The 132,077-nt window shown below is 41.0% G+C and overlaps 3 protein-coding genes across 11 annotated transcripts; 1 reads left to right on the forward strand and 2 right to left on the reverse strand.

The window, feature by feature from the left end:
• Nucleotides 1-2,242: 2,242 nt before the first annotated feature.
• THOC7 (THO complex subunit 7) lies at nt 2,243-11,968 on the reverse strand. 2 transcript variants are annotated; one of them, XM_075762329.1, is made up of 9 exons: nt 11,834-11,968; nt 11,218-11,335; nt 10,246-10,373; nt 9,810-9,896; nt 8,298-8,355; nt 4,557-4,623; nt 4,368-4,437; nt 3,074-3,143; nt 2,243-2,457 (listed from the first exon to the last, which is right to left on the reverse strand). In XM_075762329.1, exons 1-8 carry the CDS (start codon nt 11,850-11,852, stop codon nt 3,076-3,078), a joined length of 615 nt encoding a protein of 204 aa, XP_075618444.1. In that variant the 5' UTR covers nt 11,853-11,968; the 3' UTR covers nt 2,243-2,457; nt 3,074-3,075. The 2 variants fall into 2 exon arrangements, with proteins under 2 accessions (XP_075618444.1, XP_075618443.1); XM_075762328.1 differs by having other exon boundaries at nt 2,243-3,143.
• On the forward strand, nt 11,432-101,089 carry ATXN7 (ataxin 7). 8 transcript variants are annotated; one of them, XM_075762319.1, is made up of 14 exons: nt 11,946-12,086; nt 30,321-30,413; nt 37,780-38,019; nt 38,154-38,414; nt 39,085-39,153; nt 61,440-61,544; nt 88,722-88,974; nt 89,643-89,905; nt 90,674-90,756; nt 92,418-92,683; nt 93,089-93,287; nt 94,167-94,288; nt 94,566-95,523; nt 96,820-101,089. In XM_075762319.1, exons 4-14 carry the CDS (start codon nt 38,165-38,167, stop codon nt 96,835-96,837), a joined length of 2,586 nt encoding a protein of 861 aa, XP_075618434.1. In that variant the 5' UTR covers nt 11,946-12,086; nt 30,321-30,413; nt 37,780-38,019; nt 38,154-38,164; the 3' UTR covers nt 96,838-101,089. The 8 variants fall into 8 exon arrangements, with proteins under 8 accessions (XP_075618438.1, XP_075618434.1, XP_075618433.1 ...); XM_075762320.1 differs by lacking the exon at nt 37,780-38,019 and adding an exon at nt 20,181-20,251 and having other exon boundaries at nt 11,949-12,086; XM_075762323.1 differs by lacking the exons at nt 11,946-12,086; nt 37,780-38,019 and adding an exon at nt 11,432-11,613.
• A 5,274-nt stretch (nt 101,090-106,363) lies between these two features.
• Nucleotides 106,364-112,607, reverse strand: PSMD6 (proteasome 26S subunit, non-ATPase 6). Its single transcript, XM_075762327.1, has 8 exons — nt 112,282-112,607; nt 111,574-111,779; nt 110,864-111,009; nt 109,766-109,985; nt 109,546-109,654; nt 108,234-108,402; nt 106,824-106,901; nt 106,364-106,669 (listed from the first exon to the last, which is right to left on the reverse strand). The coding sequence occupies exons 1-8, from the start codon at nt 112,424-112,426 to the stop codon at nt 106,573-106,575; spliced, it is 1,170 nt and encodes a 389-aa protein (XP_075618442.1). The 5' UTR covers nt 112,427-112,607; the 3' UTR covers nt 106,364-106,572.
• Nucleotides 112,608-132,077: the final 19,470 nt, after the last annotated feature.

The following is a 132,077-nucleotide window of genomic DNA, read 5'->3' on the forward strand; positions in this document are numbered from 1 at the left end:
AGAGCAAAACTAACAGTCCTTGCCTGTATTTCTGAATTTAATTTTTTTTTTTTTAAACTTACCAAAAAAGGAGAACCTTCCAAGACCTGAGAAAAGAAGTAGGGGAATAGATGGTCCAAGTCAGCTGTGACAGCTGGAAAACTTACATGGCAAGTTATCTACAATAATTCATAATTTCTCTCTCATCAATCTTTGGGATATATTTTTCACAATTTTCTTTGCTGTCAACAGCTGTCCTCAAATTACCATGGTTTCAGAGATATCCATCACTTGGCAGTGTGTCACCGTGACCTTCTTTCTCCTCCTTCCTCCATCCCTCGATGGAGCTCACTAAGCTCTTTCTGCCCAAGTTACCAATTTTATCCAATATTCCACTCTCCCTCTACCGCTCTCTTGTTTGGAGAGGACAGAAAAACAAGTTCTGGCATAGAAAATGTCAGCTTATCACTTCAGCACCTCTCTTTCTGCTTGTATTTTTGCATCCACATGGCAATGGCATTAAGATGGAGGGAGCATTTAGGCATGTAATAATCTTTCAGCTCAAATAGGGACAAGGCAAATCCTAAGAACAGTAAAGATTCCTTATTTAAGTAGTGTGGTTGTTGAGATCTTGAGTTTACATACGTACAGATTTTTCTGTGTGTACGTTTAGAGTCAGTGCAGGTAAGCAGCATCACAGCAGGATAGCTTTCCAGGCAGGGATGAAAACAGTGACTATCACCTGTGCCTTGGAAATATGACACAAAACTTCAACAGAAGAATAAAGGAGATGCAGATACCTATTTTCAATATATGCATAGCAGAATCAAACCTGGAACTTGTGGCTTTGTAACAGAGCAGGTTAAATGATGTCTGGCATTAGTATTTAATTCGGTTTTGTTTCTCTTTTGGTACAAATCTAATGTTCAAGAGGTTAGAGGTATAAACACTGAAAAAAATAGGAGCAAAGATTTTGGATGTGCAACTGAGGCTGCACCTGCAATGCATGGATGTCACTTTTTTTGTTGTTGTTCTTCAAGGTGATACGGTGACATCACCCTCTTGCTGTCACACTGCACTAGGGCAACTTGATTTCTAGGGCAGTAATTTCTTTTCAAGATTGCATCACTGTAATTCAAACTAGACTATATTCCTTACTTTGCGTGTGTTTGTATCGCTTCTCTTCTGTAGAAGTTTTGTTTCTGCCTATGTTTTCCTTACCCGAGAGACAGACTCACACATTGGTCAGGTTTCAGGTCAGCTTCTCTATGGAGCAGTGAAATTCTGGGATAAGATACTTGAGTGATCGAAGTAAAATTCCAAAGTACCAGGTAAAACAAAGAATAGAAAAATTTGAAGTTTTCATGACAATGCTGTTAGATACCATTTTTAGCTAGTAAATGTCATCCACCTCTGCACCAAAATACAATCCAGGTAGCTCATGGAGGGCCTTTTAATCACAAAAAAAATGTTACTATGCTTTAAAAGTGTCTTGAGACTTTGTCATTTATCATCTCCATAATTCATACGTTCATGAAAGTGACTCCTCCCTGATTTGGCAACAATTTAGTATTGCTGCTTTACAAAATATTTTACTATTCACTGTTGTTAGGAGGGGAAAAACACAGAGCAGTAAATACTTTTTGAGAGGGTATTTTTCGTATTAAATCCCTTTTGTTTGCTCACAACCCCCACCAGTCTGCAAAATTTGTAGTGCAAGAGAAGCACTGCAAGTCTGCACAGGCTCTATCAGGCAGACCTGAGCTTCCCCTGTGTTCTGAGTTGACCAGCTGTGAAGTGGAAGATTTTTGACAGCTTATTATTCCAGGGCTGCACTGAGCTACTGAAGTTGTATGACTTCTCGTTCAGCTGGCTTGCTTTTAGCAAACTTGGAATGCGAGCAAAACAAGCTCAGATATGTCTGTTCAGCCCAACACACACAAATCCACGCTCACTGAGAGTGAGAATTATTCAGCATTTAGACTATAAAAGTCCAAAGTCACAATCCTGGAAATCTCCCTCAGCTGTCAGCTAGTTTGAGGATGAGGCTCTATTCTGTATACCATCATTATTTTACTTCAACCACGTATGCTTGTAACTCAGTCTGAGCGAGATCAAAAATGGGTTCCTTTACCCAAACCCCTGGAAGGCTTGATTTAACAAATGTTTTTAGAAAACGTGGCTAACAGGTTAATAATAATACAGGTTAATATTGCCACTCTACTGCTTTGGTTGTCATCATAAGAAAGAAAGGGTTCCACCATTTGTTTCAGGAACTATGATGTATTTCTTAATAGTCGATTGACAGATAAAATCCAGAAGCAGGTTACAAATGGTATCAGGATTAGATTCCTGGTTCTACAAGAACAAAGCTTTTACATTGCAGTTTTAAACGTGTCATTTCACAATGTGACTTTTGATGTGGTTGTACAGAGCACAGACTAGTGAGGCTCAGACCACTGCAGTTCTTTGCATCACCTTAAGAAAAAAAAAACAACAAAAAAAATCATACTATACTAGCTTTTACACCCCTTGACAAGCATTAATTCTATAGAAGTAATTTGTTTGATATGAAACTAGCAAATTCTAGTCTAGTCACAGGTAAGTTAAAATGGCAGCTACTTTGAAAAATTAAGACCCTACTTAGTTCAGTTTTAGGTCCCATCTGGACTAGGGTATGGGAGCTGGGACTCATGCAAAGATGCAACGCCCTCAGTCCAACATCAAGTGAGAAAAGGAGCCCTTACTATTAGGCTCAATGCCTACTACAAAATTAAGAAACTCTTTGTAAACACCTTTTATTGGCAACGGTTTGCAAACACCTTAGTTTGCAAGTACTATGCAGAAGCTTCATCCTTTGTAAAACAAAATATATTTCTTGTCACAAATTTCAAAGTTTGTGGATTAACACAAAGTGTCTGTCTGCACAGATCTGGAACTGATTTCCCCTGAAGCATAAGCAGAACAAATATTTTTGTATAAAAATTCACAGAAGCAGTAGAAAACTATTTTTCGGCACTCTCTTACTGTTGGTTTCAACATAAAGTGAAGATACTTGGACACTCTTTAAAAGTATAGTCAGTCTTCATCTTACATCTACTGTTTGGTCTCTGTTTCCATCTGAGTTTCTTGAGATTCTTCAGCTTCTGAAAGTTTTTCATCATCTAAAATTCAATATTACTGTTAGTCAAACATGCTTGCTTATATTTACAGACTATATTGCAGAGCTGTGTCCCACTTAAATATTTTATGTTGATTGCTTAAAATGTGTAGTTGAATATCTCATTATACAAAATGCTATGTTCAAACAAACAAAAAAATCCTTCAAAGTTTTCAAAGCTGTTATCTGTAACAGCAATTACCAGAAACATGGGGTAAATACTATAGTATCAATTCAAGCACACAGTACTGGATTGCTTCAAATTACATGCCTTCTCTTTGCCTATTAACGGTTTATTTCAAACTGAACCTGTGCCTTCCACTAAAAAGTTACGTCCTTCAGAAATCCTAAAGGCTGAAAGGTCATCTATACATTCATATGAAAATGTATTTTAGAGACTAATACTTAAGCAAGTGTTAGCAACACATAGTAACAATAACCTTCTGCTAAAGTGCACCTTGGATTAACAGTTCATTCTCCTTAAGAAGATCTAGATGGTCTTAGAGAATGAAAGTCTGCTCTTATAGCCATCTATGTATGTTAATCAGGTCATGCTCAAAGGCTATAGCAATTAATCTGTCTTTGAAAGACACGACAAATATCCAGAAAATAACATTTAAAACAATACTATCCATATTAGAGTATAGAAAGTAAGTGCTGATTTGAAAATATTAAGTATTTGTATCACAAAAGATGAGTGTGACTAAATTACTGAATTTAGCTCTTGTGCATGACAGGTTTAGTCCCTGCTCTATTACAGACTCACTGTCTGAACAGACAAGTCATTTAGCTTTCCTGTATTCCAATTTTAGTAAAGCCTCAAACGATGCCATGATGGTAGTGACATGTTCAAAACTACTGAAACTGGAATCATACGAATAAGTTTGGAAACAAGAATACTTGTCTGTAAAAAATACTTTCTCTGTTTAAAAAAAAACCAACACAACACAATCTCAAATTGCTATTCTCCATCCCCACGTTTGTAAGAAGTCTGTTGCCTACAGATTAATCTGAAGCTAGTCAGGAAACAACATAGTGGCTAGCTTGTAAAAGAAAAAAATTCTGAGCAGTCTCAGGCTCTGGACTACTACTATGAAAAAAAATGCTGCTGATGCAAGAGGTCACCAACCTCAGTTGCACATAGCTAGCCCACTGCTGGAAGCTGTGATTCCTTTTGATCCCCTGAAACCCGACCCAGTTATATACATTTCCTAAGAACACCACTTACTTTCCAGGGTTTGCTGAAGCTCATGGATGGTGCTCAGGAGAACATGAAACTGCTTTCTTCTCAGCTCCAACTGGAACGACAAGTATTTTAGGAAAAGGAGAGCACATACAGCCAAACAACCCACAGCAGATTCTCTGTTAATCATGTTCCTAATAAATCATTATGTAACAATCTCTATGAAAAACCTACCTTATCTTCAACGTTTTCTTTAATGTGAGAAAGATGTTGCAGTTCTTTTCCCAAGGCTTCTAGCTGTCTGAAAAGACATTATCATAGTATTTTTTTAAAAGTTCTTTAAAATTCTTGAAAAATAGATTTGAACTAAGTGGAGGAAAAAAGCCCCATTAAATAAACAGCATAGGTAAACAAAGCATAACACGTGAAATGACATAGACATGTATGTTAAACTTTATGACATAAACTTGTACTTTCAGGACTTTTAGAGAAAACAAGGCCTCTCAAGCTTGAATACAGTTGTATACCGGGCATTTGGACTTTAACAATTCAGTCCTGCCACAAACATGTTATTTAATTGACATTACAATGAAAGTTAAATAAGTGGGTTACATTAAACACCCATGGCATTTTCATAGGCTTCACTACTTCACAGATTTCTTTATGTTTACATGAGTAGATTAAATAAAAACATAGCATCAGCATGGAGAAAATATTTGATAAACCTGCATACCCAAGATACAAACACAAGAATTCCTAGACACAACAACTGACCAAACACATAGTACCTTATCTCTGACAATGGCCTTATCGGAGTACTGGATAACACATGAAACAACATGATATAGATTATGTCCCAGCACACAGAATTTAGCACTGTGATCCATATAAATACTAATTTCCTTCTCAAATGCCAGTTTTTATTTTAATTGATTGCCCTGGCATTAAGAGATAAAGGAAACATGGAACACCCTATAATCTTCATTATTATTCATATCCTTTTGAAATATTAATCTTTCAACACCTCTTCAGGATCTTTGTGCAAGCATTTGATTGTTTTCTATTCTCACTTAGACCCACCATGGACCACCACAATCCTTTTTGAGGTAGGGCAAAGAGTAACAGGTATCATAATGTACACTAGTTTTCAAATGAGGATGGAGTGTGAACTGTTACACTCAAACTTCCAGTTTGCCCCTTCTACTTCTCCTCTAATGAGTACCATAATTTATGCTCCATGTAATAAGAACAGTCTGTTTCTTTAAAGGTGAAGTGGATTGAGGCTGACCATCCCCGATTAATTAGCAGGCAGAGCCATATCAGGGTCAGCAAAGGAACAGAAGGGTTTTTTTCTGAAGCACTGACAGCTGCCGCAACTAATCTGGGCAGGGAACCACAAAAAGGCCAAGTATCTCACAATGGCTGGGAAAAAGGTCTGTTTACTGCTACCTGAGCGTGTTGCCTTCTTTTGAGCCTGTATGCTTGGTACCTTGAAGGGAATGCCTGAAAGAGGGTTGGGTGTGACATTATCCCTTCCTATAATGGAAACAGGCTGACAGCTTATAGGCTCATACAGTGATTTTGCTAGTATTTGGTTTCTAGTTTCTGCAAGACTTCTATTTGGCCAAATCTTGCTGTTTATAGCGTGCTGTCAGGTATAAGCAGACTGTCAGACGACATGCATTTTTTTTTCTAGTAACCTCCTAGCTACATCTGGAATTTTACTTTTATTTTCCACTCCAGAGAATCTTTGCCTAGTCTTCTCATTTTTGGATCTCCTTTTCAAAGACTCAGTGTCATTTCTTGGTCCTCTTAACAGCTCTTCTGATACTGCGTCTAATTACACTGTGGACACTGCCATTTAGTAGTTCAGCTCCTGTCACTTCCTGAATTGGCTCCCGTGCATTATTTGTGACTAAGCCAGTAAGAGCTTCTCTTCTTCTGTGCTGTATGACTAGTTGTTCCAAGAAACAGTGTCTTAAAAGCAAAAAGTATTTTTCTAACTTTGTCCTGTTGTCCCATATGACCTGAGACAGCTATAAACGTTAACTCTCGCAATAAACCAGTGGTCAGGCACTGGAACAGGCTCCCCAGGGAAGTGGTCACAGCACCGAGCTTGACTGAGTTCAAGAAGCGTCTGGATAATGCCCTTAGTCATATGGTCTGATTCGGCTGGTCCTGTGTAGAGCCAGGAGTTGGACTTGATGATCCTTATGGGTCCCTTCCAACTCAGGACATTCTATGATTCTATGAAACCACGACATTTCTCCTCGCAAGAATACTAAAGTGTTTTTAGTGATTAAGAGTTCCAGGAAAAGCATGATGTTGTTAGTGAGGCTTCCTCCATTCTGATTTAAGGGTGATCCTTCTTGGTTCATAGTACAATTTTCTGTATACTTTCCTCAAACTGGAGAGAAAGGAAGCCTTGTAATTAAAACATGGGATGAAAACTTCACCTAGTTCCTATATTTAAAGTCTATTCACTTGGAGAGGCTAGTACAGCTAAAATACCTATGAACCAAGCTCCCTTTAGAAATGCTCCATTCTGTTACTGTGTCCTATTTCCGCACCTGTAAAATGGGGGATCATACCCTGCTATAGTTCAAGTCTGTGTCTTTGACTACAGACAGGAAGGTCTAGAGACAAAATGGCATACGCTGTAGCTGTTCTTCAAGTGGAGGAACACACTGGTATTTCTAACTGTAATATAGTCTCCTAAAGAGATGATAAAATTGTTTAAGAAAACACAAAATGACAAATTTACTAGCTGTAACTTACTACCATTTCTAGCTTTGCTCAAGAAACTTATGCTTGGATGTGTTAAGCAAAATTAGAACCACCCCTCCAGACCTGAACAACCTGGAATTCTCTAAGAAAAAAAAAAAAAGTATTATCATTTAGTTGTTTCCATTCGTAATCAATTGACTTATCTGAAAACCTTCACTTTTGGTAATTCTCTCATTTGATAAATGGCACATGCTGACTAATGAAGTAAGAAATAGCCAAGCCTCATGAGAATTGCCTGTAATAAACAAAGTTGTGGTAATGAAATCAAGGTACAAAACCCAAACATACAAGAGAGAAAGGTGTGAAATATTCTCAGTGGCTTATAGCTATAAAAATGCTATTATTAGGGTAATATAATCAAAAATCTTCCTTTTGCTATAAAAGACCATGGCATGTGAAAAGACAGCCTCCCTCTGCAATTTCCCTGAAAGCAAGCAACAAGATAGGCAGACACAAGCTGCATTTAAATAACAGTAACCCCATGCTACATCTTTAATTATGCTAGAAAGAACAAACTCATAGATGAAATGAGTCCTGGAATGTTTCTGTGGCTTTATAGAAGTTAAAAAGATTATCTTCCCACAGCTGCCCAAAACAACCCAAAAGCACAATGATCCAAATCCAACAACGACACAAGCAATACTGTAAGTTACATGTAAGACGAGTTGGACAAGTAGGTCTAACCTGCATGTCAGGGCAGGTTATATTGTGGTATACAACGTAGTAATTTATAACCGGGCATGCAGGAACAACTACTACAAGGAAAACATAAAAAAAACCCTAAAAGCTTTCTCCTGCTTTCTCATTCCACCTTACTTGCTTGTGTGCTATCTATTTTACATGACTACTGAATCCCTTGCTGGCACACTTTACAGCAGTTCCCCACTATCTGTCTTTTCTGAGTAATTCATCCCTGGTAAACTGACATTAGATGTGCATTTACACCTGAATTCACTTATTCACCTTAACAATAGGAAAATTTCAAATGCAAAACAATTAGCAATGCTTCTGAACCCATACAAATGGAGATTAATCAAAGCAAGCTGATAAGGGCATAATTTTAAAACCAAAGCCAAGTTGTTCTTGTGTCAAAAGAAAAATGAGGAAAGGTCAAATGAAACCAAGGAAATGTCAAATCAGGTGACTTCTAGCTTACTGGCTTATAAATTAATGTAGTCTCCTACTTACTTCAATGTTTCATGTCTGTCTGGATGGTGTTGTATGACTTTGGCCAATGCGTCGTATTCTGAAAGAAATTTAAATAGTTAGTCTAAATAATTCTGAAAGTATAGATTCAAGAACCACAAATCAGGTACCATAGAACGGTACAGATTCTTTCTCCTTCTTGAAAAACCATTTTAACATTTTTCAAATTTGTACATTAACACCTTACATGTATAAAAACGTGCCTGCAAATATCCATATTAAAAAATGTATGTGATTTGTACCAAGCTATAACATTTCAAAGTAGATGATTACATCAAAAGAGATTTTAAATAAACTTGAATATGACTGTAGGCCATTATCTACTCAAACTTATTCAGTGCTAGTGATTTGTAAAGGATGAGGCCAGAAAACATGACCTTTACATAGCTCTGCGCTGCTGCACACTTGGTCTTCTGTGTATGATTCATAAGCTTTGGTTTTAGATACAATCTAATGTATATGTACAGAAAACGGTGCTGATAAGATGTTATACAAACATTTAAGATTTTTAGAAAAAGCTGCCTGAGAAAAAACAGGTGTCTAGGTTGTTTGGTTTTTTTAACTGTATTACACATTAAAGACAATATTATGGTTGTACAGGCAACTAACATAGCAGTTTCCTGACAGTAAGATTGTACATATGCCAACTACCCCATTCACATGGAAAAATCTGTGCTGCAGGCTGGACAGAACATATCAAAAAGCAAACACTTCAGACCTATGTTTGTGCAGATCTAAGAACTAAATTTCTACTGGCTCCGGTTTTTTGAATTTCCAATTGAGTCTAAAACTATCCACAAAATTGATCAAACAGTTGTATTTAAAACCATTCATCTGTTATACTTTTGAACATTGTCTTTTTGTATTTCATTTATCAAAAACCATCCAAATTCTTACTTTTCCTCAATTGCTAATCTTTTGATAAGATGGTGTTACAGGGAAATGCTTTAAGTTTCAATTGAAATCATCAGCACATACTTTTAAGAGTAGGGAAAAATTAGCCCTCTCATACCAGGTATTCAGCAAGGACAGAAAGTTGTTGGGTGTGTAACTGGCACCACTGTCTCTACCTATGCCAAGACATTACCTTCCCTCAAGAGCAGAAGGAAGATACTTGCATAATCTCCAGTGCTGGGTGTAAGTCTATTCAATTCTTGTCTCGCTGTTAATTATGTGCTTTAGTTCTTCTCAAGTCACCTGAACTGGGATATGATGCTTTTGGGGTTTTTCTTTGGCCTGAAAAAATCTCTGAACCACTGTTTTAGGTTTTCCTGATGTTGCGTGGCATTGAGATCTACTGGTTCAATCTTGCCTGCTGCATCCACTAAAAACTTTCTGGTGGGTGTGGAACCCACCAGACTAAATATAGCATTCATGATGCCAGCATAGTCCTTTGCAATTCCAAAAATTTGGAATCTATTTTCCATACAATATATTTTAAAAGGTAACAAAATAATGAAACCAAACAGTGTAAATACAGATATTGCTCCTTACCCTGGCGATTTTTTCGAATCCTTTTTGCTTGCAGGATTTGTTTTTTGCATTCAGAAATCTTCTCATGTGCTGCAGTTATACTATTTTCTTAAAAAAAAACAAACCCCCCGAGTTATATTGAAATCAAACAATACATGTAAACAAGCCACTCTGCTAAATCATAAAAACATAAAGAGTTGGTTGTGACATGGTGGCCTGCTAGCTCCATCAGTTTCAAAACTACATACACTTCAATAGGTTAAAAAAGCTTTTATTTGTATGTATTTTATATACTGTAAGATGTTTACAGCATCTGTATGAGTGCTATATATTAAGAAGAAAAAAACCCCAACCAAAACCCAAACTACTTATCATATGTATGTTCACCAGAACTGGTTCAAGCTTGCTCATAAGAGAAATCGTCAAACAGAAACCAGTAATATTTTCTCATCTTTACCTATATCCTTATAGATTTTTTCATAATTTTCCATTTCTCTCAGGTTCATATCATACACCAGAAGAGTTTTTCCCATTGAAAATTCACACTGTGATAAAGTACTCAGCATTCGTTGGTACTGGCTGTAACTGAAAAGAGACAAGATATTTATTCTTAAGCAGCATAAAAATACCCCCTACCTTTACAAAACAAGAAAACAAAACCTCATGTGGCTTAAGGAACAGGTAAATAACAATTATTAAAGAAATAAAATATTTAAAAGACTCAATGTATAATTTTTCAAAGTGCAGCTAGAAACATCGCACCCATTAATTCTACCATCATGTCCTTAAAGGTACAAAGTGAGCAGTGTTAAAGCAATGGGCAGCTTGGTCCAGGGTTATAACCTCCCCATCTAAGGCTGGCTCTGTGATCACAGAGATAAATATTTTAATACTGCAGTGCTTCTCTGCACACACAATCATTATATATCGTGCCCTCCAGAAATTTATATCAAGTACTACTAGGCACCCCACAGTAAAACACCTCATTGTTGCTCATTCCTTACCACTTTAGCCTGTTTTTTAAAAGAAAAGAACTGCAGCAACAGAAGTACCAGCAGTACTACAGAACAGAATCCTTCCCTAACAGAACAAATGCACAACTGCTAACTAAAATGTTTGAGCCGTGATCCCGTTATAATAGCAGGACTCCTGGATGGATCACACAGCAGCATGACAATCCTGAGGGCGTTCGAGCGGCGCTGGCAGATTTCATGATACAGCCTGCAGCCTTCAGTAATTTCTGACCCATCTCTAGTCCTCCTACCGGAATGCTTGGCATCTGTACTGGAAACGCCACAGAGCCATACTGAAAAGCAGATGTATACATTTGAACGTGGATCTTTTCAAAATGGATCAAGCCCAATTTTCCACTGAAATGCAAGCTAATCAGTTCAAAGACTAAAACCAAAACAAAACAGAAAACAAATACCCTTCCTCTTGAGATCCGGAATTACACCACTTAATGAAACTCTTCACCAACAAATTGATCCGCCTGTCGTCACCAGCACCATCACCATCGATCAGAAGTCGCTTGCGGATAACTTCATCTGAGGAAAAACTCCTGTTTAATGGCAGCTGCATCCCAGAGCCGAGTGCGGGTTTCACCCCAGGCCTTCAGGGAACGATTCCCGGGGCTAAACCAGGAGGATCTGTTACAGAGGAGGCGTCCCAGGGCCCCGGGCCGGAGCGCGGGGCTGAGGGACCCTGGGGCCCGGGCGGAGAAGGCCTGGGGGCGGGGGGCGCCCAAGGTCCGGGCATGCCTCAGCATGAAGGTCCCGGGAGCGGGGCTGCGGGGTCGGGGCCAGGATGGAGGCCCGTCTGCGGGGTGAGAGGCCGGGGGTCGGGCTCGGGGGGCCGCGGGGCGAGGCCTAAGGCCGGGGCGCGGGGAGCTCTTCCCCGGAGGGCGGCCCGGGCCGTGCGGCGGGCGGGAGGCGAGGCGGGCCCGGCGCTGAGGGGAGCCGAGCGGAGCGGGCCAGGCAGGAGTCGGGGCGCGGGGCAGCGGGCGCGGAAGGAAGGGAGGGAGGAGGGAGGGAGGGAGGTCTCACCGTCGGTCACGGCCCCCATGGCGGCGAGTGCGGGAGCCGGCGGGGCGGCGGCAGCAGCGAGTGAGGTCAGCTTCCCACAATGCAGCCGGCGAGAGCGGCGGCCATGGAGGGGGAGGCGGCGGCGGCGGCGGCTGGGGCCTGAGCCGGCTGGCGGCGGACGCGCGGCCCGGCGGCGGCTGCGGTGGGGAGGGCCGGCGGGCGAGGCCTGCGCCCCGTGTGGAACCGGTCCCCTGGCGAGGGGCGGCCCCGCCAGGTGAGGGGCCGACGGGGGAGGGAAGCGGCGGTCCCCGCGCCCGCAGCCAGGCTCCACCTCCCCGCCCCCGCCACCGCGCCCCCGGCCCCGCCGCCCCCCGCCCGGGCCGCCCCGCCATGCCCCCGGCACATGCTCCCTCGCCCTCGACGCGCCACGGCGGGGAGGCCGCCGGGCCGGGGTGTGCCTCGGCCACCCTCCCGCCACGCTCCCGCCTCAGAGCGTCCTCCCGGGGCCACCGTCACCATTGCCCTTGGTGGCCTCATCCTCCCCTGGCAGGGCTCCCTGGCCTCGGCCCTGCGAGGGCGGTGGCGATGGCACAGGGGAGCAGGTGGACGGTCCCTCCGTGGTGCCCAGCACCGAGGCGACGATGCCGTGAGGGTGGTGGGATGTGCCGCAGTGGCTGGCCGGTCCCTGTGGCTGGAGGGAGCAGCATTGCTGGTCCCTTGGTGCCCGCTCCTGGCTGGGGTGCGGATGTGCCCATGGCACAGGCGTGAGGGACCTGGACTGGCCTCCTGCGGGCCACCTTTGGGCTCATCTCCACTGGAAAGACAAGCAGCAGCGCCCGGGGTGTGCAAAAAATCATCCTGATAAGTTTCCTGCAGAGAGTTTGGCTATCACAAGTGGATAGGAACAAATGTTTCTTCCTACCCTGAGAAACTAAGCTGGCACTGGAAAAAAAGGCTAGAAGTGTCTGGAGAAAAGAGATATTAAGGTGTTACCGGTAACAAGTGTTGAATTTCAGGCTTTTGGTCCGCAGACTTTGACACTTGGGCAGAGCTAAAGCTGGCAGTGTTACTGTAGTACATGTCATGGTGCATGAGACATATGGCCAGGGCCTGACACCTTCATATCCCCTCTTCATTTTGGTTTGGACACTGAAATAGCTTGTTGGGGTAGTAGAGAAAATCAGGGTAAGAAAAGAACGAAGTAGGTGTGTGCTGTAATCTGTGCTTTCCTGGTTTTAGAGCTGTGAATGATTAGGAGGTGCTTTTTTGTTCTGGATAGCGGCATTTAACAGCTATTTATGGATTTGTAGGTTTTTTCAAGCCAGTACTTTGTCTTCAATAGGCAACTGGTCAGATTCTTTGGAAGGTGCTATTGGGAAGGCTTTGCAGGGAGCAGTCATTAAAACTCTACCTGAGCTTTTGAGAATAAAGAATTTCCAACATAGAAAACGTGGATAAGTGATTTCTGTTCTTGAAATTTTTATGTATTATTATATGATTTGTGAGTGATATAATTTTACATGAAAACCTAACTCTCTATTCAGTTATACAAAGTTTGGGCCAAAGAACAGGCCATGAATTCATAAGCTATGTATGTGCTATTAAAAACCCTCACTTTTATGAGCTCTGAATTTGTTGCCATTTAATATAGTTGGTTTGACAAAAACCTTTGGTTTTTCTAAGGCTTTGATCACTGTGATGTAGCCCTAGTGTTTTGGCACAGGGTGAGAAGACAACCTAGCTGAACTTCTCTCTACACAAATTTTATACAGTGCGGTTTGTTGCTGTCTTTCCCTCTTTACCCACTGATTGCCTCTTGGAAGTCTTAAGCATCTTGAAGCATCCAGTCATATAAAGACTTAATATTTTTCTTGCTCTTTTCTGAGCTCTTTCTATTTTCTGAGCCCTTTCCATTTCTACCACAGAGAGAAGTCGATCTGAACTGAAGACTATGTAGGTGAAAATCCGCAATTTATTTAGTCATATGAGAATACTTTTGTGTTATTTTCTGTCATTTAATCCAATATAATAATTTCTCACTTTTTGTTCAGCATTCCAGTATTGGTCAGATAGTCTTATTAAACTCTCCACAATGACAAATAGATAGTCCTTGAGTAATTAATTTAGAATACAGCAGTCCGTATGATTAGTTAATAATATTTAATGACTTTTTTGCCATTCTTGTCTTCATATGTGTTACTAATTACAAGATTCTTACAAATTCTCTGTTCTGGGTCTTAGACTCCTAAGAACAATTTAGAGAACAAAGCCATTATTTTTCTTTTTAAGACAGGCCTTTCAGGCATCATCAATGTTCATTAACTTTTCTCTTTTGGAATGGGAAGTAGAACTTGGTAAATACATCATCAAGAATCTCACTAAGGCTAGGTATTGATGTACTGTTCTCTTTTGCCATTTTAAACGTCCACGAGATGTTTTTGCCCAGGAGGTCAGTCCCAGCTTGCTAGGTTTCTATACACACTTGAGTATTCACAGTGTCTTTGGAGTCTTGTCTCGATTTTCTCCATTTACAAGTAAAGCTCCTCAATTTGTAAGTATGAGACAACCCTTGTTTCACATGTATGGAGTGTGTGTTGCACTGGGCTGTCTACGAGCATGTTTTTCCCATTAATTCAGTCTCATGTATGACGTAGATCTTCTGCAGTGGGGTTGACCTACTCTAATTTATTTGTCCTTCACCAGTTCGTGTATTCTGTTCAAGATTCTATCTGCTACAGTCTTTTATATAATCCTTCAGCTGACTGGCAGAAATATGGGTAGCACTGGACCTTCCTTAAGGTATCAGTATTGGAGATTCGTGCAATAGGAAAAAATGTCCTGCACAGGGTATAGCACTTTACTCTGTGCCAGTTCTTTTGGAATAAGTACCTGTGCCTGCAAGCTTTCCACCAAACTAAATGTGATGTCGTTTTCCCTCTTTCCTTGAGTTCCTTTATGTGTGCCATATGGTAAGACCCTGAAGCAGGTTATACATAATAATTTATTGCACACCTGTCCATGTCAAAAGTGTTAAATGATCCTCTGTAATGCTTCCAGGTGACTCTGGATACAAGAAGTTTAAGTTAGGTAAGTTTAGTACTGCAAGATGTTACATGTGTGTGAAACTGGCTCAGATTTCTCATCAGTATCCTTTCTTTGCTGAAAAAGGGCTTTTAACTACACCAGATTTTTATTTTTTTATTGGGGAAATCTGTTAATGTTGGTTTTCTTTCCTGAAAAAGAAAAAAAAAAATTATGAAGGGCAAAGTTTAAATTTACTTTATACCTCCTTCCCTTTTCTTTAACTGTTTTTATATATTTTTTTTTCAACTGCAGAAAAAGTTAAAGGGGAAGAAGCTTTTTATAGTATTCCAGGCTGTAATGAGCTATGATTTTTAGAACTAAGAAAACAGCTTTAACTATTGATGAGGTGGATTTAAAATATTTTTCCTAAGCCGCCCTAATAATTTATGAGGTGGTTTTAGATTCCAGGTTTTCTTCGTGTTGAATAACTTCTAAATCAGACTGTTGTGTGGCACTAAATCTTACAGAGATCTAAGTATAGTAGGTCAGAAACTACAAGGTATTTTTATCCAGTCCAACCTATATTCTTGTCAGAAACCCATACCAAATTTATTTAGTGAGACCTATTTTCTGTAAGCCTATGTTTAGCATTACTTTTTACCACTGTCTTTTATTTCTTTGTTGATTGTGTACCATGATTTTGTGCAAGACAGATATCAAGCTAACCTATTGGTGTCACCGTGTTTTCTGATTTTAAATTATGTTAGCGTGTTATATTTTCTTTTCAGTCTTCTTTAGCCTGAAAGTAGCACCAGTGTTTCAAGAGCTTGTCATCTCATTCTGTAAAAATTCTTAGACACTGGCTGTCTAGTTCTGCAGATATTAAAATATTCACTTTTGGCAGATAAACCTGATTTTTTTTCAATCCAGTGATTGGGGTAAAAAAGTAGTAGGCTTTCTTTCTTTCTTTCTTTTCTTTTTTTTTTTTTTTTTAAGATACTGAGCAATGTGGTTCTTAGCCTTGTAAAAAGCTTTCCTAACATGGACCCTTGTGTTTCTGCAGAGCTAGCACATTTTCACAGAATTACAACATAACAAGAGAAGGGAGAGTGAAAATACTTGTTGCAACTGTAGTGACAATAACAATAGTTTAAAAATGCAACATTTTATTATCTGAACAGTAATCAATTTTGCTGTCTGCTGCCTGTTTTACCAAGATTGATTAAATGTACTGTTAATACCGTACTTTAAAAAGCAGGCTCCTATCAGATAATAATGTAACCACAAGTTGTGGGCCACAGGATTGTTTTTATTTCTTATTTTTCACTTTGTAACTGAAAGCAGCATGTAAAATTCCAGAATTTTTGACAGAAGCAGTTTGAAAATTACTACTACTTTTCTCATGAAGGGAGACAAAAGCTTATCTAAGTAATTTAAAAAAAAAATAGTGCTGTATGGTCCTTTTAGATAACTTTTTCCTAAGTAAGGGCTCTGTCTCTTGGTTAATCTAGATTGTACAGGTAACACTCTGATATTGCCCTTTTTCAGATATCTTCAGAAGAGTTATGTAACAGCTTTCTGCATTTCATATCGGGATCCTACTGAATAGTTATGAAGCTTGAAGATCAATTATTGTATATTTTAAGGTGACCTTTAATTTATTAAATCTTGTCAAATTAAAGTTGAAACGACACAATACTGGAAATTTAGGTATTCAGTGTAGAAAACTGAGTTTACAGGTGCAGGGATGCGCCCAGTAAATAAAAGCATGCCTTGCATGCATGCCAAAAGGTGCTTTAATTGAGGCAGTGGAATTACGAGAAGTTGGGAGCAGTACACTGGGTCCTGATACCTATTCCCAGTGACTTGGTAGGTTCCCATTTGGCAACAAAGTCAAGGCTTTTTAGCAGGTATCTCATGAAACTCGGTGTCATGGAACTGCTGCAGGATGGATTAGGTGGTTAGATTTTTCCTTTAATCTAGAAATCGTTAATGCAGTAGACTTCAGCTGGTTATGCGATGCCTCGGCCATCCCACGTAGTGTCTGCATTCTGTGATTTAAAATGACTGTTGGGTAATTTTGTGGTGGCATTTCTTGTTTTGTATATTTTGTAAGGAAGCAGACATTTATTCTTTTGGAATTGTTTTTGGCAGGATTAGTCAGTTGTCTAGTAACCTCTAGTTACTAAAGGTTACTAGAGGTTACTAAACCTCTTAGTTTGTTGGCAGGATGTTTTCAGCGTGGATTTCTTTATTTTTCTAAAAAAAAAAAAAAGCATATTTTTATTTTTCCTTCCCCGATCCTTCAATTCATGGGTTTGCTAGCATTTACATTGTGTCCTGAAGATCTTCAGTGGCATACCAGACTTCTCAGAGGAAGAGGTGGATGCTCAATGAAGTTTTAACGCTGACTAAGAAGAACAATTTGTCTTTGTTGGCATCGGGCCAAATGGCAAATGTTTGTATTTAACTGTGGCTTGAAACATTGGATAAACAATAAGAGAGTTGTGAATATCGTATTTACCCATATCATGTTTAAATAAATAACTGTTAGTGCTACTGAGGAAATTTTCCACAACGATTACAAGGGAAAACAGGCATTTCCTCCTTTGGAAAGCAGCTCTTGTCCGACTTCAGATCGGCGTTTTCTGAATCACGTGGCCAAATGCTTTGACTCGGCTAAGAAAGCTGAATCAGAGCTATTGCGCAGCTTCTGAGTCAGCTTTTCAAAGTTTAATAAAAGTTGGTTGGTTGGATTTATTATTGTTCTTAAAAGAGGTCCAAATCTGTAAAAGAAGACCTAGAAATTTTACAAGGCTTTGAGCTTGGCCTCGTCACGGAGAGATGTTGGAAGAAACGCTTCTATCTCAGAAGATGAGGAAAGAGAGTATCAGGTCTATATAGATAAACATATGTTTCTCATTTTAAATTGGGTTTATATTTTGCTTTGGATTATTTTATGGTTTATTTTCTTTTAATAGAGTAACTCTGTCAGTGGGTAGTGTTTAAGCACAGCTTCAATTTACAGTTCCCATAAAACATGATACACTGAAGCATGTTCTCACCTCTGATTTCTGAGCAAAGTACAAGCCTGAGCAGTGAAACAGAAATAATCGGAGGCATGGTCGCACGCTTTGGTGATGCCTGCTCACTTTTATGTTTTAATATGTCATATGTTGAAGGAAAACACCGAGTGAGCCAAATGTGACTTCTAAACTATTGCTTCAGTTGCCATCAAAGCAGATGGTTTAAACAACTATTTCAAGAGATGTATGATGAGAAGGTAACTGGTCTTTTCCAGCAGAAACTCAGATGCAAAAGGGGCAGATCCAGGTTATGGCATTCCCTGACGTTTCTCAGGCTGGTTGTACCAACGGAAGGTTAGTCTGGCTGAGGCCAGGTGGGTCGTGTTTCTATGAAGGTGGAGGGGGCCAAATGCTTTAGTATTTGCTGGTGTTTCATTAAAATTATACCAGCCAGAGAAGCTTGAAGGAGATGATGAATCTGCACATTTTCTATGCAGTAGCCGAAGTAGGAATGTGCTTAAATCCTGCCTATATCCAGGGCTAAGCACCTTTCTCTAGGGAGCATTTTGGATTCATGCTCTCTTGAAATTAGGATCATAAGCCCTTTCTTTCAAAAAGAGAGCAAAGGTCAATCTTTGCTTTCAAAACCCAGGAGGTGGCAATGGTTCTGGTTCCTTTTTCGTCATTAGCAGAGCTGTTATCCGCTAGACTGCTCACCACATGTGTGGGAGACTTCAACCCAGCTATCCTCCTTCCTGAGGGGATTAATGCCCATAATTCTTTCCATCAGAGTGAATTTTGTAATCACCAGGCTGTTGACTAGTATGAGGTGGTGTTGCTGTCAGAAAGATAGACTGAACACGATGGTATAGCCCAACACAGAAGATATTAGATGACTGAGGACTAAAGCATTTAAGGAAATAATCCATACAAGCAAACTAGTAGTTTCAGAAGTGCAAAAGAAAAACCCTCAAGTGTGGCAAAGATTACATTTGAACTGAAGATCAGATTCTGTTCAAAGTTGTATGAGTCCCTTCCTGCTGATTTCTGAATTTTATATGCAAGCAGGGATAGAATTTGGACTTGAAAAGCATAGGCAAACAGAAAAAAAACAAATTGTGGGATAAAGTAATCTGCTTCATAAACTATTTTGGTGAGTTGCAAAAGGTAAATAGAAAAATTAATGTCAAACATTGGTAAATATTGGACAAAAAATATGTTTTATATCAAGTGTGTGTATATATGTATGTATTTATATATACATATAAATTTTCAGTTGAGATATGAAACTGGTTATATGTGTGCCCAAAACATTAAGCCCAAAATGTTATTACTCTTAATAGTATTTACAAAACTCCCAAGGTAACTTGTCTTGTAATAATGTTTTAGTAGAGACTTGGTATAAACAAACATTCACCTTTGCTTGTTGTTGGGGTTTTTTTTTGGAAAACGTTAGTGCAGAATGCTTGAAACCCACGAGGCATTCCTTTTTGGTCCTCTGCCTTTTGCCTTTATTTTAATAAAAAATTAAATGTTGATTATACATGGAGAGAATTGAACTAATAAAAGAGGCAAGGCAGATAAATTGGATTTTATAACTTAAATGAATAAAGATTGGCTTGTAAGAGATGAGAGCAGAACAAAGCCATTCTAATAATAAGTATGCACCTGTGATTTTGTGGTTCATTGTAAATAATTTCACTTCAGTTTCATTCCACTGTAGCTTTGGCAGTTATGGTTTGGTGGGGTTTTTTTTTCATTGTTGAGATCTGCTTGTGGTTTTGGGGGGTGTGTGTATATGTAAAGTTAGGATGGTGTTGAACAATAACATATCCTGAAATAAAATTGTGCGCACGTATATTAAAACATATGGTTGTTTTTTTTTAAATGTCATTAATTTGAAATTTAATCTTGAAAGTACCTAAATTGCACTTGAGCTGCAGCCACTTTGCCAGGATTGGAATAGGAGGATATTTTCAGTCAGGTTTTCTAGTGAAGCTTTTCTTTCCTGTTGTTACATGAAAGACTTGCACAAACAGGAGCAACTGCCTGTAACTGTAGTTTATGTCATCAAACAAATGGAAGGAAATGGCTCAAGAGCTACTATTTTCAAATGTATATGTTAAAGAAGTCTGTCCTGGTCTTGCAAGCTCTTGAAGGGATTTTGAACTTTGCTAGTCCTCTCAAATGTTGGTGTAGACTTGTAATACGATGATAATACAGGTAACAAGTTTCCTAATGACTGGATTATTCTTATCGAATCTTCTTTATTTGTAATTGCCACTTTATAGAGTCTGTTCCCCATCGTGTCTTTCCAGGACTGGCCTACTACATTTGGCAAAGACAACCGTTTTGCAATCTACATTTTCTTCTCTTTCTGCTAGTGTCAGTGAGTATAATTGCTATTCTGCATCTTTTTTTTCTGGTGGTCGTTCTCCTAGTTGCTCTTCTGTGGAGATGGGTGCTATCAGAATGTGTTGCTCGCTTGAAGAGGCCTCTTAAAATTATTCGGCAAGTATAGTTGTCTTTAAATAAGCAGTTGTTCTCTGTTGGCTTCTGTGCAGGTGATTGGTATCTTTTAAGCAGCTGCAATACTGTCGTTGCTTAGGGAAAAATAATTAACGGGTAGTCCTGGCACAAGACAGCTTCTAGTAGGTATGGGTAGGGTGGAGGAGTGTTTGTTGTGGTCAAGAAAAGTATTATAGGAATTCCCATCAAAATGTGATTTTTTTTTTTTTTTGACAAAGCTATAGAAATAGGAACATACTACATTAACTGGGTGTCACTGTAGTTAAGGAAGAATGATTTCTGCTAATCCAGTTGTCAGTAGGGCCCAGACTTTGCTAAGGTCTGTTATCCTTTTTGTTGAGAAAGGAGGAAAGAGTCATTGGAAATTCCATGATAGTTTTTGCCAAAAATCATCTGATGTCAGCTCAAAGATCATCCCAGGCAAGTGTGTTCGTCAAGAGACTGTGATATAGTTGTCTGTTGTTATCAGGGAGTTTAAAGTCTAAGAGTAGAATTTTCTTTAGAAATATAAATACTTCAAAACCAGAAAATGTGACTGTTGAGAGTATATGCAGATAAATGTAATATTGGAGGATGTATAAAAGAAAAAACTCACTTTTATGTGGTCATATTTTGTGAAGATTTGACACTTTCAGATTAATTTTTTACATTTTTTTCCTTTCCATTTGGCAAGCATCTTTCTATGTTTCTAGTGCTTCACTCGCTCTTCTTTGTGCACTGTCTCTGATATCAGCAGGAATGTGTGTAGTTTTGCTGCAGAGCAAGGGGCCAACCTCGGTTTTATGTTTGTGCTCACACCATAATAATGACATTTTATTATCTCAGGGACACGACTTGAATTTTTAAAGTGATAGGAGTATCACATATACTTCTGCTTGGTTTATTTGTAACTACAAAACACTAAAATGGAAGGAGTGCTGAGCTTCCTAAACTTTGTTAGATAAAAAAGATATGTACATTATTAAGGATCCTGAGTTTTTGAAAGTCGGACTGCTCAGTCTCCTTTAGTTTTGAAATGAAGTTTGAATTAACTGCACACAGCCAGGACAACAGGGTCTGTATTGAATGAAATTAGGTAAGAGGAAGTGTGGAGACGCCAGTGCAATTGCTTAAAGGTCTGAAAAACGTGATGCATAAACAAGTGCCAAAAGAAGGCAGTTCCTTAAGAGGAGACTGAGAGAATGAGAAGACAGATCTGTTGAGGAGCATTGCAAAGTGAGGGGACAGGTAGGGGAAGAAATAGATCGAATTGCAACAATGATGATTCTGGATGGACAAACACCGTTTTCTAGTGGAAGTATTGAAAGGCTGGAATAATCAGCTGGCAGGACAATGGTGCCTCCATTGCCTGAGGTCTTTAAGAATAGGTTCGATTACCTGTATTGTTCCCACCAGATAGTTTAGTTATCGTGCCCTGGGGCTGCGTGACATACTGTCTGACCTTTGGAGGTTCCTTCCATCCCTCCTTTGGTTAACTACACATTGCACAGGTTTTAGTAACATCAGAGTACAAGACTGATGCACACTGAAACCCTTTTTCCACCTCTGTGACCTGTTCAGCAGTTCTGTTGCAACTGGAATTTATTAGATCTGTAAGAAAGGTTATGGTAGTTGTCAACTAAAAGTTATGTTTTTCAATGGGTTTGGGGTTTTGGGTGGTGTTTCTTGCATTTCATCCTCCAGGACGATGCTATAGTGAGTGCCTGTCCTCCTCCTGTTCAAATACTCTTCTCTGTTGTAATGTTGCATCCAGGTCAGATAACAGAATTGTCATCCTACTTGGGAAAGTGGAGAGGATTCGTGGAGTGCCTTGTGGGGAGGAAGTGTGGCCTGAGTGTGGATCTGAATGAGCAATTGTTCCAGCTGGCCCTATGCATGCACGAGGTAGAAATTGGTGATTTCGATAGACTACAACTTGACATTTGGTTCATATGTAGGTTCAACAGCAAGATTTGTAATCCCGCTTATTTTAATTTTATCTGTGAATATGTATCCCCTTAGGAAAAATTAATTTCTTAGTGGGACTAGCAGTAAGAGGAGGTATACCGTGTGACCTGGAGGTTGCGTGTCTATTACAATGATAAATGTGAGAAGAAATCGTGTGTTCTTACAATGCTTCATTACAAGTCTTCTTGACCATGAGCAGAAGAGGGAGGAAACTGGAGAATTAATTTCTTCACTAGACATTATTAGCCATAGCTAATAAATGATTTTAATAACTAAAGAGTATGCTAGCACTTACACAGCTGTGGCTTCATATCTGTCTGTGGTTTGCAGAGAGAAGGTAACTGCTACTGGGAATATGCTAAAATGCAAATTACTGTATTCTCCAGGTAAATAACCACCAAAAAATCCTTCCTTTTATTCAGTTGAGGATTGTCTAGTGGTTGTTTGATTGATGCTTGACTATCGAGTGCCCTATTAATAGCTACGTAAATAGTAGTAGTTAGAAAAAGACATGATTTTAATATAATAAACAGCTGTGAATTAATATAGTATATAAATATGTGTCAAATTTACAATGTGTAAGAAATGTTGTTGGCCTGAGTGGGCTTTTGTAGATATTTAAGCCACTAGTATATTTGGGTCAGTATGAATGTATTTCTTAAAATGAGAATGGTTTTTAAATTAAGTTTTAAATTAAGTTTCATGCCACTAGAAAGACATTTTTGCTGTCATTAGTATCATTAATGTCATTAATGTTAAAGCTTTGTCAGCATTTTTACACAGGTAGCCTTTGAAACGTGACTGCTGCATCTTCCGCTAATGATGAAATTTTGTATTTGGTTTCTTAGCATGGCCTAGCATGTTTCTTAGCAAACAATCTGAAACTCAGGATTTCCTTGAAAAGCAGTGTAATAGTACTTTACATATATTTTCCCCGCGTGTACAACTTGCGTGTTCATAACAAAATGCAATTGCAGTTTTTCAGGGAAAAGCAGGGAGATGTGGGACAAATGCTCATTAGTCAGAAGGCACGTTAAGAAGAGAAACCCAAACAATTTAATTTTTTAAGCTAGTTGTAACTTTCTAGAATGTGAGTTCTTGGGTTTTTTTGAATGGGATTAACATTTCTGTCATTGCTGTAACATTTTTCTCGTTACCAATCCTGTGTTTCCTGTGAGGCACTGTACTCTGTCTCTAGATGGCAGTCACTGGTAGGCAAAGGGAAGGATCATTCTGGGTTGCTTGGCTTGGACCTTGCAAGTCTCTGGACCAGTTGGCTTCTCTACTTGGAATTTTTATGGTGTTGCACAGCAATAAAAGTGTCACCTCAGCTTCTCCCCTTTCCAAACTGCAGCAGAGATACTATGAAGAAAGGAAAAAAGAAAAAAAAAGGGCAAAGTAAGAGAAACTGAGAATGTGTTGCAGTGAAACATTCACAAAAGAGAGCTTTAGTAATGCTGACAATAGTGAAGAGATTTCTTTTATATCAGCAATACTTTGTCCTAGATTAACAAAAATAAATTTGTTTATAATGGGGGAAATACCAGTTTCTCACTAAATTCTGTTTCAAAGAGTAAAATAGATTGACCAAGGTGCAACCAGGGATAATGGGAGTGGAGGGATGTGTGATTGTAATCTTATTTAGTCGAATAAGTATTTTGTCACAGTCTCATGGGCACGTGTTATTGGAGAAATAGTTCTCTTTTTGTTTCAGACATTGTGTCTTCTGCCTCCCCATCCTCCTTTGGCAGTGTCCATCCTCTCTTAGTTCCAAACTCCTTCCCATCATGTTATAGGTAATTCCTTTCCTTCATACTTGTTAGCAATCTGTCTCTTGACTCTCCACTCTGTCTCATCTCTTTAAAGGAGGATGGGCTTTGAGTTTTTTCTCTCCCTTTCTTTGAATAGGCGTTGTTTGCCTTCCTAACTCATCACTACTAAACATTTTGATATACCATTGCAGTTAGAAAAGGCAGCAGCACTCAAGCAAAGGAATGACAGTTTCTCAGCCCTTGCTGTACAAGGATGATTGCACCTCATGAGATGAATACTGCTTGATAAGAAAGCTATTGTTATAATAAATACAGTTCAAAACCAGGAATTAATCTATATGCTTTATTGATCTCTGGTTTCAAACACAGTGCCAAATTACAGTCTTGTTTACGTATGTGCAAATCCCAAGAAACTCTTTGGAAAGGGCTGGAGTCATTCTGGATTTACAGAGGTATACTTAAGATCAAGTTTTGGCCTTCAGTTTCAATACGAGAATGATTTACTGTTACATTGCATGTTGCATTAACTACCAGCATTAGCAAAGAGACTGTGATCCTGTAAGCTCTTTGCAAATATTCTGCAGGACATTTTGCCACTAAAAAAGAGTAACTGAAAATCAGAAGATCTTGATTTTTGCTTAATATCATCCTAGCAACAAGCTTTTAATTTCTTAATGCGCTAGTTTAACTGTGGAAAACTACTGATATTTTTTTTAAAGGAAAGGTTCTTTAATTGTGGAAGAATGAAAAAAGTGACCAAAGCTTTAATTAGCTCTTTATTTTTACATGTTTATAATGAAAAATACCATTGACATTTTCTGCCAAGTTTTACAACACAGTCAAGTGCGTTTCCAGAGCCAGTTTGAGAAATGCGGACTATCCATCATTTGTGAGGGAAAGCTTTCTGAGAGTTAGCAGTCATTTAGTACAGTTTTCTGTGTGAAATTCATGTTCAGGAAAGACAAGATAGAGATAATTCTGGTATTATGTCAAGACTATATATTAGGATGACAGGTATCACAGTCCCTGATAGATTGCGCGGTACAGAGATAATGAAGAGTGATGCTTTCTGTTCCCAACCCTGCCTTGGGCCCGGTAGGTAACTGTGGGCAAATCACTCCTGCTTCTTCAATTTCTCTGGCTGTAAAAATGATGATAATGATGTGGATTATTTTGCGTTTCATTTTGAGATCTAAAAAGAATACATAGAACCGAACTGGTAGGAACATGATGGGAAATATAAGGTGGTAAAATAAGCATCTGTATTACAGACAGCTTTGTACTGGCAACTGATTATAAAATTATTGATTCTACTGTTCTTTCCTGTTGCGGGTAGTACTATGTACTTGTTCACAGGATTGTAGGAAAAAAAAATCTTGCTGTTTCTTATGCTATCCCATCTTTCAGCTTCTTATTCAGAATTTACCATAAGGTTATTCTGCTTTTATTCTTGCCCATTCCCATCCCCATGAGGGACAGTTAAAGCTGTAGTTAATGGAGGGTAAGGACAGCAAAGGTCTGTCTGTCTTTCTTTTCTCTATCTCCTCCCTTTCTATCTCTCTGTCTCTCTTTGGCCATTGAAAATGTAGGTCATATTGCATCACCATAAAATGGAACAGTCAGAAAGGTGTTTGAAAAATGCTGACATCCTTAGCCTGGGGTGCATGGCAGTGTCCTTTGTTTACATTGAGAATAGTGGTGTACCTGTGTAAGAACCAGCATCTCTGTTAAGGTTAGTGGTATGGTACCTAAATTATGAATCGGATTTTAAGATGACTTTCATCTGCCTGCAGTAATTTAAAATTAGACAGATAAAATGCAACCACTCACAATAATGATATACATGAGGAGCTAATTTGAAATCTTTAATCTGCAATAACCGTGACGGTGTAGTTTGAATAATATTACCTTTAACAGAGAAGCTCGGTAATAAATTTTGCAAATCTTGTTAATCATGTACTCTGCATTGTCTTGCTTAGCTGTGCCTTTCTGTCTTGAAAAGTATGTTTATATTAGACGTTTGTATGTTATTTTTAACATTACTGCTTTACTTCATGCACCCTTTTAAATGAGGCAGTCAGGATTTTATTTATTTAAAAAAATGGAAATCCTGATGTCCAGTGTCTTATTGCTTGCAACCAGTCTTTTATTGCTTGTGTTTCTGATGTAATACAAGTTGTAATTCGTATGAAATATTCCTATGGCATAAAATGCAGAACATATCTTTTTCTTCTCTATAGATGTATATAAATACCATTTTAAAAGAAATTTAGAAATATAATTTCAACTGTCCTTATTTATCTTAGCTTGCTACAGTAAGCTAATGTGTTTTATGGATTGAACTTTCAAATGGTGGTACAAATCATACTGCAAGATGCAGATGTTTTGAAATACAAGACAAGATACTTGCTTATAGAATAACGTTCATTATTTTTGAAACCAGGTGGTTTTTAACCTTTCTGTTCTATGCTTTGTGTGGTTGTACTTAAAGGGTTGAAGTGCAATATGCAAAGGCTTCTTATGACTCTTAGTCTTACTGCTAAAGAAGACTTCTAAGTTAAAAGAGAAATTGTTGGAAGATAAAACTAAAATTAGTGACAATGGGGTTTGTTGAGGAAAATAATGAATGCAAATCTGTTCCTGTTGCCATTAAACAAAATGACAGTAGTCAAAGTTAAGACCCCTCAAGTGAACTTTGCTGTGCATAATTATTTTGAAATTTTTATCAATTTATTTAGAATAATCCAACAGATGTTGTTGCTTCTCCATTGACTAAGATATTAGTTATTTAGTAACTAAGATATTAGTTATTTAACTTTGACCCTTCTCATTATCTATGAAAATGCATGTTTGAAGTAGTTTCAGAATAAGTTGATCATTATTATATTTTGCACCAAATATTCTGTTGCATTTATGTTTGCACAAAACAGTAAATAGTAAATATTTAGGTAATTCTGAGAAATATTTTATATTGATATACATAGGAACTATGTGAAATCTTGAGATGCTGCAATTTTGCAATTGTTATTTACAGAAGTTTGGTATCTAATCTCTATTTGAAGCATGTGGCGGGTACTTATTTTTTAATCTGTGAAGATGTAAAGAATTGTTTCTCCCGAAGGGCATAGAAGGGCCAGTTAGGTAATTGGTAGAGCTCACAGTTCTTACACCATTTGACCCCCTGAGATTCTGTAGTTGGGGGGTCCTGAGTCAGTCTCCAGCACAAATGAGATAATTGCTCTGATTTACTCTGCCTAGCAGCCCCTAGCCTTCTGCTGCCCAGCTTGTGTTCCTGCAACACACACCTCCTGCACCCGTTTTTCCAGGGGGCAGAATAAGACCTCATTAGGTTATCCCCATAAAGAAAATGCCTAAATGAAGCCCAGCATTGGGGTGATCATACCTAGCATGTCCAAATCTTTGTTTATATAAATCTAGACATTGTATTTTATCATAAATTTGGGTGTTTAGTAGATAACAAAGGAGAAAGAATGTTCCAAAATTTAGATGCATTCTTTGGTGCCTGTTTCTGACAGCTGAAAAGAAAAAGAGTTAAAGGAGTTTGGTTAGCCAAGGCATTAGTTTTGATACTTTCAAAAGTTAAGGGTGCTTTATCACATGCATTTACATTTCCTTTATTTTAATGAGTTGCTTTGCAATTACAATTTTCATGTAAGTATGTTTCCCTTAAATGGATAACACACATTAGTCATCATAACTGTGCCTTTATTATATACGTCTACACAGACACAATTTTGACTGGGATACAGCTTTTGCTCTGCCAGGCTGTGGTTTCCTGTCTTGCCTATCAGTAACTCCTCAAAGTATTAAATAGCAATTGCAACCAAGTTCCTTTGATAGTTGGGCATGGAGAATGACAGAATGCTAAGTCTGCTTTGTTGGTTTGAAAATGCAGGCCTTTTTCCATTTTCTTGGATTGCTGCTTTGACTATTTTTGTCATCTTTCCATGTTTCGACTAGCTCTCCCTTTTCGAGGGTACCAAAGTGCTTACCTTCTGGAGAGAGAGCTCCTCCTGGCTTACTCTCAATCATCCCATCCCTTATTTGCATTACTCTTTGCTGACAGTTGTGGCTGTAATTGAACTGCTGTAAATTCTCAACAAGAATCATTCCTGTTCTTTGCCACCCATTATCCAGAGAAAGACTTCTCTTTAAAGGGTCATTAAGCTGTCACTTTACTCTTTTGAAACTTACTCTCTTAACTTCCTTCAAACTCAACTCCATATGTAATCCCTACAGCAAAATTTGCAGGTGGTGACATAGTGTGCTCTGATCTCACCTATCTAGGAATAAGATTTTTGCTGTTTCTTCCTTCACCCTCATCTGGTCCTTTTTTTGTACTTACCATTTACTTATTGCCCTATTCCTAGATTTTTAAGTATTTGGAAAAGTCTTCTGGTTTACAGGTATTTTGTTTTCATTTTTGCATGAAGCAATGGAACTTGTTTTTAATGTAACTCATAACATTTACATCAGGATTAAAGAAAGGGCATTTTGCATGTAGAGCTCCCTTATCGCCTGAAGAAATTGGGGTAGAGACGGAGTGAGTTACTTCCACACCAGGGAGGACATATGCTTGAAGAGATTGGGACTTTGAAGCTAAACATTGAATGATCTTCTGTAAAGGTGACCGTCCGTATAAGTTCAGAGTCTCCTGTCCTAAGCAGATGAAGGGAAAAATGTATTTTTGACAAACACTGCATTGCTTTTTCCAGTGAGCGGCAGCAAGAGTTGAAGAGAAAGCTTTATACTGTAGTATTCAATGAGATTTGTATATGTAACAAGGAAATACAATGTCTTCTGAGACTTCTACTAGCATAGAAATTTGTCAACAATCATTTTTATTAACCATAGAGCAGAACAATGACTGCAGAGGAAAGAGAGAAAATAATACTGGGCTTGCTCTTAAGTGTTGTTCACTGAAGACAAGAATATTCTGGATTTTATGGAGTAACTAGAATATAATTAAGCTTGGATGTGCTTCTTAGGATCAAGCATGTCATTGAGCAGAGTAAAGCTTAGAAATAGTAAATATATCTGTAGGTGATCTCAATCAAGATAGTGTCAGCTGCTAAGCTGCAGTTTAAAAGTAAAAAAAAAGGGGGTTTATCCTCAGTGCATAAGAAGAATTTAAAGACATGAACTCAGTTTGCAGACAGCTTCCAGGAGGAGCAGCAGAAGCCAGGAAAAGCTTCGTTCTTCACCTTCCACTGGGGCAGAGCCCAACAGCCTGTGGGACGGCTTGGATGCCCTCTTGGACTGCATTCCTCTTGTCTGGACTTTAATCCTTGGAGGGGAAAAAAATAGTTTTCTCTGAAGTGTCATCTGGTCCCCATGCAAGATTGGCTTATTTATATCTATCTTCATGACTTTTTAGTAGATGTAAAAAAATCACCAGTTTAATTTCAAAGCACTTACAGTAAAGATCAAATAACTGATTTTTATAACCTGTGCACAAGGCTGAGTGAATTTTTTTTTAAGTTTTAACATGACTTTGTTTTAGGTTTAACCAATTAGGCATTGGTTTATGCTAAACCAAAGCAAACCATGCTTAAATTTGGTTTATATAAACAATAAGTTTGTAAGCATTAAATGAAAGGATTTTAAAAACCTGAGCTTGAGATGATAGAAGTTCCTTTTGTGGGAAAGGCCTCAATCTATACATCTCTATTTTTTGTTAAATTCTTCATCAGCGATACAGTAATAGTCACTAATGACTATTACGTGAGGGATCATTTTTAGCTATCCGTGTTCTATGACATGGTGGTAAAAATGTCAATGACTGTGTAGCGAGAGGCCCTCTTGTTGGAGTCGTGCTATATTCTAGAAAAATCCTATGTAGAAAATCCAGCGCTGTTGTGTTACCAGCTTGTGATACAGACACAACCGTCTGCTTGGAAATCTGGTCAGTAATAGTCGATGTAAGTGCAGTAACTGGGCTGAAGATTGAGATTTCATCCAATGCATACCTTTCTGGTAATGTCAGGCTGCCATTTAAAGAGCTGCTCTGTACATAAGAGTGCATAACAGCTCCCTGCTTACCTTTCAATTTTAAATCCATTGCAGAAACTGTATTTGTAAAATTGATAAAATGCTGCATATTAGTTTTTAAATAGATACATTTATAGTTATGAAAGGGAGATGAGGTTTTAAATATCTTACTGCTGTATTCTTTTTGTTTTCTTTCAGAATTAATCAGGTACAAGTTAGAAAAAGCTTCCAAAATCTGAACAGATGAAGATCAATTGATAAACCAACCCAGCGATTCACCATACTTTCAAGGTACTGTGACATGCTTACCCAAATATTTTCCTTAAGCATAATATTCACATACTTTAGATGTGAGAAGCGTGGAGAACAGGATATTAGCAGGGTTGCAAAGCAAGGCTGAAGTGTTACCAGATGCAGTGGGAAGGTTTTTTTTTTTTAAAAAATGCAGGTGTTTAATATATGTTTCAGTGGAAAATAAGGCGACCTTAACCGTCAACCTAAAGGGAGTTCAATGCATGGAATGGTCAAACTTAAAAAGATAAAAGTAAGTTGGATTATATATTTCAATTACTTAGATGAAGCGATTTGGACAAGTAAGATGTGGCAGATGGGCATATAATCTTAATTTATTTATTATATCTTAGAAGATGTTAAACTTCGTTTTCTGAATAATTATTTTTGTCTATTTCCACATTTCCATGATCGTTTAAAGCATTTGAAGGCTGTTAGGCTCTGGTATATACCATATTTGTTATCTCACAAGTTCAGAAAGTAGAACTGTAAACTGAGGCAAAGACTGTACAGTTGCCTAACAGAGTGGGGTTCTTCTCCGTGACTGGCGTTCCTGGCAGAATGTTAGGAAAAAGAGAAAATTATGATAATAAATGGAAAATTTGGCTAAAAAGCTGCTAGTGCAGAGTATTTTATCAAGTACTGCTAATTGATTGAAATAATATCTGTTTCTTTCTCTGTTTCCTTTACATTTATCTCTACTCTTTGTTATCACATGCATTTCACCGTTTTGTATATTTTTGCTTCACATCACAAAAGAAAAGACTTCACTTTCAGTTTGCATTTTTCTTATGCACAGACTTGAAGAATCCAGTCTGTTACAGCCTGGCTAGTATTTGCTGTGCAAATCATCTTTCAATGTATCTTAAAATAGATTGCAGAAGAAAAGGCCATTACGGTTAGCATGGAGCTGGTCTGCAGAACTTATTTAAGCGGCAGAGTTAATCTGGCCTCAAGAAGAGCAAGGAATGTTTGTTATGGTGTGGCTCTTGCAATTGGAAACTGTAATATCGGAGGTTTCTATAACAAAATGCTTCCCCTGGATTTTCCAGCAGCCTAAGAAGTGGCTATATTAGTGAACTCAGAGTGCCTGGTGTTGCAAACTAAAATTGGCATTGTTCTGATCTCCTTCCTTGCTCCTTGTCACTAAATAGGGCCACAACAGCTATCAGTCTTTCATATAATCATAGGAAAGTCCAGATTGGAAGAATCCTCTGGACATGATGTGGTCCAACTGTCTGTTGAAAGCAGGTTATCTGAGGCCTGGTCAAGCCAGGTGTTAAGTACTTCCAGTAAAGGAAAGTCCACTATTTGTCTGGGAAACCTGTTCCAATATTTAATTCGTCGTAGATTGAATATTTTTTTCTTGTATCCAGGCAGAACTTCTGAAGCAACTTGTACCTGTTGCCTCTTGCCCTGTCACTTGTGAAGACAGTACCTCCATCTTCTCTATAACTATCTTCCTTACTGGAAGACTGTGATTACATCCCACCTGAACCTTCTCTTCTTTAGGCCAAAGAAACACAATTCTTTCTCAGTTCTTCAGTAAGTTTTCCAACCTTCTAATCACTTCTGTGGCCCTCTCCTGGACCCTGTCCAGTTTTTTTTAACGCGTCTTGAACTGGCCCAGTGTTCAGCCTGTCAGAGTCTCTGTACATAGTGACCATTGCTTCCGGTGTATCTACCTGTCTTCCAAGTTTCGTGTTATATGCAGACTCGGTGAGGATGCATTTACTCTTATCATCCAGATCATTTTAAAAGGTGTTGAATAGGATTGAGCCCAGTGTCGACCCCCAAGGAATTCCGTGTGTGACTGATTGCTAGTTTGATTTTGAGCCATTACCACCCCTTGAGCGCAGCAGTTAAGCCAGTTTGCCACCAGTCTCATGGTCCACATCCATGACCTTTCAAACTAACTCCCTTAGCACCCTTGCATGCATCCTGTCAAGTCCCATAGACCTGTGCATGTCCAATTTGTATGCTATTTTGTTGCTAACTTGCTAAGTGCTGGGTCAGTGCAGGCAACATCAGCAAGCAGCAATCAAATGTGAGCAGAATGGTATAAATTTAAATTTCCTTGTGCCAGGCTTCTCAGGATCCTTGATTTGATGTTAATCAGTATTTCAAACTTCTGAGGGTATGGAGACTCGGGGACCTTCACATCATAGGTGGGCATCATTGTGGTCTCAAGGAACTCGAGTCCTCTGGGCTGTGCTTGGACCCAGAGTCTTCTGCCTCAATGAATTGCCAAGGAGCCAAGTAGACAAGCTGGCAAGAAACGAGGCAGAGTTATGAAACCTTGTGTGGTAGTTAGGTTCCATCGGAAAATCATCGATATCAGACTGTTCCCATTAAGTGCTTTGATTTCAACAAATGGAAATTCAGTGCTAATGTTTTGTTACAATGGACCTGAATAACTGTGTATTTTAATCATTCTAAATTGTAATATCGTATTCTCTGTGTATAAATGAGAATTTAAAAGGTCAAACCCATTTCTGATTCCTCTGATTAGAATGATTCATCTGCATAGTTAGGTTGCCAAAATTGTGTTAACATTTCCAAATTCAAAAGGTGATTTCGATACCTTATGTAAAATAAATAAAGATTAGTTTGATTTCCAAATCATTAACTGGATGTATTTTGTGTGGTTTTACCTATTTACTTTTAACACTTGAAAAATCTGTGTCACCCTTCGGTGTTTTCTCTGTAAAAGTCTCTTAAAAAATTGACAGTATTTAGTGACAACTGAGCAGGGCAAGGATCTGTGTTCCTGTATGCCTTATGCTCCTTATTCTGCTTATATTGCTATGTCATCAATTCTTGCAGAAATTTGACTTGCCTTTAAGACATATTTGATAGTTAAGTAAAGAAGGAAGCGGTTGCAATATTTCATTAGATACTATAGATTTTATTAACACATGGCAATGATGTAGATTTATAATTTGGGTGTCAAATATTGTTATCTTCAGTATAGTCATTGTGAAGTTTGGCGGCATCTATTGCACTCTCATCCTAATGCAGAATTCTTCTCAGATTTACTTACATTTATTAGCCTCCATTCCCCCTTTCCTTCTCCTCAGAAAAGGATACTTTAAGTTAGTCTTCTAATCTTAACAATATTGTTCTTTTCCCTGATACAGGTGGTTTATAGTAGGTATCCACAGTAATTTTATATTCCAGTATTTAAAGTAGCACTTATGAGCATCTTCAGCTTCCCCTTTGAAGTGTTGCTCATAAATAAAATTATACACATCAACCCGTTTCCAGGATCTGTGGGAAAAGGATAATAGACTGGCATGGATTGCTGTGTAATTTTTTATTGTGTTCTGCTCAGGATTATTATTCTGCAGGATCATGGCCCTGTGTATAGTTACAAAGGGAGAAATTGTTTGATTTCACTGGAGGTGAGGGTGAACAACAGATTACTATAATGCATTTTCCTTAATGTATTAATATTTTTCTATAGTGGGGCTTAAATGAAATGGTCTGTTTTGTTATGGCTGGATAGTTCTCTGATTGTCTGGACATGCTGATTTATATGAACTTTTAATCTCTTGCTTCCCTACTTGCCCAATTATATTCTTACACTTGTCATACTGGAGACATATTTTAAAAAGCACAAACTGAACTCCCCATTCCACTGCTGCCAACAGGAGCTGACGGGAGGGTCAGGACTTCACTGCAGCATATCAGCTACTCGAGTTGTCATTTCATCCTGAATCTCATCTACCAACAAGTCTTCACTAATAATATTTCTTCTTAGTTTTTAAGCCCTTCTTTATTGTCTCATACCTTTTTGCTAGAATTAACTTACTTGATTTCCTTGAATGCCGTAATGCGCCTCCAATCTTTTCCTTGACAGACTTTTTTTGTGATTTCACTATTTTTCTTTCTTCTGAGTACTGATAAAGTGACACCCTTGTAGATTCTTTGTGTCTCTCCCTTTGCACTTCAGTTCTTGCATCCTTTCACTTTCATTGTGGAAAATCATGGGTGAACCGTATCATTGTACTTCTGTTCTTAAAGAGTTCGTCTGCAGACCCATCCTTCCTTTTTCATTCCAGTTAAGACTTATCATATCTCAGGTCCTATTTGGAGGCTGTCTTACAGATTCTAACTGAGCAGCTGAGGTAGGTGTTCCCTGTTTGAACGGCTTTCCTGGACCACCTGGCGAAAGAGTGAAACCTGCCGGTACAGGTGAAAAAATGCCTGCAGTGTCATGCCACAAAATAACAATCCTCTGCAGTTTTAAGCAGTTGCATGCTGTTTGTAGGCATATGTTTAATCATAGTATCACCAACCATGTTTAATATGTTGTTAAATCTATTTAGTGAGCTTTAAAGCTGTGGGTTTTCCTTTTTTGTATGTTTTGTTTCCTCTTCTTGACTCCTTTCTTTCTTTCCTTTTGCAGGCTGTGTTGTATTTTTGTTTGTTTATGCTTTCTTCATCCCATTATTTGGCTGTTTTCCTTACATCATCCACTGTTTTCTGCTGTTTTCCTGCCTCATGTTTTTCCTTCTCCACTTTCTATCTGAGCTTAACTTACTCCTCCATGGTTTTTCTCTCTGTTCTCTGAATACCTGTTCTCATTCACACATACAAGCACTCTATGGTTATTCACACACCGTCTCAGTCCCAATGCTGCTACTTGGGCTATTTTGCTTCCTCAGTTAAGCTCTTTGAATTGTAGCATTTCTGGACCACTTGTTGTTCTCTCAAAGGAGCATTGGCTTCTAGGCAGCGCTTTCCACACTTCAGTGTTCTGCCCACTCCTGAGCAGATCTGTCCCACTTAATTCTGGGTGCTTAATGAAGGTGACCAGTTTATGTGCGTGGTCATCCTTGCCTCCTTCTGTGGTCAGCAGGAAAAGAAATGTTTCTTCAAAAAATGCTTGGGACCAGAAGGGACCAAACTGATCCCAAAAGTATCCTTGGCTCTCTGCTGATTGCCAGGGGAGCTTTGGATGACCATACTCCTGACCTGGATGTCTCGGATATGTAATAGTCACCTGTGTTTGAAATCTACAGCTTGTACATGTGTTTTCAATTCTGATCTCCTCCTGACACGATGGATTTTCAGGTTTTTCCCTACTTCTCCCTAAAATCATCAATGCTTCTGTGTATAGCACAATGGAAACAATTTACGAGAATTGAACTTGTGTGCTTAAAAAAAGCCAACCACATATTCAGCCTAGTGAATTTGTGGGAAAAGAAAATTCTCTCCACCTCCAGTCCTTGTAAAATTAGTTTTTCATCTGCCCCTATTCCTGTTCTCTGACTAATCGGTCTTGTGCATTGAACTGATGAACTGATCTTTCTGCTGCCACTTTCCTCCCTCTGCTGGAATACTGATGTATTCACGGCGTTGTGGGAAAATCTTTTACCAGTGGAACAAGGTTTCCTAAAGGACAGCCTGAGGCCCAGGCTGCAGAATTGTATCTTGGGTGGGAATATATAGGGAAAAAAAGAAAAGTTGTGAAAGAGGGAGGGGAAAAGTGCCACAAGCAGTTTGAAAGAGCAAAAAAGAACGAGAAAGGAGATAAAGATGTATGAAATAAAGGTGGTGTGCGCTTTACCTGTTTGGATGGTACTTCCAAAGCAAGAGGTGCTTTTGAATAACTTGATGAGAGTCAACCTTAGAAACTGAAAAGTTGATAATGTATTGGTTTATTAAAGTAGTTAGCTAATCAATGGGATTTTGCCAAATTAAGACATTTTACTTTTTGCATAATTTGACATAAATCCATCAGCACTATTAAAAGGTAGGCGTTGGTGTTCTTTGGCTGTTTGGTCACCCATCACTATATTTGCTTTATGACCTATGTAAAATAAATAATAGCTAAAGCCTTTACGAATTTGATTGACACTCAGATGTATCAAGGATCTTTTTCAGCCCGCAGCTGAGGCAGGTTTCTGACAGCTTCCTCCAGAACAAAGGAGAGCTGTATGGATGAAGTAAAGTTTGTAGTATAAACCAGAATGTGAGACATGGAGAATATAATTCTGTCTGTTACTTGCCTTGTCCTATGGCTGGAGTTTGAATTCAGCTACAGATGTTCTATTAGACTCCATTTGTGGAGTGCTTGAAGAACTTAGCGTAAAAGAAATCACTTAGATTTTTTTTTCCTACCTGACTTCCACACCACAGAAGCAGCTTAGGTTCTGTTCAGAAGTTGTTTAGCACCTGACCAACATTTTTCTGTCACTGCTGTTCTTAGCTTTAATTATAAGTAGTTTTCTGTATTATAAAGTGTACTATTTGATAATTATTCAAACAATAATGCCCTCCATTCATCATTTATCTTTAGACTCTGTTCACATAAACACCTTTACTCATGCTCAGACCTAAGTTGTAAGAGTTGTTCCACTGTTTGGGGAAGCTACAGTACAGTTAGGAACACGTGTAACTCAAATGTATTTATACATCTTTCAAATGCATAAATTGGGAAAGAAATATCTTTAGCTTGTCTCATTCCACACTTTAGATGAAAATAGCAAAGCGTTAGTTAAACCTGCACGTACTTACACCTCTGTAGTACTGGGGTCACGTAGTCTATAAACAAATTTATTTACAGTTTTGATTTCTGCTGTCTAGTTTTGCAAATACACCTATGGGATCTGTGAGCAGTTCCACTCTTGAGCATACACATGGGGTCAGTACCTATAGAGGAGACAGCGGATCAGATTTATATACATTTATAGCTGTTCATTGAGGATGTTATTACTGACAGTGGCATCAAGTGCGGCCAGAAATCTCTGCAGAGTTTAATTTTACGTTGGTACTTGAACGTTTTAGTCAATTGCAGAGAAAACTCTGTTATAAATAGATTCTAAAACCGGATTTTTTTCTTTTTGTATCAAATAACTTGATTTTGCAAAGCTTAAACTTTATTACTAAGAATTTTCAGGCACGAAAGCATCCTTTAATCCTCGCTTTTAACACCGCTCAACGTCATCCCAAAGTTTAGGCAAAAAAAAAAAAAAAGTTGGTTAAAAAAAAAAAAAAAACAAACCAAAACGCGGAATAACAATAAGACCGCCCCTGGGAGACAGGTTACGAGTATAACGAAGGCAGCAGCGAGCAGGAAACTCGCTCCGGGCGGGCGGCGTCCGTCCCCCGTCACCCCCCGCCCGCGGGCGGGGGGTGACGGGGGACGGACGCCGCCCGCCCGGAGCGAGTTTCCTGCTCGCCGCTGCGTTTAAGGAGGCGCCGGGTTTAAGGTGGAATGGTGAGGAGAGGCGGGGCGCGTAAGTTCGGCTCCGCCCCACCGCGTAGCGTCGCTGGTCCGTCCCCCCCCCCCCCCCCGCCCCCCTTCCCGGGGCAGCGGGTGCCAGGCGGGGTTGTGATGCGGCCGTTGTTTTTGTAGGGTCGCGGGCCGTGGTACGGAGAGAGAGAAAGGCGGTCCATGGAGCCGGGGAGCGCTTGGCGGGTGGCGTAGTCCTGCTCTTCTTCCTCCACCCCCCCACACCCCCCCCCGCTCCCGCCCCCTTCCGCTGCTTTGTTAGCGCAAACACACAAACGCGCCTCACCTACATGGTGAAGAGGAGGGGAGCGCTCCCCGTACAATAATGGGCACCCGGCTCCTGTCCCCCGGGCCGCCGCAGAGGTGAGTCGACACCGCCCCAGGGCCGCAGGTTCCCCCGCGGGGAGGAGAGCGAGCGGGCTGACAGCGCCGAGGCGCTTCCTTAAAAGCTCGGCGCCACCTTAAGCGCCCGATGACTTTTTCTCGTTACATTATAGCAGCGGAAAGAATGTCGGCGCGGGCCGTGGGTGACGTCAGAAAGGAGCAGCGCAGCGCGGCGGCGGCCAGGCAGCGGCAGCGGCGGCCCCGCCACGGCGAAGGAGGCGGAGGCGGAGGAGGCGGGAGCGGCGCCGGCCCCGCCGCCACCGCAGCGGCAATGGCGGCCGTCGGGGAGCGCAGGTCCCTGCCCAGCCCCGAGGCGATGCTGGGGCAGCCCTGGAGCCACTGGGTCGATGCTGCTAAACTTCACGGGAACGACGGTGAGCGGCCGCCCGCCCCCCCCCCCTCCCCCAACCTCCTCTACCGGCCCGGCCCCCGCTCCCCGCGGGGCTGGGGGTGCCCCGGGCGCGGCCCCGTCGCGGGAGGGACAGGGGGGCGCCGATAGGACACGGCAGGGTGCCCGGCGGGAGGGCGCCGCGGGTCCCGGGCCCGTTGAGGAGGTTGGGTCCGTTCCCCCTCCTCCCCCCCTTTCCAACGTCGCGGCTGAGTTCGTTGTCCGGTACGCGGTTCCCGAGGCGGCGGCGCTCCCCGGCCGGGGAGTCGGGAGCGGCGCGGAGCGGGCAGCGCTTGCCCCAGTTCCTGTAATCCGGGACACGGTGCGAGGAGGTCTGAGCCAGTCCCCGGAGGCCGGCACCTCCTGCCCTCGATTCAGCCTGGGCTTGGGCCGGGGGGGGGGAGCTCCCGCTTCAGGTGGGGCGTCCCCCGGCGCTGACAGCGGCTCCCGCAGCCCCGGCCCCGCACCCGCTCCAGGGGACGGGACGGCAGGTCTGGCTCTGTCCGAGCTGTGTTTACTGCCGCAGCGATAGGAGCGCGTATCCCCGCTGTGCCGGGTTGGTCTCCTAGGGGAGCGGGTTACAGGTCAGTAGCAGGGGGTCAGCACTACTCTCCGACTTTGGCGTTGATCGAGATCTTGTGGCTTTTCGGTTTTAGGAACAGCATTAGAAGAAAGTTTCAAGGAATACGGAAGAAACCGAGAAGCAATGCGACTTTGCCGAGAAGGTGAGTGCGATTCATTCTTGAAGAAAAGTGCGCAGAGAAGTTTTCCTGATTATAACTAGTTATGAGAGGATGTGCATGAGAGGAAAAAAAACTTATCTTCAATCCTATTGCTTTGGATTTGGGACTTGTGGCCTGTCAGTGAGCGGTGTTATTGGCCTTATTATTAATATATAATCTCAAAACTACAAGGTAGGGCATAGGTTACTTACTGTCTTTACTGTGTTTCTAGTTGGATTTTTTTTTAGGCTATAAATAGTCCTAAGGAAGCTGTGTGACCAGCACTGATAACATCTTCTCTTGACCTAAAATATTTTGATTCTTAGTACAATCCATGTCAGTATTTGAACGCTGATGCCTTTCTCTGTCTTGTCAATGTGTTATGTTTATTTCTTAGTGTACTGCCGAATGAGAGTGACCTTTCACCTGTGATTAGCACAAGCCAGTTAACGGCCTAGGTCCTTTCAAGAGTAACAATGCTACTTGAAGTTGTAGCAAACGATGAATGAAAGCTACAGATTATTGGTAACTTTGTAACAGAGCAGACAAAAAATCAGTGATGAGTCTGATTTGTGATGTTCAACTTGTTTGTTTTTCCAGTTTAACAATTGTTTTATAGCAGAGAAATGTTCTAAAACTTTCTTAATATTGTTGGCGCTAGCTCGGTTCTGTCGGAGTTTCTGTTTCCGAGAAGTATGCCGTAGAATAGGCCTTACTGTTTTAAATACTAGATCAATTAGACCTGAGTGATTTATTTGACACTGTTAGGAATGGAAGACAGAGTTTGTAAACTTAATTTACGATCACAGCAGGCAGGACTTGCCAGGACCTTAGGAGATGATCTGATTCAGTGCTTACCTACTCATGAGCTGCAAACAGCAAATGAAACCTAAAGCAGGGTGGCACGGACTAGTAAGATTGTGAGGCAGTGATCCATATTGAGGCTGAACCAAAATGTCTATTTATTGTGGAATTCCTAGTGTTGCTAAAATTTGGAAAAAAAAAAAAATTTTCTAGGACCGGAGTCAGCGGTCACTGACCTGTAAGAAAGATGCGTTAGGCAGCTATGCTGCAGCGTTCAGAATCGCTTGTGCCATTTTGCCATCTTCTATGTGTATGTATAACTTCCTAGGCATTTTAAAAATCACTTTATTGCTTCATTGCCCAATTCCAATCTAACAGTTGTGTTGGATATTTAATTTATTTCTGAATAGGCAAATCATTCACGTGCTAAAGCAGCATTTGTAACAATAAGCATACACATTTTTCTAGTAAAGATTTTACTAATAAGGATTTTCAAACATTCTTTCTTATTTCTACCTCTTAAATTGCGAGCATCTAAGGTTTCCAGATTTTAAAGATTAGCTGGCAGGGTGAAGAATAATCTTTTTTTTTTTTTTTTTTTTTTCCTCCGGAGAGAGATCATGAAACTCTTTTTGCATGGGCTGACCACTGAAACACAGCTTCTCCTCACTGACTCCAACTGTGTGAATGATTTGTAGGGTTATGAGTTGAAGGAAGTTCATAGAACACCTTGAGAATTAAAAGTGAAACTTAGTAGCTCTGTCAGGCTTCCAGAAGTCTATTTATTTTGGTTGCTTTATGACATATGAATGAGACAGTGCCTTGGCATACACCTGTAGGTAGTCTGTAGGGAGCGTGGCCTTCTGCAAAGTAAAGCAAAAGAAAAAGCAGTATTAATTAAGTTTGCGCTTAAAGAACTAGAGGAGTAGCAAAACATGCCAGCATGTGTATGTGTGGTGTTATCAAATAAGATTTGGAGAACACTGTAACCGATTCCTTTTCCCAGGAAGAATTTTACATTCAAAATTGAGGACCAAACATTTATTAAGTAATTGGACTGTCTAAACTGTGGATCTTATCACAGAAAGGTGAACCAAAGGTATAAATTTTGTCAAATCAACTCAAACCTCAAGATTTTTGTCATGGTACCACACGGTATTTTAAGTACGGCTAACAGCACAACTCGTTGTGTAAGAAAGTTCTTTCTCTACAGATTGGGAGTTGAGTCAGAGGCCCAACTTCACAAAAGGATTTCAAAGTTATTTAGGCTAATTTAACCTTGCATTGCAACTCTTCCAGTTTGCATAAAAGAATTAAATATTCATGGCCTGGAGAGGGAGCGAAGGAGGGAACATGACTTTACAGCCCACTTAAATAGTTCTTGATTTTTGAACCCAATTCTATTTCTTTATTTAACAGTTGTCAGATCAGGCTCCTGCCAGCCTGTGTACCTGTTCTGGGTTGTAGATCTTGCCTTTCCCAGATGCCGTTTTTTCTGCGTCTTCTAGTGGGAATAGCTTCTTCATCAACCTGCCTGGGGGCGAGAGGTGGATCTCAGGCTTGCAGGCACTGGAGTCTGGGTCTCCTGAATGAAGAGTGAGTGTTCCCATTGTCATAACACTGTATTAAAAAGGGGCTTAACATCCCCAGCTTATCCTTTTATTATGCTTTAAAGGAAAAGAATGATGCCTGTTATTCTTTTAAAGGAATAAAAAAAGACATAAATGTGTGATTTCAGGACAGCATTTGCAAGCTGTGGAGAGAGGCCAGATTTCAGACACACCTTTGTCGCTGGCATTTCCTATTTGCTGATCAGGCAGCTCCTCTCTCAGCGTTGCGGGTGGTTGTGAAGCCTGATGAGTCCTTAATACCTGTCAGTGATGCCAGTTCCATGTAGGGATCAGGAAACTAAAATTAGTTCATAGTCTCAAACACTTTTTTTCTGTATCTAACCCTTCTTGACATGACCAAGCTCACATTGAAGTAAGAACTAGAAATTGAATTTGGGCTTACCAGACTCCCAATGTTTCTCTCTCATACTTCCCTGTTTCTTTTTCAGTGTTCTTACATGCTTTCTATTCTGCTAATCCATAATATGCAATCATTCCTGCTGGGATCCTTGCAGACCTTCACCAAAGTGAGAAACTCACTGGATGCTTTCCTACATGTTGCTTTTTGAGGCAGTAACAGTTCGTACTGAGCTTTGATGTAGAAATTAGAGCTGCCGGAATAAGGTACGAGCCCAATGAACTTGGCTCGCTTTTGGTATGGAAAATCCCCAACAGATGGAAACAAGAAAGGAGCATCCTTAATCATGGGAAAAATTTATTTTAAAGTACCCTTTAAAATTGACTACGTACACCGAAGTTCTTGTGATGAGCAATACTATCAATGGCAGAGCGTGTTGGAAGGAATTGTAATACAGTTATTTTCATATGTAGGTCACATGACAATCTTTTAGCTCGTACAGTCACTTATTTACTTACTGCTTGTGAACCAGCAAAAGGTGTGATTCCCCTCCTGCACAGCTTTCGCTGTGATGAAGCAGGTATAGCATGTTGCATTATAATCTATAAATGCCTTCTGAAACAGCAAGGCAGAAAATCTAGTCCTCTTCATGCATTTTTTCTTATATTTTAAAATGACGCTTTGCTGAAGTGCATCTTCTTTCAAACTTGTTTGTGTGATGCTGGAAGTGTGTGTCATCAGGTACAGCCATCGTGCTCACGTACGCTCAGTTCATTTTGGAGATGCAGCAGGTCTCAAAAGGAGATTGATGTGTCTGTAGTATCTGATACTTTTAATTTGAAGAAAATGATTCTTAGTGTCAAATTTTGTAATCAATTCTTGGCAACATTTTGGCAAACAAGTTCATTTTTCAGGAGATTCTTGCTAACCTGTGTTGAATTTGGTTTGCTTTTAAAAATTTTTCTAGCCCATTATTATTGTGAAGATGACATCTAAATAGAACCGTGCTTGTAAGCGCAGAGTTCATTCGTGGTAACTTTGACAGGCTTCAACAGAGTGAACTTTTGCTTCTTGCAAAATTTGACAACAGGTTGGCATGTTTTGCTCTGTGGAAGAGTAGAGAAGCTCTGAGTAGAAATGACGAGGCCTTAAGCTCTTCGTTGGGACTGGGGGCTCAACCCTCCCTCACCGCCACCCCACCCCCACCCCGAACTCTGATTCTCACAGCAGTAGATTTCCAGTTGTTACCAGTTATCTTGTACGTTGTTTTAAATTAAACAAAACAAAAAAAACCCAAGCCACCACGACCCCCGACGCCGTATTGAAGAGACAGAAAGAACTTACTGCTTTTAACCAAGATCATTGTTACTTGCAGTAATACTTGTTAATGTATGCAACCCTTTTGAAGTGGTTGGGGTGAAAGTCTCTTAGATTCTTATATTGACTCATGAAATAATTTTGAAATATGTATAAAAATGCAAAGGAATCTATAGCATCTCAGAACGGAAAATAAAAGTGTGGAGAACAGAAGAGAGATTTGCTTAGACAATTTCAAATTGTTTGTTTTTGATAGCTTAGAGCATGCTGAAACCATGGGGTGTCTTTGCAAGAGCTCAAGCATCTCATCCTTTCAGTTACACATGCAGCATTTTTTTTTTTTTTTTTTGGTGTTACATCCTTTGAGAGGTGAATCCCTTGGTGCTGCCTATTCCAAACACTTCACTAGTACTGTCACCATAGTTTGTAGCTAACTGCCAACAATGTATAGGAGGGTGGAACATTTGTAATGTGAGCCTTGAGTTCAATTTGATCAATTGTCATTGATCAAGATTATTAAATCTTGGCTAAAAAGAGGTCTTTGCCACCCTTACAGCATCCATACAGTCTGCCAGTGACTTTCTGACCGTAGGAATCTATCAGGAGAGCAGGTGGGAGCAAATTCCGTTCAGCATCGTGTTATCCGATAGCTGTTGAACTTCTGGTCTTGGACAGTTAGCATGTCCTGGGGCCGGCGGGGTGGGGAAGAGACTCCATGAAGCTCTGCAGCATTCAGCAGAATCTATGAGATTTGATTATATTAATGGTTATTAATGGCAGTTAGCAGAGCTGTGAGCTATGCCATGAACCCTTGTTCTTCTTGAGCCCGTGCTGGGTGGGGTTGAGCAGTGATGTCCAGGATGGGGCCAGGAGGGCTCGCTGGAAACATCTTTATCACATGGACCCAAGGTCTAGAATTTTCCCAGCAGCAGGTTCAATAAATAATTTAAGCATTGCTGAAACTTTTGTTCCAATATTAAGTTGTAAATACAAGTAAGAGACAGCATCTTATTTCAAATTTAAATTTGTTTTTATTCAGCCTTGGGAGGTGCTCAATTGAGTTGATTTTTGTTGTGTTAAATCACGTCAAAGATGCTCAGAGGGCTCTGTAGTCCTAGGCTGCCTGCAAATACACTGTGAGAATTTTTAATAGATTGAAATAAATATTTTAAGGTAGCAGCACAAAGTGCCATGCTTCTTTTTTGACGTTCTGCATAGCTTTTTCTCAGTCTGTAATCAGACGAATCTCCTCTTCATTTCATTGCATTTTAATTGGCTATTTACACAAAGCGTTTTAAGGATTTGTGGACTGGTTGTCGTAAAACAATTACAAGGAGATTTTAAAAGTGCATTGAACTGTTTAAGAAAATTGTAGAGACTTTATGAGGTAGCTCGAAAAACATGCAATTTGAAAGGATGCTACTTTTGACATTATCTGCAGCAAGTGGCCCTCATTTTCTTCTTGTTATTTTTCTCCTTTAAATCCAAGTTCTGTTTACAATATTTAATTATTTCTGGTGAGATGAGTCACATGTTATAAATAGAATATTGTGATGTTAGACTGCAAGTTAGAACTGTGTCATCTTTTATGCTTTAAACATACTTTACATGTTTTAGATATTACCATATTATTAGTGTGATATTGCAAGGCCTTTGGGACTTTCACTGGAACTGCAGCCACAAAACTGCCTCAATCTATCCAAAATATGTGAGGAAGCAGGATTTTTTTTTTTTATGAACCTTTGAAATAGTTGTCTATACTTATACACAACAGTCAGGAATTCACTGTTTTCTAATGTTTCTTAAGTGGTATGGATGATTAGCTAGGTTATCCCTGTGCAGAAGAGGTGATGTCTTGGTAATACTTGATTAAATACTGGTTTTTGTGTAGTTTCTGTTCTACATTTAAGAACAAATGCTCAGAAAGAGACTAACAATGGGATAAAAATTATGTAGAAATATGCCTTTCACATGAGTTGATAACACTATCATCTAAGTAGAGCAGGAAAGAGAAAAGGCTTAGTGAAGGGTACTTTTAAATAAATTGGGTTAAGAGGATGCAGATTACTTTCTCCGAGGTAACTATTTTAAAAGCGATTTCTTCTATCGCAGTGGATCTATAAAAGAAAACGCACAGTTCTTACACCTTGTCTGACTGTGCCTAGCCTGTGGCTGTAACTGCCAAAGGCCGGATGGGGATACGTGTGATCTGTTACCACTTACAAGACAGAAAAGATTTCATCTCTCACAAATCATTATAATATTTGATTTGTAATTAAGTATTCTAAATAGTCTGAGATGCTTAAAATTTGTTTCTCTTCCCTTTTAATAAAATTACCATTGCTGTGGAAGTTGCCTGTATGTGTGGTACTCAACATTATTTCCTGGATGTCCTTACAGCGCAGGTCACAGAACAGAGATGAATACAGCTTTGTACTTACACCTTAAGTTTTTAGCACCAAGTGTTAAAATCTGGCAAAGGGAATTAAAAGTGTAATAGAGCAGAATTTACTGTAATCGGTGTTCCTGTTGCTAGATGGCTTTGCACAGTCAAAAGTTCTCCCTGCTTGTGCAGGCTGCGTGCAGCTGTGAGCCAGGATGCAGTGGCTCTCAAACTGATTCTCGTGGTAAGTGGTAACCCCAGATACTATGGGGTATGACTTCATCAAAGTAAACTGCATGCACAGCTGCTCCCATGTCACTTGGAGTCATGATCGCTAGCTTTGGAAATGATCGCTGTGGTGGTAAATATTCTAGGTTATTGGCTCAAGTAGAGTATAAATACGCAAATGCTCAGTTATTTGTGTGTAAACGTTGCTTGTCAGCCCTTGTGGAATAAGCTATTTTGCGGTAACCTGTTTTCCCATGAGAAAGATTGCTTATTTACAAGCTCACCCTCACCCTGATTTCAACTTCCAATAGCTTCAGCATAGCCCATAGACAAATTTCATTGATAATAACAGGTGAAAGGGATAATTGGCTATGCCTGCCTCCCCTTCTGGTAGGATTATAACAGCCAGAAAACTTACGCAGCATTGTTGATCTGCTTTTCTGTGGCTAAGCAGGACTTGCATCTTTCCTCAACTGTTTGTAGTGTAGTAGAAAATGCAGTGTTCTGAACTGGCACTGAAAAAACGTGTACAAAGTAGCTGAAGGGCTAAAATCCAATAGGGAGCAACTTTGAGGTTGTAAGTCTGTGATGTGTGCTTTTGTTCTGAAATCTAGAGCTCTTACGGTTTTATTTGCAAGAAAGTTTGTTGGACAATTTCACGCTGATACAGTTGCTTGAAAGTCCTATAGCAGCTTGCATTCAGATGGAGTGTAGAAGCTTTAATGAGTTAAATTTAAAAAGCAAATAATATACTGAATACACAGTAAATTGGATGTTTGTTTTCCTTTAACGTCAAATTCTGTGGTATTTTGCCCTTCATAAACTCAGTTTTCTGCCTCTTAAGTTTTTTTTCACTGACTGCATAAATGACGTAGTAGATGTTGTCAGTGGGAAAATTGGAGTTCTGCCAGTTTATTAAGTGGTGTCTGGGGATGTGAAGTCTTGTCGTGAGCCACTGACGTCAACAAAGGTTTTGCTTGTGTCTGGAGGGAGGACGCAGGACCAGGTCATGGGGCTCGGTGGGCGAGAGGGTTGCATGTGCAAGACAGCCACGTTTGCTACAACCTTGTGATCAGACAGCTGGCAGAGAGGTACTTCATTATGCAAACATTTTGTCAGTCCCTAGATATTGTAGCCATGGCTTTATCAAGGTGTATATAGCCTAAATGACACCCTCTGGCTATTGTTTCAGGCTAAAACGCAGAAGAAAATCTGCATTGGTTTACACCTAGGGTGTGGTTCTAGGATTTTTTTTTTTTTTTTTTTTCCCCAGTAATGCTGGATTGAGCAGCTCCTCCATCTCTGCCGAGTGAAACATCTGTGAAATAGTGGTTGCATTCTAACTTTAAAGTTGTTTCCAAGACAAAGTGATGGTGAATTTTCCAGCATGTATTTGGTCTGGTAATCCTAGAATCCATTGGGTCATACTCACTTATTTCAGAGTGAATCTGATCTGATTTTTACATGGCTACCTATGTGATTGTATGGTATAGTAGATCTTGTATCTTGGTTATCTCTAAGAGTGTTAGAGATGTCATATCAGTGAGTAACCGTAGTATAAGTCGGGATCAGTTATAATAGGTAAGTGTATTGTGAAAACAGCAAGTAAGAATTAGTTTATATTATTTAACATGTTGGTTAGGTTTTAAATTTATTTTCAGTAATTAACCATGTTAGAAAACTAGGTAATAGAAATGAAAAGTTTATTTGCCCGCAATTCCTGCGCTAGTTCCCAGTAACTTTGTGAACTGGAGAGAATGCTATATGAATCTGGGTTACTCTGCTGAGGAAGAGTTACAGCATAATTTATTTTTATCTCTATGGAGGGCTGTTGCAAACCATGCCAAAAGGAGTGAGAGGAATCATTTATACAGTATGCATAAATGTGAACCATACTAAATATTCTTATTCTCCCTTCAGAACAAATCTGCAGTAGTGTGGAATATCCAGAGGCCTTGAACTCTGTAAAAATTTGGGTTAACTGGCTGTATTTTTTGATGGATATTTCAAAGGAGCGAAATTGTTCCCAATAGTCAGACACTGTGGGTGTTGGATTATTGAGACAGCCATGTAAAATAATTTGGAAAACAGCTTTCAAAATAATAAATTTTCCCAGGAATTTTCCCGCTTTTCCCAGGAAATGTTAAAATCGGCTGTTTCACTCCAGTTCAATTAGGATGACTCTAGAAATGTATTAAAGGAGTTTAACTTGCCTCTGACAACTAGACGGCTTTGGTTTGTAAGGAATATACTTTTTGGTTTTAGGAGGGTTTCTTCAGTTAGTTTTTTTTTTTTTAAATGAATAATCTCTATTTGAATGTGTCTGTTCTGCTCGGCTAGAAGAGATGGCAGCCATCCTGCTCTCGCTGGTACTAAATGGAAGTATTTGAGACGAAAAGCTTAAGTGAATTTCCTGATAGGCAGCATTTACTTCATAAAAGTACTTAAAGATGAATTTCAGAAGGCAATTTTGGTTTTCATTTCTCTGTAAGTTGTGTTACCCAAAGCAACTGTCTAGAAATCGTACTTGTTGAGGAGCTTCTGCTCTGTATTGTAGTTCATAATTTACAGAGAAGTTTTGAACCAAATTCAATATATCTGTGTAATACGTGTTTATGTAATGGATTGCAAATTTTTGTCCTAAATGCTCTTTTTTGTGACTAAGTGATTGAAGGAAGACTTCTATTACCAGTTATGTTCTGAGTCTTGAGGAGAAATACCGATGTTTGAACCATACCTGATAGAGTTTGACTATGTCTTGTTTGTAGGCTGGGCAGAGCCCTCTCCTTATCTGTGGTTGCTTCTGTAGGACCTGCTTTGATAGCCAGCTGACTTGGTTTGCTTTGCCTGGCTATTTCAACACCGCTCTTTCCATGGGGTGTTTAGAGAACTAGTCCAAAACGCATCAACCCTTGTTTGGGAAATTTTCTTCTCGTTCTGCCTGCCTGTCAGCCTATGCCCTGAAGTGCAGGGGCACGGACCACTGTGTCATTGCTGGAATAAAACTTGCGAGTCTCTTCTTTTGTTTTTGTGGCCTGAATTTAATGATCTGAAGTGTTGACTTGATAGCCTTGGAGATAAGAAGGCTATTTTTATCTGCGGAGTAGGTAGAGCACAGGAGTAAAATCTTCAGTGCGCTGTCAGCGTGTCTCGTGTGAGGCTTGTTTACAACTGCTTGGGATGAGAAAGGGGTTCTCTGTGCATCGCTGCAATTCTCCGTCATCCTGCTGACACCGTCAAGAGTCATCGTGGATAACCTCGACCATGTGAAGGAAGGCCCCTGGACCAAAATCACAGTCCAGATAGATGGTGCTCTGCATTGTAAAACAGGAAGACATGATGGGCAGGTGCAACGTCAGCAGTTTTATTTATAGTTTAATCATGCTAAGAGTTTCCCTGCACTCCTACGAGTGGTGGTGTGAGATCAGGGCTTCACAGGAAGCACCGTGTTGTTCGTCATCGATTCAGGGTGATGTCACCAACTGACAGGAGCATTTGGGCTGTCCGTACTGTTATGGTGGCCCTGTGATACCCTTTCATGGACTCCTTTGGCATCTTTCCCCAAGTGCTCCGCACTGTTGCTGGAAGCAAAAGCTTTTGAGCAATTTCCAAACACAAAGCGGTGCATTGTGGGCCAGCACTGGGAAGACTGGCTCAACAAGTTTGGCAGCAGTGGCTTTGGCTTCCTGCCTACCCTGGATAGGCACCAGTAGAGATTGCCGTAGTCTTTGGGCGGGTTTGCACTGAAGACCTCAGCTTAGGTCCTGAAATCCATGCGCGCGCGCAACTGCTGCATCTGGCAAAGGATCCGCTTCTGTTGTAAACCACAGTTTTGTTACCCTAGATAAGTTTGCAGTAGTTATCTTTTGTCTGCTTTAGGAAGATGTGTGTGTTCATTTGTTTTCACTGTACTGGAGGGTGGTAAACTGTACAAATTTGTCATAATATCAAAAGATTCTGTTTACCTTTCAATTTTTTGTTACCTAGTTAATGTTACTTAGTGCTGTTGTCCTGAGTCATCTAAGGACAGTTAACTAGTGTTCCAAAATGTTCTTTTCCGTGCTTTTTCTAAATACCAACTCTGTATGTTCTTTGCTGTGCGTCTTGCTTAATAGTCACTCCATATGTCTTCTGCGACATCTCCCCTATAGGCCTTTGCAAACAGGCCTGGTCTTGTAACACGGTGTGCCAGGACCACCGTTTGAGGTCTGTGGGGTTCTCGGGGGGTGCAGGACTCTGCTTGCATGTGTCTCTTTGCACAGTCATACACCAGATATGTCTAATCTTTTATCTGCATAAGAATGACTCTCTCTGTCTTGCTGCTTGTATAATCAGGTTTATTCTTATGTCCTTTTTTGACATGAGATATCTAAAAATTAAAATTCGTGCCCGATTCAGTACTTTTTTTCCCAAGAGCAGAGCACTTCTTTTCCTAGGGGGGCCTACAAAAGGGAGAAAAGTTCACTTTTTCTTCCCCCTCCCCCTGTGTATTTAGGTCCATTCATATGTATTCATATACCGTCTTCCCAAAGTGACAAACATTGTTAGCTGCAGAGGGACCAGAGAAGAGGAGTAGTCTTAGAAGTGTCTGTCAAAAATGTGAGTTATACCAAATCAGTACATTAAGTATTCTGAGTAAATTCTTTTCTCCTTCCCTTTTGTTTTGTTATAGATATTACCTCCAGTGTACATCACAAGTGGGCTGGTGTTCCAGTTATGTTATAGAGGCCCAGACCATGAAAGAGCAGAAAAATTACTTGAAAGCATGTCAGGCCTTTCAGATCTTCTGTGTGTATAATATGATCCAAGTGATCTTCATTTTTTTAATATATTTAAATTTCAAAATACTAAAAGTTGCAGTCCTCCCCAACCTGTTTCTGTTGAAGGGTGAAATGGGCACTTTCAGTAGCAGAGAACTAGTGCCAGATATGGAAGGATAATACCTGGTGCAGATTCACCCAGTGTTTTCAGAGTCTTTTTTTTATTCTGTAACAGATATCATTTATTTTATGTATAATGTTTGGAGATAGAATTCTGGAAAATTTTTGTGAAGGCGGGCTCCTAAAATAAGGCAAATCACTCTTAACAGTGAAGAAATACATTTTGAAATAAGGATAGTGATGGGCTTATTCTAAAAGGGAGATGACGTGCAAAGGCAAAACTTAAATTTCTTCAGAAGAAGAATTTAAAATTCCGTAACAATAAAAAAACCTGCACTTCCATAAAGAGTTTTTAGGCTGAACTGGGTTTGTGTTGTATCACAAACAGTCAGCAGTGGAATTATTGACCTTGTACTGTGAACAGGTTGCCTCATTTTCTTCAATGCTTACCTACTTGATATAACCATCTCGGAGGACAGCTCCTACTGGTTTGAAGCCTAACGCTGGTTTGAATAGACAGATCCCCTCTTGGAAGAGAAGCTCTGATGACTGTAGCTCTGCATGTCCTGGAATATATCATTTATGAGAAGTAAAGCCTTACAGTTTACTGGTTCCTCAGCTATATAATTGAAATAGTCATATTTCTTTATCTAAAGGTATGCAGTGGCCAAGTTTATAATACTTTGTGACACTACTTGGGTGTTCAAATACATAAGAAGTGGGTTAGCTCTTTTACTGCACTGTAACAACAAAAAAATTATTTTATTTTCCACTTTATCTTTTAATCTTATTAAATATCACAATACTGTTGGAGGGGTTGTTTTTGCTATAGTACATTTATATGCATGTTGCTGTGCAATTTTTTTTATTGTATCAAATCAACTGCTAGTAAATCTGTAAAGCAAAGGAAGTAAATTTTAATGGAAAAACTAATAGTGCCTGCCAAATTGAGGGGTGCAGAATGTAAGTTGGTATGTGAAAATTGACAGGCATGTTTCCTTATAGCTATATTAGACGTGATTGAAACAGTCTTATTTTTGAAGTGGATGTTCCAGTGCATGGAGAATGGGAGTGGCAGGGGTGGGGTGGTTTTAGGTAGTTGGGTTGCCTAAGAAAAGAAAATACTGAAATAGAATTCAGTTGACAGGTCACCTGTATTATTTTCCTTAATTTTTTTTTTTTTGCACATGCTGATTTGCTCATCAGGTGCATGATATAAAATGTATGCAGAGTGTATGTATCTTGGTGCAAAGATGCTTTGTCTTTGCGCAATTACAGAATAATGCTGCGCTGCTGTCGTGTAGGAGTTGGAGCCGTGGTCAGCAGGGAAGAGGGTAGGAGAGGTTCAAAGACGAGGGGTAGGAGAGGTTCAAAGACGAGAGTTAGGCATGTCCTATATAGTGGGGAAAATAATGCGTTAACTGATGTTGCTTTTAATATGAGGATTGCAGTAATGCCATTGTGCAAGAGATTTTGATAACGTTTTTATTTTTAAGACTATTGACTGTGGTGTTTCTGATGTCACTTTCTTGTGTATTATTTTTTAATGTTACTCTGTGTCTTCTTGTTATTCTCTATCACAAAAGATATATAGTCATTGGTACGTTCTGTTCCTCCAGTTCTCTGTTAGTAAGAAAACGTGTAAATCTTAAAGTGAATAGTTGCTATCCCTCTACTTCCTTGCTTACTGAGTGCCGAGGTACAGCCAGCACCCGGCACAGCGTTGCTGTGACATGGACAGTTACATAGGGAAAGATGGCAATAACCACACATGCCAATTTTTCTTTTTTTCCTCAAAAGCCTAGATAAGAGATGAGAAAGGGTGAGGAGCTTGGAACACGTTTTCCATTTGCGCTCACGATGTATCAAAATACTTCTGCAATGAGCAGTTTTATGTAAACCGTGAGTTTAGATTTAAATAAAACAAACTTCCTTTTTCCTACTACGAAAGTACAGCTGCTGCAAAGTACACAGAGTGCTGTATGTGTAAGAGGAGAAAAGTACCAAACCTGTTGATGTTAAAACAGTTCATAACAGGAGCATGCTTTGGGGTGTATGACTTAAGATACAATTCAGAATATTCTCTGGATGATATAGTTAATTTTAATTGAGGCTAGGATTGTGACTAGTTGCTTGGCCAGAACTCCCCCCCCCCCCCCCCCATAATAGACCCTGTTTTTCTGCATAATAATTGAAGTGTTTCTATGTACCCTTTCATATTAAATTACCCCAGATTTTAATATTACTGTGTAAACCTCATTTATTTCCTGAATTCTTTTTAATTTCTGTGTCATAATTGCAAAATTAAACTCAACATTGAGGGTTCCTTGAGGTATTTTAGGATTGGGTATCTAACAAATAGGGGTTTTGCCACAAAACCAGAAATAATAATTTGTTGGCTAAAATATAGCAATGGCACGATGAGATCATGTCACCTAAAAATAAAGCATGACTTTGAAGATTTCTTATATGACAAATTGTATGTTCAGCATTTATGTAACATTATACAAATTGCCTGGAGAAATTGAAAATACCTTCAACTCTGAAAACTAATGAATGAGTAAATGGGAATAGTTTTTGCAGATGACTGGCTTCATTCAAATTGCTGATGAAAACCTGATGTTAGAGAATACAAAGTGTGTGGCAAAAATTTTTCATCTGTTGTAAAGCTTTGAATATAATACTTGTGTTTTATTGAGAAATTTATTAATCAGTCTTTCTAAAGACAATCTTCTGTAAGCTTGCTCACTGAGACTTTGTATTATTCTGTATAATAAACTTAGAAAACTGCTTAATGGTTTTGAATGAACAATTTGACATACGTTTGTGTTAGATTTTCTGAAAGATTACTTGTGTGTGGCAGAATTTGTATACAAAGAATTTAACTACTTAGATGTCTGCTTTAATATGTGTTTGATATATAATTACAGGAACATTCAAATCTTGGGAGCCTAAAATTAGAACTCCCAGCTGCACGCTAGGCTGCAGGTGCACGTGTGCATGACACACTTCCCTTTGGTATCTGCTGCTCAGTATTTATCAGTGGGCACGACACAGAAATTTCCCAAGACTGTTAAATTTTAGAGAACAGGAGATGTAGCGACTGTCAGCGTTGCGTTCTGCATCCTTGCAGAGAGAAGGAGGAAAGACTACAGGAGACTGACAGCGATCGTACGCTCGTAGCCTGGCAAAAGGACTGGTGTTTGGGTTTGCTGCTTGGGTATGCACGGAGGAGTGTCACTGCCCGCAGCATGTGGCAAACCTCTTTGCTGGAGGTGGCGGTGCAGGGAATGGGATTTTGGAAATGCAGTGTGGCTGAACCCACGAAAAATGTGAGCTGGGAGAGGTAGGTCCTCCTTCACCCTTTTAGGTTTCACTGGGCAAGATTCTGCCTTGAATTTGGGAGAGCAGAATAAAAACTACAGAATTGTAGTTTTGGAAAAATAGACTGTCTTGAGTTTTGAAAGGAGGCTGGACAGAAGACTCTGCTTTTAGAGGTAGAACGTTCTTGCACTAGTAAAGATTTAGGACAGTGATCAAATCTCATAATGCAGCTCCTGTGCCTAGATAAACTAGGTTGTGGGGGTTTTGGTCTTGAAGTGAACGTCATTTCTCTGAGCCAAAACTTTGAGGTTTGGGTATTCTTAGGACTTTAATAAAATGCTGTGTAATTGCTATATTTGCCAAAGTGGAAAATGCAGTAAAAAACATTTAATCAAGTCTTCAGCTGTGCCTTCCTTCATCCGATCAATCAGCAACTGCACAGTGAAATGAAGTTCATGCACTTGTGCTCAGAACTCAAGGAGAGCTGCACCTTTCAAACGTCTCCTCAAATAGCTGGGCTTTCAAAGCTGTATGCGCAAAAAAAAAAAAAGTAAGTTACTTTATGTACAGAGCAGAGTTGGCAAGGTATTGAAAAAATAGATAGCCTTGCAGAAAATACTTTAGCAATGCTTCCCTCTGAGCCTAAATTAAACAGCTTGAGTATGGGAATGTCCTTTTTTTTTTTTTTGCTTTATTTTGTATTAAAAGGTTCTTTTGTATCTGAGGGAACATTAGCACAAACATGGGATAGATTTTTTTTTTTTAAAAAAAAGTGTTTCTGTATGTAAATTTTATCATTTTATGTTCAGTTTGTTGGATTATGCATATGTTCTTTGCAAGCACAAATTTGTTATGCATGCACATATGGTTCATAAAATACTTGTGTTCTATTAATACGTAAATGTTCGTTGCTTGAGATTTTGCAGAAAACAGTCAAGTATGTATATTTTACTAGAATCTCTTATTTTGTTTTAAAACTTGTGTAAACCAGAGCATTCTAAATATTATGTGGGTTTAGTTATTTTGCTCACAATATCTGTTTAGGAATATTCTTTTTTATTATCATCTTGCATAGTACATTTTGCCAGTACAATTTGTCAGTATTTTAATTTCATTTCAACATTGATAAGTATACAAAAATACATGTGTGTTCATGAATGAGAAGCACTTGAGTGTTTCTGGAAAATATTTTGGAAAAATATTGTGGAGAAAATAATAATTTTGTTGCAGAAAAGGTAAGTTTTGAGATGCTAACTTGGATCATTTTTTTTTTTTTAAAGATTCACATCAATTAAAATAAAGGACTATATGACTTAGAATTGATGGGAGATGTACTTAGAATAACCAAGTTAGTTAAGATACCTTGTAGTGCTGTTTGTGCAGAATGGTCGCTGCCTCAGGCTGACATCTAAGATCCTCCTTGCACCTGAAAATTACTTGTTATTGATACCTAATGTCAGCAATAGATCCAGCTGCCGGTGTGCAGCTTTCTTGGCAGGATTTTAGCTATTTGGGTCAACTGTAAGCTGTTAGTTAGTCTGGTTGTAACCAAGCTCGGCTTTCTGCTTGAAATCTGCCCGGGTTTGGGGCAGGCAGTTTGATGTGGTTCTAAACGCTGGTTAGTCGCCTTCCTTCTCCCTCCTCGTGCCTCTCTCCACCAAATCACAAGCTCTTAAAAATAGTAATTTGGGAAGTTTTTTCTGCTTTCAGATATTAAAATGACATTCATGTTCTCCACAACCATAAAGGGTAAAGAAAATAGAAATATTACTTTAACAGGATATGACAGTAGTTGGGACAAGTGTTATAAGCAAATTACAGGAGGTGGCACAAAACTTTTTTCCTTCGAGATGTCAACTAGTTTTAAGTTACCGCAGCTGTAACTGCGGAGGTTTTTCCTCCTCTTTTTTTGAATTTTTTTCAGATGCTACTGAAGAGCTATGTTATCTTAAAGAAAAGTTCTAATAAAAGCACGCCTTTAAAGAAAGAGATCTACCAGTTAAGTCAAGTTAAAACAAGGTGTACTCACATATTTTTTACCTTAGTATGATCAAGACTAATTCTCTTCTAATGAGAAGAGAAAACACAGCTAGTATGGAGTAAATGTATTCAAGATAGTGCTTGTGGACACTATTTGAACTTAGTTGGTCCACGAAGTAAATAGTTTAAACAATCCAGATTTGGCAATATTTCAAAATTCTGCAATATATTTACCATTTCCTTATATAGTACCTTCAAAACAGTTCCCTGATGTCTTAATGGAAAGCCTAGTAAATTGATAAAGCCTGGTACGTTTACTTAGGGTGGATTTGGATCGGGCCCCAGTAAAAAGAAAAATAAATTCTGTGTTTGGGGAGTTGTAAAGATAATAGTGAGTTATATCTATTGCGAGTGTAAAGCTAATAGTCTAGGGCATCGTGGTTTAATGCATCTAATATTAACTATAGTGATTAAAAATATTATGGAAGTATAATCAGGTTGGTGGTGTGCTGAAGGCACGTTATGCTATGCCGTGGGGATCTTTGTAGTCAAAACATTTTACTGTTCACATTGGGTATCAGCATGAAATATCCATTGTCAAATTACACTAAATGGCAAGCAGTACAAACATATTTGTGATAAATCAGATTCAGACTTGTAAAAATGATCTTAGTAAGCAGATGCTTATGCTGAGAATGGATAGGGAAGACGTGAGCATTTACAGTGTTCTGGGTTAAAAGATTGCTGCAGTACTTTTACATATTCTTGTCACTAACTCTGTCAAAGTTTTTTATTCTTTTACCTTAACTCTGCTAGAGTTTGTTCTTTGCCCTTTCACTTCTGCCCTGCTAGTTTTGCTTTCTCTTCCTCTGTTTCAGTTTTCACTCTCCTTGTTTTTTCAGTCATGGTGAGCAGGCTTCTGCAAAATGGGAAACTTGTGTTCTGGTCTCTGCAAACAGCCAGGAGTAGGGCTCCTTTTACCCTCTTCCTCTAGAGTTTGCTGTCCTGGAGAGGATTTTTTGTGTGTGTGTATGATATTTCATTTCATTTCTAGAAGAGTTGCTGTCTTAGATGCTAGGATAGATGGACTGAAATGATCCCAGTCTGAAAAGGGACAAGAAGATTTGTAGGAAATTTGATAAATTTGTGTGGGTGTGTTAAAAAAAAATCCCATAAAAATACGCAGTGGAGCTGTGGTAGTCATTGAATCTAGTGGCTCAATAAATGCAAACTATCACCCTGTTCTCTAGCTGCATGATTTTTAGCCTGTTTTATTTGTTCTGTGGTCCATGATGTTAAGTAATAGAATTGAGAATACCCAGACAAAGTTGCTTTTAATGACCACAAGCATGAGTTTCTGTAGTGTAACTGTCCTTAAAGAGAATGCTGGAATTACTATATGACTTATGTGCTTCTCCATCCCTCTGGAGAAGAGGAGATGGCAGCTCAGCTTCAGAAAGTTTTTCAGAATAGGCAGGCTGTTTCTTGATGTGAGGTATGCCAGATTGTCCCTGATTGTTTTTCCTTTTTTATTAGAAAAGATGCTATCTTGGTCTTTTCCAAATAAGAAGCATTTTTCTTACTACATACTCAACAAATAATGCAGTTAAGGTATCTCAGAATTGCTTGTAAGGCAGCCTTGTTCTAGTCTTGAAGAGTACAGCAATATATTATTTGAAGTTACCTTTTTAAAAACACTGCAACTAAGTTACAGTTGAAAGGAGAAGTGAATCCTAGAGTTCACAATGTTCAGAGGTTTCATAATATGGAGGTAGTTTTTCTTTGTGGTGTCAATAGAACTAGTAACTAGCAGCTCCCATAACAGTATTTGTATGTTGATACCATATAAATACTACATTTATGGGAAAATAAATGGAAAAGTTTGAGGTCTTGGTTTAAATTTTTAGTTTGACCTTGAAAAACATTCCCAGATGGAGAGAGTTAAATGAGCCCGGCTTTGAAAGAGGAACATATGAATCACGGTTGCTAGGCTCTTCCTGGAGAGGCACAGGCTTTACATTTACAGTGAAGTATTTCAAAAAGTAATCTTTAAACGCAGAGGAACAGTGCATTTGAAATGACACTGGTGAAATACTATAAACTTCATTAGACTTTTAAATAGAGAATATGCATGTCACTAAATGAAATAGGTATAAACGTTTAGATGTTAGAATATCAACTGCAAGACTTGTGAACTTTCATAAGTGGTGGAGGGGGGGACAGAAAAATTAGGCGTCCATCTCCTACTGTTGGTACGTACTACTTATGTAAGTTCTGTTAAACTATTCTGTATATTATTCTCTAACATTTGCATGGTCTAATTTGTCATTCTCCTAACAGTGCCACATAGGTGTTTGCCCCATTGGAACCCAGAAATAAGATTTCCCTGAAACCTGCTCTTGCTCTGCTCAACTAAAATGACGGTGAAGCACATGAAAGACATGGGAGCTTGTCTGCCAAAGGCTGAGGTTCCTGGGTCAGGAAGTGTGGATTCGGGTCTCTTCCGGTTATCTTAGCTGATTTGGTTGGGTCACACTCCTTACAGTTTCAAATTGTTTGTTAAAACTAACGTTCAGGTCTCCGTGCAGTATTGACACTACTTTTTGGCCGCCGGTGTCTGGTCTGTGGCCCTTATTGCCTGGTCTCCCGTGTTCATGCAGTGCTCAGTGTAGTCGGGTTCCAGTCGTCTTTGGGGCCCCATGGCTTACTAACCAAAGGATTTGATTGTATCTATTTTAAACAGATGCTTTGATAATATAAAGCTATAGTTTATTTTATCTCATATGAAAAAACAGAAGGAATCGCGTTTAGGACTCTAACCTTCACTGCTCCCTCATTCTGTTTAGGTGCTGCTCTGTTACCAGTGCTGTAGGAGGGTACTGCGGGGGGAGAAGGTCTTTTACGTTCATCTGTGTGATCTGGCTGGAATCTTGTGCGTGAATTCCTTTGAAATCATGGTTGTGATTTTGGGTGTCCAGCAAATGTGGTGGTTTTTTTTGTTTGTTTGTTTGTTTTTTCCCTCCTTGGTGTCAGCTGGTTTTACTCTTAGAATGGTTCTTTATGAGTTTGTTTATTTCCCAGTGTTTTGGCATCGCTTTCTGTCACTTGGAGCTTTGGTTTTAAAACTCAGAAGGTGTGCTTCACAGTGTAAAGGATGCTCATAAATTATTCAGATTTCTTGGGATCCCCAAACTGAAATAGGAAAATGTTTTTGTTTACATCAGTTTCTGCCAATTTATTTCACCTGTAGTTTAAAATTGCAGCTCTGTATTGCCAGCAAATATTCATAAAAAGGTACTTAAAGTGAGTGTAATATCTCGGACTAGTGCCTTGCAAGAGACAGAGAAGTAGGCAATCCTTTCCTCCTGTTAATGATTTCCTCCCTGCACTCTGTACAAGCTGGTGTAAAGTCTGTGAATCCAGTGTTGTCTGAAAGGTACGGTTATGAGAACAGGTTACAGGGTGTGGATTTACAGTTCGTTAGGCATTGTACAGTAGTAGCCTATCTGTGTGCTATTAACAGTGTAAATAGCAGGCAGTGCATGCTGTTATTGTCCCATTCATCATGGTGTATTAGTAGTCAAATGGAAGTGACCCTGGAGTATTTGCTTGCCGTGTGGAAACTTTTTTATGCGGGCATACCCAAAGAGCTCCTGCATGAAATATTAGCAATGACGTTTATACTTTTCTCCTTAACTAGCTTAATATTACATCACAGAAAGTAGATAGTGAAAAATAGAAGTTTATTATTCCTATTTGATTTTTCTCCCCAGCATATATTTACTCAGTTTTGCCTAGTTTGCACTGTTAGGTGTGCCTGAGGTCTTAATACTCTTTTTTAAAATAAATATCATATAAATAAATAAGCAAGAGTCAGTCCTTAATGAAGTGCAAATCAGTTTATAATTTATTTATTTCATGTAACATCAGTTGCGACAAACTGCCTGTGATTTAGATAAGTGTAGCCCTGATCTGTCACAGCCACATCAGATGTCCGTGGTCATTGTATTTGCGTCCAACTACAAAATCCAGTTGCAGCTGTTCTTGCAGGTATCATGCTTAGTGTTAATGTAGCACTAATAAGGTTTTTGGAAGACCTGTCATAGACCTTATTTTGTAAAGAAAGGTAATTAATTTTTTTATGATAAAGATACTTACTACGGAGGGACCCTTAATTCTGGAAGCTGTTTGGTGTGGATACATTCTTTTGTCTGCAAGAAACGAAGTGAAGTCCATGGGGCTCTACAGGGCTGACAGCATCACCCTGCCAGTGGTTACCTTGGGTTATGGCACATTCGCTCTTAAAATGCAGCCCACTCAATTTATTTCGTAATTTTGCTAATGAACAAAATCATAGATGTTGTTAAAAATACACCTAGGTAAATTAGTAGCTTTAAAACAAAACTCTGGGGTCCGTTCTAGCACAGAGGTAAATAAGTTTAACTTAGTGATTAAGTTACTGTTAAGATAAATCTATTACTTTTTTTTTAAGAAAATAAGTTTTCTTATATCAGTTTTAAACCTTTAAATAGTATTATAGATCCCTTAGCCATGTGTTTGGCAATAATGAATTTATGCTATTATGTTTGCAGTTTCCTATTTTTTGTCTTCTAATGATTGAATAACATTTTTAGTTCTATAAATGTAATATACCTTTAAGTTGTGTAGTAAATGTTGTATTTAATGCTCCAGTAGAGTCTGAATGCAGTTTTAACTGTTAAACTATGTTCTTAAGAAACTGTATTCTTAAAAACAAAATTGTAGAAAATAATTTTATTAGTAAAAGTCTGCAAGTATGTGTGTTATCTCTGAAATCCACACATGCTCTGACATACTGTTATCTCTATTTTTCTCTCTTATATAGCTGTTACACAGATCTCTGGCAGCAGATGGCTGGACTATAATGCACTGTTAAACAAATAAAACCATTAGGCATGTAATACTGCCTGGTAAACGACTGTGTGTTTAAAATGGTTTAAAAAAATTAAATAGGAAATAAAGTTCATTTTTAAATTCATTTAATGAAATTGGAATAAAATCCAAACCCCTTTCAGAATACATAAACTATCCCCTCTTATGTTGTGGTTGTCATTTGAAGTCAGTCCTTTTTTTATTACATTCTTGCATCTGGTATAAGATAATCAGTCCTAAATCAGTTTTCTAATAGATGTTTTCTAGACGTAATCGCTCATTTTACATTTATCTTTGTAGGAAGATTTTTTGTTTTTGTAATACTCCAGCACGAAATTATCTATTGCATTATATGCTCTTTTTTTCCTCATTTTCAAATTTGATACAAATGTATTAAAATTATGATTCAACACTAGTGTCATGGCTCTGTAATTAAACTGTTTTTCAATAATTGTCAGCAGCTGAGAGATGCCATTTTGTCTTTTTGTTTTTAGATATGCCAATATTTGGTCTTTGCCCGGCTCATGATGATTTCTATTTGGTGATGTGTAACCACTGTAATCAGGTCGTAAAACCACAGGCATTTCAATCACATTATGGTAAGTGCTTAACTATTTTTAATAATTAAGGGTGAGGTTAAATCAGGATTAAGCCTGGCAATTTTTTTTTTTAAATTGATGGTACATAGATCATTACATTATAAATAATGTCAAAGAATATAACCTGTGTTTAACCATTTTATATACATTGTAATGCAGTTACATAAAGATCTTGTTCCTTTTAATTTTTTTAATGCCTTCTTGAAATGCTGCATACATACAGTTCAATTCTGAAATAACAGATATATAGTATATTTCACAGACAGTATGTGTAGTGTGTTTGTGTCTCTGTGTGTGTCGTTTCTCCTTGTGTATTTATACAGATTATTTTTACACTGGTTCTGTTACAGTGTGAACTATGAACTTCAGCTAAAAGCCAAACTTAGAAATTTTGTTGTAAAGCATAGTATGCTTCCACCAGCCAGTAAGCTTATTTATTTATTTTCAGAAGTATCAATTTGAATTTGTTTTACTGGTCCGATGGTTTTGTATATAAACTATGCTAGGGAGCTCTTGTTGTGTTGGTTGGTGTTAGCCAGTGTTTGTAGAGGACTGAGAAAATGTGAAGTGCTACGCAAGTTCAAGTGCTCAGTTACTTCCTACAAACCGAACTGGGGGAGGTTGGCAGTTCTTCTTTTTCATACTCAAGACTAGAAACTAATCTCAAACAATTTCATACTAATATTTGGATAGGAGGTTTTGGGCATTCAGCTTTTTGTTTCTTGAGAAATTCAGGAAATGTTTTCTAACCAAATGCTAATAAAAAAAGACAGGCAGGGCATCTTCTGAACTACTCCTTCCTCCTTCTGTGTGTGCGTATTTGTGTGTGTTACCTTTTTTCCTAGCCCAGCGCACCTACTGATTGCATCGGTGCTTAAAAGAATAGAAAATGCCGGATATAGTGGGGAGGCTCTTCTAGTGTTGAGAACAAAGGATAACTTTTATTGCATCTTAAATACTCCAGCCCCTTGGCAAGAAATGGCATACTTGCTTCTGCTGCTTCCCAGAGACTGGGAAGGGGTCTTCCTGCGCTGTGCAGAGGGTGAACTTCTTATGTTTTCCACCTCTCACTTGGGGTTTTTTGTGTTACAATGCTGTATGAATTATACCCCTACCCTTGCTGCTGGATTGCTGCAGTCACGTCGCACGGAGTGTCTTGGAGAAGAATCTGATAGGTCTTGTGACATAATTCTTACTAGTTTGGTTGCTGTTCTGTGGGTGGCAGCAGTAATAGAATTTTTAAAAACTCCACAGTTTTGTGGATGTAAGTCTCCAGAGGTGTAGGGAGCCAGAAGAACAGAATGGCATCAGCTTTTCTTACTCTGGTTGTCTTTCTATCAGCTGAGAGCCAGTCCACCTCTTGCCAGCCTGATTCCTCACCTGTCGCTGAATATCAGGTTGGGATGTCCAATAAGTCCTTCTAAAATATCGTATTAAATTGATTCTGACAGTTAAAAATAAGTTTATGTGGGAGGACTGGATGATTCCCAGTTCCAAGTGTTGGCACATTGAATCTTCCATCTTGAGGTCAGTAATATGGAACTGGCTCAGGTTGGTAGTGATGGAGAGCTGTGGGTATCTGCAGACACTTTGGTTTATCTTTGTGCAAGAAGCAGGTGCTCTCCAAATACCGTCTGACAAACGGGTATCCGTACTGTAGGAACCAGTATTACTGTTGTTGGCATGACAGCCTTGTGGGCAGATTGAAGAAGCCGTTCAAGAACTGAATAGGTATGGCATTGCTGCTTGGCCGTGGACATGAGAACATGGGGTGTTGCAATGCTGCTTGTACCAGTCTTAAACTTGTTAGGAGAAGTCAAGTCAAACTCTTCTGTAAGCACTACCTCCAATTTAAAAGGAACGGAGTGAAGAGGGAACTACAAAATGAAGGTATGGAAAATATTTAAAAAAAAATAAAAAGAATAAATACTGATGTGATGTTCCCATTCTGTATCACGTTGTAGGAGCAAGATCTCTAAATGTGAAACTTTCTCTGATGTAAGCCTTACATCAATGGCAGACTGATACATTGAGAGAAATGTAGGAGGGGATGGAAATGACGAGGCTATTATTAGTATTTCTTAAGCCCATTCTGAACAATGAAGACGCTCACAAGGGCTGCGGCGTGCGGAGGAAACAGGCGGGGCCATTCTGATGAGAAAAACAGGCTTGGGTGGGGTGAACGTCATTAAATGACCTTAGTTTGCCAAACTAATAGCCTCAGAAAGGTAAGAAGGCTGACTGGGTGATTTTATGTAGAGCTAGTGCTCTCCTCGCTCCTTATCAGCCTTCACATTCTTGAAATCCTTATGCAGTTCTTTCTCATTTTAGCAAATTGAATGTGAAAGCTGATAAATATGGCAGATGATTGATTACCAGGCAATGGTGTATCTTTATTTTTAACATGGTGTTTTTATTTTTAACACTGCATACTTCAGGAGAAAGAAATTGCTGAAGTCCTCAAAACATACAGTTCTTTTAAAGCAAAAAAGTATGCCGTCATGATAACAAAATAAAACACTCTGGATTCGTTAATTTGTGGCATTGTTTCAGGGACTGATAAAGGAGAAATTACTTCAAGTTCTGAAAAATTACAGCGCATCAATGAAGCCGTACCTTTGTGATGTTTTTAGGATTTTTTTTAAAGTTAATTTTAATTGTTACCAGAGAAGTAGTGATCTCTTAAAATACTTTACAGCTTGTGGTGGTATGTGTTGCTTGTACTTGGTGTTCTTTGAAATTTGTCACATGGGATTTTGTTTTCTGAAGTAGAATATGCTCTTTTAAAATGTCACTTTTGTCAAAGGAAGGCTAAACAAACTATTAGCTAAACCTAATGAGCTAATTAATTTCTTCCAAAGCATATTTGTGATAAACTACTTAACTCAGTAGGCTGAAAGTGCATTGCAGGGCATATGCTGGCTCTTTTCCCTGGACCACAAGTAGTCAGAAACAAGTTAAGTGTAACCTTGTTCATCAGAATATTTGATCTTTTAAGTAAATACTTTATTGATACAAATCATAGATTTCTGTATGTAACTTTTATATTTCTGTGTGACAGTTTTATATTTCATGGGTTTGACTAGAAGAGATACTAATTCGAAATTAAATTCTACTTTTTGAGGCAATCTAAGCATGCATTTGGAGTATGAATATATACTGTCATTGATTTGTAAAATTTGGTATGCACAACACCACGTGTGGGTTAGATTTTTAAAAGCAATCTAATGTATTGAGACATCTGAAGTCTGTTTGTGGTATTTCTTTAGCCTGTGTACCGCAGCCGACTGTCAGTACACTCAAACAGTTTTACCCCCCTGGCGTAGGGCAGCAGCGATGCTGGGGATCTGGCGGGGCAGGAGCAGGCCGGCCAGCTGAGGAGAAGTTGTTTCAAGACAAATCCTCTATTCTGTCAGATCTCAGCTGCTTCATTTGTGGGGCTGGACAAGGGATTTAAGTCCTTTGTTGCTAATATCCTTGCTGCTGCTTTTTGAATGGTTACGCTTTCATGGTATCAACATCTTCCTTGGATGGCTCAAGATCAATTCGGAGCTGAAAGATGGAAAAAAGGTATAATGTTTAGGCATTCAGTCCTGTGGGTGAAGCACCTGAGATAGCTTACCATGATGACTTATTCTGAGAAAACACAGTATTTGATCGTGTGCCAGCCTCTCCAACTTCCATGCTACATAGACCCTCCCCCTGTATTTAAATCAGGTATGTTTTTTAAGTCCCTGCACAATTTCCTCTCTTAAAATACAAATTCTTAAAAATTACTTTGCGCTCTGTCAAATTGCTAACTGTCACGTTCCTCAAGAATGCCCCCTTAGCAGACAGCAGGATGTTCCTGTATCACTTGTATTTCCTCTCTCTCCTTCCCATGAAAACATGCTAGATACGGTTTCTGTGCTGCACTGAAAGGTTGCTCTTTGAGGAAGCCACTGTGACAGTTATTTCAGGTTGTTCGTGGAAACCCTGAAGTGACGTGGTTTTCGGGCCATATGACCTTTCATTGGTATTTCAGCCGTTCCACGGGTTTATCGCATCTCCCTGTGGTTATCAGCCTCCTGTCTGAGGAGAGCTGCTTCTCTGCACCATCTGGGCTGCTTCGTGGCTCAGAGGTGATAGCTCAGCAGAGTGGAAGTAGCATCAGTGTAGAGATGTGGGGTTTTTTCCTTCTAATTTTTCATAGGTTTATTGCACAATTGTTTCCTCTGTGCCTTAGTCGCCGTAAATATAAAGTGGAGTTAAGCTCTCAGCAAGAATAATGAAGGCTACCTTTGAAACTTAAACTGAGAGTGCTTGTGAGTCATGTAGTAATTGTGAAAACCATTAATACAGTACATATTGGAAACAGATGATAATAGTGTGTCGGGCTGTTGAGTCATTAAAAAGCTATGCCCAGTGTTTTGATTAACTTCCACCGGTTTGGCATGTGGTGGCAAAGGCGAGCAGTACTGTGAGCTCTGCTTGCTGCTGCTCTGAGTGCTGGTGGGGAATCACTTAAGCATTTCAGTTTCTGATCAGTGCATGTCTAAACCTGAAGCATTAGGATTCAGAACTGGGATAATACTACGGATTTGTCCACCGTCTGATTTCTAGGAGGTTGTGGACTGGAATAGAGAAGGTCATCACACAACCTTATACTCAAGCGGGGATAGGGCAGATCCTGGCAGCAGAGGGATGTTCACCTGTGTTACTTAGTTGGGTCCATCCCGCAAGTCAGTGTGACGTCTCTCGTGAATCTCCTTCGTCTAACTGTATAACTGTGCTCCTTCCTCCCTCAGGTCTCACACCCCCCGTTAGTTAGCAGGTTTACTACTTGGGCTGGTCATAAGGGGGTCTTGGTGTTGGTGTTAAGTGCTTGGATTGGGAGAGAACATGTGATACTTGTTGTGCTTTTAATTGGGATAAATGATCTGTTAACTATCCCTGCCAATATGCTGTTGTATTTCAGATGTTGTATTATAAGTAACTTAAGTATTACAGTCCCTGCAGCATTATGTATTTGGGTTCTTCTGGCATACTGTGGATTGAATATAAATTTGTCCTACCATCTTTATTGCCTCAAATTTGGCAGCAACTAAGTGTTCTGAAAAATGTGACATCAGTATTTAATATTTTTAAGTTTTATTTTTTGAAGTTCTGCAGAAGTTACTTCTTTAGAATAAAGTGTTTAGCATGGATTACAAAGTCCAAGTGTACAAGACAGCATTTGAAGCAGATAGGAAAAGAAAGGAATGTACTGGATATTGTTCCAAAGCCATTGGACCTGAGGATTGTTGGGAGTTGGGTGGGGGGAGTAGGTTCTTGTTTAGTGGGGTTTTTCTTGTTTTGTGGGTTTTTGGGTTTTGCTTTTTTCCTGAGCTCATCTGCATTTGGGAGCAATAGGCCTTCATTATGGCCCGCATACTTTTTGCAGCAAGCAATTTGTTTCAGTAATTAAGTGTCCACTGTTCGCTAAAGTAGTATGAAAATGTTTCTTGGGTATCAGTAATCTTATGTAGTAGTCTAATAACCAAAATAAAACTTGACTATTATGTAGTGTGTCACAGATGTGCTGGCGTAATCTGCCAAGCATATTGCCAAGTGTGCACAGGTGGCATTTGGCATGTTATGGCTCGAGTTAATGTATATGATTTAACAAATTATCATTGGCAGCTTCAGCAGCTTCTGTTTAAATACACAGTCCTGTAACAGTAGTTCGCACAGTCCAGATTCCAGCAGTTGGATCTTAGTGTCTGGGTCCAGCAACAACTAGTTTAATTTCTTTTTGGCAGAGATTTGAGAAATTCTGTAGCTTTTGCAAGAATCATCTTGGCATGTTCCCAGAACGGAATGGGCTCAGAGGTCAGTACAGAATTCACTTCAGAAAACAACATTTCAGCAGATTATTTAGTTATTTTAAAATAATGCATCGTTAAATAAGAAAGTGACCACCTGGAAAGAAACTCTGTAAATATATTTCGGGCTTTGAAATGCATACCCCAAAGCCATTAGCTGAATACCAAATGTGCTAGTTGGGATTTATAGTCACAAACAAGTTCTGCCATGCAGATTTTACGTTAGGCACTGTGGTTAATTGTAACATCGCGAATGCTTCACGTGCAGAAAGTTATTTTTGTAAGCGTCATGGCTGTGGTGCTTGTTCATTACATGAAAGCATAGGGAGTCTGTTTGAGAAGTTGATGGCAGTTTTCTAGTAAAACTTCCTCCTTTTTTGTGGGTACATGGATTTGTCAAGCTGTGGTTGAAGGCATAAAGCAATTTTAAGTATCGGCTATCAAAAAAGGTGAGGTTCAGCTACAGATTTAAAAAGGAAATTCAGTTTACTGCTTGCCATGTAACTCATGGTACTCTACCTACAGCATATGTGTGCTAAAATATTACAAACTCTAAGATGCTTTGATGTGCTTTTGGCTTTTCTTTACCTTTTGTTAGCGCGAATCGAATTTCATGTTAGTCTGCTGTAGCAGAAGACCTACATGTAGAAATCCTTGTAGTTTATTATTAGCTGGATAGAGAATATCTTTTTTTTTTATTCCACTCTTACTAACACGCTGAAGTATTTTGAAACCAGGCTAATATACAAAATTATACAAGGGTTCCATGAAAACCCTTTTCTTTTATGGTGATCTCCTTGCTAGGTATTTGGAGACTGGGACCAACTGCTCCCTTTTCGCATTAAACACTGATGGGGGAAGAACAAGTGGAAAGAAAGAAAACAAAGATACTTATCATTGTGGGAAAAGAGGAAGCAGTGCCGCATTCACTGTCGCTTACAGAAATAGTTGTTCAGCAAGGGGGAGAAAGTGTATTAATCAATAGATGTGAGTAAGATCTAAAAAGAACAAGTAGTTCTAATAAAAAGTATCTGTTGAGTATATTTGACTACTGCTTCACTTTGGAAGAAGGCAGCTGGAATAGTCACAACAGATCTACAATTAAAAATGATTGACAATGAGAGAGTTAACCAATCTCAAAGTCACTGTTAAGTTTCACCGTTCAAAATCCATTTTGAGTGATGAAACGGCACATGGAGCAGAACGCAGCTCTCGTAACCATCGTTTCAGATTTTCTGCAGGTTCGGGGGAAGGCCGTTCTACGTGCTCCACATCCTTGGAAGGTTTCCTTCGCAGCTAAAAGGGCTCTTTCTAATGCCTAGGCCGCTCCTGCAGGCTGGAGCTCGGCCAGAGGAGGTGGCACGCATTGCGAGGGCAGGCCACGGGCACGCAGGGCCTGGCGTGCAGCCCGAAGCTGAGTGCAGAAGAATGAAGCTGCAACCTGTTTAAGAGCTGGGAAGGTGGGAGAAGCCTGAATCAGAGGGGTTTTTTTTTAAAAAAAAAAAAAAAAGGGGCAGGATTTCTGCTGTCGTGGGGGAGAGCTGGGAACGTGTCAGAGCCATTGAGATGTGAACTTGGTGTTGGAGGGTGGGGTTAGAAGTAGTTTAATTTTAAAAGCTAACCACGTGCAGATCAATTATTTATAAGGACTTCCTCATTTATTTTGGGGGGGGAAATATGCGTTCTCATGAACTGTGTGGATTGTTCCAAGAACTGCAAACCTCAGACAAACATCACAGTGCTTTGTGATTCCAGGGAGAAATTTTCTGGGAAGCTTGTAAAATAATGTTGAGTATTGAATCGTTATAAAGAAGAGAGTTTGGGTTGTTTGGTTTTTTGTTGGTGTTTTTGTGATGGTGGGTTGCTTTTTTTTTTCATGGAAGCAGATAGTTTCAAGTTGCACACACTGTACCCTCTGATCCTATCAGCCGACTCTCAAACTGCTGCTGCATTTGGAAGAGAGAGGATTTGCACATCATCTCTTTTTTTTTCTGTGAGCACAGCTACAAAGAGAAGATAGGAAGTCTCAGCAGTGACCATCAATTACATTTTTTTTTTTTTTTTTTTGCCAAGGTACCGCTGGTCCCGGCGCAGAGCTGTGCAGCGCCCGGCTGGGGCAGCAGCAGCCAGCTAGTGCGGGCAGGAGGACGGCAGCTTTGGCAGGGCTGGTTCAGCACAGCTAGAATTAAGTGGTTTGCAGTCTGGGTGGGTGTGTGTCCAAAAAGGGGGGAGAGGACACGGGGGGGGGGTGTGTATAGCTAAAAAAGGGAAATAGAAAACAAAGAACTTAAGTAAAATATGTATAAAAAGAAATAGGTGAAGGCAATGAGGAGGAAGCTAAATAAGGAAAGTAGGAGAAAATGACCTTGCAGGAGGGAGAATGAAGTAGGTACGCACTGGTTTTATTACTCTGTATTGAGGGGGGAAAAGTAAAAGAGAGGAGGAGAGGTTTAACGGCAAAACAAACAAAAGCTTTTTCACTAGTTTTTCCTCTCTTAATGTTTTGCCAGCTATGGTATTAGTGTGGTTTGTGTAACATCATGGTCTTCTTAGGTTTTGCACGTTTTGGGGGAAGGAAGGGAGGAACAACAGCATGTCCTACTTGAGACACCTCTCCCAGCTTTGTCAGGCACTGATAGTCAAGGAAAGAGATTAATTTATGCATGCGAGTGCACTTACTAATAGGTCATCTTCTGTTTGTTTTCCTGTACATCCCTTTTACCGTTTCTTTCTGGACTTTAGTTTATATAAAAATTTCTCACTTTCAGTACTCTAAATAGTTTTGGGTTTTTTTTTTTTTTTTTTTTTTTAAGAGAGTAGGAGGTGCATAGAATGTACTTATAGCTTTTGCAGGAAGATGAATGCCCACTGGTTCTCCACAAGTGGAGAGAAAAGGAGGCAGTATATTAGATGGAAGAAAGTTACCCATGCTGGAGCTACATAAAAGTTGTGTTTTGTAGGAACTTCTTCATCTGCTGCCGCAGGAGAAATAGGCAGTGTTCTGAAAGCTCTATTCTTAACTACAGCACTAGTGCACCCAATGGTAACCATGGGTATACGGAGAGTCACACTTTCCAAATAACTTGAGACAATATTATTCTTATCAAATTAAAAGGAATCGATAATACCTTGTTTTTAGGCACAGCTACAAAGTAGATAGGCTGCTACCTACATTGCTTAGGCATTATGTCAAGTAATTTTAACCTGATAGTTATTTACTCATTTTTGATCATCAGTTTGCTGCCTTTTAAAAAACAAACTTCCATGTATTGACATAATACAGTTTTGTTGGTTTTTATTTTTTTCTTCCAGGCAATAAGATACACTTAAAATCTAACATTTGATACAAATAGTCTAGAAACTGTGTTTTTAAGATATTACCAGAAGAGGGAGTGTATAACACTTTGTATACAGTGAAACCTGTAAGTTTATTGATGAATAGCAATCAATAACCACATGATATATGTAATAAGTTTAAAAAAATAATAAATACAGGATGAAATTCACTTTCAAAAGAGCACAATTAATGCCAACTCTTTAAGCTCATTAAGCCTAAGTCAGTTAAACACTAAGTAATTATATGCAAGTAATGTAAATGGCCTTGAAGTCAATTCAGATTCTTAAAACGTTGTGCTGTGTCTACCTGTAACAAAGATTCAAACGGCTTTTTCAGTAGCAGTCTTGGATTAGCTCTTGCAGTACCCAGCTCTGTAAGAGCTCCCTAACAATATGAAACTTGAAAGTGATTACAAATATCTTTTTAAAATGTAGAAATAACAAACAGAAATAGATAAATATGATATGAAATTTTACATAAGTCTGTGATACTGTTATTGACTAAATAGGCCATCATTAGCTATCTCAGGCAGTAACAGCCAAAATACTTCCAAACCCTATTATCTATTGATGAAACAAAAACATAATGTAGTGCTTGTATAGAAAATCAATATTTTTACTCTATAATTCATGTATATATTCCTCCAGTTGTTGTGCAGCAGGGCAACAGGTTAATCCTTTGAATGATAGCAAAATTATGTAGGAGAAAAAACCATCAGTGTGTCTAATATGTAAACTCCTAATAAACTTCACCTATTCTGCTGCCTTATGCAACTTCTGCAATATCTGAGAGCGCTGCTGGCCACAAAGATTGCAATTACATTTAAACTTGTTCCCTTGGGTTGTATTAGAAAAAGAAGAGCCATCATCAAGAGATTCTTGTTCTCTTTTCTGTTCTCTGTTCCCCAAATAATGAGTTAACCGTGTTGGTACGAAACTCTCGCTCTTTACACTGGTTTGTAAAGGATGCAATTAGACCAGGCTCCTGGAGAGTTGAAGCAGTTCCTACATAACTGATTTTTTTCCTTGTTGTTTGGCAAGATTGTAAGAAAATCTTTAACTCACAATTTTATATAGAGTAGCTTTTCAAAAGGAAGCCTTCATTTTTAGCCTTCTTATGTTTTTACCCCATAGGATTTTCTTCCTCTGCCAAGCAGAGGCTGTATTGTGCCACGTCCTCTATGTGTGACCCCGCGGGTTGCAGAGAACCTGTTTGTCGTGTCTGGTGGTGGAAAAGCCCTAGTTTCTGCGGTGCATTGCGGCTAATTCTGTGGGTTAGGTAGAAAGTGTACCCCCTTTTCCATGCGCCCTTCCACCTTTAAGCTTGAAACTTTCAGATGCTTGTGGGTTATTTGTAGAGCTGGATTTAAGCTGATCAGAAGTTTTGTGTGATATACTTTGATAGTTTTAAGAGCTGTTCATTATTGTCTGTAGATATTCACGTGGAATTCATGGCTCCCCTCCTGGCTAAGAGGAAAATTGGCTCTATCTCCTTTGTTACTATGTGGCTGAAGTCTTATTTGAGTTGGTAGGCTAAGGATTTTGATGTTCTGCTGTATTAGAGTGGACTTAGTGAAGTACTTGTTTTCATTTCTTTCACTTTTCTAGATCATAATGAGAAGCCTTACAGTATTCTGTAAGACTCCAGCCCTTCTCATCATTGGCATGGGACTAGCTTGCGCTCATTTTCTTCAGTTTCGTTTTGGCTTACAGCCTCTGACAAGCCACATGTAACCATTTATGTGCCTGGAAACATGCCATGTTGGCCCTCTCCTGGCCTCTAAGGTCAAAGGAAAGGTTTTTAAACTGCTACAGTTCAGTCCCCTCCCTGTCATAGTGCCATGTACTCTTTGACCAAAGGTCACCGTATGGCTCCCAAAGCTATCCACCAGCCAGCTTCTAAAAATACCTGTGACTGCTTTGATAGCCTTAGAAATGATATAAACTTATATATGTGTGTAATATCGCAAGGCTTGATGCTCACATCTTGTCATGGATTGAGAATGATGGCTAGTGTCATTTAACTTTGATTGCGGCCACTTCCTCTGTGTCCAGCTTATTCTCCATAGGATCGATCGGTGTTCAGAATGAGGATGGGTGCTGACCTTTAGGACCATACCCATCACCTTTTTCTGCGATCACAAGAATGTACCCGGGGAGGCTTGCTAAATAGTTAGGACGTGCTGAAAGCCCTGACGAGCTCCAGGGCTGCTTGCTATTTCCTCTGCCCTGTCCCAGTTGTCCAGGTGGCAATGGTCCACAATAGCTGTGGCTGTACGCTTGAAATCTGAGGTACTAACTGTCTTCGTCTGGTTTTAGCCCCTGAAAATGGCGTAAGTCCACATAGAAGCCTTCGTGCTCTGTGTGTACACATGTGCTATATGGGTAGCAGTTGTTCTGTATTTCTGGTATAAACAAGCATGTTGTGTAGGTGGAGTTGATACTATGACATTAAATGCTGTCGCTTGATTGTGAACCAGGAAGCCTGTCAAGTTGTTCCTCTGTACTCAGTTATCCATTTTATTTTGGACTCACTCCACTTTTCTGAAACCCGAGGAACTTCTATGCATGTCCACTTGGAAAAGAAAGCACAGAAATCTTGCCTGATATATTTGTGTTTTCTGTAGCACGTAAGACATTCTCCAAAGTGGCAGCTGCTAGAGAGAAGAATCCACTGATTCCAAAATCCATTGCCCTGTGGTTCTGGAGGCTCTGGAAATTTCATTCAGGGTGGTACTTTGGAGCACTGGTTTCCAGCTTTGGGGAAAAAAAGATACACAAGGCTTTAAATACAAGGCAGTAGCACTACTTTTTACATGATTTTGCTGCTCCCTTCATTAAGGCTGGTTTTGTGGTGTGACATAGCACATGGTAGGGTTCTTTCTGTGCGCCCCCAAAGCAGCAAAGTTGGTTTTCCATGTAACCACGCTGGAGTTCGTGATTGATCAGCTTTAAGAAATTTGGTGTTGGCTCAAGGCCCATCATTCTCTTCCTTCCAGGAAGAATAATAATAGTAGCCAGTAACCAAACAATCTCTTTAAAACAAAATATTTACAACAAAATCATTTCAGACAGTACTAAATGTAAACATAAGCAGGCTGCAGTGTAAGCAAGCCCAGCTTATGCAGTGTTGATATCAATCAGATTAAATTCCTTGGAAGTCTAAATTTTTTTTTATGTACTCCTCAAAACATCTAGGAACTGGCAAACTAATCATTACTGCAGCTCACAACCCAGTTCTTTGTCAACCCCAGTTGCTTAGGCCTCCAGCCCGTTCCCTGGGATCAAGCCACACTTTAATTCTTGCTAGTCCTCGCTCAGTTAATTGCTAGCTTTGGCACAAGAAGGCTTGCGGTTTGTGAGACTGTCAGGTCTTTGAACGGATGGGTTTGCTCTTTGTTACGGAGAGAGCAGATGGTGTGAAGGCTCAAACTGAGCAGTCAGGATTGGGGGAGAGGGCAGGAACACTTTTTGCTGTGGCAGTAGTTGCTTGCACCATCCAGCTTAAAGTGATTGTGAAATAGGTGCCCGAGATTGTTGAATTTTGAGAAAGGTTAAATGAGTTGTGCAGTGGAGATAATGAAGCCTGGTCGTCTGTGGCTTTGTCCTGTGTGTTTTGCCATCGCTCTCCCTCCCGTTGCAATCCCTCCCGCTCTGTGCACATACATAGCTTCAGGTTTCACGTCATGTTTTGCCCTTTTTTTTTTTTTTTTTTTTTGCCTGCCAGTCTAATAAGACATACGCACACTACAGCTAGGCTGGAGTGTGCACGCGTTGACCGGCCAGTGAAGGTCTTCCTGCCTGCCTTCCACCGGAGCACTGAGAGGTCCTACCTTTGCTGTCTGAATGCCGATTTTAATGCTGATGATAAACCCTGGTATCTTTAGGACCTCTGTTGGTGGAGCGGGCGGGAGCACACTCCACCTCAATTCCAGCTGTGCCATTTACTTGAAATTAACCTATCATTTCAAAATACAGAACACTAAAATGTAGACAAGTGCAAGGAGATATGGTAGAGCTGCATTTATCTCACTTCACAAAACCAGACAAGAAAACAAAATGTAAATAAAAGATTAAAAATTCTCTAGCTAATCTTAAAAACAATTTTCTTGGCAGTGCAAAACGTGCAGAATCCTTCAGGTTGTAGAATGGTGTGGGTTTGGTTTTCTTTGTTTTTGGCATTTCTTAGTATTCTGCAATACTCATTCATACCAGGGAGCTACTGTATGTGTGTGCATAGTGATAGCATCACACAAGATATAAATATCTTTTCTTGTTACATGTGCTCAGTCAGGAAATGAAGAAAGGAGGGGGTTGGTGCTGTTCTTTACATTATCTTGAGTAGTGGGGAGCAAACTTTCTTCCACTGCAATGGCTTCAATACAATTCAAGTTGTCATCCTCAGATGGTTTTGCCACACCAAAGACCTGGAAATTAGGTTGTGTACAGTGATGCATGTGGAACTGCTTCTGGCCCGTCCGCCCTGCCTGCGCTGGCCTTTGGGCAGGAGTCTCATCACTCCAGCCTCGTTCTGTGGGAACAAGCAGTGTGTGCACATGTATGTATCTGCACAAAGTATTATCACAGCTTGTAAGGCTAATTTTAGGCCTCAGAACTCGGGTATTATAAGTGTTTAAATTCAATCTAATGTTGTTGATCTTTTGGGGATTTTTTTAAATGACTTTAAGTAGTGTTGATAGAAAATAAAACTTAAAACCTCTTGCAATATTTAGTACCAGGAAAAGAACTTCATAATTTCATTGCCTTATGTAACAGGTTGTTTTTACTACGTCAAGTAAAATTGCTTTTGCGTTTGTCAGAGTATAGTCGCAGCATGTGATTTAACTGTGCCACATGCATCAATTCATTTCAAGGTGATACCCCATGAATATTTACTGTATAAAAGTTACTTGGAAGCCTTTAGTCATTGGAAAATAGTAAATAAAAACAAAAGCAGATTTGACATATCAGACAGTTGAAATATATGCTGCTACTATAACATAAGCAAGCATAAAATCCCGTGGCATTCTCCCTTGGCCATTGTGTGCCTCCCGTGGGCCGTTGCCATTTTCTCCCCGTGTGAATGTACTGTCATGCCTCTCCCTTCCATTCCAGCTCCTGCCTTGATGCCCAGCTGCCGGGGTTTCTTAGCAGTTGGATTCTTTGTCCTCTCTCTTACTCAGAAAGAAGACGGCTTTCTGTATTGTTCCACGTGGGAATTAAATTGCCCGATCTTGGTCAGTTTATTTGTGGAACAAGCAACAAAATAGAAGTTACTTGCCCTCTTGGTCCTAAAATAAGAGTAGGCCAAATCAAAGACTAAAGAAGGATAAATTCTAGCTTTTAAAATGACAAATACATCAGTGCTGGTTCCACACATAGTAGTTTAAAGTCAAGAATTTTGTGAACCACTAAAATGTGTTGGAGACGTACCCAGTTTTAATTATGGGTGTCAAGTAGAAGAGTGTACAATAGAAACAAATCTTCCAAAAACATGTATGCCTCTGGTACTAATTTTAGCGATGGAAGGAGATGCGTTTTAAAAACAGCATAATCCAAGGAAATGTCTTTGTATTCCTGAGTTGTCCGTAACAATTAATGAGTAGGTGACAGGAGCTGTCAACTTCTCTTGAAATTCAGAGCAAAAGAGGAACTGGTTGCTGTCTCGTATTCTGAGTGCACAGACACAGGAAACTTAGTGTTTAGTATTTGTGGTTTAGAATTTAGCGTTCATTTCTAAGCTTGTTAATGGCAGCAGTAGTATCCAGGTCTCTGTACGTTCCTTTAAAAAAAGAGAAAAAACCCAAACAAAACTCAATCTGCTGAAATGGTTCTTAATGAAAAGAAAGAAATATGCTATCACACGGATACTAATACACAAAGGCGTTTGTACAAGCCAACTGCTTTTCCTCTTGGCAAACTTTTTATTATCGTGAAAAAGCGATGTGCTTGGTTTTTAAAATGAATTTGTGTGTAATTTGATAACTGAAGAAAGACCAGAAATTTCAACTTTGATTATGGTAATTTAAAACAAGAAAAAAAGCTACAAGCAGTTTCTTTTTTGTCAACAGATACACTGTAATTTTTGAGTGAATACTTAGGAAATGGTCCAGAAATCAGTAATTTGATAAAAATTAGATTTTAGTATCCATGCGCTGACTTTGGATGGAAATCAGACCTTGACGTTTGGACCTCAGAATACATAAATTTAAGATGTCGAGACCCATTTGGAAGATCGGGAAGGTAAATACTGGAGTGAATTTGTGCTGCCAGAGAAGAACACCAGACACTCAGCTGGGGCAGCAGGGGCCATGTCCCCCCCAGCCACCGACAGCCACGGGAGCTGCAGTTCTGGGGGTGCTGGGCGTCCCCAGGCTGGGTGACGCAGCCACAGAGGAACCGTCCCAACGTGGGGCAGCGGGTGACGAGCATGTTCACCAGAGGAACTGACCCAGCACCGCTGGCACGGGCCTGGCAGCTCACCGTGGGAATCATCGAGGGGGTTAACCTCCATCCGCGCAGCCTGCCGCCATTGCTGTGTCTGACTGGTGCCGATGCCACCTTGTAGGTAAAGCTGAGGCTGGCCAGAGGCCCGGGGCAGCTGTTTGCCACAGGGTGCCTGCCTGGAGCCCCAGCACTGTCGGCGAGGCAGCCTGGCAAGGCCGGTGGCATTGCCCACGGGTGTTGTGGGGTCTCGGCGGACAGTCTCCCAGCCAGGGATTCTGTGCTGTGAGCGGTCGGTGCGAGCCCTTCTGAAATGTCACCGGAGCGGTCTGGCCCGGCTCCAAAAGCAGGCAGGCAGCGAGCTGGCCAGGAGCGGGGGCAAAGCCATGAGCTCTGCTCCGCGCTGCGCAGCCCCTGCCGAGGGCTCTTTTCTCCAGAGCCAGCTGGGCGAGGGGCCTGCCGGGGGGCTGCGGGGGGCAGCCGCTGCTCCTGAGTTGTTTCCCCACAGAAACTTGAAAATCTCCCCAAAGTACTCTGAAGGCACAGCTCTGATGGGGAGAAAAGAGCAATAAAATCTTAGCCGATTGCAGTGCTGTCAGGCCTCTAGATAAATTGGTGGCTGTTAATCAAAGTGTTAATTAAAGAACGAAACTATTAAGAACGTGTTAGTTTTTTAGCTTGTTTTCCTGAGTGTGCTCATCCGTGTAATTTATAAATCAGAGGGCAAATACATTCCTTGTTGCGGCTCTGCGGATGGCTGACTGTGGGCAGGACGGTCTGTGCCGTGTATCTCCGTTTCGGAGGAACAGGAAATGCAGAGACAGCCTGGATGTGTCAAGTGCCGTTGTGTTTTTATTTAAAAGGTTAAACTTCCACAAACATTTTAGTTAGCACATCCTAATTACAGCATTGCTTGGTTCTTTCAAAGTGAAATGTGAAAAGGCTGGTTTATTTAATTTGAAAGACATTATTGTGCAAGCACAGTAGGTTCGTGCCCTCGTTTGACTGTATTAGTGATTTCTGTGAGACTTTGCTGTGCTAATGCTGCTGTAAAATTTTAATTAGTGTATAGTTAACATGGTCAGTGTTTTTGAACATGAAAACAGTTGTTTCATGCCAATTGTGATTGACCAGTGTTAATGAAATAAGCTGTAATGATCCTTTTTGTAATTGAAAAATGACTAATGCCTAAAAACCTTAAATCAGTGTAAAAGAATGTGAGGCTCTGATTTAAAGCAACAAACCAAAATATTTATTCTCTGTTTTCTATTGATGTTGCAGATTGAGTATTTACGTTCCAAGAGATTTCAAATTTTACAAAGTTACTTGACTCTTGAAATATCTTTTAAAAATACTGCAGTTTGCCCTACCACAAGTTTGCTTCCCATCTTCATTTTCCATCCTGAAAAAGTTCAACATTTCTTGTGTTTAAAGACTTGGACAGAAAATGAGGTGTTAGCCATGCAGGCAGAACCCCAGCCTGGATCCCTCACGCAGTTCTCATTTCTCCGCTGTGGCTAGTTCTCAGTAGCCATGTACATGTTTATGTTTTGTTAAACTTACAAAGCTTTCGTATTGTGTGGCAGTGGATGTCGCTAGTTAGTCATGCATTACATAAGAAAAAGATATGGGCTCAATGTCTTTTTATCCTGTCGTTTCTTAATGACAAATTCAAAGAATGTGATTTACCTAGCTGGCACTACTATTTTTTTTATATATATATCCTGTGATATTTCCCTCTTATTCTCCTGCTCAAAACAAAGTCAATTCACTCTTCTTGATCTCTTTCCACATGGAGAGCTTTCCATTTCAATGGAACCTATCTCCAGAACTTCACCAGTTAGCCCATAACCCCCTTTGTATTTTGGGTCACTAACAGCGTCTAAGCAAGTTTTCAACACCAGCTTTTTTTTTTTTTTTTTTTGGTAGCAGAGCTGAGTCTGACAGTCACTGTACAACAATTAAAGTTTGCTACATGTAAAGAAATAGCTACAGGGGAAAACATTAAAATTCCTGATTGTGGCGTGAATAGAAGCGTTAGCAAGATGAAAGCTAGATAGGCATTTGGATGTGTGAACTCATCTGAATACATTACCCAGTGTTATAATAATATGCGATAAGGTCTTCAGAGGAGTGTTGTTGATGCTGAAGGGGAAGAACGTGGTGTTAAAGGTGTAAACCTGATTTTTGGGTAGAAAATGGGCAGAGAGAGAGAAAATCAGGTGGTGGTTCTTACCTTAATTCTTTATTCCTATGCTTTCAACACACAGTTCTTTATAAAGCTTCTGTTTTACTCAACTTTTTATTAAACTTTGGAATAATGTGTTTTTTTATTTTTAATTTGCTTTAGGCTTGTTTGGAAAAACTGAAGCTTTTCTTTAATGTCACTCAGAGTAAGCATATATGAGACAACAGTTTTCCAGCTGTATTTTTGAGGAAGCTGACCCATACTGCATCTTGGTACGCTGCTGATCTGTACTGGTTACCTTTGATGATTTTGTTTATTATCACTGTGACTTCTCCACAGTTTTTTCCAAACAATAAATTTTTTTAATAGCAAAAAATTATTTATATAATACCTTCTTTTTAATCAGACAGTGCAGGTACTGACATGTCATCAACAGGCTACGCAGAGATTAGTGTTCATAATGTGGACACTATAATCTCTCCGTGGCCCGATTACCATCTAAGACACTCTACTGTCCTTCATAATAACTTTGCAATTTATATTCCAGCGCTTGACAGATTTACAAGACAGCTACCGACCGAAAGTTCCAGGGCCAGTTCCCCCGTCAGAAATCTGGCCTTTCCTCTGCCTCTTGGCAAGTTAGTTGGGAAAGCGTACCAGAAGTTTGATCTTGGACATTTTTTTGAGATGTTAAAGCCCTCGTGTTTGGCTTACCTGAGGAAAGAGGGGGATGGAGAAAGATGGGGAAAACATCCTCCTCTGGGTGACAGAGGGGGCCTGCCAACAGTCGGTCTCCCTGGCTCCGCTTCGCTTGTGGTTCTGCCCCATGAATACTTTAATGTCCTGCTTCTGTGAGTTTTCCCACGTTGCCCTTGAGAGTTTTACTGGTCTCCCCGGGGCTCTGAATAGCTGAAACAAACCTGATGGGAGCATCCCTAATTCCAGTTTACCACTGCACGAGGGAGCCGCACGACGCAGCGAAACCTTGGCCTGTCTGCAGGCTTGGGGCAGCAGTATGTGTGGGTTGATGCTTCAAAGGTTATTTTACATCTCTCAGGGGCAAACCTCAGGTATTTTAAAGAGGACTGTTAAATTCTGTGGAAGTTGATTACAAAACTACTTGTGTGTGCTGAATACAAGGGGTTTTGAAAGGATTAGTAACAAATATGGAAAAATGGAAAAACTAGCTTCAGTAATGTACAGAGGTGTACAGAGGCAGCAGTGGAGAAAGGGATGTACTTGAAGGTTATTTATTTAAATACGTTTTAGTGTTACTATTTTTTTGCTACATTCTTAATAACTCTGCAATCTGCTCCTCGCTCTCCTTTTTGGGGTAATAATCTTGGAGATCAGGGGAGGCGTGGGGGGTTTGGGGCCGTTTTGCAGCAGTTATCATAGTGGCTATTCCTACCCGGTTAGTGTTGTGCTATTAGAGAATTACAACACCATGCTGGCTATACTGTAGTTGTACCATTTTTAAAAGCGTCGTTTATGGGATCATCTCCTTTTTGAAATACAATTTTAAAGCATCAAAGTTGGCCTTCAGAGTCTTACTAGTGAAAATGATCTTTTTCCACTCCTCTCTCTGTTTTCTTCAATGCCGCAACAAAACTGTGACCCTCCTTACCCAGAATTTCACACTCCTTTATCTAATGTATTTTGCACAGTGATTGCTTGTGAGTGGATTTTGGTTCTCGATAGTAAATCTCTAGGAAAATTATAAACATATGTATTTAGAAATCAGAAGTTCAGTAATTGGCTTTACAGTTTTGAAAGTAGCCAGTGCTTCTTTATAACCGCTGTAATGAAATGAACAAAATAATAATAGCTAACGTTTGCATTCTGTTTCTCTTCAAAGGGATGTGGTTAACTAACTAACCCTCATAACACCTCTTGGGAGCTGAGCAAATAATTTGCAAATTTGCAAATATTCAAATTTAAATGTTAGGATATTTGAGAGGGTTGAAGTGGCACAGCTAGTGCAGTGCAGTGAGGCTGGGGAAGACGAAAGCCAGAGAATGTTTTCCGATTTCCAACTTTGCTTGCATTTTCTCTGTTAAATGCTCTGGTAAACCTGCTTTTAAAAACAAACCAAAGTGAAAGCTGAGCTAAAATCTGTCACTCTGGGAGTCCTGGACTGACAGGAAGTAGGTTACGTGAAACTTCTAGTTAAAGTAGCTATTACAAACACATCATTCAAAATGATTGGTGGCTTTTGATTGTATTGAAGTTTGGATTTCATGAGGAAGATTATTTAAGTGTGCTGGACCATCGTAAACATCAGTTACAAAATCCCTCCACAGTAATTCACACCGATTTAAGATGTGTAAATAAAATGTAACTGAACTGATATACTGAAACCCAAGTACGTGTACGTATGAGAGCTTTGGGTTCTGAATTGGGCATTTGTGACCAAAGCATATCTTAAAAAAAAATTTCGTCTTTAGGAGTTTTCTTAATAAATCAGTGCACCCTAGTTAAAGCATAGCCAGATTTTATATGCTTTTTAGAGAAACTTGTAATGTGTGTTTTGGAGGTGATTGACAAGGGAATGGTGCAGAATTAGTACCTGGAAGAGTGAGCGGGACCTTTGCCCTGACGAGGCGTGCTGAACAGCAGAGCACCAATGCTGCAGTTAAACAAAGATGCAGAAAACAGATGATACGTAAAGCTTAGTGGTGATACAGCCCTCATTTGAGAAGTAAAAATGTCCTAGGAACTCACACAGAATTCTGGAGCATACCCAGTCAGCAAATAGAAAGGTCTTGATACATTTACTTTATTTGTCTGTTGGTTTCAGCAAAGGATTTTGAGAGGAAAGTAATTTTCTGAGTTCTCATTGTGGGAGAGCATAAATGTTTCATGGTGCTTACGAAGCTGAAACCTCCACAAATTGCTTTAATGTGAAAGAACATTTTAAAGGGATTTTTAAAAATCATTGATCTCTGCAGTTATGTTTTGCTCTATAATGTATGACTTCAATTTAAATTCTATTTTTTGCCCCTAAGAAGGTAATTTTGTCATCTTAGGTACTAACCATCTCAGTGTAAGTGTAAGACTGTCTTTGAACAACGCTGTAGCACATATGTGGTGAAGGTGTGATGTAAAAATATAAAGCAGGACGTTTTAAATCTCAGCTAGGCAAAGCAAATGTTTGGCTATGGTAACATAACAAGTTCTGGAGGTGAATCCTGGGTCTTAAAACATACTCTTCAAAATTGGCTAGGTATTGCATTTTAATGGATTTTTGAGAAGAGACTCATTTTAAGTAAAGTTCTATCTGCCTCTTTACAGAATGGTATCTACACAGGCAATAGAAACATTGTGTACTGCAAATGCTCTTAATATTTTTAAAGTGAGGAAGTACAGGACGTTAGGCTGTGTCAGTATTGCTAACTTGGCCATAGTCTGTATAAAAGATATTACATAAACCTGTTAGATAAATAGTTTATACCTATTACTATTTATTTATAATAGTGAAGGACTCTGGTCAAAATAAGGAAGACCATTGTAGTAAGTGATATAAACACATAAAGCAACATAATGCTTATGTATGTGCCACCCTAAGTTGCATTTGGTATGCTGCAACATAAATTACATATTTCCTTTTTTTTCTTTTCTTTCTTTCCTGCTAAAGTGTTATTTTTCTGTGAATGGAGTGCCATAAGCATAGTATGACTGTCAGTCAGATTCTCTTTGTGGTTTTGCTAACACTGAGTGATAAACAATAATATCATCTGCCGGTTGCAAAGCAACGGTTCGTGGTTTTTTTGTTGTTTTTTTTTTAAATGACATAGTAAGAAGAATTCTCTGTAGAGACCTGACAGATTGCATTGGGGTCAATCAGGCCTTGGCAGTCTGTCTGTCTGATAGCTTGGACTCCATAAATATTATTTTCTGTAACTTTCTTGCTGGAGTGAAAAATATAACTTTGTTTAGGTGCTGTGTGCGGTTCAGCTAATAGTGTAAGTTTAAACACTGCAACAATGGAAGACAGAGTGACCTCATCCTGATTTACAGTGCAAACAGAACTGATGGGATGATTAAAGGGACATGAGTGGAAGATTAAGGCAGGATCCTTGGTATCTAGGCCCCGTGATTAGAGCGGGATAATCAAGCAGCAATGAGTGAGTGAGCAGCAGATCAAGATCCCGCACAGGCGATTGCTCCCAAGGAGCTGCGTGGCGCCAGGGTGGCATCAAAGGAAGAGTAATTTGCCTGCTGTGCCCATGATTGTTTTAGCTGCCGAGTTTCCCCTGCAAAATCCTCACGGATCTAACTTTTTTCTTTTTTTTCTTTGTCATGGTGAGGTCAGAGTGATGGTGGATCAGAGCCTAACACAGGCATTTGGCTTAGAGCTGCAAGAGGGATTTCAGTTGGTTGCTGAGTAAAATCTATAGTTACAGTGAGGGGTCCTTCCAGAGCAGCATCCTGTCGTGTCATGGATCTGATCCTTCTGGAGAAATTAGAAGACCAAGTAAATTAGCTCCTCACAATTACTCTAGAAATGGAACAGTCATACTGAGAGAATATAAATGTTATCCTCAGGTAAAAGATGTCCGTTTTAATATGGCTGTACTAAATCATTTCTCAAATGACAAGTCAAACAGTAGCTCAGTGTGATGGAAAAAAAGATAAGTTTGGTTTACGTAGCGCTTTTATCATGCTTATACTTTCAGTGAGACAGATACATGAAATAATAATTACTTAAACATAAACTTATCTTTATGCTTTGTTTCAATATATGCATTTAATTCTGTAGTCTGAATCATACTCTTACACCTAGGTTAACTGATGTTAAAACTTTTTTTTAAATGGTAACTGAAATTGCGACATATTTCACTGAATTAAACTTGTGTGTGTTCAAATGGGTGTGCTTCATTTTTAATGTCGGCTCTGCTAGCACTGGCACAGGTCAGTTTGACTTTTTGCCCAGTACTTATGTAAGAAAGCAGTATAAAAAAAAAAAAGTGTTTATGAAATTTGATCTGTACATCTTGTATTTGCTGCCCAAAGCTATTAATTGATGCCCAGAGAGAATGAACAGCATAAACCACTTCCTAAATTTTCAGAGCTAAGTGTAGACCTGGAACATTTTGAAGACATTTAAGAGTACTGTTACTCTTTTTGAGGTTTTGGGGTTTTTGTTAAGCAGACAGCAAAGAAAGTAGCATTTAATGAGAAACAGAATATTTTTCTCTATAAAAGGATCTTTTAATGTAGAAATAAAGTTACAAATCACAGTCCAAGTGTTTACCCATTGAGGAATAAGAAGCCAAACATGGTGAGAAGCTTTCTTGGTTTTTTTTTTCTTTCCTCTTTTTTCCTTTCCTTTCCAGGTTACTTTTTTTTTTTTTTTTTTTTTGCATTTTGTCAGAAATTATTGTTGGTTAGTAGGAAATTTACAATGGAAAATAAGATTTTTAAACCCAAGAAAATTAGCAGTCAGACTAAAGGCCAAGTGAAGCGGTTTAATTTTTTTTTTTAAAGCTCTTGAAGAGATTTAAGTTATCAATATCTGTTTATCAGGAAGTCCTGTGTGCTTTGGCAGTCCACCTATATAATTCTTGCTCAACCGTAAGTCCAGTAGCACACAAACTATTGCTGTATTTTTCCAAATTGATAGTTAATAGATATCCCAGTCACCGAGCAGAGACAACCTTTGCTGGGATGCTGCCTCCTTTTCACAGTTTTCTAACTCTCTGTACAGCCCTTCTCCTTAGGGGGGTCACAGAGATGTTCTGTAAATGCAAAGATATTTAGGGAGGAGTTTTATCTGTTAAGGTTTAGTGTTGAATGCAGCTTTCATCTTAGGTCAGATTCTACCCAGTGCTGTAGGATTAAGGAAGACTTTCTGGTTCCTTGTCCAAAGCCAAAACGCAAATCTTTTGGATGTTTAAAAAAAACAAAACAAAAATCAAGCAACAACAGAAAAGCCCAAACAAAAAAAAAAAATCCTCCCCCCAAATTTTAGAGTTTAGAATTGTGTTCCACAGGTACAGTATTTGAAATACTACTTTGATGTTATAGAAGCAATCATGACATTAAAAAAAAAAAAAAAAAGAGTTATGTGAAGGTAAGGGATGGAGTGCTAACTTTTAAAATTTGAAAACTGAACACCTGGAGATAATTATATTTTAAATGTTTTCAGGCTGAGTCAGAGTTAATGGCAAATGGGAACCATATTAGATTGGAAGATGATTAGTAGAATTTATCATTATAATATGCTTAGCATAATAAGCATGGTAGTCTTGATTATTCAGTGACAGTTTGTGTAGCAATTTTTCCATTAAAAGACTATGTCAGTCTGTCAATAAATACATTCATTAGATCCAATATGCCATGCTTAACACATGTCTGGTTTCAAAAATAATATTAGTTTTCTCAGATAAGATGAGACTATCAGTAGTCTTCACGTGGTTTACAAAACAGACCTTAAGAAGGTTTCACTTAAGAACATGAATTTTATAAAAAGACTGAAACATTATATAGAAGCAGATCCTAGTAGCAGCCCTACCTCTACTTGTACATAAGCCAACATGAAACAGGTCCAGGCAGGTTACAAAAAAATTAGCTGAAAAGTCTTCTCATTTTGTTGATAAACTACACAAGTCATGTTTACATACAGAAGGAGTGAGTGAAGGTTTCACAGACTTACAATGTTAAAATATCTCTTTCAGAAATTGTCCCAAAATTCTAGAAAAAGCTCATTTGGCTTTTTTGGTGTGTTCTAAATCGTACGTCTGTGTAGAATGGAAATTTGCTCTGACAGGTAGACAGTAATGCTGGTGTGTGATCAGCCACTAGCCTTAGTTCTCTTGGATCAATTTTTTCTATTATTATCAGCAGTTTAAAACACTTTTTTTTTTTTATATTAACTCACTTGTATTGAGACTGGTGCTTTGAAACATTCACGTGAACAGTAGTCAGTGACATCTCAGTTCAGTACCAGCACAGTACCAGTTAAAGTTACCAGAAAAGAAGTGTTCGTATCATTTGGATTAATAGCTCAGATAAATATTCTATCTAGTTTGTTCCTAATGATGGGACGCAAGGAAATAGTCTTGTTTTAGTCCCTTTCTCTTCTCGTCTGCCAGGTTTTCTCCAAGGAAGTAACACCCTCTCTTCCTTCAGAAAGAAAAAAAAAAAATCAAAACAAACTTGCTAAGATTGCATTAGTCATCCACCGGTTTATTAGAGATTATTTCTAACTGTGATAAGAACTTGGACTTTGAATTTTCTAAATATACAGAAGGTGGAAGAGTATTGAGCAATTTTTCTTACTATCTCGCAGAGTAATCTCACAGGGTGTAGCATTGCTGAACTAATGGCCCTCAAATAGTGACTTATCAGAGCTGCTCAGGGATTCTTGCCATTGCTATAAAAAGACATTTGGCAATAAACAGTATGTCATCTTAGAAGCACAGCCATTTACTAGAACATAAATGTGCTAACATACTTCACTTACAAATTTTTCAATGGCATCTGGTTCTAGAAAACGAAGTAGATGATTTTCAACTAGTTGTTCTAAATATTATAATTTTAAAGCAGTTGTTTCTTGAGGTGGGTGATAAATTACTGCATTTGTTATGTATTTCTGTTGGGCATTTCACCAGACCTCTCAGAGCTTTTGGGTAAATATTAATTAATAAGCAATGACTCTTTAGCAGAAGGTTTGTTAGGTAGTTTGCACCTATTTTGCGGTTAAACAGAGAAACACACATCACTTGGTTCTGTCTCAGAGATAAGTTCTTGACGGGAATTACCTAGTCTGAGCTCGATGCTTTTTCATTATCTTTTGGTTTGTTTATTTGTTTCTTTTTTTTTTTCTTTCTTTTTTTCCCTCTTGAGCTAATGAACGTATTTAAAATGCTGCTTCCCCACCTCTGTAAGAAATCAGCTTGCCAGGTGTTACTCCCATGTCTTCCTCTTGCAATGCTGGAGCAACTTGACTTTTTTTCCCTGGTTATTGCTGTTGCATGCTGTTACAGTCTTGCAGGAGCTGTGCAGCGGGTGATGAGCCTGACGACATCAGTGCAGGGTTGATGCTGTCTTGTGTGATGGCTTCCAGCTACGAATGGAGTCCTGGCTGGTCATCACCTGAGTGGCATATGATTGCTGTATGTAGGATTGAGGTAGAAATAGGTCATATAAGGAGAACACAGATGTATTAATTCACATTTTCCAGAGCATTACAGGTTGCATGCTGGACTTTCACTCTTGGCTGTAGTTGTTGTAACTTCATGAGTAGCCTGTGTCTTTCACAGTTTAAGTACTTAAGTCAAAATCTGTAAGCTGATCCTGGGATTGATTGGCGGTGGATTTGGGCACCTTTAGCAATTCTTGGCTGAGAAAAAGGTGTTACTGCTGTGGCAGAGAAAGGTGCCTTTCCATTCCCCTGACAGACCTGATCATTCTTGGTTTTCTCCTAGATCTGTGGTTTGCATATACTTGATTGCCAGACATGTCTCTTAAGCAGGTGTTGATTACACCGATCATCGAGGAATCACAGGTGTCCAAGTATCAGTTGAGCAAATGGTCAAATAACGTGTCCGTGTGTAGGCAGAGCTGGGTACTTCCTGAAGCTGTCAGGTGTTTTGTGACTCAGAATTCATTGTTCCAAAGAGCTACCTTTATAATACACGCTATTTTAACTGAAATGGTCCTAACAATGTATTCATGTTAGTGATTTAATGTTAATTAAATAATTTCCAACACATTCAAATATTCATTTTTTGGAGTTGTTTTTGTAGAAGAATATCTGTTGCTCCTTTTGATGTTGTTCCTAAATAGAAATCTTACAGAGTTAATAAAAGGAAAACAAAACAAATCCCACAACACCCCAAAACCCAAGGTAGGTCAATACTTGGGTTGCTGTTCTCAGGGATGTCCACACTGAAGGTCTAGTAGACCATACCAGAAGGTTGTCATGAAGTGGAAGTTAAAATGTTGGCTCCAATATAATTTTGACCATTGGGAGACATACTTACAGATGTTATCCTTTGAGGAAATATGATATTTAAGCTTGCTTGGCCTGAGGATAGGGGGGCGTCTGCTTTGTGTGTCTGAGGTTTAGGTCTGATTCTCCCTTTCTTCTTCTTGAAGGTGGAGAGAGTGGACAGTGTTATTAAAAGCTAAACTTTTAGCGGCTGAGGAATGTAGCCGCCAAATTTCAAAGAGACTCCCATAACCAGCTGGGGACCAGCAATGAGTGGAGCCTCATGGATTTCAGTGAGGCTCTGTGTGTGGCAGGGGACCTCCCAAGCCAATCAAGGAAGACTGCCAACGGAGTAAATGACAATATGTAGTATTTAAGAATTGTTTCTATATGGGAGCTTAAAACCCCTTTTTCCCCTTCCTTTTCAGAAAGAAGACACAGCTCCTCCAGCAAGCCGCCTTTGACTCCACCTTCCTCTTCAGTATTTTCCCTCATTTCATCTTTCCCTTCAAAAAACAAAGGTAGCAGTGGAAGTGGGAGCAATCGTTCATCCAGTGGAGGTACTAGTACATCATCATCAAATTCCAAGTTGTTGAAATCACCCAAAGACAAGCTGCAGATCAGCGGAAACAACAGGTTAATGCATTCGGTACAGCATAGCAAAGTTCCCCATGATAAAATGTGAGTATGTGTTTTGACAAAGAATTAAATGTTATTACTTGCATAGTCACTGCTACATCAGTAGAATTTCTTTTTGTTTCAGAGGGGTTTTGGTTTAAGAGATAATCACTTTAAACTCCTCCAGATCTTTTCTGGCAGTCTAAGATTATGGATAATACTCATGACTCTGTTGAACAAGAACTGTTGGAGAGCTGCATCTTAAATCACTATAAATAACGGTCATTTTACTAGGGTTCTTAATTCTTTCATCTAATCTGCATACTTTGATCATAAGGGAGTTTTAGCTCTGATTCAGGTGATTTTTGACCTGCATGTGTGAGATTGCAGAACTGATAATACAATTTACTGTCACAGAACAGGGCATTTCTCACTGGACATAACAGGCCCATTGCAGTTGCTTTGGTGATACGCTGTACCTGTGACTCCAAATAACAGTTTCCGAAGGCCCTGATGACTCTCTGAAATACAAGGAAGTGGGGAACAGAGGACAGAAGAGATCATGGGCATAATAAAAAATGTGAAAATAAAAAATGGAAATAAAGGAGGAAGGTCTACATTTGCATTGTGAACAGATCAGAGTATTGTTGAGTACTAACATATTTTAAGTACTTTTTATAACTTTTGACTATAATTTTCAATTTACGCCCTTTGTTTTTCATAAATAATAGTATGACTCCATCTGTCAAAGTGGAAAAGATTCATCCAAAGATAGATGGTGCCCAACTGAAAGCTGCTGTTGGTCCAACTTGTTCTACTACTGTGAGTTCCTCAATAAAGACTGGCCTTAATTGTCCCTCAATACCAAAGCCACCCTTGCCTTCCCCTGGACAGATACTGAATGGTAAAGGTCTTCTCTCTGTGCCTCCATTTTTGGAAAAGAAACCTGAAGAAAATACAAATAATAGGAAATTTTTACATAAAAGATTGTCAGGTAATTGTTTTTCATTATTATTTCCTATATTCCTCTTAGTAGTGTATCTATAGAAATACATATATAGAATATATAGAAATCAGTTTCAGAAGTAAAACACTTCTGTAACACTGTAACTTGTAATTAGGTACATTTTATATACTAGAATTTAAATCTATAACTTGACGTACTCTTAAAGGACACAAACAACTTGAATGTCGCTGTTGCTTTCAGAAACCATACAGACCTCAAGGGCCTTTCAGTTCTTAACAGTTCTAAAATTATACTCTTCTACTATCTCTAAAGATTTTCTTTTCCTTCTTTCTATATAGAAGGTCTAAGTGTACAAAGAAAATGGAACAATCGCCATCTCATAAACTCGGAAATGTAAACCTAATCTGCTCTTTACACTTTTTAAACACAATAACTTTGTTAGTAGAAAGGTAGAAAAGTTCTTAACACCGAAACCACCAACAAAAAAGCACCATTTGTTTGTCACAGTTCATATTGATGGCAACCTCTAATCCCAGCATGCAGGATCTGCCTCTCCTTTGGGGTCCCTTACAGCTCTAAATTTCCCTATTCCGTTTGTAGACTTGAGATCTGTATTTCAGCACACCATAAACTTGCTGAGAGTGTGTACAACTTTATTGTGCATTTTTACTTGTACATTTGCCTGTGTTACAGTTGAAAACAGTTTCCAGTATGGTTGATTGTTATAATGAAAATAAATGTTAGTATTTCAAAATGTCTCTTCATAACTTTTCAAAACTGTGTACCTTTTGACAGAGAGAGAATTTGATCCTGATATATACTGTGGTGTCATTGATGTGGAAACCAGGAAACCTTGTACTAGGTCTTTGACATGCAAGGTAGGATATCTTAATCAGAATAAGATTATGTAAAGTTTTAATTCAACTTCCTGAGGAATATGACAGAAAATTACAAATTTTTGCTGTCCATAATTATGACTGTAAATGGTACCTCTCAAAACATGTTGCCCAGAACCAAGAATGAATTGTTTTCAAAGTTCAGTTAATTATTTTTTCAAAAACATATTTCTTAAAGTAACCTGGAGATTTGTATTTTTGTATAAACCCTTTAAACATGATGGGACAGATTAGTTTAATCCATGTGTAGGTAGTAGGAGGCCAGAATTACGTTCTTTTTTGGGGATAACCTTTGGTCATAGATCATGAATTTTAAAATTCCTCATAAGCATGAAAAGTATTATTTGTTTATGCAGGATTTCAATAAATCAAGCTGCTTCCCTCTCACACCCCCTCCTAGGAGGTATTTGTGTAAATGCTACTTGATGTACAGCTACGGCCAACTCAGAAATGAGTCTTCCAAAAAAGCCTAGGGGTCAAACTCTAAATTAAACAATCCGTAAAAACTTTTAGTTAAATGAATGTCCTCTGGCCCAAAAGTCTTGGGAGAGAGAGGGGTATCACTTAGTCCCGAGGAACCAAAAATCCAGATCCCCTGCAATTGTGTAGTATTTCACTACTTCCCTGCAAAGCAGCTAAACTGTCGGTAGGGGAAGCATCTGGTAAATAAACCACCTACAGCACAAAGGTAAATGAAGCTGATACTAATGACCCAGGGGAACTGAACTTGAACACGTTGCCCTTTTGGAATTACAAGGGGGAGGCAATTGTTTCGCTAATAGAGGAGGGGAAAGCTTCAAGATTTTACAAGAGAACTAGGCAAATCAAAAGTGTAAAAGAGGAAAGAAATGTTTCTCAGCAATTCCTTATATTATACCTACTCAGAAAATATTTTTTCGGAATTGGTGTTTGTGTCTGAATTATGTGATGATAATTTGTACCTGCTGAAATGAACCCAGTAAAACCTTTTATGCCGTATGGAAAAAAGGTATTGTATGTGACTTTAACAATTCAGAAAAATAACTCCCATCTATTTCACTGTACCTAGAATTTGTGCCATATATACACAGGTACATCTTTCTATTCAGGACACTCGAAGGACTTTGAGTTCTGTCTGACTATGGATTCTACTGTATTTTTTTGCATTCCTTAATATCTATTTGATTACATTAGTTTTCATTTAATATATCAGTATTTAGAAGGAGGCAAAGTGTTTTTTAAATATTTTTCATGGCTCCCATTAAAAGTCTGATTTTAAACATTATTGTGATAAATATTTTCATAAGTGAAATTAAATGTTTAGTATTTTTGGTTGTGCACTAGTTGGCAATTAAAATACCGACGTAAAAAATATTTTTCAATTCTAGTCTTAACCTTATAAGAACTTTCAAATTTCTTTTTAAAAAAGAAATTGCCAAAGAAGCCTTTTACTCAATTGCTGGTTTTTGTTATTTTGTATCAGATAGGGATATAATCATCCACCAGGCAGTTTTAAAGTTTGTTTTCCAAGTCATTCTTCCATTTGTTTACTAAACATGAATGTGGTGATTTTCTCTGTTTTAGAGGTCTAGACATGTGTTTCGAGTGTTCGATTTCCACAAATCTAATAGCCTGAGATTAATGATTTATTTGTGGTTTTGCAGACACATTCCTTAACCCAGCGGAGGGCTGTACAGGGTCGAAGAAAACGATTTGATGTGTTACTAGCCGAGCACAAAAGCAAAACCAGGGAAAAGGAACTTCTTCGACATTCGGATCATCATCAGCAGATGCCCCCTCTCAGGGAACCACATCCCTCACCTACTAAATCTTCCCAGGAGCTGCACCAAAATTCTCATGGAGTTACTCTTACAGAATCAAAGCCTTTATTACCTAATAAACCCAAACCTCATCCCCCCAGTCTTCCAAGGTAAGGAAAATCTGCACATCTAATGGTATGAAATTAATACTGGTACCTTCAGCAAGTGGATTTTGAAAGAGCAATATCTGTTGGACAGGGCAGTAGTTTTGCTCTAGGCCTGGTGACTGTATGTCCGCAATTAGCAATTACGCGCTGAGCTGTAACTCCTAGCGAGGAGGGGTTGGTGTTTGAAGTAGCAAAAGCTGACTTGCGTCAATGAAAGTGGTTCAGCAGTGATCGGGCAATGCTGCTTTTCCAGGGGTACCGTCCCTCCTGTCCTTCCCCTCGGTGGATGCGTTATGAGACTGTGGAAAATATCAGAAATCTCTGTTAATGTAGATTTCCTTCTATCAGTAATTTAAGCTTTTTAACTAGACTTAGTTCAATAACACCTTTACCGCTTGCCTTGCCCAGGCCTCCAGGCTGTCCAGCCCAGCACAGTGGAAATGCCCCTAGCGAGACTCCTTCTGTCCACGAGTCTCCACACCCTCCCTTGCCTGCAGCTGAGCCAGCATCTCGGTTATCCAGTGATGAGGGAGAATGTGATGAAAAAGAAGAGCCTGTTGAAAAACTGGATTGTCATTATTCAGGTCATCATCCTCAACCAGCCGCTGTATGTTCCAAGTAAAAGTTAACCTTGGTCTCTCGCTGGCTTTGAACTTGTAAACAAATTACTTGGGGGTTTTAAGGGTGATTCCTTATTGGATATGTGACTTGTTTTTCCTAGATTTTAAGAAAATTATTTGGTTGTTTAGTAGGCAGTGGAAGGTTTAACTGTAGTTGCAAAGTAAATATACTGAAGAAATCTGTTTGGAGCTCACTTCCCCAATCAAAAAGACATCAAAATGCCAAAATACAGAAGGTGAAATTGGTAACTGCTCTGTGAAACCACTGGGCTGTGGTTTCAGAATAAGGACACGTGCCTTTTTGGTGAAATTTTGTTACTGGACTTTTCCACACACGCATGCACGTTTTTTTACTCCGGTGCCAATCATCACAGTAAAGGTAGCAGTAATGTATTGTTTTAATATTTAAAACTTGACAAAAGCTAGTTAGTCTAAGAAAAACCACAAGCTCTATTGCCTAGCCTATATATCAAATTTCTCCCTTTTTTTTTTTTTTAAAACAGACTACGAGCAGACAACTGATAGCTCCTCAGAAGTAGATGTTACATATATATATATTATGGTTTTGTACACACACACTATTGTCCTTCCTTGTTTAATGGGAGGGATTCAAATTTGACCACTGCTTTTGGCCATAAGTATGGGAGTATCAAATGGGAAGACAATGATCCCAATATACCAAGGCCAAAAATTTAAAATAAAATAGTTGTTATACCATAGAAATAAATATTCTAATATATATATTTTTATCATTGATTTAAACATCTAAAGGCATATTAATTTTGCAATATTTTTTATAAACAAGTGCATTGTTATTCAGAGTTGTTATTGAAAGTAGAAAACACCAATAAAATCTGTCTTTTCAGTTTTGCACATTTGGTAGTCGGCAAATTGGAAGAGGTTATTACGTGTTTGACAAGCGATGGAACCATATTCGATGTGCACTTGACTTCATGTTGGAGAAGCATCTTAATTCACAGATGTGGAAGTGAGTAGAAGTGAAAGAGTTCTTATTCTTCTTGGTATTTGTAGAAATACATGAAGCCTGTGATTCTAGTTAAAGAACAATAGTAATCTTGTGTTCAGATTAATCAGATCAAAAGTTGATAGCCTACGCTTTACGTTTTTTGCAACAATTAATAAAATATTTTAGTGGCATTAACCAACCTCAAGATACTCGCTTTACTGTAGCATTATTAGACTGGGTATTATTCCAAAGAATGGTAGCTACGTAGGTTTTTGTTTGTTTTTCTGTTCACCTGCAGGAAAATTCCTCCAGCATCTAGTAACACGGCATCAGTTCGTGCACCACATCGGACAAACTCAATGCCTGCTTCACAGTACAGTGTCAGTGCAGCAGGTTTCCCCTTACCCACCACGGTTATGTCATCGCCAGCGTTGGTATCTCCTTCCTGTGTGTCTCTAAATAATAAATCGGTACCATCACATGGAACGACACTAAATGCCAATCCTGCTACTTTGGGTGCAGTGGATCCTGTCTGCAGTATGCAATCAAGACAAGTGTCTTCATCCCCTTCAACACCTACAGTGCTTTCCTCTGTACCTTCACCTATGCCCAGCAAACCTCAGAAAATGAAATCCAGCAAATCTTTTAAACCTAAGGAATCTTCTGCTGGCAGTGGCACCTGTAACAGTACCGGCAGCGTCAGTAGCAGCGGCGGCTCAGGAAAGAAGCGTAAAAACAGTTCCGCACTGCTAGCACCTTCTCATTCCACAGAGTCCTTTAGAAAAAACTGTGTGGTTAACTCTGGAAACTCTGGGACCTCCTATCATCCATCGGTGACAGCTTCGTCCCACAGCGTTGGCCTCAACTGTATGACTAGCAAAGCTAACTCGGTTAGCCTCAAACATGACCAATCAGGGAGGGGTCCTCCGACTGGAAGCCCTGCAGAATCGATAAAGAGAATGAGTGTGATGATGAACAGCAGCGACTCCACGCTCTCCTTAGGGCCGTTCATTCATCAGTCCAGCGAGCTGACTGTGAATTCACACAGCGGTTTTTCACATTCGCATACTTCCCTTGACAAATTTATGGGAAAGAAAAGAAAGTGCTCACCTGGTTCAAGCAGCATAAACAGCAGCAGCAGCAGCAGCAAATCAAACAAAGTTGCCAAATTGACATCGGTGAACAATGTTCATGCAAAACACACTGGTGCAATCCCAGGGACGCAAGGGCTGATGAACAATTCTCTTTTTCATCAGGTATGAAATTTTGTCTCGAACTAAGCCAATATGAACGTGCCTCTTCACGTGTGTATATTACCCGTGTTCTCTTAATTATTAGCTAGCCAATTCAAGATCCGATTCAAGAAAAAGATAGTTCTCTTATTTGTCCACTACTTGTTTTGAGTGTTTTTATAGTACATTTACACGAGATTTTTATAAACACTCTCATAAAGTGTAGCTTTTTGTTTTTAAAGTAACCTTAAATATGACGCTCCAAGTTCCTTAGATGTTGCCTGTGAACTGCTCTCAGATGAAATTCAGTCCTCACAATTAAAAAAAGTAGTTTTGAAAGTAAATCTTGCCAGCCAGCCACGGAACTGAGCTACATCTCTCAGCCTGACTTCTTGTTTCTGTGTCAGTAATAAACATTCCATGAAGTGGAACATAGTGATGCTGATAACAGAACTGTGATACTGTGATAAAATAAGCTTATTATCCCAAGGTGTCATTGACTAACTTCTTAGTAATAATGAGATTAAATGTTATAAATAAGATAGAAACCTTTTTAGTCGGTAAAGCAAACAGATTACTATAAAGGAAGCAGATCTCATTTTAAAAACTAGATTGGGGGGTTTGATTTTTTTTTTTTAAATAAATCGCACTGGAAAAGTAGTGTATTGGGAGATAAAGTTCTTGATAAGTTAGGATGAGAGATAATTTAGAAACTGGTAGCTCAGACTTCCTAATAATACTATTCAAATTGACTTGGAGGGGTAAAAATAATTTGCTGCAGCTCAATGAGAGTATAGAAGATGGCATTTTAGAGAGTAGCTTTAGAGCTAGATTTTTCAAGATTGAAAATCCAAGAAACTTTTTGTTTCCTCTGGTGCCAGTAACCTGAAATCTGTGTACCTGGAGAGCTGGGAGGTCAGTAAGAGCTTTTCCAGAATGGTTTCTTAATTTTCAGTTTCAGCCATAGAGGAAGGTTTTCACCATTGTGTTGTTTGCTGTAACAAAAAAAAGCATTGAGATAGCGGAATTTATTTTTTGACTTACCTACTAGTTACTATTTCGACTGTGCAATATAAATACAGGAGAAATATACAGAGTGAATTAAGGAAGAAAATAATGTCTAAAACCATTATAACTTTAAAGAGCTTTAGCTTGAGAATTGCCAAGTCTCAGAGAAGCCAACCGCGTGTTAGTGGTGTCGCATTGTGCCTGCTGATTCTCCCCAAAATAGGCTCTCGTTATCCGGAAAATGTCTTTTAAGGGCATCTGCTGTAACAGCCTGGCTCACTCGTCCTTCTCTTTCTTTTGCTTGCTCAAAAGCCAAAGGCACGTCCCTGATAGCTGAACGCACCACGGTGAGAAACGAACTGGACAATTTTCACTACAAGCAAAACCTCCATCTGGATTTCTGGACTCCAAGATGCCTTGAGTTTTCCCAACTTCCCATGGTCCTCAGGTGTGGAAATCTACTGGACTGTCACTTAAACAAGGAATTTCCCTGAAGCCATGTCTGTAGCAGCGAATATACTAGAAATGGACACTGGATGAAGTTCAGCCACATTATTGCTCTTTATCAGTGTTAACGGTGGTCTGGACTGTTTGCTACGAACCTGTGAGATTTTACTTACAGGAGTACATCATCTTGCCACTATTTGACATAGATTGGCTGGGCAAACGAATGTTTTCTGGGGGGGAAATAAACGTTACTGTGGACTTATTTTTATACTGATGGTGTCTTTTGTAGGTGATAGCTAACCAGACAGACACCCTCAATGGAGAGGACCCCGCGACAAGGGGGAAAAAAATGTGTGAGGCACAATGGAAAGAAGCCCTCAAGAAGGGAATATGGCTTTAGTGTTTTTTATAGCAATGTTCCTTTAATGGAATATAAAAATAGCACAATTCAAAAAATAGTCTGTGTTTTGCCCAGCCTTTTGCAAGTAATTTGGGATAAGAAGCTAACAGGAGTTTAAAAAACAGTACAAACCCAACAAAAAAAACCCAGAAAAACTTGTTTGAGGCCATCGCTCAGAAAACAAGTATAAAAAATGTTGTACTTGCATGATAGAAAACCTATTTTCTATTCTTTTGAATAAGATATGATTGCAGAAGAAAAGTTAATTTTGTTTAAAAAAAATTCAAGAAGATCAAACAGACAAAGGCAAATAACCTCTAAAACTACATGCCCAAAGAACGTATTTATTGACCTATACTGTATACCATAGGCCTTTGTTATTTTAAAAAAAAAACAACTTTATTGGTTAAATTAGGCTGGATTTGCCTTCCAGCTGGTAAAAATAGCCCTTTTAAAACTAAGTATTTAAATAATTTCTAAAAAAAAACCCCATAAAAGTTTCTGTCTTGTTTGTATAACTAAATTGTTAACTGTAACACTTTCAACCACTCATATTTTTATTTTTATTTTCCCAAAATTCTGGAATGAATTTAGAGCAGAGTTCACCGTAAAGTGCAGATGTGTGCATCACAGTCATCCCATACCTACCCAGGCTTTATGAATAACGGGGGCTTTACACGGTTTTATATAGTCCAGCCAATTTTTATGAAATATTTTGTCTTGCTTCAAAACACCTCAAAAGTGAATTCCGCTAAAGGGCTTTATTGTACTATGATTTGATTCGTCTGGATGTTTTTGTTAAGTTTTTAAACATCAGGTAAAGTCTCAAAACTGACTAAACTTTTATTAAGGGGCAAAGCAAAGGAAAACAAATTCCTAACCGAGAAGATATTTTATTTTTCTGCCTTAAAGGGGCACCAGCTGTTGCTGAGAAGAGACAATCTGAGCCTGTCCAACTGTTTGCGTAGCCCAGCCTTCTCCCCAGTTCTGGTGGCAAGTAGTAGTACATCAGGGAATCCAAAGCCACTCTGAGTAGCAGTTGCTTAGTTGTTTACCTACCGATGCTTTCAGTTTAACCTGAACTTGCTATGAAATCATTGTTATACAGCAAAACAACGAGAAGCCTCTATGCAGACACTTTAGCTTTGAATCGATACGAAAGATCACATTGAGAAAGCAACGTACTAGAGACACTTATTATGCAAACTTTTTTTAAAAAAAAAAAAAAGACAACTTTTCAGGAACAAAAGGATTCATATTTAATAAGATGCCCTGTTGAAAGGATTGTTTAGAACTGCGATTGGTTTAACGTAAAAGGAACCAAAGTGATATGCCACAAAGAGAAATCAAAGCGTATTAAATCCTGCACGTTTGGAGTGAAATCCACGCTCTGATGAAGTCCGTGGGGCAGAGCTTCCACTTCAGGATAGCGCGAGTCACAAGTGCAATTTGACCCTCGATAGACACAAAGGTAAAGGAAACAAAAACTGGGCAAGATTGAACGCTAGTGAGTTTGTGATCGAACTCTCCTCTGTTTTTAAGGTTCTGTTGATCTGAAAGCATAAATGGCAAATCCGTGCTGCTTCGGTCGCGTGCAGACGTGATGAAAAGTGAATTCCTGATCGCTGCTCGTACCGAGCCAGCGTCCGCAGTCACCTGCGTCGCGCGGTTGTAAGCCATTGGGAGTAAAGAGTTAGAACATTGTAAATTCTGTCTGCCCTCGAGCATAGACGTGCTTAAATACTATGTTTTAGATCTTGGTTCTAGGCAGGACATTGTTCCTGAAGCTTTTATTGTCACATAGTTCTTACTGTAAATATTAAGGAAGCTTAAAATTAATTTTCCTCGCAAAATTGAATTTGCAGTGGCTGGGTTGTTTCTAGACAGATTTTGGTATTAATTTAAGAGATACAGTTTTTATAGTCTTTCCAACTTCTCGTTATGACTCCTGCAGTTTTCTTAACCTAAAAAATTGCTGCAATGATGAACAAAGAGTTATACAAGAAAAAAAAAAAAACATACTTTTGTATCTTTATTTTGGAATTTCTTGTTCTATTATAAATATTGAAGTATCCCTATTTCAGAAGACATATTTTGTTAATTGATTGTACATATTTAAATATGTATTTTTGCACAGGTCTTTTTTTCTTATATCCAGTTTTGGTACAATTGAGATCATCTAGTATTTATTTATTAATTAATTAAAAAAAAAAAAGCAAATACCTTTTTATAATTTGAAGTGGTTCACTGCCAAGCCAATAGTTAACATGCCTACTTTGCAACTTAAGGGATGCCTCCGTTTTGTGAAAGCTGTGTCCCTTTTCATGTCTCGGGAGTGGATACACGCAAAAAATATTGCCCCGGGTCGTGCGGTCGGGTTCTGCCGCGGGAACCCGAGCGCAGGATCGGAGCCGAAATGGTGGATAACGGCATTGCTTATCAGTTGCCTGATTCCCAGAAGACTACATTTAGTTAAGTGACACACTGCTTCTCTTTTTTTTAGTGTTCGTGTGCGTGTGTGTGCGTGCGCATTCGTGTGGGTCTCATGTGGTTTAAAACTAACGGAAAAACTGAAAGTGCCTGATATAACTAGTTTTAAGCTTGGACTGTTTAGACAGCTTCTCCTTAAAAGACTTGAATGTTCAGTTGAAATGTTGGAGCTTGCTTTTTCCACCTATATACAATATATGTGTGTGTATGTATATGTATGTGTGCGCGTGTAGATATATACACACATACATATATATATATTTTCTGAAATTAATGAGATGGGTTGACAAAAGAAAGCGAATGATGCTGGTAACTTTTGTAAAATCTTTTAATTAGAATACCTTGTGTTGGCACAATCCCACTGATAACTCATATTTAATATAATGCCGAGGAGTTTGAAATATGGTTTTAACCAGCAGTTTATTTAACTGTCTCATTTTAGGTGGGGAGGGAGAGGGGGTTATTAATTCATAAATAAAATAATTTAGAAAAGGTTTAAAATAGTCGGCATTCCAGGAAAACAGAACAAACAAAAAAACCCCACAAGTAAGTACCTCTTAAACCCATTAAAAAATAAAGATGTGATTTCCAAGTGACATTTCTAAGGCAGTTGTCTTCCTGTCAGAGTTCTCTTGCCAAGGAATCTCTCTCTCGTCTTTCACTCGTTCTGTCCTGGAGGAGGGAATTGGGCTTAGAAAGATTCTGAAATGTTTCACCGGTCAGCAGAAAATAATCATTTTTACCTTTTGTGCAAGATATTTTACATTTTAAAGATAACTTTAAAATGAGCACTACATAATGTCAATGTGAATGTAGGCCTTGAAAGCATCTTGCTCGGTGTTGAGCCTGGTTCTAAAAGCAATCTCCTGTGTAAAATGTGTGAATAGTTTGATAATTTGTATACATAATCAAGAGCATCTGATCAGCTGAACTCTGTGTTGGCTGCTGTATAGTACATGAACAAATGTCATGGGATAGAAAAATTACTTTGGATATTTAAAAGAAAAATAAATATATAGTCTATTTGTTTTGTAACAAGTTTCTGTAAATAAAATAATTTATACTATTTATAAGAAAAAGTTGTGCTTTGCTTCATGAGAAAGATTAGTTTGTTGAACAAACATGTTACTAAACAAGGCAATAAAATTAGGACTTTTCAATAAATGAGGTTGGTTGCATGGAATACATGATATGTTTCTGCTTCATTATAAAATCATTCACCATTAAAGGAAAACGTTACCTGTATCGGTGCCTACGTGAACTAATTTCAGAGAATTGGATGTGTCAGGTTCTGGCCCTGGCCCTCAGCGTGGCGAGAGCGGCTGCCCCGGCAGGTCAGACCTTTACGTCCCCCAGGGTTCGAGAGGTGCCTGTGTCAACGCCGCGGTATTTGGCTGGTGTAAAGGACGGTTTGTTACTCCAGGTTCTCACTTTATTGTTTTCTGAATAGAATAACGAGAAGCAGCTTTTACAGCCCCAAGCATGGTATGTTGAATGGTCATGTTTCTGTTTGGGGTTTCCCCCCCCCCCCACACCCTATTGCTTCCAGAAGAGCATCCTCCATACTTTCAGAGTTCAAAGCCCCAGTGTGTGAATTCAGCAGGTGAAATACTCTTGCCGGCTTTTCTCTGCGTGCGACTCGGGACTCGCATCTGGTGGATGGCGTCTGAGGAGTGGTTGGTAAAACCAATAAAACGCCTGTTAGTAGGGTAGGAATTCATAATTACATCCATGGCAATGCCTCCTTTATTCCCTTTCTCTTCTCTTTCCTTTCCTCTAAGAATAAACTTTTCCTTAGTATTTGGAATAAAAGCTGCAAGATATAAACGGGGTTCAGGCAACAAGCGGGTTCTGCTTTGTCTTTTTGTGACGAGTACTTCTAATATTTCTACATTTACCTTTTGTGTTGACTGAAGATTTTTATTTATTTTCTTATCTCACCTTCCTGCGAATATCTTTCTTTCCTAGTAGCAATTCCTAACGTCTGCGCCATCCTGTTAAGCTGCTGGCACTGAAGCTGGTTGTGCTGGGCTGTACAAGCGACAGCAGCACGGAGCGTGCAGGAGACGGGAGCTCGCAGAGCAGAGCTCTCTGCTCGTCGTCACGTTCAGGCAAGTTTGTGACTCTGAGCAGTCTGCGCCTGCATCAAGCTGAAGGATTAACTCTGTGTTTAACTGCATTTAATGCAAGGTTCGGTATGCTCTGAAAAAGGTGAGGAAAGAGGAAAACGAGTGTGTTTATCCTGTATAACCCTGAGTTCTTTGAGGTGTCTCGGAGCTCTGCAGGGTTGGAGTGTCCTCCCTCTCCTTCTCCTTTGCTGCGCCCGGCACCCTGCAGCACCAGGGAGCCCTGACCCAGGGCAGAGCTGCTCCGTGGGTTATCGCTGCTCCCAGCGACTCCCTCAGTGCAGCAAAGGCGTTGGTCGTGAAAAATGCCTCCTGAGCAGGTGCTAGCGTAGAGCCCCCAAACACAGACCTCCCTGAAGTGGGTAGAAAGCAGTTTCTCTCCTGTCACTGATTGTCTCATAGGAAAATACTCCAGTTTATATCCAGGAAGAGTTACCTGGTGGTGTAGGAGTCTGACCTCAGGCTGTGTGTGCGCAATGCAAATCCGAGTGTCGGAGATTCTCTGTGCCTGTGCTTTCGTGTGCATGCGCACGTTGCCGATACCCTTTGTGCTCAGAATGGAAGCTGGCGATGTGTCCTTTGAACCCGAAGGTGTCAGGCGTCGCTTCTCCCGGTGGGGACGCATTGGGCTCAAAGGCTACAACCTGCCTTTGGGAGGAAAACTCCTAAATCCTGGTCCTGCACCTGCAGCACGTGCAGCTCTGGAGGCAGGGGTGCGAAGCTGGCCCCTCGCTGCGTACAGCGCGGTCGACAGCGAACGGCCCCGGCACCCGTTGCCTTTGTAAGCTGAAGCGCTCCATGGCTGCCGTTAGTTACACCAACTACCGAAACAACCAGTACGAGGGCTTGCCGCTGGCTTTTTTTAAATGCAAATTCCTGTTGGTCCATAATCAAACACACGTGGCTTGTAGATTCCAGCATGGGACTCTTAATTTGGCTGAATGCTTTTCTCAGTGCTTTGGCTCAGAACTGCGCTAGCTGCTGGATTTGTTCCTAACAAGCAGCATGGGATCTTTGTCGTGGAAGAGTGGCATGTGCTTGTTTTGGTTTTGTTTTTCTGGCCCGCCAAACTTCAGAAAAGGTTTTTGAGATTCTCCTGAAGTTGTTCAAGCTAACCTGGAGTTAAACTGTATTGCAAAGGATGAAAACTGGCCTGAGAGATGCAGTCAGTCACAAAGCCTCCTCCAAGCCCAGGGGGAATGGCTGGAGTTGATGTCTGTAGCCAAATCGGTACAAAAGCTTTCTTCAGCGTCAGCAGGGACACTGCGCTGCTGCTCAGGTTAGCTGCTCTCCAACACAGCGCTGGACACTTTGTCCTCCATTTTTGCAGTTGACCTTCCTTCACCTGCGTCCCTTCCAATCCACAACAGGTGACTTTTCTCCAGGAATCAATCCCTTGTCTCTTGTCTGCAAAGCTACACCTTCAACTGGAGCCCAGCACTCAGTGAGAAGAAATGGAGCAGTCTGGCAGGTCAGGAGATGGGTGAGCCAAAAAACATTTGCACGCAAACCAATCATCATCTCAACCATTTTGCAGCAGAACTTCTCTTGACAACCCCCACAACACCCTGTCTCCCATCCTTCCCTGCCGCCTAACTGCAGCCTAACGGCAGTGCGCGATGGAACGTGTCCCTGTGGCGTGGCTGTATCGTGAGAGCTGCATCCGGGTCTGGCCACCTTGTTGCTAGTATGAAGTCAGCCTTCCAAAGCGAAATTGGAGAATGGCGTTAGTGCAAGGAACTGCATGAGCTTACATTACAAGAGAGCATGTACAACTTTGGCATGTGGACTCTAAATCCATGGAAAGGTGTCAAGACCAAGGCATGAACGGCTGTTTCTGGAGTGCCATTCACAGTTGGTTGAGTAAATGGAAATCACAAGGTGAACTAAACCACAGGTAACACTGACGTGATCACAGGACGTGAAAGGTCGCTTGACGTTACTTCAGGGTTTAAGGCAAGCAAAATCCTATAGCTTCTGATCCGATGTGGACGTTGCAGTAGGCAGTTAGAAATGATAGAATAGAAAAACTTATGATCAGCGCAAGGCCTGACCACCCTGGACCCCTCAGCAGTCCCACTCTTTGGAAAGCCTGTGTACCAGATGATTGCTTTGTGTATTTTCAGGAAGGCAATAAAGAGCTGCTCTGGCTGTGCTGTGCACTTCAGGAGGCGATGCTTTTCCCTGCCCACTGCCCGGGATTTTTTCACCACCGTTTGGCACGGCTGAGAGGCTGAACTGCTGCTGAAAGCCTTAAAACTGTTCGGGTAAAATTGCCGATGCTTTCTCGCCAGGCCTGGCCCAACAAGCTTTGTCAAGAACCTCCGCAGGTTCCTCCTGGATCCTCCTTCACAGGACATCAGCCGTGATCAGGAAACGAGCAAGGCAAGTCACGATCTTTACAGGAGGGCTTTAGAATTGTCTCTAGTGCAATTAGCATTTTTCTAGATAACGCTGACATTTTGGCAAAGATTCATACGAGAATTAATTTATTGGCAGTGCAATGAAAATGAATTCTCGCTTCAGTAGGATAGGTGCACTTCTGTTTTGAGCATTCTGGTTTTTCACCTACCTGAGCAGAAAACAGCAGATTCTGAAACGCTTGGCTCCCACAGGACGATTGTGATGGTTACAATAAAACATGAAGGTTCTCCAAGTATCTTACAGCACACTAAGAATCTTTAGTAATACTTTTATTTTCCTCAAAGTAGACATTTCTGGGGTTTTATTCTGTTGCTCTTACCTATGCTACAAGAGCAGCAAGATTTCTCTTGAGTGGATGAAGCCAACGTTAGCCTAGCTTTCTCAATTAAGTTTCTATTCCCTTCAACTTACAGTTAAAAATATATATGGTAATACATAAGCTGAATGGAAATCCTGAGATTTATTTTGTGAAGCTTTGATACAGTTAATTAAGGCCAGTTCAAATACAAATATGTTGGAAAATTCATCTGTGTACCAGAAATGAAATTCCCTAATTCAGTGACGCCTACGGCCCACACTGTCTGTAGTATGATCTTCTGATACGTTTGGCCTTTGCATGTATAGAAAAGATGTTACCAAAAGGCAGCCAGAACTAAAGTCTTCCTAGCTAGCTATACTTTATCTGGTATGGAACAGATCTAGAAAAACCAAGAGATGTTACTGCAGCTCTGAAAAGTCTGAATATTGGCCTAAATTAATTAAAACTTTGTAAGAATTTATATGTGTGTGAACACACAAAATATAGAATCAATAACTGACCACATGATAAACAAACCAAGGTTCTCTTTTATTACTCTCACTGTTCGAAGGAAAGCAAAGATCAGAATTTTCTTCTAAGTAGTACTGTCTGAAACATCCATCTTTCTTTAGCTAAATAGCTGCTCCTTGGAAAAAACAACACAGCTTCTAGTAAGTAGTAAAAGAGAACCAAAAATCATTGGGTTGTATTTTGGGTTTCAGAACAGTTCAACAGAATACTGTTGAGGACCCTTAACATCGTGGTAGCAGTTCAAAACAGGGAGATCCTCCATGACCTGCCCGCGAGAGGAGCAGGGATGTGCGGTTCCACGCTGTCCTGGCTGTTGCAGAGTATCTCCCACACGTCAGGATCGCTCTGTGGGTCAATCTACCTGTGGGGTTACTTCAGGCAGTAAAGTTGCAATGAACACAGGCAGTAAATGGATTCTGTTGCTAAGTGCAGTGGCATCAAACAGCTACAGAACTAAGTCACAGGCTTTCTTTGGGAGGAAAAAAGAAACCTCAAGGCAAGCCAGGCAGGGTAAACAGCTGCTGCCGTAGGCTCTGCCACAGCCAGAACCCATGTGTCATCAGTATGGCAGCAGCTGACTTGAAACATTTATTCCTCAGCAGCTGTGAAGAAGGAAATCGTAACCCCCTACAGCCTTGGATCAGCTGTGTCAGACTGCTGTAGTACCTTCCACTGCTCCTACCATCATTTTGACATCTGTAAATCTAACAGGGGAAGTAATTACAAGTGTAATGCTTTGTCAGTGTGCTGGCTTTCTTTTTGACAGCTGGCAAAAATGTTGTTTTAAGGGAGAGGCTACTTCAGTTAAAGATATTCCCAAAATTACAGTCCTTACAGTTCTCATGGTTAGACTATTGCTTCACCACAGTCATTTTCATCCTTCTCCCTTAAGCTGTAATCCTCTCATAACAAGAGTTCATCCTGTCTGGACAGTGCACAATCTCAACTAAAATTTTTGGCTACTTTACTATTATGCAACTGATTCTTTTCACCTTTGAGTCAAATACAGAAGCCTTAAAAAAGCAAGCATAGGATCACCATTAGTTCTCTCTTCATAGATCTCGACCCTGCTTTGCTATTAAATAGTGAACACTGTACACACAGTCAAGTAAAGGAACACAGTATATACATTACAAGAGATCACCAACTGTATCATACATTTAATAAATGAACTGGGATCCATACACCAAAAGAGAACATTGTTTACACAATGAAGTGGAAAGTAAAAACACTACCCCTCTCGCTAGTTATTCTTTTTACCTGCAGTTTACCAAGTTATACAATATATTTATAGGTTACTTCCAAAATGTTTTAAACATCTAAATTTTGCATTCCCTTGCATTAAAAAATTACATATTAATTACTCTGGAAAGTTTCTGAACTCTGTTTAGCAGCAAATCTCCTTTCTTGATGGTTTCTTGGTACTGCCAATTCTTGCTATCAGGCCTAAGAATTGTGGGGGGGAAAAAAAAAAAAAAAGGTTTAGAAGTGAGAATATGTTTTACACCAGGCCACTTTTACATTTCTGTAATAAGTGTCATCAAAGTGTACAGAATTCAACTGGGCTGTCAAAAACAATTTCTAGGAATTAATAACATACCTGTTAGTTTCTACAATCTCATTTACTTTGTCTATTTTGCAGTGTAACCGCCCAGCTGCAATAAATCTTGAAAGCTCCCTAAGAAACAACAAAAAAAACCCAGTTGGTTAAATCACATTTCACCAAGGCCTTGTAGACTGGGCTGTACTGAACCTTCTGTTACAACACAACATTGTCACCGCACTCTATTTCTGGAGCAACAGCCTATATATTTTCATAAGGTATCTTACGCATCATCTTATTAAAGCTTGGACATTACACACAAGAATCATCATTCTTGCAATCTGAATACAAAATGTCTCAGTATTTTCTTCTCAGGCCAAAGCGTTGTACTTGAGTTAGTGAAATTTATCGCTTGGCTTAGCACCAACTACTCTTCAAATTCAAAGGCAGCAGCCATGTAGTGTGCCTATTCGGAATTAATGCTGATGTAAATATCTTCAAGCCAGTCCATTTATTAGAAAAGTCTCTTCAGAGTTCCCTACTCTCTAGTAGCTCTAAACATGCTGCTTTTTAAAATTATCATTATTTTGCTTAATCAACTGGTGGTCTACAGCACATTCCTGATGGTAGAAGAAAATGTTTCTGTGATCAACAGTAAAACAAGCTACAACTAATAATAAATTACTGGGAAGCATAAAAACTAGTATGACTTTACAATGTTTACCTTTGAATTGAATGGTATTTGGTTTCTCTTGAAACACCTATTAATATCTGAATATTTCAAGCAGTACTAATATTTCTGTAACACTTTTCTATATTAGAAAATATGAAACTTCTCTATGAAAGAAGAACAACTCTTGTAAAGGCATTTGAAACAAAGTGTTTCATGTATAAAGAGTAAAAGTCAATTTCTCACTTCATGTTAGTTCTCATCATGATCTAAATCTCTTGGTTTTACACTAGAAAAGAATTGCAAAATGAGACTGCAGTGTATGTTTGATTTAAGTGAAAAACAGCATATCCTGTCCACGCACCAGAAAGCAAATTAAACTAAATAAGGAGACTTGTAGGGTACGTAAAATGTGTGGATCCCCAAAATTGTACCAGTTGAGTTTTTGCACAGCTGTGAACTAAATCATCCTCTAAAAATCTTAAGTTTCATAGTTTATGAAGGTCCATAGAAACAGCATTATAAAGAACAAAGTTATTAATAAAAGAGTAGTTTGTCATACAGCATGTAGAGTGAAAGAAATACTGGAAAAGTTGTCATAAGTGACTGCAATCAAATTATCTTCTTTAGTGAAACATAAGATTCACTTAAATTTAGCCAAGCTCTTTCATAGACACATAACTTGGCATGTTTAAAATCAAAGTAGAACAAAGATTTTTATTCATAATGGGATCATTATAAACAATTAAACAGTGTAAAGTGAGACCTTTATGAACTTAAAAAGCCAAATAACTTACTGATCTATGAATTCTACACTGACTCCAAATGCTTCTGCCATGTATCCTAATGTCAATGACCGGTAGGACTCTAGGAGCTGGCTATATGCGTGAATTCTCATTTCCCGTACATAGTATCGATAGTGAGGTGCAAACAGCCAATCTTTTTTCATCTCTTGCTCTACAATAGCTGAAAGAAAAAAAAGAAGAAAAAGAAAATGACTCAGTAATATCTAAGAAATGTAAAATATCAGTTATGTAAATAAAACACACACCACCAGTTAAGAAATAGTCAGTGTGAACCCAACTGTATTGTATTCTTATATACTTCAGGATATGAAAGGTAGTCTACACTGAAGAGAAGTTCATATAATCTGTCTCAATTTTGGAAGCAGAAGCAGTAACGACATGCAAACAATATTGTGGCAAAGCTAACAACCCTGTTTGTCAGCACAGAATCCCTTTCGGGGTGTGAGCCAGTCCCCCTCCGATGCAGGGGGATGACCTCACCACAGACACATGCTGGGACCTGCTGTCACACAGCAGCAAAGCGGAGCTGGGAAACAGTTGGTACTTGGTGGGTAACTACTGGAAGAAACATTGTTACCTGGGTAAGGAAATAAGATCAACTTTCTGGTACTAGGTCTCAAATTAGGATTTCTAGGCACTGAAGTGACTTTTTCTCCTGCCAGATTTAGTTCTCAGCCAGCAATAGAAAAATGTTGCCCTTAGCTCTTAATCTCATCAGGCCTAGTCTTCCACAAAACGAAGGGTTCTTTTTTGCTTTTTCTAATTTCTTATTTTCTTGTATTCTAAGTCTCACAGAAGGAAAACAAGCAGTCTGAGAACTGGTAAGAATGAGATTCTTCTGAAAAGCTTTTCTTCAGTGTCACCCTTTTACACAGAAACCAGAGCAGAAAGCCAATGGTAACAACAACAGTGAAAACTTTCTGTGTAATATCTTTTACAGGTTGAGATTTCAGGGCCTTAAGACTACAAGCCTCATAACTTCTTTCAAAGGTAAAACCTTTCAAAGCTTTCTCGTCTGACCTGGCTCTTCAGGTAAGACAGTGCTCCATAGCCATGTGAAAATGCTTTTCCACCTAATCAGGTGGGACCTTTCAAAAAGCTCACTGTATGCAAAGGTTGGTTGGTTTTAAAAATCAAACAGCAGCAAATTTTAGGTCACTGCTTAAAAAAACAAAATCTGATTTTTTTCTGCATAAAGTAGCTCTAGTTCTAGACTGTAGCTACTCCACAAAAGTTGTGCACGATCTGAAACAAATAATTGAAGCACTTGAAACAGTGTTGTAGGAAAAAACCACAGCCTTACCTAAGGACTGGAAAAAGGCTGCATAACGGCATTCATACAGAGAAAAGAGATACTGTCGTACAGCTGGCAAACTGTGTAACACTTCCAGAATCTCTGCTCCTTTAATAACCTGAAAGCAAACAAACAACATGTCTAAATACCACCACTTTCCGCCTGGAGATAAACAAGTTAAAGACAGGCTGTGTCTGTTAGAACTGGTGTTTTCATCTGCTTTCCTTACCTTTTCCCTAAGGTCAGGCCTGTCTAGTGCAATCATGCTGACATAGACCGTGTATGTTACAAATGTTTTGTAATCCATAAGTTCATAGGATGTAAACGTCGAAACTGTATCAAGGAAGAGCTCTGCTGCTTGTTTGAAGTCTCGAATAGCTACACAGTAAAGGCCCTGGTACACTTTGAGACGATTTCTCCTGTCCCAGTCTCCTCCTTCTTCTATTAGACTTAAAAGAGAACAAAAAGAAGTATTTACTTATGTAAATGTATTATGTAATGTTATATGAAAGTAGTACAGTAGATCAACTGATACCATGTGATTAGAGAAAGAATAATTTGGTTTATGTTACAATTTTTGAAACAGTCCAGGTTTTGTACATCTGTCAGGGGGAGGAAAGTGGCTTCCTTGGGACAGGAGAGGTCAGACGCTTTTGCACAGTGTATGTTTCAACTGAAAGTTAAAGTTTATAGCCTCTAAAGTCGTGACAACAGTCTTCTGAGATGTACACGCAAATATTACTGCCAACCTTAGCTGTGGCAATATATTTCCACTGCCTGTGCTGCTAAAATCAAAGCCATCCAACTAGCAGCATAGAAAAAAATTTTAAAGTTGCCACTTTTCAAGAATCATAGTAACACAAAATTGATGTGGCTATACGCAGGACCACAGATAAAATCGGCTGAGAAGGCAACACAAAAAAATCATTGCCCAAGGAACGTGGTAACTGGGAAGACACCCCTCATAGCACCAGCAAAGAGACTGGAAACTGCAGCTTGCTACAGGAACCCCTGAAGTTCAAAATGCTGGGAGCATGGAGACACTGGAGACAGCAGTGGGCTACAAATTAAAATCAAGTCAGCTGCTAGAAAATAGCTCGCTCACTCAAAAAATTAATCTTTCTTTTCTCTTCCCCCTCATTAAAAAAAAAAATAATCCAGGAACAGGAAGGTTTTAGTACAAGGTTAACACCCACCCATCACTCGGTGATTGTGTCTCACAACCAGTCTTAGTCATTTCTTGACAGAAAGGTATTTATCTTCCATTTCTTTTGTTACAGTTTGTCTCAAAAGTGCTGTAAGTGCACTCAAACAACCCAAGCAGTACCTTTTTGCCTTTTCAATGTTCCGTGTGATGAGGTCGTTATCCATATAAAACAAGCCAATCCTTAGAAGATAGAACACAATATCCAGACGATGTCCTAGTGCCACGGTTTTGTCATAAGTCTTGCGGAACGCAGTCAGAGCTCCCTCCTAGCAAGACAGTATTTTCTACTGTAAGAATGTTAAAAGCACCTAGAATGTTTACAAAACACCTGTCGGAAGTACACGTGTTGTCTTCCATTGGCAGTTGTGACTTTCAGTTTCTCACAGAACTTTAATATTATGCATTCTGAATAATCTTAAAGAATCAAAGTTTAAATCCAGTTAAAAGAGCGGATTCTCATGTATCTTTTAAATCTAAGGACTATGAAAATCTACTCTGTAACCTGAAATTAAGGTGCGCTATGTAAATAGCTTAGAAAAGTCTACAGACATAAGCAAAGTGGAAAAATAACATCTGCAAATGGAAAATAACCTTTTCCCTTTTCAAGAAAAGAGTGTTTTAAGGTCTGCTTGGTTTTTTTCTAAGTAATTTAAATTTCAGTAACACTCTCTCCTATCTCCCACTCATGTCTGAGTTCTGCCATAGAGAAAACGTACCGCAAATCACGTAGCTTCCTCCCTACAAACAGTGCTCACTGGAACCTGCCTAGCTAGGAGGATTACAATGCAGTGTTTTCATATGAGTCCATAAAGCCTCTGCCATGAACCAACCTTGTCCCCAATCCTGCACAGGTACTCAGCTTTGGCCATCATTGCATCTCGGATTTCACTCTCCCCCAAGATCTTTTCTGCATCTTCTAATTCATTATCGAGACGTTTCAGTTCTTCCTCGTTAGCTTTCTTCATCTTGTTCAACAGATCCACATCGATCTGCCATTCAAGAGACTTGCAGAGTGCTTCGTAATACGGAGCCATATCTGAAAGAAAAGCAGAAAGGCTTCCGCTACTAATTGCTGCAACAAGTGTACGCATGAGCACTGAAGGACAACACAACCGCACATCGATGCCAGCTACACCCTTTCTACAGTCAGGTACCCATTAAACCCGGACATTACAGAGCCAGAGTTTCAGCAGGCCTTGCCTGTCACGCTTTTTGCTCTCTTTACACCTCTCCTGCTTGCGCTTTCCTTTACTCTCTGTCCCTGAGCGCAGCGGACCCCGGTGCTTAACTCGTGCCTTTCAGAACACCAGCACGATGCAGCAGGGGCCAAAGCCGGGGCCAAGGCACCACACTGCTGTGTCCAAACCTCCCTTCCCCCTCTGCCCCCGCCCCCGGACTGCCCACGGCCCAGGGGCAGACTGATGCCCTCCAGCTGGGAAAGGCGTACACACGCCCGGGGACGGGAGAGGCTCCCCTGCAGCGGCAGGGACGGACACAGACCCCCCCGCCCCGCTCCCCTCGCACCAGGCCGCACTCACTGTGGAGCCGCACGGCCGCCATCAGCTCGTCGCGCGCGGCGGGGTCGGGCGCGCGTGGCCGAAGGCTGAGGAGGAAGCGGAGCTGGGCGATGCGGAGGTCGGGGTTCTTGGGCAGCCCCTCCTCCTCCAGGTTCTCCAGCGGCATGGCGGCGGGACGGGACGGGACGGGGCAGGACGGCTCGGCTCGGCTCGGCTCGGCTCCGGGGGGCGGCGGGCGGGCGGCGGCGCGGCCCAGTGACTCAGCTGCGACGGGCGGAAACGGCGGCGCTCTTCCGCCTCGCAGCGCCCCCTACCGGACCGGAGGCCTCCGAGCGCTGGGCCGCGGGTCCACGAGCGGGGGAGTGCGCATGCACGGGGAGGTGCCTGCGGAGGGGGGGGGGTACGCGCTGCGAGTGCGCGCATGCGCCGGACGGCTGTGGGGAGAGGCGCGCGTGGGCCGTAGGGGTGATGCGGAGGCTGTGGGTGCTGCGGGCAGCGCGAGCGCTGCGGGGGTGCCGAGGCTGTGCGCGGTGTGTGCCTGTACGGGCCGGGCGGCTGCAGGGGCCGGGCACACGCTGCGCGCGCTGTAGGAGCCCTGCACGCGCGGTCTGTAGGCGCGGCTCTCCCTGCCCGGGCCCCCCCCGAGCACCCCGGTGTCTGCACGCCGTGCCGAGCCGTGCCCAGCCGTGCCGAGCCGTGCCCAGCCGTGCCCAGCCGTGCCCGGGGCCCGCCTGCCTTTCCCCGTGCCCGGGTTGGCTTTGCTGGGCTTTCCCGAAAGGGCTTCTCCGTGTGGGGTGCTTTGGGCGCGGGGTGGCGAGGGGTACGGGACGGGGTCTCGGCCTGTGCGGTGAAAAGTAACAAGCGTAGGTTCGTAGCTTTCGTAGTTGCAGAAAAAAAGCTGGGGTGTGTTACCCAAAAGCGTGCCTGTGGCTCAAAAAAAAAAAACCCAGAAGGCAAATAAAAGGGGCTTTAAAAAACCCCTGTTTTGGTTGTGTATCGTGGGTTGGGGGTAAAGCGTCGCTCCTGCCTTCTGCCCGACGTTCCCATGTACTTTTCATCCAGCTTTTCTTAACATTTCTCCATCTCTTTGTTGAACATCTTCAGTTTTGTCTTTTCTGACCTCACGCAATGCACACTGCTGGTACCAGGGGCTGCAGCGTGTTCCTGGCCAGCGCCTTCTCCCTTGGCCACGGCCAGCCAAGGTGGGTGGGTGGGTGGGTGGGTGGGTGCTCCCCCATGTGTCACCCCACCCCATCAGTCTGCCGGGGGCTGTCTGCAAACTGTCTGTGCCAAATGTTACCGATGGGGCATGTGAGCACAGCATCCTCCATGTCTTCGTGAATTCCCGCGTGTGGAGGTGTTGGGGTTCAGCCCTGCCCACTACCCAAAGTCAGTCAAAGCCCCTTTTATCCTGTAAGACGCTGTATCGGCCCTTGTTTTCCCTTGCGCGTTTGTCACTTGTAATGACATCACGACGCAGTTGGTGCTGGTGCAGCGGCGCTGGGCCAGCCGTTGTCACTGCAGTGCTGGCTGGCGGGTCGTTCCCCTGCCTGGGCGCTGCTGGGGGAGTGGGGATGCCCGAGCTGGGCGGCGGGGTGCTTGGCTCCTGCAAGGGGCAGTTCTGGGTGCCCAGGGCTGTCCTGTGGGATGCAGGATCCCACCCGGCCCAGCCTGGACTGCACTTGCCTGCCCAGCTGAGATCCTCCGGACACTTTTTGGTTTTAAATGATGTCTTGTGCTGGAATGGGGTTTTAAACACAATGCTTTTTGCCAGTGCCTCTATTTTGGGGTTGGGTTTTTCATCTAGGTCATGGGAGAAACTGTTCCCTCAACTGTTTTGGCACAGTGTGTTCCTAAGATTGGCTTCTTTATATTGCATGTGAATTATTTAGAAGTTTGCTGGAAGGAACTGTTGTCTGCTGCATTGTTGATAAGTGCTAATATTTGTTATGTTGATTCTGATTTTTCCCCCCTTCATTCAAGTCATTGGCTTGTAGTTCTAGTGTGTTAGAAAAACATAAAGGAGAATCTGTGTTTTAGGTTGGGCAACTCCTTTGTTTTTTTAGGAGCAGGGGTTTTTTTGTGTTCTGTTTCGTCTCTTTTTTTAGTTGCAATCTCTTTTGTATTGATTGCACAATAAGGAATTGCTTTGATGCTTTGCAGAGAACTGCACGTAGATCTTTTTGCAGCAATGTTTATGTTATTTGCCTGTTGGCCTTTGTGTTTGCTCAGAGACCTATTAGATTTTTTTTTTTTTTATGACAGATGCTTTTAGGTCTCTTGCATATTTTTCTTTTGAATCGTGTCCCCAGCTATATTTCTTGGGCAGTGTGCTCCAGTGCTGCGGTATGCTGTTTATTCTTAGTGTGTGTGCCTCGTTTAGGAAGAAAAGGACATTTGGGGTTTTTTCTGCTACGTAAGGCTGATGTTTCATACGCTCAGGCATTGCACATGCGGGTGAGTGTTCCTTGTGTGAGCAGTCGAGCTGGGATTAGCTCACAAAAATTGAAGAAGAAGAAAAAAAATTGAATCAGCTCCAACGTCCAGTTATTGCAGCCAGTCTCTCCGGCGCTGGGTGGAAAGTATGTGCAGCTCCCTTGTAAGCAGATAACCTGGCTGTCACCTTCGCTCTTTTCCTAATCCCTAATAAAGATTGGTTTGCAACCACAGCAAGAGGTCTGCCTCTCTTCCAAAACTTGTGTCATTCCTAACTATTATAGCTCTGGCCATTCTTACTGTCCACAGAAATACCCACGCCCCGTCAGCGTCGCTGCGTTTTTGGCATCCCCAGTTCGTCGTGGCAGTAAAAGCCACAGTTTCATTATGTACTGTGGGAGAAAAAGTTTTTCATTCTCCCCTTTCTGGATTTGCCACTTTTTAATTGGCCCCAAAATAAGTTGCTAGGTGTGAGAAGAGTAAGGGAGCTGAGTTTTAATTTTCCTGGGTTTGGTTATTGCTAAAATGTTGTGTTTTGTTTTGTAACCATATGAAACACTAGTTAATTAAAAACCCCCTGCATTTATTGTCTGTAAATATTTGCCCACATTTTCATATTTATGTACATTTAAGCAATAACTGGGAGCAAGAGAACCAGCTACACGCACGTGACGTTCACTGCTAAACATGAAAGGAAATACAGAGAGAATATTGATACCTCAAATATTTATATGAAGAATTAAGGCCTTGTGGTGACTGTAATTCTCACGTGGCCTTACAGCATTCAAAAGGATCTAAATGAATAAATACTTTCTTTTTTTTCTTTTTTTTTTCCAAAATGGACATTAAATGATTGTTTCCTTCCCAGCAAGATGCAGCGGGGCTGCGAGGTGCCCTATGGTGGCTTTTTAGTAACTCGAATGATGCTCTTGCTTGACGAGCGACGGTACGGATATGCTGCAGGTTGTTTTAGTAGCGTAATACACCCTGGTCATCCAGCTGGAAGTAGGAGTCAGCCACTTTAGCAGCTGGCAGGAGCTCCTCAGCAGCTCCCTATGGCTCTGCACCCACAAAGCACTAATCCTGTCTGCCTTCCTGCTCGCACCAACCCCAGGAGCAGTTCTGGTGACATTCGGGGCATCCAAGGAGGTGTCCTCTGCCAGATGGTGATTTTGGAGAAGGGCAGGTTTGCCAGCCCCTTTAGCCGTGCAGTGAAGCTTAAAAATAGGAAACTATGGTGGCATTTGCCGTTGACAGGCCAGTGCTGCCTGCCGTGGAGCTGATGGCTGCGCTCGGCTCACAGGGAGCAGAGGTCTGCTGTTCGCTTGTCAAATCAAGGGGTATCATTGCAGCTCTCGGGTGTCTAAGAGGAGCAGACATGCTGACTTTCCCCCCTCTAGCAGAGGGCTCCCTCTCCCAGGGTGTTGCGGAGGACGGTACAGACCCCGCGCTCCCCCAGCGATGCTCGTGCACATGGGGAGGTTTGGTTGCTCCTTACAGTTCCTCAGCGGACACATCTTGCATGGTCAGTACCCCAGCAGTCACAGGTGATCATGGGTACCCCCAAGTAATGCCACCCTCCCCGCTATCGTTTTTTGCAGCCGTGAGAGGCTGCAGAGAGAGCTGGAAGCGCAAATACAGATTTCCAGACCTCCTCCTTCCCCAGAACAGGCGTTACTAAATGCTACCCAGAGCAAGGTGGCTTTCCATGCCTCTGTGCGAGGTTGCTCCTTGTTGTGTCCTGGCCAGCCCTCGCCCTCGGAGCCGTGCCCAGGCCACCCCGATGTCCAGCGAGACGCATCAGCTGCGGCGTGTCCGACTGTGAGCAGCCACAAGGTGACAGTGTTTCAGAGCAATAACTGTGCCACGTCTCTGACTGCTGGGTGTTTGGTTTGTTGGGCTTTTTTTCCCCCAATGTGCATAGTGAAGCCCCACTATTGCTAAATGCTAACCAAAAGCTTTGGGGACCGCCAGCCTTCTGCAAGGGCACAGCTGGGACCGACCACCCGAAACCTGCCATGTCCCTGTCCCCAGCCTGGGGTCCAGGCTCCTCGTGCCCGGCCGGACGCTGACTTGCTGCTTGCAGGGAGTCACCGTTACGGCAGTGTCGGGATACAGGCGTTTTGCTTGCGAGTGCCATCGATGGAGCCAGGGACCCCTGCTGTCACCGCTCCCTCTCCTTGCCCAGCCCCACGGACGTGGAGGCTCCTCTCCCCCTGCCTGCGCAGGGAACAGCTCACATCACCTCAGGGTGCGTGGCACTTCCAGCAGCAGGTCACAGAAGTGCTCTGCTTTCCTCTCCAAGGAGGTCCTGTGGCACTACTCCTGGGCTTCAGAGACAGGGACCACCCCGGCACTGTGAGCATCCTCTGCCAGCAGACCAGGATCCGTGGCAGGGCCCCGGGTTAGACCCGAGCGTTGCTGAATGTCTTTGCTTTCCCAGCACCAAAGGTGTGAAGGGACTGGGGGGCTGGTTGGCGTGTCCGTGCTGTAACGAAGAGCTCTCTGTGCACAACCGTCACGCCGCGAGCTGCAGGCTCACCTCAGTAATACCAATTACGCTTGCTTACCTTGCTGTGATCCTCAGACGTCTTCAAGGCCGATGCATTTGTTTCATTTGCAGGGCTGTTTTAGCTTAAGTTCAGAAGAGATGGTACTTGAGTCACGTCTGGCTTCGTTCTTCACCCTTCAGTAGTGGAAGTGTTGACAGCAATACTCAGATCTGCCCTAGAGCTGCACTATATAAACCTACAGGTGTTAGGCATTGATTTCTTCCAAATAAGCTCCCAGAAGTTATCTGTTTTCATAAGTAATTATTGTTGGCGTAGATATGGCTCTCATCTCTGCAAGTCTGGCTCTCAGAAATTACAGTCTGTACTAGTGAGGAGTGAAAGGCACAGGGTCAAGCCCTCTGCCAGCGCAGCTCCGCTGGCCAGCTGGCATTAAACGAGTGCTGGCACGAGTGTAAGGACACTTAGGAAATGCCCTTGGAGTGGGATTTCTGCATCTCTTGACCTCCCCGGGGTTGTTTTGTTACCCTCGCTGTATTGTTAATTGCATCTGATCAGCCAGGTGTTTGTTTCACTGCAATTACTAGTGTCTTTTATTTATTTATCCGGATATTTTCGTATCAGTAAATCCTTCCTGTTAGCGCATCAGGATGCTTCAAAGGACAACATTTCACGTAGCCCCCAAATTAAGTCTTTTACAGTGTTAAAATCTGTTAATTGGGGTGTTCCAACAAGCAGCCGTGTTAGGGAGAGGTTATTACTCTGGGAAGACAGGATGAAACCGCATCATTAATTAGAGGTCTGAAATGCTATTAATATCTAACGGCCATGAGAAATCAAACTGGCAGGCAGGGATGGGATGGCAGGGAGCCTCTTCCTTCACCCCGTACCTGCGGCAGCCCTGAGCATAGGGGAGGGTGCCAGGTGTATTTGGTGCCATGAAAACGTATAGGAAGAGACAGCTCCTGCGTGAAATGGCCTCTAATGAGGGGTGGGAGAGATCACCGCCGGCACGGGGAAGCGATGCGTGCGCCGTCTGTCCCGTCATCAAACCAAGAGACACCGAAATGACATTTGTCAAGATGCGTAAATATGTACAGACACAAATGATTTACGCTTGAACCTTTTAGTTTAGGTAGTGTATTCCAGCCTCCCTGCTTTTAATGCCATCGGGTGTACACGAACGGTGAGTGGTCTGTACAAAATGGTAGCCTGCGAGCCTGAATTTCGCAGTGAGGTCTATTTACTGCATCTTTTCTCCTAAGTACAGATTTACTTTCAAAAATTGGTACTCTAGACTAACCCACTGATGTATTTGTTTCAGGCACAGCAGCAGCACCCACGGCGTCACTGGTGTTTCCCAGAGAAGCAGTGTGAGTATTCTCACAGACCGGTGCTGGATCTGGCCCTTCCTTCCCCACATGAAGCACAACTATTCATACCTCCTCCAGACTGATGGGACAGTTTTTGAGGGGTACCATCCACGCAGTAAGGTCTGCTGCTTTTTAAGGTATCCTTTTGCACGTAGAAATCCACTAATCTTAATAAAGATTTGTCAGCTCCAGCTGTGTGTCTGTATCTGCCTTTGTTTTTTAGGTAATTTGTGCTGTACACTTTCACCACATGATTGCTTTTATTGTATACAGTTCCTTCTGTTGGGCATTTCTCTGTTGACTATGATTACTACCACATCAACTGAAAATGCTCCTGTACTGTATAATTAACTTTATCTGCTTTGCTACAATGCCTCTCACTGGTAATTACACACACTTCAGGTCTTTCACTACGTTTCTAAGACTTTAAGAAGTGCTGATTACTCTTGCCCGGTCTCTGTCCAAACCGGAGGGTTTTTACTTTTCTACAATTATATCTTTTTCCTTGTAGGAGCCCTGCTGTAATCTGGATATTGATTATAGTACATATAATGTGATCTTTAAATAAACCATCTGTTTGGAATTCATTGGGGTTTACATGTGCTGGTAGCAAAAAGCTCATTTAAATCCTCAGGTCGTTGGCCAGTTGATGTGATAGTTATCAATTTACTGAGATAATTTAAAAAGGAGAGGAAGGATTTTGAAATCTTTCAGTCCTCTGGGGAGTTACTCCATTTTCCTTCTCCTTAGCTCAGCCTTGTCAGCCTCCCCTGTGGTGCCTTAATGGTTTTTGTCCTTTGATGATTTTTTAAGCCTCTTTTTCTAAGGTAAGAGCCTCATGCGATTATACCCTCTGCCCGTCAGTCTGCGTGTCTGCGCTCTAATGTGTTTGAACCCCTTGGTCAACTTGACCCAAGTTTGGTGGATGTCATGAGCTCTCAATGACATCCAATTCCTTGAAGTTACATGCAGATCAGGTAGAGCAGATCCAAACTGGAAAGGATCAGCCGTTCCGGCTAACCGTCGCTGTCCTGACCTGCAGTGCCTGTATCGCCTCGTGCTAGCGATGCCATTTGCTCAGCTGGTGCTTAGGGAACATGGCCAGCAGCGAGGACTTCTGCGTGGCCATCAGAGGCTACGTGGAGGGATGGGAAATATGTAGGTGTGAGGCACGTGGGAAGGAAGAGCTGGGAGTATTGCTGGGATGGGGATGGGAGTGAAACCGGGAGAAGGGATCCGTGGGAAAGCAGCCTTCATCCATAACTGCTCACAGAGCAGCAGCTGCTGCTATAATTACAAATATTGATGTATTTTCCACAGCTTCTTTTCAAACACACAGCCTCATTTTGTTTTTTTCCCCACTCTTTATAACACAAGTCGTTTTCACATCACACAAAGAAAAGCTCTTGGCTGAAAAGTGTTGTATAACTTGTATTGAGATCTCCTAGCAAACCCGGCACGTGTTTATTAACCGAGGGAGCTGGTGTTTGATGCAGACACCAGTGTGATGTTTTAACTTCGTGTTGGCTTTTAAAATAAACCCAGTGTGGTGGGGTGAATGCAATCTGAATGTCCTGCTAAGTTCACAGAGCAAGGTACTTCTCTAAAACTTATGGGAAAGTAGCTCTGGCCATTGCTGCAGACTGTTGGTGTACCTGGAGAGCATCTACCAAATGCCCATGGACTTGAACATCAATTGAACTGAAGAAACTGCTCTTTTTGTCTTCTCCTGAGTGCGCTATGAGTCCCGGAGCGAGTGGGATTTGAGGGTAGACACAGCACTGTGCTGAACTGCCCTGGCACCGATCGTCCTAAGTGGTGTACTTTTACTAATGGGCAACTTGCTAGCCTGAGAAACTTCAGTTTGGGTGAAAATAGCTGGATTATTACTTTAGGAGGTTTTTATGTTGGCTTTAATAAGTGTACAGAAAATTCAAACCATCTGGAACTGAGAGTCTATCTCTGTGTGCAGTGCTGGAGGGTGCTCCTCAGCCGATGGAAACTGCTTTCCCATTGCACAAAGGTGTCTGAGTGACCTTGGGAAACAGGGAACTCGCATGCCCAAGGACCTCCAATATCTTTCTTTTATTTGGAAGAACTAGCCCTGTTTTTTCAGAATAGGAATATCCTTCATCCAGCAGAGGTGAAGAAAACTCTCCAGATGATTTACATCATGTCTCGAGATCAAACCTTCAAAGGTCAGAGAGAAGGGCCTTAAGCAAGGAAAGCGTGATTTAGCCCTCTATAAATGCTAGTGTTATTAGTGGTATTATGGCAATGTAGGTAACTTTTGGTTACATATTTAATTTTCTTCAGCTGCGATTTGATATTATCGAGTAAAAAACCCTGTGTAATTAGTTCCGTTTGGTGTCTTTCTATGTTGCAGCCGCTCAGAAGCAGAGAAGCCTGTGCCTCGACGGTATTTCATAAATAGTGCCCTGTAAAGCCCCGGCTGGCTGCAGCGTTCAGCCTTCGCTGCCGTGGCAGTTACCGCCCGTCTCCATGGCACGCTGCTCTGAACTGGGGCTGCCTTTAACTCTCCTTTGGCAGCTGATTAGAATTGCCTCTTAGTTGGGGGTGTTTTTCTCCCAATTTCTATTTTCCTTTCCCCTCTCCCCTGATTTTCCCCTCCTCATCTCTTGCTCTCTGGACCTTTTTTTTTACCCTGTTCCTTGCACTCGCTGGCAGCAATCGCCTCCTCTGATAAATGAGATAGTTCTCCCGCTGTCACCTCCTTTCAGGGTGCAGTTTGAGTTTCTTATCGTTATATTTTACATGGTGTGGATGCGAACAGCTTCTGAAACCTGCCCCCCCCCCCCCCCCAACTCACGTGAACCCGGTGCGATGCCGGAGCACTTCTCAGGTACTCGCCCTTGAACCAACCTCTTTTCGTCTTGCCTGCTGAGAGGAACCGCTTGGTAGTTACTAGTGCACGGACACCGTTTGCTGTCACAGGGTTATTCCTGTTTATTCACTGCTTATTCCAATGTGGCATAAAAAATGGAGTGAGATTATCCTGGCCCCAGCCAGCAGCATGTGCTCGTGAGTGATACAACATATATTCTGCTGCTTCTTGTGTCTTCCAGCTAACATTTTTCCCTGTTACAACTCAATTCTTTCCTCTCTAAGTGCATAAATTGCCCTTGAATGTTTTCCTAGTGTGACCTGCGTGACAGTACCTCCACAACTCATCTATCTTGCTCTGTGTTCGCGTTCCCAGCGCCGTCCCACGACGGTTGTACCTGCTGCTCTGCTCTCGGGGCTGGCACTCCGTACTCCTTCCCCTGCGCTTGCAGCTCATGTGCATCAGCCCACCGGCAATTTTGGCTGGAAGAATAAGGCTGTATGTGCCACCGTCCGTCTGGCACGGGGAGGTGTTCCTCACAGCAAAGAAAAGGCACTTTGTGAAATGCAGTTTGCTGCTCTCTTGAGCAGAAACAAAGGTGTCCTGGTTTGTGGCCATCAAATGCTTGCTGTTAATTGCAGAATACCTCCCAGTCAGCTGGAGGCTGTACCCCCGCTTTCCGCCCATCGGGGCTCTCTGCAGACACGCTGAGCTCCTTGTTTCATGCATTTTCTGATTATTTCAGCTCTTTGGCACCCATTCATTCTGCTGTTGGGTGGCTGGATCTCACCCTCAGTGTGTATTTTCTGGTCATAGCCATCCTTGGTCAGATGCCATTTAGACAACACTCCAACTCATCAAACAACTTGCTTTCCTGCTCAGGGCCTTGGACTGCAGTCAGATTAACCTCTGAGAAAACCTCTTGTCTTCAGTTTGATGCAGGAAGCATTTGGTTTGTGCTGGCTTCTTTTTTCAGTATTATTTTTTCAGTAGTGTGTATATATATAGTGTATACATATATATACACACACACTATATATGGTTATATATATACCTATATGCACACTATACTGTATATATGTAATCACATACACCTGCATGAGTTTATCTATCTATACATATGTAGGTATTTCTCTAGTAAAGCTTGCAGGAATCTTACTTGCATTCATTTTCCCCTCAGAGCTCTTTCCTCCCGGAGTTTTCGCTGGGTCATAATTTTCTGGTTTGCCCCATTTTGCCCTTTAAAAATCCAAGAACATCTAAAATTGCTAAACTGTTTATTCAATTGACTTTTAATGTCTAGAACCTTTGCAAAGAAACATTCCTGGAGCAGCTATTTTCAGCTACCTTTTTCATACCTTCTTGTGTTTTGTGCTACTTTACTTGTTTCCATGACAATTATCCCCAGAGTTAGAGGCAGCCTTGCCCTTGGTTGCTGTTTTGCAAAGCTGCCCTTGCTCTTGCCCAGCTGAGAATCTGACTGCAGAAGTTCATGCTCAATTCAATTTTTGATTTTCATATCTCCTGTATGTCCCACTAGCACTCCACGGGTGCTGCAGGCTACCATAACATATATTGCATTCTGCGTATTGCTATGGAAATGATTTGGAGGGCAGAGTCATCTCATCCTCGAAAGGAGCAACATATTCTGGCTGGTGGAAGAGGACACGTCACCCACAGAAGGACTTCACCTTGTCCAAGGTAACCCACCGCCCAGCACGAATTCCCGACAGCGCAGTATAGGCAGGTTTGGCACCCGCTAGAATGAGAGAGGAGGCTGGAAAGAGCAGGTCCAGGCTCTGTGTGGGTGCTGGCTTGCCCAGAGCCTGAGCCCTGGCTGGGTCCTGCCCCACTGCCCCCCAGCACCAGCCACCCCCGGGCACTGCCTCTGCCCAGCCACATCCTCCCTCCTGCGCACCTTTCCCGACGGCTGCTCTCTTACTGCAGAGTTGTCCAAAAGTGAAAAAAGTATTTTGAATATTTTGAACTGTATATTGACTATTTCAACAGCTTTTAACGTTTTTAGCATCATCTTGGTGTTTTCTTCTGGCTCATTCTGCTTTTCCTTGTTTTCTCCATCCCACCTCAAGTGACTCACAGCCATTCCTGAAGTGCCGAGCAGCAATCGTTTCATACGTTATTCGTATATATTTCCTTATTATCCCTATCTATTCAGTCTGGTACAAATAACTGAACTTTCTGTAGGATCTCCTCTCAACCCTACCAGTACCTCCTCACCCTTTCTGCCATCATTTTTTTATTTTAGTTGACCGTTTCCTTCTATTTTTCCATGCGTTGCCTCCTTTCATTCTTACCTACTCAAGTCCTTCCACCCCCGGCTTCCTCTCGTGAATCCACTTAAGTGTAATCTAAAACATACTGCATGAAAGTGGAAGCCCAGAGAAATATTTGCTCTGGCTCTCGCTAGCACCTCGCGATGCCAGTGAGCTCTGAGACAGTGGATTCTCAGCCCTGCAGTAAAATGAGCCTTTCCCGTAAGTTTAAAACTTGAGTCTTTCTCACAAACTACAGTCAAAATGATTGTCAGCTTAAAAAGCACCCTTTAACTAAATTCAAAGGAACGCATTCAGAGCAGATTTTTTTAATATTTCCACCGTGATCAAACTAATTACAATTACCAGCCTGTTACTGAAACAGAAAATATCCAGAATGCCACAATATTTGAAGTTATATTTTAAGCAACAAACATACCAGATCAGAGAAAAAAGCTTCAAAGTCCAAAGTGATCCTCTTAAACAGTCTTAATTGCTTGCAAGATAAACGGGAATGAAGAACTAGGAGAAGGAGCGAGCCTCGCAGATAATCCACATGGAGAATATGATCTGCTATAGCAAATGAGCCTTGTGTGAGCCGGTACTGAATCATCCCAAATTACCAGCCCGCCTGCCCAAATGCCACCACCCACCAACTCGGCTCGTAGCGTGCAAGGGAAACGGAGAGGTCCCATTTCAGGTAGTTACGGGATAATGAATGCCGCTGCTGGCTACCCAGAGCAGCTCTTCAAAGCTCCTGAAGTGTTTATTCATCCTCGTAGTTGCTCTTAGTCATCTCATCCTTATTCAGATGAAATGCAGAGTTTTGCAGCCGTGCTGGGTGAATCGCTCTGCCCTGTGGGAATGGATTATCCCAGTTCTGGGAAAAGCTTTGGTGCTTGCCAGCGGTGTGTGGCCCTCCTTGGGTGGGGAGGGAGATCTTGGTGATAAGTCAGACTGAATGGCTGCATGCATTTTTTTCCAGCTAGCTCAAAAAGAAGTCCACTTCTCCATCTGGAAGGCTTTTTTTTCGGGAAATAAGTTATTTTTAAATAACTGACCGATTAGAGCCTTGACTTGTTCCGCTGTCTGCTGGAGGTGAGTCCACGGGTGCGCTTTGCTAGTCCAATCCTTGCGATACGCATTGTTCACCATCAGGTCCGGCCCAGCCACGGTGGGGTCTGGGGTTCCTTATCCAACGTGTCTCACCAGGACACAGACATTCCCCGTTGTTTCATGCTCTTCTGATTTCGTGCTCTGCTGTGTGTCCAACCCCAGCACCTCGGGACAAACCTTGGTTAGAACAGCATTTCTGAAATGCAGCCGCTCATGCCGAGATGCCCAGTTGGGCTCCTCCATGTGCGGTGGCCAGTTGCCTGGTTTGCACAGTGTCTCTCTGCTCCTCTTCCCGGGCCAGCCCGGGCGGTGGAATGGGTTATGGAGAAGTCCAAGGGGTGGCAGAGGAAATTAGAGGAAAGTAGGCAGTGGAGGACCAACGCCTACGCTCACCACCCCACCGTGCACTGCAGCTTTGCCTCAAAGCATTAGCCAGGAGCAGGGCTGGGAGTGGGACCCCTAAAACCAGGGATGGGGTGAGTGATGGGGAGCAAGAAAGAGAAGGGGAAGGTGGCCAGGATGGTGAGATGGGCCTGGGAATCGCGGCTGGAGCTGTAGCTCCCAAACTGCGTCTTTCCGCACGTGGTTGGACTTGCCACGGTGCCCCGGGGATGTGGCTTTTGGGAGCGGTCACGGCTCGCTGCTTCTCAAGCAGTGGTGTTTATGGCCGGCTGCGGTTTTGGCACATGGTTCCTGTTTCAGCTTCTCCCCAGATGCGTGGTTTGGGTATGACGGTTCCCTGCGACACAGGGGTCTGCTCCCAAGGTCCGAGGGCTGGGAGGACATTGTCAATGGTGGTTTCCCCAGTGTCCCTTTCCAATGACGATGGAGCCAAGGTGTGACTGCTCCGCGGTCCCCTTCTGTCATTACAAGGCAGCTGATATTTTATTCCAAGTTAGACTAACCATGAAAATGTGCTGGACACTGGAAAGTGATGTCTTGAGCACACAAAGCAGCTTACAAGCCTGAGAAGAGAGGAGGGAATTTTTCATTTGGCAGAACGATATGCATAGCGAGCGCTCTTGTTTTTAATAAGCTCACAAAGCTTTCTTGAAAGCCAGGGATTTTTTTTTCCATCCTGAACACATGAGGTATTTTCATTTCATAATGAATGCATGTTATGTCCAACTTCCACAAAGCCGTTCACATGAAAAAAATAGCAAAGACTTTTTTCAGATGCCGAAGTGAACAGGGTGGAAGTAATCATGAAACAAAATGCTGGAATATTTGCTTTGTGCTCGGGGATTGTGTGGCATCTTGTATTGTCTGAAACAGCACCAGATAATAATCATACGTGCAAATCTCTCAGACTGGAGCAACAGGGAGAGGAGCCAATCTCTGTGTCTCCATAGAGCTGGAAGAAATCTCAGATATTTCTGTTTGTCTGCAGAACAGCTGGGGACTTCTCAGACATGAATCTAATTAAGCATATTCCTCGCCACAAACACTTCAAGTCCTATTTCTGAGATCCGAATGTCTTTCCAAAGTGAAGCCTTAGGAATATTGCTTTCATGCAGTGTGCTTTTTTTTTTTTTTTTGGTCTGGGCAAAATTAAATTACAGTTATAGGCTCAGAGCAAAATTTACTGAAGTCAATAATATTGATTGATATCTGGGTATCAGCAGAATGTCATGCATTAATAATAGCTGAATTTAATCCACAGGCCCAAGAGGGCTCCCGGCAGTGATGTGGGTATTGGAATCGGCCACACTGGGATGACATTTGAAACACCTGGTCCTCTCCGCTCAGCGATGGGTGTCCTCCCCACCGCGGGTACTGGTGCCCCATCCCTGCCTCCTGCCCTGCCTAGGGTTTGCAGGTTAGGACCAAAATTAAAATACTGAGCATTTTTTTTCTCTGCCTACTATATCCCAAGCTATAAAATAGAGTATTAATATTTGGGGGGAGGGAAAAGGGCTTGGTACAGCAAAGAGCTTAACTGGAGCCTTTTCATTCTGCCCGGGATGCAGAGCAGCGCAAGCCTGGCTGCCCTGGTGCAGTGCGAGCAGCCGGGGCTCCAGCCCATCCCTGCTCCCTCCGGCACTGGGCACACTGAGCTCCTTCAGCTGCTTTTGAGGCACAAATCCCCTCTGCGTGACTCCGCGGGCTGGCTGACGAGTGGGCAACCGTGTCCAGCTCAGCACCACTGCACCCCCTGCCGAGACCCCGTGGGAGCCCCTGCCCCAGCTCCACCACAGCTCTGCAAGCCACTGATTTCCAGTCTTGCAGCCACTTTTTGGTTTAAATCCTGGGTTTCGAATCAACCCAAATGAGAAAGAACATTGCTGCTTGCTTCGTTATCTGCTTGGTTCATTTCGTAGCACAAGATTGCCACCGACCTCTCTGCTGTGTCTGAAAGACCTCTCTGGATTTCTTGCAGATTTAGAGGAATCTTTTCCTGCTGATATTCCAGGGAATAAATTCCTCTGATGAAAATCCTAGTATTGATGCATTACAGTTTTTATCCATCTGCTTTTTATTCCTGCTCTCTTTAATTCCACTCTTAATCCAGCTGATGCCAAGCACAAGGCTTGCAGGAGGCTGGTTCTGGGCTTCAGGTCCTGCTCTCTGATGCAGACAAAATACAGCGGTGGCAAGGCTTGTTGGGAAAGCCACATACCCTAAGACCATCTCATACAACTGGAATAAACAGATAAGCTTTTTGGCCCATAAGCTCTTCCTTGGGTCTCTTAGATGTAAAGTTATTTTTCTGTGCTCCTCAGATAGCTTGATTTATATTCATTTGCATATACCAAGTATAGCAAAACCCAGTGAATTCTCCTGGTATGTTTTCACTCCTGTAAGAAACATGATGGGAAGTGGAAGATATGATCATCTCTCTCCCTAGTGGCATCAGTAAATATCACACATATCAGATTAAACCCTTGACATTTTTCCAACAGTGTGAAATTTGCTTGAAGATGTTGGAAAATGAGTTATAGATGTGAAAGCAAGGCTTGGAATATGAATGCAAACACATTAACCCTAAAACTGATATAATTTGCTTTCCCCGATATCCTGCCGCACACAGCTGGAGGGGCCGTGGGGGAGAGCTCCCACCACGGCAGCAAAGACGGGGGGTGAGTGGGAGGTGAGCCGTGAGACAGAAGTGCCTTTTGGCTCTTGAACAGCACTGAGAAGCTAAATCCTGTGCAGTGATCCTCAGGGATGCACCCCACCAGTGAGGTGGGGCATCACCCGCTCGAGCAGGTGCCTGGGCAGTTTCAGGTGTATTGCTGCCCCAAGGTCGGGGTGAAACCTCTCCCACGGCAGCGTGGCCCCTGCGGAGAGCTGCCCAGCAGCTTGTGCATGAAAATACACTCTTCACTTAGCTGGAAAGACAAAAAAATCCATCAGGGGTTACTACAGCGCAATCACCCACCTGCAAAAGACCTTGGAAAGGTGAAGGTTGGGGATTTGAGGTGGCACTGTGGGCAGGGCTCAGTCTTTGACCTAGAAGTTAAGGTCAGGATGCTCATATGTCTTATGATGAAGCTGGTTTTAGTTTCTTACTGCAAAAACTCTCCAGCAGGTTTTCAGATGCTTCTGCCTCCGGTATGCCGCAGTTGAAAGGTGCACTAGGTTAACAATGTTGGATTTTTCATCTTGCGTTCGGGGTCTTTCACGTCCTGCCAGTGAAATCCAGCCCTGGTACAGCGAGCCCGACTGAGGGCAGCACGTCATGCTCGGTCCCCTTCAGCCTCCTCCCTGGGCGTGTGCAGGGCATCAGTGAGCAGCAGTAGCAGAGCCAAAACTGAGAGACGGGAAAGATACGGAGCAGTTTAAGGAACAGACTAATTTTAATCCAGGGGAATTGTTGTGGCAATTACACTATTCAAAGCTGCTCCGATGCCTCTCATTAATTTCTTCTGTTGACCCCTTGGAGATGACCAAGACAGAACTTGGTTGTAACTGCTGCTTGTGAGTGCGGTGGTTCCTTATGAGCCATTAGGAGTGCAGCATCCGCTGGGGTTGCCATGGAGATGCCAAGGCTGATTGTAAGCCAGGTCAATCACTCCTGCTACCACCACCAGCTCACCCCTCCTTGGGGACATGGCTGCACAGCCCGAGACTTGGCGGGAGGGAACAGTAGCCTCAGAGCAGGCGATACACCTGCTTGGAGAGATGGTTGCTGAAATCAGAGCGTGGACCAGGTGCTGGGTGGCTTGAGAGGGATCCATGCACCAGAGTGGTGAAGCTGTTGGGAGCAATCGAGATGAACCTGAGACCTACGTCTGCAAATGGAGATGGGCTGACAGGAGGTGTTCACCATGCCAAATCTCTGTCCCAAATACCCTGGGTCCAGTCTTTTGCAGAAGCTCTCAGGTTGGCCTCACTGACCTGGCCAAGAGCTGCTCGGAGGGAGCTGCAGCCATCGCTGGGTGTTTATGCTCCTGTCAGAGGAGGAGGAGGAAGCTCTTTCTGGGATTGTGTTGTAGCACTGAGAAATCTGGTCTTTCAAAATTTGGCAAGCACGGTGTAACTTGAAGTACAGTATTAGCATAAATTAGCTGAGAACACGTTTATCTGTGGCAGAGTGACGGTTGTTGTTTGGCAGCAGGTGGCTTACTTTTATGCAACAGCTATTCTGTCTTCACTTAATAAACATCTATCAGATAAAAAGGTGATGCGGTTGACATACGACTCATCTATTCTTAGATTTGGCATTTGGGAACATGTTTTCACTGCTCGGATCTGACTGGAAGCATGTACCATTTCACAGGCAGGAAGGATCTTCACTGTTAATGAATTTTGACTCTGATTTAAATGCAAGATGAGCATACGTCCTCTCCACCCTGGCTTAAGGCTGCAGTGTGTGCTCAGCCACTGCCTGCACTTTGCATGCTTAGGTTTGCCCAGAACATCAGACTTCTTGCACCCAGTGCTGCAGGGTGCGGGGAGCCCTCTCCTCTCAGAGTCCAGTTTTGGGAGGCCCATTGGACTACCGGGGCACTGACTGGGGTGTATCTGTTCTACGGATACCATTACTTTATATATATCCTACTTTATGTGTGTGTGTATATATATATATATAAAATATATATGTGTCTCCTGCTTTATAGATATCCTACTCTGACATCACGATTGTCTCCTTCAAAATACAAATTTAGAGCAGTTATCTGCGTGATCAAAGTTACAGATCTCAGTCATCTGTGTGAAGGTCAAGAATCCTTTTTTTTTTTTTTTTCCTTCTTTTGAGAGTGGTAATAGAAAAAAATATTACCAGATACAGAAACAAGGTCAGAAAGCTGCGGATAAATGGGCCAGAGCATCAAATGAAGTGACAGGAGTCCTAATTATGGGATTGAAGCTCTATGGGATGAAATAGGTAAAAATCTCACAGGAACTTGTATCTCCTTGTATTTTTGCAAGAACTTGAAATGTTCTTTCCTCTTCTTGCCTGAGCCTTTTAGAAATTTTACATTTTTAGCTGAAAGTTGGAGACAAGGAGCAAATGTCCTTGGCATTAAACAGAACGTTTCAGTTGCCCAGGAACAGTGTTCGTGTTTCCCTTGTCATACTCAGGATTGAGTGGCTGACCTTGGACATGTGGGTGAAGTCAAGGGAAACAGTTGGGCTTATTTTCCCACTTTTTCAAACTGGAGTTTATAATCACCACCACCACATGTCCAATAGTACTTTCTACCATCTACCCACTTCATGTGCTTAATTTAGAAAGACAAAATTATGTAGTATTGAGATACTACATCATGATTGCAGCAGTAAATTCAGCCTAGCTGCTTGCCCTGCCCAGTTGGGATGGACTGCATTTGCAGAATCATCTTTGCACGCCTAGGAGTGAGCATTCACGTTTTTGCTCAAGTGCTTGCCCATCCCAAGGTTCAAACTTGCTCGTGCAAATGGCATTTGGCAGGACAGATGGGTCAGCTGGCCATAAACCTCGGAAATTCAGGTCCCTGAAATACAGGGACCCACAATCTGAGGGAGGAAATCGGCAATCAGGTTAAGGTTGTGTTGAGCAAGTGTCCCCGTGCCTCGTGCTGTGCTTTGGGAGAAGAATAAAGACCGTGTGCTCTGCAGGTGGGCAGAAGGCTTGGGATGCTGCTGGGCAGCGTGCTGCTGCTGGCTGGCAATTCATTTCCTCAGTCCTTTGCTGGGAAAGTAACAGTAACGCATCAGTGAAAGGAAAATATGAGTTTGCAGGTATGTAGTCCACTCCCACTGTTCATGAGGCTCTTCCTTTCCCAAGGCGCTATGAATAAATAATGCGGTATGAAAATGAAGCCAATGTGGTTATCGGGGCTATTAGATGAAAGCTGATTTAGATCTGGATATTCTGCCTATAGTTTAATGTAGTGGCTACTGGGGAAAAAAAAAAAAAATCACTTTTCTGCAAGACCACATGTGCCAGTGGGGAGAGGTTATCACACCAGTCCCGGGATGTGCTTATCTCTAGGAAAGAGTATTTTGGAATCTCACTCCATGTTGGTGAAACTTGATTACTGCCTTATCATTCAGAGCTCGAGGGATATATTCATGCTGTTATTATAATATGTTATTTCCTCACAGTTCCTCATATAAATGATGGAGGCTGTGATGCAGAACTCCATGTGGGTACGGGAGAGGGAGAGCCTTATGCCTCTGTAAATGAAAATCCATCTGCTTTCCATACTGGAGGTGGATGCTCCGTGCAGAACAGGGGCTACCTGCTTTGGCTTTTGCAGTGAGCAATGGTCAGCGTGCGAGCTGGACGCTCCGGGAGTGGGAAACTTGGGGTAACTGTTTGAGGACAGAGATGTGGCTCCTCCGGCAGCCCCCAAAATCCTAACGCTGCCCAAAGCAGCAGCTCAGGGTCCCCTGGAGATTCCTGCAGCGGTGCTCATTGCTGCTTCTGTGGGGAGGCGACAGAGGTGGGAACAGACCAGAGCCGTGCCGGGGGGGCTCACGCTGCCCGGCTGTTCCTGATCTGCAAGCCGGGACACCCGGCAGCCTGCTCCCACTGGTTCATGGAGAGACACCGGTCCCAGGCCAGACCCTTAAAGCAGCTTCTTTATTCCCAGGAAACCCAGGGACTTGAACCCCACTTTGATACAAACAGGCAGGGAACCTGCTGGTGGTGCTGGGGGACATCCCAAGTCCTCCCAGTCTTCCCAGTCCTTGGCCAAGTGCGGAGCAGGAGGCAGAGCTGGAGGTGCGTTTGTGGTCGGTGGTTGTGCTAAAGCTATTCAGTCTTCAGCTGCTTCAGCGGTGAGAAATGGGTGAGTGGGAGTTTACCGGGAGAACTTTTTGCCTTCCCTGCCAA

The sequence above is a fragment of the Balearica regulorum genome, chromosome 10 (genome assembly GCF_011004875.1).
Source record: "Balearica regulorum gibbericeps isolate bBalReg1 chromosome 10, bBalReg1.pri, whole genome shotgun sequence".
Lineage (NCBI taxonomy): Eukaryota > Metazoa > Chordata > Aves > Gruiformes > Gruidae > Balearica > Balearica regulorum.

Excerpts from the sequence above, each read along its gene's own strand:
- THOC7 (XM_075762329.1), bottom strand. Across the intron at positions 10,374-11,217 it reads TCCGGATCTCAAGAGGAAGG|TTACAGCCAGTACCAACGAA; the intron begins GTATTTGTTTTC and ends GTCTCTTTTCAG. Across the intron at positions 8,356-9,809 it reads GATTCGAAAAAATCGCCAGG|AATACGACGCATTGGCCAAA; the intron begins GTAAGGAGCAAT and ends AATTTCTTTCAG.
- ATXN7 (XM_075762323.1), top strand. The coding sequence starts at position 38,165 with ATGTCGGCGCGGGCCGTGGGTGACGTCAGAAAGGAGCAGCGCAGCGCG. Across the intron at positions 39,154-61,439 it reads AATGCGACTTTGCCGAGAAG|ATATGCCAATATTTGGTCTT; the intron begins GTGAGTGCGATT and ends TTTTGTTTTTAG. Across the intron at positions 94,289-94,565 it reads CTTAATTCACAGATGTGGAA|GAAAATTCCTCCAGCATCTA; the intron begins GTGAGTAGAAGT and ends GTTCACCTGCAG.
- PSMD6 (XM_075762327.1), bottom strand. The coding sequence starts at position 112,426 with ATGCCGCTGGAGAACCTGGAGGAGGAGGGGCTGCCCAAGAACCCCGAC. Across the intron at positions 106,902-108,233 it reads AGTGTAGAATTCATAGATCA|GGAGCTTTCAAGATTTATTG; the intron begins GTAAGTTATTTG and ends GTTGTTTCTTAG. Across the intron at positions 106,670-106,823 it reads GAGATTGTAGAAACTAACAG|GCCTGATAGCAAGAATTGGC; the intron begins GTATGTTATTAA and ends CACAATTCTTAG.